The sequence below is a fragment of the Hylobates moloch genome, unplaced genomic scaffold (assembly GCF_009828535.3).
Source record: "Hylobates moloch isolate HMO894 unplaced genomic scaffold, HMol_V3 SCAFFOLD_15, whole genome shotgun sequence".
NCBI classification, from domain to species: domain Eukaryota; kingdom Metazoa; phylum Chordata; class Mammalia; order Primates; family Hylobatidae; genus Hylobates; species Hylobates moloch.
The window spans coordinates 91,511,635-91,650,670 of record NW_026652290.1 but is presented as its reverse complement, the minus strand read 5'-3'; the positions used below and the strand labels follow the sequence as shown (position 1 = coordinate 91,650,670).

Sequence of the window (139,036 nt, the reverse complement as noted above, 5' to 3'; positions counted from 1 at the left end):
CGCGCAGCGGGCGCTTGCGGAGCGGCAGCGCGGCTCCCGGGAGTCCGGCGGCCTTGGGCCGGGTGCGCAGGTCCACGGGCCCCTCGTCCATGGCCCCCGCGGGGCATCGGGGCATGGGGCCGCCGGGGACGGCGGCCGGAGCGCGGCTGGGCTCGGCTGCACGGGAGGGTGGTTTCGCCGGGCGCCGGGACTTCCCCTGCAGCCGGCTGAACTGAAGGGACTTTTGTCGGCCGGGGCGGTGCCGGCCGCCCGCCTCCCCGCCCCCGGCCCCCCCGGGGCCACCCGTACGCCCCAGGGGTTTCCTGGACCCGCCGCTGCTCCCGCCGCTCGGCGGTGCAGCCTGCCCTGCGCCCCGCCCTCGCCGCGCCCCGCTTGCCCCCTCCCGGCCCGCGGCGCCCGGGGCAGCCAGGCTTCGGCGGGGGAGGGAGAGGAAAGGAGGGGTGGGGGGAGAGGAGGCGGGGTTGGGGGGTGGGGGGAGTGTCCCCACCCCTGCTGCCAAGGGCCGCTCTCAGTCTCTCTGCCTCTGTTTTTGTCTTTCTGGCCCTATCTCTCAACATCTCTATCTCTGAGTCTGTAACTGTCTCTCTGGTGCTCCTGTCTGAGTAGGTGTTTCTCTCCGTACCCCCGCGTTTGTCTCTGTGTGCTCTGTTCCGTCTCTGTCTCTCTCTTTTGTCTCTTTGTGTCTGTCACCATCTCTCTGTCTCTCAGTTGCTGTCTGCTTCTCTGCCTCTCAGGAGGCCTTGGCATCTCTGGGACGGGGGTTGGAATCTCGGTTCCCACTTATTCGCTGGGTGACCTTGGCCAAACACTTCCCCTCTCTGAGCCGTTTCCTCCTTAGTGGGAGTGAAGAGACGCACCCGGGGCAGGGACTGGCACTCGGCAGGCGGCCGGGAACGATTCCTCTCCCCCCACCTTCCATCTCTGCCACTCCACATGCCTCATCAGCTGTGGGTCTAAAGGGGCTGAGGGTGTTGTGAGGGTGGGGAGCGTTCCACTGATAGTGTCTCTGCAGGCGTTGGGGGCCCTGCACGCAGCCGGGGCCCGTGGGGCACCGGGGTGGGTGCTAGGAAAATCCTAGGTGCACAGAGAGAGAGAGACATGGAGACAGGAGCAGAGACCTTGAGAGAAAGGGAGATAGCAAGAGACACAGACACCAGGCCAGAGTCAGCGCGACCGAGGACGGTGCTGCAGGAGCGGGGAGCAGTTTGGCTTCCCCCAGACTTCCCCTCCCACCTCGAGGAGGGGTTGATGGGTGGGGAACAGGCCAGGCGGGTTGGGGTCATGACTCAGGCTGGAGATGGGAGGGAGGGAGGGGGGAGGCGGGACTCTTCCCGGTCTCCTCCCCTCCTCTCCCTCTCCCCGCCCCGGGGTGGGGCCCCGAAGGTCCGGGGCTTTCCCGGATTTCCCTGGGGGCGGGGCAGCCGCTGGGGTTGAGTCCGGGTCACTGAGTCACAGGAGGCGGAGAGGGAAGCTTTGGGGACACAGAGGGCGGCGCACGGGGGCTGCACCCCGGACTTGCCCAGGGGGCACGCGGCATCTCTCTGGTTCTCTCCCCCGGTCTCCTTCTGTCTTCGCAACTTGCCTGACCTCCCTCTGGTTGTCTCCCGCCCCCCCCGTCTCTGTCTCCCCATTTCTGTTGCTGTCTCTGTGTCCCCTTGGGACCTTGAAAGTGGGTGTTGGGGCCCCGGGAAGGGACTTTGGCCGTACTAGGGCCCCACCCGAGTGGATCGTTAACCCAGGATGTGAGAAATGGCTGTGGGGAGAGGCCTCACCCCTTCCCTCCCTGATCGTTTCTGCCTCTCTCTGGATCTCCCTTATCCCCCTTCATGGTGAAACATCCCGAGCACGGACCTGTGTTAATTCCACCTCCACCCCTTGCTCCCGGTGGGACCTCAGACAAGCCATTCCCTGTCTTGAGACTCAGTTTGTTCTTCTGGAAAATGGGACCAATGGCAACCCCTGCCTGCTGGTGGTGTGGGGGCCACAGCAAGGGAAAATAGGGGAGGAACTGGGTTGGACAGGCTGCGGGCTGTGTTCCCTGCCCACCCAACCTCACCCCTGGGGACCCTCAGACACAGGAGAGGGGTGTGGAGCACTACCCCATTGCACAGAAAGGAAAGCTGAGGTTTGGAGGGGTGAGGCTTAGGGTGGGAACCCTCAGAGGTAGGGTTGGAAGGACACTCAAGCGTGTCCCACTCCTGGCATCCCAGGGCAGCTGGTGCAGTGGTTTCAACCTAGCAGGACTGTAGAGGGGAGAAGATGTGATGGGGCCGGTGGGGGCTTCGAAGGGCTGGGAGAGAGGGTGCTGCTGGCAGAGAGGGTGCTGCTGGGAGAGAGGGTGCTGAGGGTTTTCTGAGGTTGGATGAAGGATAAAAGGGTCTGAAGGAGGAGGATCTGAAGAAGGAAGATAGGTCTGAGAGAGAAGTAGATGGTTTAGTGGGAGGAGGGGGAGAGGATCTGAAGGAGGAGGACAGGTTCTGTTGGAGGAGGTGAGGGTCTGATGGAGGAAGGAAGGGTCTGAGGGTGGAGGCGAGGTTTGGAGGGAGGAGGTGAGGGTCTGAGGGAGCAGACAAGCGTCTGAAGGAGGAGATAATAGTCTGAGGAAGGAAGCGAGGGTTTGAGAGAGGAGGTGAGGGTCTGAAGGAGGAGGTAAGGGTCTGAAGGTGGAGGTGAGGTTCGGGGGGGAGGAGATGAGGGGCTAAGGGAGGAGGTGAGGGTCTGAGAGAGGAGGTGAGGGTCTGAGGGAGGAGGTGGGGGTCTGAGGGAGGAGATAAGCGTGTGAGGAAGGAGGTGAGCGTTTGAGAGAGGAGGTGAGGGTCTAAAGGAGGAGGTAAGGGTCTGAAGGTGGAGGTGAGATTTGGAGGGAAGGGGTGAGGGTCTGAGAGGAGGTGAGGCTCTGAAGGAGGAAGTGGGCATCTGAGGGAGGAGGTGAGGGTCTGAAGGAGGAGATAAGCATCTGAGGAAGGAGGTGAGGGTTTGAGAGAAGAGGTGAGGTTCTGAAAGAGGAGGTAAGGGTCTGAGGGAGGAGGTGAGGGTCTGAAGGTGGAAGTGAGGGTCTGAGTGAGGAGGGGAGGCGAGAGTATCTGAGGGAGAGGGCACAGTCTGAGGAAGTCTGCGAAGCATTAAGTGAGGAGATGCAGCTCTGAGGGAGGAGGAGAGAGTTGGAGGGGAAAGAAGGGTCTGAGGGAAGAAGATTTGGAGAGAGTTTGAGGGTAAAGGCCAGATCTGAGGGAGAAGAAAGAGGTTCAGGGGAAAAGATCTGAGGGTCCGAGGGTGGAAGGCATGGACTAGGGGAGGAGGAGCTGGTGGGGTGGAGGGGTAGAGAGGCGTGCCTCCGGAGCCAGCAGGGACCAAGGGGAGGGAAGGGAAGGGAGGCTGGGAGGCAGCCCCGCCCTGCAGCTGTCTCTAATTTCCCAGAATCTTCTGCTCTCAGGAAAGTCCCAGCTCCCACAGCAGCCTCCCTCCAATGTCGGGAACGGAGGATGCGGAACCAGGATGGCCACCCCCACCCTCCCCCCGCTCCTTGCACCCCAGGCGGAAAGGACTAGGGTCTCCTTTCTCTGGGGCTTGGCCTCTGGAGGGCCCCCACCCGCAGGGGCAGCCCCTGGATGAGTCTCAGAAACTTCCCAGAGGAGGCCCGGAAGTTCTGCTCGGTGTCTCACCACTTTCCCTTCATGCAGGCCGCCCTTCGTACCTGTTCCGATCTCCTCCCCAGCTGCTGCTTCTTTTCCCCCAACCCATCCTGGGGGAGGAAAGGCCAGGAATTTACCTGCTCAAAGTCCTGAGAGGGAAATGAAATTCCATCTGGAAGTCTGTAGGCTTGAGGCAGCTTTCTTGCTCTCAGGGGCCTCAATTTCTCTTTCTAAGAGGAGAGAGTAGGGCTGGTCAGGACCTAAGTTCCCATCTGGCTCAATTACTGGGTCTTGTCCTGCTTTTTTTTTGAGACAAGATCTGGCTCTGTCTCCCAGGCTGAAGTGCAGTGGTGAGATCATAGCTCACTGTAGCCTTGAACTCCTGGACTCAAGTGATCCTCCTGCCTCAACCTCCCAAGTAGCTGGGACTACAGGCATGTGCCGCAATGACCGGCTAATAAAAAAAATGTGTAGAGTCAGGGGGTCTCACTCTGTTGCCCAGGCTGGTCTCGAACTCCTGGGCTCAAGCGATCCTCCCACCTCGGTCTCCCAAAGTGTTAGGATTATAGGCGTGAGCCACCACATCTGGCCTCCTCGTCCTACTTTGTTTTGAATTGAGGCCTGGGTCCAAGTCCTGTGTCCTGATGGTTATAGCTTCGTGACTTCCGGGCAGTTACTTAACCTCCTGGAGCCTCAGCTTCCGCATCTGTAGAGTGGATCACATCAAGAAAATACGACTCTGAGGCCAGGCGCGGTGGCTCATGCCTGTAATCCCAGCACTTTGGGAGGCCGAGGCGGGCGGATCACGAGGTCAGGAGATCGAGACCATCCTGGCTAACATGGTGAAACCCCACCTCTACTAAAAATACAAAAAATTAGCCGGGCGAGGTGGCGGGCGCCTGTAGTCCCAGTTACTCGGGAGGCTGAGGCAGGAGAATGGCGTGAACCCAGGGGGCGGAGCCTGCAGTGAGCCGAGATCGCGCCACTGCACTCCAGCCTGGGCAACAGCGAGACTCCGTCTCAAAAAAAAAAAAAAAAAAAAAAAAAGAAAATACGACTCTGTCCCATGGGGCCTGATGTATAGAAAGCTCTCAACGCAGTATAGCTGCTATTAGTTTTATAATAATAGTAATAATATAACATGATATATTATTATTGTCCTCATCAAATTATCCTGTGTTTTCAACAGCAGGACCTGCTTCATTGGGGAAAATAGAATTCAACGTGCTGGCCTTAGAGACATAGTTTTGAGCCCTGGCTCTTCCATGTGCTAGTTATGTGACCTTAGGCAGGTGGCTTTCCCTCTGTGTGCCTTCCTTGTGACTTTATCATGTTTTAATTTTTATTTTTTGAGATAGAGTCTCATGCTGTCGCCCAGGCTGGAGTGCAGTGGCATGATCTCGGCTCACTGCAATCTCCGCCCGCCTGGTTCAAGCAATTCTCCTGCCTCAGCTTCCCGAGTAGCTGGGACTACAGGTGCCTGCCACCACGCCTGGCTAATTTTTTTTTTTTTTTGAGACGGAGTCTCGCTCTGTCGCCCAGGCTGGAGTGCAGTGGCGCAATCTTGGCTCACTGCAAGCTCCGCCTCCCGGGTTCACGCCATTCTCTTGCCTCAGCCTCTCCGAGTAGCTGGGACTACAGGCGCCCACCACCACGCCCGGCTAATTTTTTTTGTATTTTTAGTAGAGACGGGGTTTCACCGTGGTCTCGATCTCCTGACGTGATCCGCCCGCCTCGGCCTCCCAAAGTGCTGGGATTACAAGCGTGAGCCACCGTGCCTGGCCTTGCCCTGCTAATTTTTGTATGTTTAGTGGAGACTGGGTTTCACCATGTTGGCCAAGCTGGTCTTGACCTCCTGACCTCAAGTGATCCACCTGCCTTGGCCTCCCAAAGTGCTGAGATTACAAGCGTGAGCCACCGTGCCCAGCCCCTTGTGACTTTAATAATGGGGAAGGGAGCATGGGGTGTGCTCCTGTAGTCCCAGCACTTTGGGAGGCCAAGGTAGAAGAAAGAATCCCTTGAAACCAGGAGTTCAAGACCAGTCTGGGCAACAAGGTGACACCCTGTCTCTACAATTTTTTTTTTGTTTGTTTGAGACAGAGTTTTGCTCTTGTTGACCTGGCTGGAGTGCAATGGTGCAATCTCGGCTCACTGCAACCTCTGCCTCCTGGGTTCAAGCGATTCTTCTGCCTTAGCCTCCTGAGTAGCTGGGACTACAGGCTCGTGCCACCATGCCCAGCTAATTTTTGTATTTTTAGTAGAGACGAGGTTTCACCATATTGGCTGGGCTGGTCTCGAACTCCTTGCTTTGTGATCCACCTGCCTCGGCTTCCCAAAGTGCTGGGATTACAGGCGTGAGCCACCAAGCCAGGCTTACACAAAATTTTTAAAAATTAGCTGGGCTCAGGGGAGCACCTATAGTCCTAGCTACTTGGGAGGGTGAGGTGGGAGGATTGCTTGAGGTGTAAGGCTGCAGTGAGCTATGATCATGCCACTGAACTCCAGCCTGGGTGACAGAGCGAGACTCTGTCTCAAAATAATGGTAATAATAGTAATAACAGGATGATAACAGATCCTGTTTCACAGGCTTACTGAACAGATTAAATACGAAAAGTGTGTGGAATAAATGAATGAATAATGTTCATTTCTGTCTCCACACTGCTGGCCTTAACCCTTGCCTTATCCAGCAGACCAGGGCCTCCTTCTCATCCTTTTCTACTCACAGAGGAGACAAGACAGAGACATTCACTCCGGGCTGAGTTGCAACTAAGAATTGCCCCACTTAATCCACTCAACTTCTTGTAAGGAAAATTCGGCTAAAAACACAATTTTATAGAGGAGGAAACAGGCACAGAGGAGTGAACTCACTGCCCGGGTCACACGGTGAGGAACTGGGGAGAGCTGAGATTTCAAGCCAGGTCCCTGTGACCCCAGCACACTTGGTCACAGGGGAAGTGGCCATGAGTCTCGGAGACTGCAGGTGTGCCCTTCCAGCTTGATTCTAGACTCCTTCTTCCTGGGAAGAAATGGTTTAGATGGGGAAACTGAGGCATGGAGAGGGAAAGTCATGTGCCCGAGGACACCCATGGAGATTCACACCCTGGAGCTCTTCTCTGCTGCCTCCTGGTATGGGGAGGGTCCGTGGGTGGAGAGAGGATGGCATTGCAGCAGGAGGGAATAGAGTTAGACTTAAGGGGCCGGGCAAGGTGACCCATGCCTGTAATCCCAGCACTTTGAGAGGCTGAGACCGGAGTATCATCTGAGGTCAGGAGTTCAAGACCAGCCTTGCCAACAAGGCGAAACCCCGTCTCTACTAAAAATACAAAACTTAGCCAGGCGTGGTAGCGGGCGCCTGTAATCCCAGCTACACGGGAGGCTGAGGCAGGAGAATCGCTTGAACCTGGGAGGCGGAGGTTGCAGTGAGCTGAGATCGTGCCACTGTGCTCCAGTCTGGGCAACAGAGCAAGACTCTGTCTCAAACAAAAAAGAAAAAAAAATAGAGTTAGACTTAAGAGTCCCTTGAGGAGGAACAACCACTAGAGCCTCCAGGGAAGCTCAGGGAGAGCAAGTGAATTCCGCAGACAGAGGGATACAGAGACTCTGGACCCGGATGGGGAGGGACATGCCCAGGGTCAGGCTGCCTCCAGTCTGGGCCCTGGGCTGGAGTCCACAGGGCTCCGCTCCCTGAGGCTGCCCTGCCCCACCCCCACGGGTGAATGCGGGCCCGCTTCCTGGAGCATGGCCTGCACCTCCTGGTTCCTCCCCACCCTGGAGCCTTGGCAGCTGTGGGAGCTCCTGGCATTGAGCAGAATCAGCCCATCTGGGGCCCAAGCCAATACTTAATCTTCCCCTTTCTGCCTCTTGCTGGGTCTGCACGCACGACGCTGAGTCAGAGGATTGCGACATCCTCTCTTGGCAGGCCAGGGAGACTGGACGCCCTTGTCCCCGGACCCCCTCCACCGCCCCTGCCAGCCGCCTTGATCAGAGAGGGGTGAATCGGTGGGGGGAGTGTGGAGATCAGCACCTGCCCTGGGTGGGTGGATGGGGGTCTGGGAAGGTGGGGCGTAGGAAGGAAGGTCACAGTGGTCTCAGCGAGGTGACAGTAGACAGTCAGGTACTAGTGGGCTAGTGTCCTCTTCTGTGAATGGGGCCCTGTCTAATTGTTTGTGTTCAAATCCCAGTTCTGTCACTTACCAGCTGTGTGACGCTGGGCAAGTGATTTATTTACCCTCTCTGAGCCCCAGTTTCCTCATCTATAAAATGAGGGTAAAAACAGTGCATGCCTTCCGGCGGTATTGTGAGAGTCAAATTAATTCACACACGTCAGCAGAGGCCTGGCACAGAGGAAAGTCTCGGTAAACGGAAGATATTATTTTAAAATGATTGTTATTATTCATATAGGTATGGGAGTGGCAGCCACAGAGACAGGCAGCTCACATCCCCCTTCAAGAAAAAACCTGTTGGCTGGGTGTGGCAGCACATCCCTCTAATCCCAGTGCTTTGGGAGGCCAGGATGGGAGAATCACCTGGGCCCAGGAGTTCGAGACCAGCCTGGGCAACAGAGCAAGACCCCATCTCTACAAAAAAATACAGGCTGGAGTGCAATAGTGCGATCTCGGCTGACTGCAACCTCCGCCTCCCAGGCTCAAGAGATTCTCCTGGCTCAGCCTCCCAAGTAGCTGGGACTACAGGCACATACTACCATGCCCAGCAATTTTTTTAAATTTTGAGACAAAGTTTCACTTTGTCACCCAGGCTGGAGTGCAGTGGCGCAGCAACCTCTGCCTCCTGGGTTCAAGTGGTTCTCCTGCCTCAGCCTCCCAAGTAGCTGGGACTACAGGCATGTGCCACTGATCCTGGATAATGTTTGTATTTTTAGTAGAGATGGGGTTTCGCCATGCTGGCCAGGCTGGTCTCAAACTCCTGACCTTAGGTGATCCTCCTGCCTTGGCCCCCCAATCTCATGCTGGGATTACAGGCATGAGCCACCATGCCTGGCCTCTACAAAAAAATACAAAAATTAACCCAGCATGGTGGTGGTGTGCCTGTGGTTCCAGCTACTTGGGAGGCTGAGGCGGGAGGATCGCCTGAGCCTGGGGGGCTGAGGCTGCAGTGAGCTATGATCATGCCATTGCACTCCACCCTGGGTAAGAGTGAGACCCTGTCTCAGAAATTTAAAAAAACAAAACCGACTTTTGATCTTGCTGCCAGGCATGCAGAGAGAGCAGACAGCCTCTGACGTTGGCAGTTGGCTCCTTTGAGGTCTGCTTCAGCTTACCGGCCGGGGCATGGTCTCCTGGGCAGTCTCCAGCCAATGACAGGTGGGGTTCTGAGGTGCTAGCCACTTCTGACCAGTGTGGGACTTCTCTAATGCAAGAGCCTTCCTGTGGGGGGCCATTACAACTTGATGGTCTCCCTTGCTCACTCCTCTTGCTTCCCCCTTTCCTTTCTGAGGTGCCGTGCCCTGCAAATATATATATATCACACACACACACATATATACACACATATATATTTAAGATATATATATGTGTGTGTATATATGTATTTAAGAGATATATATGTATGTAAGAGACAGGGTCTCACTCTGTTGCCAAGGCTGAGGCTGAGGTGCAGTGGTGCAGTCACAGCTCATTGCAGCCTTAGCCTCCTGGGCTCAAGTGATCCTCCCACCTCAGTCTGCCGAGTAGCTAGGACCACAGGTGTGATCCTCCCACCTCAGCCTCCTGAGTAGCTGGGACTACAAGTGTGTGTCATCATGCCTGGCTAATTTCTTCTTCTTTTTGTTTTTTGAGACGGAGTTTCGCTCTTGTTGCCCAGGCTGGAGTGCAATGGCGGGATCTCAGCTCACCGCAACCTCTGCCTCCTGGGTTCAAGCGATTCTCCTGCCTCAGCCTCCAGAGTAGCTGGGATTACAGGCATGTGCCACCATGCCTGGCTAATTTTGTATTTTTAGTAGAGACGGGGTTTCTCCATGTTGGTCAGGCTGGTCTTGAACTTCTGACCTCAGGTGATCTGCCAGCCTCAGCCTCCCAAAGTGCTGGGATTACAGGCGTGAGCCACCGCACCCAGCCATGCCTGGCTAATTCCTAAAATTTCTGCAGAAATGGGATCTTGCTACGTTTCCCAGGCTGGTCCATAAATCTTTTGCATGCCCAATTCTGTATAAACATCTGTCTTCTGGGGGAGCTGAGCTGTGACAATGGCACTGGAGTCAGACAACCTGACTGTGAGTATTGGCTCTGCTACATACTCATCTAATCTCTTTGGGCCTCAGTTTCCCTGTCTGAGTCACAGAATAATGACAATGAGAATAATAACACCATGGCTGAGAATATCTAGTGAGTCAGCAATGCAGCCCTTGGCAGGATTGCCTGGCAGAAAATGAGGACTGCATACGTACATCATCCTCATCCTCGTTCCTAAGGAGCTGGGGCTCTGGAGTCAGACCCACTTGGGTCTGTTCCCCCTCTGTCAGTTTCTGGCTGTGTGGCCTCTGGCAAGAGTGCCACGCCCTCTACGCTTTGTTTGCAAAGTGGGGACAGACTCTTCCTTCTCAGGGTAGGGCACTGGCAGGTCAAGAGTGGAAAGTCCCTGTGGAGCCTGGGATGCTGTGGACATGCAATAACCAGGTGGTGTCACGGGGGCTGGGGTGATAGGTGAGCCATGATCTGCAGGGCAGGCATGTCTGGCCCCCCAGTGAGGCCCTGGGCTTGCGCTGACGGAGAAAGGGAAGTCCCAGGGCTGGGGAACCATGGTGTCCTCCTGCAGAAGTTCCCTGATTCTAGGATTCACCAGGGAGATGGGGAGGGGAAGCCCCCTGCCCTGCTCATTCAGGCAGCCAGAGGGCAGGGAGAAGGTACGGGAAGGAAGGCGCTGACATGGTGGGGGAGTGCCTCCCCCACTGGACTAGAGCTTCCCAAGGATGGGAGGAAGACCTCTGCCATCAGACTTGGAGGCCCCCAAGGTGGGGACATGTTTCCCGTCAGTGTAAGAGTTCCTTGAGGTTTGAATTGCATTCTTCCTCCTCCATCAGATCAGAATCTCCCCGAGAATGAAAGTGTGACTTCTTCTAAAAGTGGATTTTGCCTCTTCCATCAGTTCCTTGAAGATACAGGGGGCATCTGGGTTCAGGACTAGATCTAAAAGGAAAAAAAAAAAAAAAAGGGTGTGGCAGCATGCCTCCCTCCTCTGTCTAGATTCTCAATTGAGGGGAGCAATTTTGCCCCTCCTCCCCAGAGGACATTTGGATGAATGCCAGACTAGACTAGAGCTTCCCGAAGATAACGGGCATTCCTCCACCCTCATAGGAAACCTCCCTGAGGGTGGGTTTGGGTCCTGCCTCCTCCATCAGACTAGAGCTCCCTACGTTGTAAAGCTTGAATCCTTCCTGGGACTAGGAGTGCTGTCCGAGTAAAATTAAGTTTTGTCCCTCAAATTAGACTAGGAAATATAAATTTCCCCAGGAGGGAGCTGGTACGTGCCTCCTCCATCAGATTAGTGGTTCCTTCTTGACTTGAGTTGGGGGAAATCATGCCTCCCCCATCAGCCTAGCCACTCCCTGAGTATGAGTAGGGGCAAGCCCTCCCGTTGAATTAGAAGCCCCTCTTCTCAAGCCCACCCCGGCAGGGTGGAGCATGGTGCCTATCCAGGAGGGACAGTCCCTTTCCTGAAACTCCAGCCTTTTCCCTGGAAGACGGTGCCTCCCCTACTCAAGGCCACAACCTGCCCTGTGGCCACCAGCTTTTAAAAATACAGATGCAAAAGTCCCTCAGGCTCCTGGGAAAGCTGAGGTCACACTGGGCCCTTCCTCATTTGAGCCGGGACATGGCACACTCACCTCCCTTGTTTCCAACGGTCATCCCAGTGTCCCAGTCGGGGCCACCCCTACCCTCCAAGACATTCCCAGGATACTGAGGATGGGGCGGGGCTGTCTCTACTGCCTCATCCCTGTGGAGTCAGGTGGTTGCGAGTCAGGAGCAAATCCCAACACGGCAGCCTCTCAGCCAAGCAATCCTGGGCAGGCTCAATTTCCACATCCAAAAAGAATGGGACTGGCCCAGGGTTGTTGAGGTTGCACCTCCTCCCAGGGAGAACCAGGCTCTGGGGTGGCTGGTGGGAAGAGAAATAGATGACCACTCTTACTGGCGTCACGCTCTGCAGGAGGTGGGGTGGGGGCGGGGAGGCGCTGGCTTGTGGCCTCTACTTTGAACATCACCTACCCCTGAACTTGCCACTGCAGCCCACTGTGGTCACACAGAGTCACAGCACATTTGCTCACTTCTGGGAAAATCAAATTGTATTTGCTGTTTCAGATCCCAAATTCTCCTGTGGGTTCCCGGCGCACCGTGCACCAGGTCTCCGTGCCAAGGCTCAGAACTTTTGCCCACCATCCCCTGGAGAGCCACGTCATTTGAGGAACAGAGATTTGGAATCATGGGATTAAAAAAATCCCTGAAAATTATGAAATATAACATGGGGAGAATTGCATACAATTAAAATATATTGTTCTGTTTCAGAGACTTTTGTAAAGGAAACAGTTAGGTTAAGAAAGTTGCTGGGCCAGGCGCGGTGGCTCATGCCTGTACTCCTAGCACTGGGAGGCCGAGGGCGGCAGATCACCTGAGGTTAGGAGTTTGAGAGCAGCCTGGGCAACATGGCAAAACCCCATCTCTATTAAAAACACAAAAATTAGTGGGGCGTGGTGGTGCACGCCTTGTGGTCCCAGGCACTCTGGAGGCTAAGGTGGGAGAATAGCTTGAACCCAGGAGGTGGAGGTTGCAGTGAGCCAATATTGCTACTGTGCCAATGCACTTGAGCCTGGGTGACAGAGTAAGACTCTGTCTCAAAAAAAAAAAGAAAAAAAGAGAAACAGTGTTGCTAGTTCCTCAGAAGCTCCTTCATGCCTCTTCATGCCTCACAGCTCCCTCCCTCCTGGAAAGGTAACCTGTATTTTGACTTTTATGGTATAATTTTCTTGCTTTTCTTTATATTTTTGCTACCTACAACCACTACGGTTTTGAATTTTTAATAAAGGAAATCTTTTTTTTTTTTAAATGGGGGTCTCGCTTTGTCGTCCAGGCTAGGGTACAGTGGGTGTGATCTTAGCTCACTGGAGCCTTGAACTCCTGGCCTCAGCCAATCTTCTGGCCTCAGCCTCCCGAGTAGCTGGGACCCCAGGTGCATGCTACCATGCTTGGCTAATTTTTTTTTTTTTTTTGAGACAGTTTTCCTATTGTCGCCCAGGCTGGAGTGCAATGGCGCGATCTTGGCTCACTGCAACCTCCGCCTCCTGGGTTCAAGCGATTTTCCTGCCTCAGCCTCCTGAAGTAGCTGGGATTACAGGTGCCCGCCATCATGCCCATCTAATTTTTTTTTTTTTTTTTGTATTTTTAGTTGAGACAAGGTTTCACCATGTTGGCCAGGCTGGTCTTGAACTCCCGACTTCAGGTGATCCCCCTGCCTCTGCCTCCCAAAGGGCTAGGATTACAGGCATGAGCCAACACACCTGGCCGCTTGGCTAATTTTTAATGAAACTTTTTTTTTTTTTTTGAGACGGAGTCTCGTTCTGTCGCCCAGGCTGGAGTGCAGTGGCGCAATCTCGGCTCACTGCAAGCTCTGCCTCCCGGGTTCACGCCATTCTCCTGCCTCAGCCTCTCCAAGTAGCTGGGACTACAGGCGCCCGCCACCACGCCCGGCTAATTTTTTTTGTATTTTTAGTAGAGACGGGGTTTCACCGTGGTCTCGATCTCCTGACCTCGTGATCCACCCTCCTCGGCCTCCCAAAGTGCTGGGATTACAAGCGTGAGCCACCGCGCCTGGCCTTAATGAAACTTTTTATAGAGGTGGATCCTCACTAGTTGCCCAGTCTGGTCTCTAATTCCTGGACTCAAGCGATCCTCCTGCCTTGGCTTCCCAAAGTGCTGGGATTACAGGTGTGAGCCACCATGTCAGGCCAATAAAGGGAATTTTTTTTTTTTTTTTTTGAGACAGAGTTTTACTCTTGTTGCCCACGCTGGAGTGCAATAGCACAATCTCAGCTCACCGCAACCTCTGCCTCCTGGGTTCAAGCAATTCTCCTGCCTCAGCCTCCTGAGTAGCTGGGACTACAGGCATGCGCCACCACGCCCAGCTAATTTTGTATTTTAAGTAGAGACCAGGGTTTCTCCATGTTGGTCAGGCTGGTCTCGAACTCCCGACCTCAGGTGATCCGCCTGGCTCAGCCTCTCAAAGTGCTGGGATTACAGGCGTGAGCCACTGCACCTGGCCTAAAGGGAATCTTATTGTACAACCTCTTGGATCTGGCTTCTTTGACTCAATTTTATGTCTGTGAATTTCATTCATATTCTTTTTTTTTTTGAGATAAAGTTTCGATCTTTTTGCCCAGGCTGGAATGCAATGGTGCAATCTTGGCTCACTGCAACCTCTGCCTCCTGAGTTCAAGTGATTTTCCTGCCTCAGCCTCCCGAGTACAGTTACAAGCATGCACCACCACGCCTAGCTAATTTTGTATTGTTAGTAGAGATGGGGTTTCACCATGTTGGCCAGGCTGGTCTCGAACTCCTGTCTTCAGGTGATCCATACCCCTTAGCCTCCCAGAGTGCTGGGATTACAAGTGTGAGCCACCTTGCCCGGCTTTTCATTCATATCCTTGCATCTATTGGAGTGTGTTTATTTTTTCATTGCTGTATACTATTCTCTTGTATGGATATAGCACAATTTATTTTATTTTATTTTTTTGAGGCCGAGTTTTGCTCTGTCACCTAGGCTGGAGCGCAGTGGCATGATCTTGGCTCACTGCAATCTCTGCCTCCCGGGTTCAAGCGATTCTCCTGCCTCAGCCTCCAGAGTAGCTGGGATTACAGGCATGTGCCACCACGCCCAGCTAATTTTTGTATTTTTAGTAGAGACGGGGTTTTACCATGTTGGCCAGGCTCATCCTGAACTCCTGACCTCAAGTGATCCACCTGCCTCAGCCTCCCAAAGTTTTAGGATTACAGGCTTGAGTCACTGTGCCCAGCTGTATAGCACAATTTATGAATCTATTATTTGTTGATGGGCAGAAGGTTGGTTTCCACTTTCTGACTGTTTTGGCCAATGCTGCTCATGCTCCTGAGCGTGCATTTTTCTGCATTCTCCAGGACTAGAACTGTTAGGCTGCAGGGTGTCCCCTGTAGAAGACATGGCCAGACACTTTTCCCACGTGGGGAATTATGCCAATTCTCACTCCCATCTCCAATGTCTGCTGTGAGTTCTCCTTGCCCCACATGTTTGTCAGTACTAGATCTACCAGATTTAAAAATATGAGTCATCCTGCTGTGTGTATGTGTGAATCGGAATCTCAGGGTGGTTCTAATTTGCATTTCCTGGATCAATAATGAGATTCAGCACCTTTTCCTATATTCATTGTTCACTTGAATCCATGCATAAGAGAATCTTAAGGACAAAGAATTCTAGACCCTTACAATCTTAGGTGCAAAGAATTCTAGGCTGGGCACAGTGGCTCATGCCTGTAATCCCAGCACTTTGGGAGGCTAAACAGGAAGATCACTTGAGCCCAGGAATTTGGGACCACCCTGAGCAACAAGGTGAGACCCTGCCTGTGGTCCCAGCTACTTAGGAGACTTAGGTGGGAGAATCTCTTGAGCTTGGGAGATTGAGGCTGTAGTGAGCTATGATCATGCCACTGCACTCCAGCCTGGGCAACACAGTGAGACCCTGTCTCAAGAAGAAGAAGAGGAAGAGGAAGAGGAAGAAGAAGAAGAAGAAGAAGAAGAAGAAGAAGAGAAGAAGGGAAGGAAAGAAGGAAGGAAGAAGAAGGAAGAAGGAAGAAGGGGAAGGGGAGGAATTATAGAATCCTAGACTTTTAGGAACAAGATTCCAGAACCCTATGCCTCAGTTTCCCCATTTGGATAATGGGGATAATAGAAGTCTCTAACTCATCATGTAGGTAATGTTATATGTGTACACTTGGCATGAAACTTGGCACATAGTGAGTGCTCAGTAAATGTGATTTCTCTCATGGCAAGAATTTTATACATTTTGTTCTCCCTTGTATCCTTGGGACCTAGGGCAGAATAGAGGCCCAGTAAGTATTTACTGAATGAATGAATCTTAGTATCAAAGGATCAAATAAACCTACAATTACAGAACTTTAGGAACAAAAATGGGTAAAATTTAAGACATTAGGCCAGGCATGGTGGCTCACACCTATAATCCCAGCACTTTGGGAGGCCAAGGTGGGTGGATCACCCGAGGTCAGGAGTTCGAGACCAGCCTGACCAACATGGAGAAACTCCGTGTCTACTAAAAATACAAAATTAGCCGGGCAAGGTGGTGCATGCCTGTAATCCCAGCTACTCGGGATGCTGAGGCAGGAGAATCACTTGAACCCAGGAGGAGGAAGTTGCAGTGGGCTGAGATTGTACCACTGCACTCCAGCCTGGGCAACAAGAGTGAAACTCTGTCTCAAAAAATAAATAAATAAATAAAATAAAAATAAAAATTAAGAATGATCGAAGTCTTGGATAAAGAAAAATGTGGTACGTATACACCATGGAATACTATGCACCCATAAAAAGGAATGAGATCATGTGCTTTGTAGGCACACAGATAGAGCTGGAAGCCATTTATCCTCAGCAAACTAATGCAAGAACAGAAAACCAAACACCACATGCTCTCACTTATAAGTGGGAGCTGAATGATGAGAACACATGGATACAGGAAGGGGAACAGCACACACTGAGGCCTGTTGGGACGGGGAGGGGTGCAGAGGGAGGGAGAGCATTAGGAAGAATAGCTAATGCATGGTGGGCTTCATACCTAAGTGATGGGTTGATAGGTGCAGCAAACCACCGTGGCACATCTTTACTATGTAACAAACTGCACATCCTGCACGTATACCCTGGAACTTGAAAAAAAAAAAAAAAAAGAATGATCAGAGTCTTAAGAACTAAAGAAAGATAAAAATGCATCCTTGGCAAACTTAAGATTCACTATTCATTTATTTATTTTTATTGAGATGGAGTCTCACTCTGTCACCCAGGCTGGAGTGCAGTGGTGCTGTATTGGCTCATGCCAACCTCTGCCCCCCAGGTTCAAGCGATTCTCATGTCTCAGCCTCCCGAGTAGCTGGGACTACAGGTGCACACTAGCTAATTTTTTTGTGTTTTTTACTAGAGACAGGGTTTCGCCCTGTTGGCCAGGCTGTTCTTGAACTCCTGACCTCAGGAGATCCGCCCACCTTAGCCTCCCAAAGTGCTGGGATTACAGGCATGAGTCACCACGCACGGCCAGATTCACTATCTTAAATTTATATTTATTATTAATTATTATTATTATTTTTAGATATGGGGTCTTGCTCTGTCACCCAGGCTGGAGTGCAGTGATGTGATCATAGCTCACTATAGCTCCAAACAGGAGGCTCAAGTGATCCACCTGCCTGGGCCTCCCAAAGCACTGGGACTACAGGCATGCACCGCCTCGCCTGCCCTTTATCTTAAACTTTTAGAAACAAGGAAGCTGTCCGGCCAATGCCGTCTAGCTCAGAGTGAGAACAGAGAAGAGAAAGGAGCGGGGGCCCAGGTCTTCTCACCCTCCCTGTGTCCCCTCCCCTGGGTGGCTCTTATAGCCACTTCTCATTTCCATGGCCTTTCCTCGGCCTCCCCACCTCCTCCTGCCTGCTCCTCCCTTTGCACAGGATGGAACCTGAGGAAGCTACTCCTTCCCGAGCTCCATCATCGGGAGAAAGTCCAAGATCCTGCCGCAGAGGACCCACACCAGGTACCGCCTCCCTTCAGCCTTATTCCCTGGCTCTGTCCCACCCACACCCCTTTCTGCCTGTTAGCCAAGGCTTCTCTCCCACCATCCTCCTTCCATACACACCCCTTTCACTTCAACCTCAAAACTATGCCTCTTTCTTGGAGATCCAAACCAGGTCACACAGTAAGTGCTCAATAAACACATCAGGCCACAGCTCTGACAGCCTTTCCTCCAGGAAGCCCTCCCTAATTTCTCTTTCCAGTGTGAGTCAGGAGCCCCCTCTGGGCCCCCTGACCCTGCCAACCCCAACATTCTGGGATGCGACTGTCTGGGGACAGGCCAGTCTTGTCCATGTGTGAGCCTGTGAGGGCAGGCCTAGGGTTGTCACGGCTGTAATGTATCCAGCACTGCCCCAAACAGCAGAGACCTCTGGGCATGGGGCTGTCAAGCCCATCTGACTGTTCACAAGGCTTGCTTACAATGCTCTTAATTGTGTGCCCTCGATGCCATTCCTCTGGGATCCCAGGGATGGCTCCACTCACTTTTCCAGGTCAGCAAAGGAGTGCCCGATGGTTCAAAGGGATGCAGGTGAGGCCCTGACAGTGCTCAGCCCACCACCTGCCCTCCTGAGACACAGGAGCCATTGTCAGCTGCTCAGGTCCCTGTCTCCAGTTCCACTCTAAAAGCTCATAAAGCCCCTCTGTTTCATTTGTAAACGTTTCTTGCATGAATCCACAGTGAGACCCGAAACCTCGGCACCTGCGCTCAGTGATCATTCCCTCCTCCCCAACTCCCTCATCCTTTACCCAGGCACAGAGAAGTTAGGAGCTTTGTCTAAGGTCACACAGCCAATAAGGGGGAAGAGGAGCTAAGTATGTGTGTGTGTGTGTGTTTTTTTTGAGACAGGGTCTCACTCTGTCACCCAGGCTGGAGTGCAGTGGTGCAATCACGACTCACTGCAGCCTCCACCTCCCGGGGCTCAGGTGATCCCCCTCAGCCTCCTGAGTAGCTGGGACTACAGGCATGTGCCACCATGCCCTGCTAGTTTTTGTGTTTTTTTTTTTTGTAGAGACAGGGTCTTGCCAGGCAGCCCAGACTGGTCTTTAACTCCTGGGCTCCAGTGATCCTCCTGCCTCAGCCTCCCAAAGTGCTGGGATTACAGTCCTGAACCACCGCACCTGGTCAGGAGTTTAGATTTTAAAAATCAACTGTACTGAGGTATAATTTACATGCAATAAATACACCTGTTTCAAATGTGTGTGTTTGGCCGGGCATGGTGGCTCATGCCTGTAATCCCAGCACTTTGGAGGCCAAGGCAGGCAGATCACTTGAGCCCAGGAGTTTGAGACCAGCCTGGGCAACATGGCGAGACCCCATCTCTACAAAAAATAAAAAAATTAGCTGGGCATGGTGGCGCATGCTTATAATCCCAGCTACTTGGGAGGCTGAGGCACAAGAATCTCTTGAACCCAGGAGGTGGAGATTGCAGTGAGCTGTGATCTTGCCACTGAACTCCTGCCTGGGTGACAGAGCGAGACTCTCTCAAAAATAAGTCAATTAAATTAATTAAAATTAAATTAAAGAAGGAGTATGTTAGATAAGTTCTGATAAACATGTACAATCATTTAATCATATCCTGATCAAGATATAGAACATTTCTAGTGCCCGGAAAAGGTCCCCTGTGCCCTCCTTGCAGTCATCTTCTCCCCTTGTCCCCAGACCCTGGCAGCCACTAATCTGCTTTTTCTTTTCTTTTGAGATGGATTCTCGCTCTATTGCCAGGCTGGAGTGCCGTGGCGTGGTCGCGGCTCACTGCAACCTCTGCCTCCTGGATTCAAGTGATTCTCCTGCCTCAGCCTCCCTAGTAGCTGGGACTACAGGCGCCCGCCACCATGCCTGGCTAATTTTTGAATTTTTAGTGGAGATGGGGTTTCACCATGTTGGCCAGGATGGTCTCGATCTCTTGACCTCGTGATCTGCCCGCCTCGGCCTCCCAAAGTGCTGGGATTACAGGTGTGAGCCACCGTGCCTGGCCTCTTTTCTTTTCTTTTCTTTTTTTTTTTGAGACATTTTGCTCTGTCACCCAGGCTGGAGTGCAGGGGCGCGATCTCGGCTTGCTGTAGCCTCTGCCTCCCGGGTTCAAGTGATTCTTCTGCGTCAGCCTCCCCAGTAGCTGGGATTACAGGCAGGCACCACTATGTCTGGCTAATTTTTGTGTTTTTAGTAGAGACGAGGTTTCACCATGTTGGCCAGGCTGGTCTCGAGTTCCTGACCTCAAGTGATCCACCCGCCTCAGCCTCCCAAAGTTCTGGGATTACAGGCCTGAGCCAGCGACCCAGCTATATCTGCTTTTTTTTTTTTTGAGATGGGTTCTTGCTCTGTCACCCAGGGTGGAGTGCAGTGGCACAATCTCAGTTTACTGCAACCTCCACCTCCCGGGTTCCACCGATTCTCCTGCCTCGGCCTCCTGAGTAGCTGGTATTACAGGTGACTGCCACCACGCCCGGCTAATTTTTGTATTTTTAGTAGAGGCGGGGTTTCACCATGTTGCCCAGGCTGGTCTCAAACTCCTGACCTCAAGTGATCCACCTGCCTCAGCCTCCCAAAGTACTGGGATTACAGGTGTGAGCCGCCACACCCGGCTGCTTTTTATCCCTATAAGTTTGCTTTTCCAGGATGACATGTAAATGGGATTACAGAGTATGTAGTCCTTAAAAAAAAAAAAACATTGACAAATTTACCTATGGTAAAATTCACTCTTTTCATCATGCATTTCTTTTCTTTCTTTTTTTTTTTTTGAGGAAGGGTCTCACTCTGTCACCCAGGCTGGAGTGTAGTGGTGCGATCACCACTCACTGCAGCCTCGACCTTTCAGGCTCTAGGGATCCTCCCGTCTCAGCTTCCTCATTAGCTGGAACTACAAGTGCATGCCAACACGCCCAGCTAATTTTTGTATTTTTGGTAGAGATGGGGTCTCACTATGTTGCCCAGGCTGGTCTTCAACTCCTGGCCTCTTGCTTTGTCCTCTCAAAATGCCTGTGGGGCGTGCAGTTCTTTAAGCTTTGACAGGCTCATGTGGCTATGTAGTCACCACCAGAATCAAAATATGGATATGTCCCACCACCCCTAAAACCCTTCATCTGCCCTTTTGGGGTCAAGCCCATCCCCCACCCCACCCCGGCAACCACAGTTGTTTTCTGTCCCTCTAGTTTTGCCTTTTCCAGAATGTCTTGTAAATGGAGTAACGTAGTTATCACCATCATCATCATCATTTTTATAGAGATGGAGTCTCACCATGTTGCCCAGGCTGATCTCAAACTCCTGGGCTCAAGCAATTCTCCCATCTCGGCCTCCCAAAGTGCTAGGATTACAGGCGTGAGCCAGTGCACCCAGCTGAATACTGTAATTTTTGAGCCTAGCTTCTTTCACTCAGCGTAATGCAGTTGAGGTCCATCCATGTTGTGTGTACCAATAGCAGTTCCTCTTCATTGCCGAGTGATATTCCATCGTGTGGATGGACCACAGCTCGCTTAACCACGTACAGGCTGAAGGACATTTGGGTTGTTTACAGCTGTTGGCAATTACGAACAGAGCTGCTGTGAGTGTGTGTGCATACGGTTTTTTTTGTGTGAAAATAGGTTTTCATTTCTCTTGAGTCAATACCTTGGAATAAAATTGTTGGATCCCATGGGAAGTGTATATTTAACCTTGCGGGAAGTTGGCAAACCATTCTCCAAAGTGGCTGCTCGGGGCTTGCATGCCCACCAGCAGCCTGTGGGAGTTCTGGCTGTAGAGCTACGAGGTGAATCCGGGTCTGAGAGATGACACAGCTCTTAGGCACCAAGCCACACCACTCCTGAAACATAATAATAATTGCGGCAAGAGCTCTCTTCTACCCACAAGTCGACACTGTGCATGCAACTATTTAAAAAAAAAAAAAAAGAAGGAGCTGATGCGGTGTGATTTTCCAGATGTATTGCTGTATTGCTAGGGGAAAACGCAGGCCACAGCAAGACCATGCACCATTTGCATAAAGAGGGGAGGACACATGGATTACAGGCCAAATGGCTCCTGCCTGTAATCCCAGCACTTTGCAAGGGCAAGGCGGATGGATCCCTTGAGCCCAGGAGTTCGAGATCAGCCTGGGCAACATGGTGAAACCTCGTCTCTACCAAAAATACAAAAATCAGCTGGGCGTGGTGGTGCGTGCTTGTGGTCCCAGCTACTAGGGCGGCTGAGGTGGGAGGATCATTTGAGTCCGGGAGGTTGAGGCAGCAGTGAGCTATGCTGGCGCCACTGGACTCCAGCCTGGGTGACAGAGTGAGACCCTGTCTCAGAAAGAAAAAAAAAAAAGAATGGAAACTGGGAGATGAGAACAGGACTGGAGAGGGGAGGGGCAGAGTGGTGATGGGGAAATGGCTGCTCACTGCCATTTGGTCCTTTTTGAATTTTGGAACTTGTGAATGCCTTACCTTTTCAAAACAAACACACAATTCATTCACTCTGCTAACAGGTTTTTCAGGCCCTGCCCCGGTGTTGAACAAATAAGATTCCTGCCCTTGGGGAGCCACAGACTCATCCATCCATCCAGGAGACAGTCAACGAGGCAAGGAAAGTACAGCCAATGGCATGTATTTGCTGTGGAGAAAAATAAAGCTGGTGAGGGAATGAGGGAGATGGAGGGTAGGAAGCTGTTGTTTAAATCCAGTGGCCAAGGGAGGCCCTCCAAGGAATGATGTTTGGGGCTAAGACTTGAGGGAGGGGAGGGAATGAACCATGCGGACATCTGGGGGAACAGTGTTCTAGGCAGAGGGAACAGCAAGTGCCAAGGCCCAGAGGTGGGTCAGAACAGCTGTTGGAGGCCAGTGTAGCTGGAGCAGAATGAGCTGGGGGAGAGTGGAAGGGAGGATGGGGAGAGGGGAAGGGAGGATGGGGAGAGGGGAAGGGAGGATGGGGAGAGGGGAAGGGAGGATGGGGAGAGGGGAAGGGAGGATGGGGAGAGGGGAAGGGAGGATGGGGAGAGGAGAAGGGTGGCAAGGAGAGGGCTCAGGATCTTCTGAGCCACTGTAGGGATGTAGGCTTTTACTCAGAGGGAGATGGCAGCCATGGAGGGATCTGGGCAGGAGAGGGATAATCTGAATTGGTTTTTTTTTTTTTTTTTTTTTTTTTTTGAGATGGAGTCTCACTCTGTTGCCCAGGCTGGAGTGTAGTGACGCCACCTGGGCTCACTGCAACCTCTGCCTCCCAGGTTCAGGCGATTCTTCTGCCTCAGCCTCCTGAGTAGGTGGAATTACAGGCACCTGCCACCACGCCCAGCTAATTTTTATATTTTTAAAATAGAGACAGGGTTTCACCACGTTGGTCAGGTACCATGTTGGCCAACTCCTGACCTCAGGTGATCTATCTGCCTTGGCCTCCCAAAGTGCTGGAATTACAGGCATGAGCCACCATGCCCAGGCCAGGTTTTAATTTAATTTAATTTGTTGTTATTATTACTGTTTAGAGACAGGGTCTCACTCTGTTGCCCAGGCTGGAGTACAGTGGTGCCATCTTGGCTTACTACAGCCTCGACCTCCTGGGCTCAAGCGATCCTCCCGCCTCAGCCTTCTGATGACTTAGGTGTTAACAGGGTCCCTGTGGCTGCATGTGGGGGAAAGACAGGTCCTTGCGGGGGCGCAGCAAGGACCCAGGCAGGGAGTCCCATGAGGAGGTGACTGCATGGTCCGGGCCTTCAGTGATGGTGGCTGGACCAGAGTGGGGACTTTGTTTTTTTTTTTTTTTTTCTGAGACAGAGTCTTGCACTGTCACCCAGGCTGGAGTGCAGTCGCATGATCTTGGCTCACTGCAGCCTCCACCTCCCGGATTCAAGAGATTCTCATGCCTCAGCCTCCTGAGTAGCTGGGATTACAGGTGCATGCCACCACACCCAGCTAATTTTTGTATTCTTTAGTAGAGATGCCACCACGCCCAGCTAATTGTTGTATTTTTTGTAGAGACGGGTTTTCACCATGTTGCCCAGGCTTGGCTCGAACTCCTGGGCTCAAGTGATCAGCCCGCCTTGGCCTCCCAGAGTGCTGGGATTACAGGCATAAGCCACCTTGCCCAGCCTCCTTTTTTTTTTTTTTTTTTAAATTTTTTGAGGTTGAGTCTCTCTCTGTCGCCCAGGCTGGAGTACAGTGGCGCAATCTCGGCTCACTGCAACCTCTGCCTCTGGGGTTCAATCAATTCTCGTGACCTCAGGTGATCCACTTACCTCAGCCTCCTAGAGTGCTGGGAATTACAGGTGTAGGCCACCACGCCTGGCCCCACATCTTTACTTCTTTTGGTGGTGGGGGCTTTTGGAGAGGTACAGGGAACCAGGAGAGGGAGGACAAAGAGGACCCAGCGGACCGGGCCTGGGCTATTTGAGCTGAGACCTGAAGAGCATGGGGAAGTGTTTGAAGGAGGTGAACAAAAGGCTTTATTAGAAAACCAGAAAGGAGGCTGGGCGCGGCAGTGCATACCTGTAGTCCCAGCATTTTGGGAGGCTGAGGCGGGAGGATCACTTGAGCCCAGGAGTTTAAGACCAGCCTGGGCAATGAGTGAGACTCTATCTCTAAAAAAAAAAAATTTAAAAATTTACCCAGGTGTGGTGGCATGTGCCTGTAGTCTCAGCTACTCAGGGGACTGAGGTGGGAGTATGGCTTGAGCCCAGGAGGTTGAGGCTGCAGTGAGCTATGATGGCACCACTGCATTCCAGCCTGAGGCCAGAGCAAGACCCTGTCTTAAAAAAAAAAAAAAAAAAAAAGAGAGAGAGAAAGAAAGACAAAGAAAAAAAAATATAAGAGGTGAGTGGTCAGGCTGTGGCTGTGGCACAGCACTTGGCTTTCTCCTGGGGGCACTGAGGAGCCATGGCAGATTCTGAGCAGGGGTCAGGGTTGGGTTTCCAAAGACGCTTCTGGCTGTGGCGCGGGCAGGGAGACCAGCTGTGCAGCAAGACACCAGGTGGCCTGGGTTAGGAGGTGGGTCAAAGAGGGAGGGGTGAGGGTTACCAATCATAGATTCAGGAGGCAATTTTCTTGGAAGGAAAGGGTAGGGTGCCTGCTGGCTTGCTGGCGCCACTATCAGCCACTGTCCCAAGGTTTTCTTGTGCGTGAACTCATGGAGCCTTCACCACCACCCAGTAGGTATCCTCATTGCGCAGCTGGGGAAACTGAGGCTGAGAGAGACACACTTGCTGGCCCGGGATCTCACACAGCAGGTTACGGGAGCCAGCGTTCAAACTCCTGGAGTCTGACTCCAGACCGTGGACATTTTCACGCCCCTGACTCATTAAAGCTGGAGAAGCTGAGGCTCCCAGTTGGAGTGAAGTTCCAGGTTCAAGACCACACAGCTGGGAACTAGAAAAGAAGGATTGAACCCACACCTTACCATGGGACACGGCCCTGCCCATCCCCTCTCCTCCCAGCAGCGTGAGGGCTCGACCTCCGGGGAGTCCCCCTTCTGGGTTGGGCGCCACTCCTCCCTCCCTATCCGCTTTGAGCCCTGAGCTCTCTCCGGACTTTAACCCTGGGCCACCACTGGTGGCGACGCTGCCGATAAGGGGAGGTGGTTGGTGCAGAGGCCAGCAGGGCAAAATTCCCCTACTCCCGGTGCCAGGGGAGTTACCCAGGGCAGGGGTGGGGGCGGGGGAGGGCAGGGGCAGAGGAGCGGGCGGAGGGGGAGGTGGAGGCATCTGCAGCTGGACAGAGAAGTGGTACTTTGTTTCTCTGTGCCTCAGTTTCCCTCTTGGTAAAATAGGCATGGTTCCTCCTATGGATGTAAGAAGGACCCAGGAACCTTTGCAAGAGTGGAGGAATCTGCCCCTCTGGTCTGACCGAGAGACAATGTGTTCGCCCAATCTGATGGTGGGGACAAGGTGGCCCAACACAGTGGGAAAAATAAGGAAACTAAGGCGCTCTCACCAAATCCCATGAGGGAGACAGGATTGTCCAAATCCAATGAATTAGATAAGAAGCTCCAGCCCTGTGCAGCACGAACGAGTGTCCAGTCTGTATTTCCAGTCTGTCAGGGGAGGTAAGGAGCAACATTCTGATGACAATGTATTTATTTTTGTGAGTCAGAGTCTTGCTGTCGCCCAGGCTAGAGTGCAGTGGCGCCATCTCAGCTCACTGCAAACTGCGCCTCCTGGGTTCAAGCGATTCTCCTGCCTCAGCCTCCTGAGTAGCTGGGATTACAGGCGCCTGCCACCAGGCTTGGCTAATTTTTGTATTTTTAGTAGAGACCGGGTTTCACCATGCTGGCCAGGTTGGTCTTGAATTTCTGACCTCCCAAAGGGCTTGGATAACAGGCGGGAGCCACGGCACCTGGCCAGGAGTGATACTTTGATGTGTGAGACAATGCATTTCTAATCTGATGGGGGAGACGGGTAGTCCTAGTCTGATGGGGGTGTTGAAGGGCTCCTATGCCTTCTGGGAGAGCTGATGAGCTTCCAAATGAATGATAGAAATGGGGAGCCCCTCAAACTGGTGGGGAGACAAACAGCCTGCTAGTCTGATGAGGGAGGTAAGACTCCTCCCGTCTGAAGTGGGAGCCAGGGTGCTCCGGTCTGATTCCAAGGTGAGGAAAGAGACACAAAACATACTTGCTGCAGCTCAGCCAGCTCCTTCCTGAGCCTGGGAGTCAAATGGCCCCAGGATGCCTGGCCAGGGAGCCAGGACCGAAAGACAGAGAGGATTTGCTCTCCTGACCCAGGGGCAGTTCTGCCCAGCTCTGGGCCTGATCTACTTTTGGCCAAAAAAGACCTGGCTGGCGGTGTACGGGCACCACCTAGCGGTTGCCACGGGCACGCCTTCCATCCGGAGCTTGGGGAGAGCGGCGCCTTGGAAGACCAGAGAAGGGCTCCTTGGACTGTCTCCCTGGGACCTGGGTCCAAGTCCCAAACTACCCTTGAAACTGGATTCTGTGCGTCACTCCATTCACCCTGCATGTGGCAGCTGGGGGAGTCTCTTGGAAGTACAAACCTACCCCGTCTGTCCCTTGCTCACAACCCTACAGTGGCTCCCTGGTGCCCTGGGAGGAAGTCCACACCCGGCCACAAGGCTGGCTTCTTCTGAACAACCCTATGCTTCAGTTGAACAATAAGTAGTTTCTCAAAGGTGTCATATGCAAAACTTACCTTCAGGCCTTCGCACAGGCTGTTCCCTCTGCCAGAAACACCCTTCCCTGCCTCTTCCCCGGCATCTCTCCTACTCCTCCTTCAGGTCTTGGAGTAGCTGTCTCCGCCCTCGTGAGCCCCGTGGTCAGGGTCATGGTCTGGTGGGGCTGTCGTGGTCACTGCTGTGTTCCGCTGGGGCCTGACACTAACAGTGCACCCAGGGAATGTTTATGGAATTTTATGGAATGAATGAGTGAATGAATGAATGAATGAATGAATGCCAAGCTAAAGAGTTTGCCAGGGCAGCCGTAGGAGAGTTTAATCAGGGCCAGGACACGGTCGGATTTAGAAGTCCCTAGGTTCCCCCCTGGTTTTTTTTTTTTTTCTGAGAGAGAGAGATGGAATCTCACTTCGTTGCCAGTGCAGTGGTGTGATCTTGGCTCACTGCAACCTCCACCTCCCAAGTTCAGGCAATTCTCATGCCTCAGCCTCCCAGGTAGCTGGGATTATGGGTGCATGCTACCACGCCTGGCTAATTTTTGTATTTTAGTAGAGACAGGTTTTCACCATGTTGGCCAGGCTGGTCTTGAACTCCTGACCTCAGATGATCCGCCTGCCTCGGCCTCCCAGAGTGCTGGGATTACAGGCATGAGCCGCTGCGCCTTGCTGGAAGCCACTAGGTTCCCTCTCAACCCTAGGCTTTTGCACATACTCTTCCCTCTCCCTGCACTATTTACACCTAGTAACCCCCACTCATCCTCTAGGTATCAGATGAGCTGTCCCTTCCTCCAGGAAGCCCTCCTTGACCCCAGGCTGGGTCAGGCATGCGCTCTGAGCTCCTGCAGCCTCCTGGGCTCCTCCATCCCAGGCTGTGAACACTGCTGGGCCATTATTACCTGGGGACAAGTCTGCCTTCCCACTGGATCTGGGAGGGCAGGGCTGGGTTCTGTTCACCCTCTCTGCCTTCTCCTCTGAGCTAACAACATCTGCTAGGACCTGGGTTCAAATCCAGACGCCCCTATCTTTGGAGTTCCTTAGGTGAGTGTGGGCCTGTCTTGGAGCCCCTGTTTTCTTGTGTGAAATGTGGGGAGAATGAGAAGCGTGCATGGAAAGCCTCCCAGGGCTGTGGTGGGGCAGTGAAGAGACGAGATCCTGAAGTCCCGAGCTGACCATGAGCCGGGTGACTACGGGTGACCCACTTCCCCTTTTGGGGTTCATCTGGCTGGATGAACGGTAGCAGCAGTCCCATCCTGCCGGGACATTCTGGGAGGCCCACTCGGGGCTTCCCGAGGTGGGAGGGTCAGGGACAGGCTGAGGGAAGAGGTGTCTGCTGGGTTAGGGGAAAACCAGTCTTCCCCATCATGAAACGGATGATGGGAGGGAAACAAACAAAGCTGGCTCCACCAGGGTGTGAGGGGAAGTTGGGGGAGAGGATGAGGGGGCCCCATGAGGTGGGTGAAAACCACAGTCCACAACTTGTCGCCAACTTCCCGCCTGGAGCCTGTGTGCCTCGGGTGAGGCGCCCTGCTCATCGGCCTCAAACAAGACATATCTTCATTCCAACCTCCAACCCAGCCCTGCCTGCAGTCTTCTGGCCTCAGAAATGGCAACTTCATCCTTGCAGTGGCTCAGGCTCAAAGCCTGGAGACCCCTGACTCTTCTTGTCCTTCGCAGCACGATTCTGCCCCCACCCGGTGGCCAGAGGGATCCTGTTAGAACCTGAATCAGGGCCAGGCATGATGGCTCACACCTGCAATCCTAGCACTTTGGGAGGCCGAGGCAGGTGGATCACCTGAGGTCAGGAGTTTGAGACCAGCCTGGCCAACATGGCAAAACCCCATCTCTACTAAAAATACAAAAATTAGCTTTTGTGGTAGTGCGTGCCTGTAATACCAGCTGCTCAGGAGCCTGAGGTAGGAGTATCACTTGAACCCGGGAGGCAGAGGTTGCAGTGAGCTGAGATGGCACCATTGCACTTCAGCCTGGGAGACAAGAGCGAAACTCCGTCTCAAAAAACAAAACAAAACAAAACAACAACAAAATTAGCTGAGTGTGTTGGCACATGCGTATAATCCCAGCTACTGGGGAGGCTGAGGTAGGAGAATCACTTGAACCTAGGAGGTGGGGGTTGTAGTGAGCCGAGATCGCGCCACTGCACTGCAGCCTGGGCGACAGAGCAAGGCTCCATCTAAAAAGAAAAAAGAACCTGAATCAGAACCCATCCAGCCTCTGTGGCTCCAACTTCACTCGGGGTGATGGCCAAAAAAATCCTCACCATGGCCCTCAAAGCTGCTGCTGAATCCCTGTTCCTTTTTTTTTTTTTTTTGAGAGGGAACCTCTCTCTGTCGCCCAGGCTGGAGTGCAATGGCGCCATCTCAGCTTACTGCAACCTCTGCCTCCTCGGTTCAAGTGATTCTCCTGCCTCAGGCTCCCGAGTAGCTGGGATTACAGGCTTGAACTACAACGCCTGGCTAATTTTTGTATTTCTACAAAAATAGAGTCGAGGTTTCACCATGTTGGCCAGGCTGGTTTCAAATTCCTAACCTCAAGTGATCCACCCACATTGGCCTCCCAAAGTGCTGAGATTACAGGCATGAGCCATCACAACTGGCCATTTTTTGTCCTTTTGATGACAGCCATCCTAACTCAGGTGAAATAATACCTCATTGTGGTTTTGATTTGCATTTCCCGGATGAGTATGATGTTGAGTATTTTTTCATATATCTGTTGGCCATTGTATGTCTTCTTTTGAGAAATGTCTGTTAAGATAATTTGCCCGTTTAAAAAATTATAGTGTTGGCCAGCCATGTTGGCTTACACCTATAATCCTAGCACTTTAGGAGGCAGAGGTAGGAGGGTTGCTTGAAGCCAGGAGTTTGAGACCAGCCTGAGCAACACAGCGAGACCCTGTCTGCACAAAAAGTTAAAAATAGCCAGGTGTGGTGGTGCACAGTGGTGGTCCCAGCTACTCACTTGGGAGGCTGATGTGGGAGGATTGCTTGAACCCAGGAATTGGAGGCTGCAATGAGCTATAGTTGTGCCACTGCACTCCAGCCTGGATGACAGAGCAAGATGCTGTCATCAAAAAGACAAAAAAGTGGCCAGTCGTGATGGCTCACACCTATAATCCCAGCACTTCGGGAGGCCGATGCAGGCCGATCACTTGAGGTCAGGAATTCGAAACCAGCCTGGCCAACACGGTGAAACCCCGACTCTACTAAAAATACAAAATTTAGCTGGGCGTGGTGGTGCAAGCCTGTAGTTCCAACTACTCAGGAGGCTGAGGCAGGAGAATCACTTGAACCTGGGAGGCAGAGGTTGGAGTGAGCTGAGATCATGCCACTGCACTCTAGCCTGGGTGACAGATTGAGATTCCGTATCCAAAAAAAAAAAAAAAAAAAAAGTCAGATTTTTTTTTTCTGCTGAAATGTTTGATATATTGTATATTCTAGACAGAGTTCAAGATCAGTCTGGCCAACATGGTGAAACCCCGTCTCTACACAAATACAAACATTAGTTGGGCCTGGTGGTGGGCGCCTGTAATCCCAGCTACTCGGGAGGCTGAGGCTGGAGAATCGCTTGTACCTGGGAGGTGGAGTTTGCAGTGAGCCAAGATTGCACCACTGCACTCTAGTAGCCTGGACGAGAGGGCGAGACTCCATCTCAGGAAAAAACAAATATATATATATATATATATAAAATTAGCAGGTCATGGTGGTGAGCACTTGTAGTCCCAGCTACTTAGGAGACTGAGGCAGGAGGATTGCTTGACCCCAGGAGTTCGAGGATGCAGTGAGCTGTGGTTGTGCTGTTGCACTCCAGCCTGGGCAACAGAGCAAGACTCTGTCTCAAAAAAGAAAAAAAAAAGAAATATAAAATGTAAAGTTGAGTTAGTTTTGTAAGCGATAAATGCTGTGAAGAATAAAGCCAGACAACTTTGGGTGTACAGGAGATCCCTCTGAGGAGTTGACATTTGAACAGAGACCTGACTGGAGTGATGCAGGTGTCTGAGGGAAGGACATTCCTGGCAGCGGGAACAGCCAGTGCAAAGGCCCCGAGGAAGGAGTTGTTTGATTTGTTCAAACAATAGCCAGGAGGTCAGGGTGGCTGCAGTGAGTGAAGGAGAGGAGATGATGAAGGGAATGAGGGGCAGACAGGCCTACGGACCATTGTAAGGACCCTGGAGTCCGATCCAAAGGGGAGATGCTCCAGGAAATGTGGCTTTACCTCTGGGTGCCTCAGTCTCCTCTTCTGAGAAACGTGCAACATGACACCCGCGTCTGAAGGTCGCTGTGAGGACTCAGGGAGCTCCTGCGTCCACAGGCAGGAGGCAGCCACACAGGTGAGGCCCTTTGGCTGCACTGGTCCTGTGCAACCTTGCAGATTTGGGGTGCCCTCTCTGAACTCCGCATTCTCCACACTGTGTGTCAGGATGGGCTGAAGCTGATGGGACTCACTCCTTGGTTCCCAAAGTCTGGCCTTGGCACCCCCTCCTCCATCCTCCTCTTCCGTCTCCTTTCTCTTTCTTCTCCTCTTCCTCCCCATCCCTCCTCCTCCTCCACCTCCTCCACCTCCTTCTTCTCCCTTTTTTTCTGTTCCCCTTTTCTCCCTCCTCCACCCTCCTCCTACTCCCTTCTCTTTCCTCCTTTTTTTCTCTCTCTCCCTCCTCCCCCTTCCCTCCTCCCTGCTCTCCATCCTGAATCAACATTCCAGCCCATGGAAAAAAACAGGGCAGGCTTCCTTCCTCTCCCTGGCAGGGCTCCAGAGAGGGACTGGGCCATTGTGTATTCTGGCCTCAAGGTCACCCCGACTCCCTGCCCTCCCCGGTGTGGTTATTTGAGAAAAGGCAGCTTGGGTAAGGGGGAAGGGATTGGGGCTGAGAGGGGTGTGGTCTGCCTCCCCACCCATGGCTGGCGGAATCTGAGGGCCCCGGCGCCACCAGAGCTTCGTGGCTTTATGGGGGAGGCGAGGAGCCACTGTGGACCTGCTTGGGACAGTGAAGGGCGCCAGTCTCAGCCCTCATCTGAAACCTGCTCTGTGACCCTGGACTAGTTCCTGCCCCTCTCTGGGCCAAATCCTGGCCCTGCTCCTTTCTGGCTGAGTAACTTTGGGCAAGTCACCTCCTCTTCTTTGTGGTGTCTTACTTTCCTTTTTTTTTTTGGTCAAACAGTCTCTGCATCTGAGTCCCCCAACTTCCCAGCTGACAAAAATTCCCTAGACCCTTTGTTAAAAATTCTGCTTTCTGGGCGTGGTGGCAGGTGCCTGTAATCTCAGCTACTCGGGAGGCTGAGGCATGAGAATAGCTTGAACCTGGGAGGCAGAAGTTGAAGTGAGCTGAGATCATGCCACTGCACTCTAGCCTGGACGACAGAGCAAGACTCCATCTCAAAAAAAAAAAAAAAAGAATTCCGCTTTCAAGTCCCCGCCCTGGAGAGACAGGTTTTCTGGGCCCAGGCAGGGGCCTGGAATGTATAACTTATTTTATTTTATTTTTTGAGATAGGGTCTTGTTCTGTCTCAGGCTGGAGTGCAATGGCACCATCACAGCTCACTACAGCCTCAAAATCCTAGGCACAAGCAATGCTCCCATCTCAGCCTCCCAGGTAGCTGGGATGACAGACAAGCGCTGCCATGCCCGGCTAATTCTGGTTTGTTTGTTTGTTTGTTTGTTTGTTTTTTGTAGAGATAGGGTCTTGCAATGTTGCCCAGGCTGTTCTTGAACTCCTGGCCTCAAGTGATCCTCCTGCCTCAGCTTCCCAAAGTGCTGGGATAACAGGCGTTAGCCAGTGCTCCTCGCAGGGATGTTTACGTTAATAAACACCTAGGAGATTTGGGAAATGTATTAATAGTTCCATTTCAAAGGGAAGCTTTGAGGAGCAAGTCAGAGAACCTGTGCTGAGAGCACCTAACCCTGGAACCTGCGATGATGAACATCGTGCTTCTAAAAGCTCATACACATTTATTATTATTGCTTTTATTACTGTTTTTTTTTTTTTTTTTTTTTTTGAGACAGAGTGCAGTGGCATGATATCGGCTTACTGCAACCTCTGCCTCCTGGATTCGAGTGAATTCTCCTGCCTCAGCCTCCAGAGTAGCTGGGACTACAGGTATGTGCCACCACGGCCAACTAATTTTTATATTTTTTAGTAGAGGCGGGGTTTCACCATGTTGGCCAGGATTGTCTCAATCTCTTGACCTTGTGATCTGCCTATTCCTTTTTTTTAATGAGATGGAGTCTCACTTTGTGGCCCAGGCTGGAGTGCAGTGGTACGATCTCCGCTCACAGCAACCTCTGCCTCCTGGGTTCAAGTGATTCTCATGCCTCAGCCTCCCAAGTAGCTGGGATTACAGGTGCGCACCATGACACCTGGCAATTGTTTGTATTTTTAGCAGAGACGGGGTTTCACCATGTTGGCTAGGCTGGTCTCGAACTCCTGACCTTAGGTGATCTGCCTGCCTCAGCCTCCCAAAGTGCTGGGATTACAGGCATGAGGCACCGCGCCTGGCCTATTATTACTTTTTGTAAGCAAATCTCAGTGATTACAATGTAAAGAACATCATATATTACATAAATTGAGGCAAACCTGCTTAGTAGGATTAAGTTCGCCAGGACAAATGTTATCTTTGAGGTGGGGTGTGGCGGGGTGTGGTGGCTCACACCTGTAATCCCAGCACTTTAGGAGGCTGAGGTGAAAGGATTGCTTGAGCCCAGGAATTTGAGACCAGCCTGGACAACAGAGCAAGACCCTGACTCCACAAAAAATACAAAAATTGCCCGGCGTGGTGGCTCATGCCTGTAGTCCCAGCTGCTTGGGAGGCTGCAGTGAGCAATGATCACATCACTGTACTCCAGTCTGGATAATACTGAGACCCTGTTGTCTGAAAAAAAAAAAAAAAAAAAAAAAAAAAAAAAAAAAAAAAAAAAAAAAGGCTGGGTGCGGTGGCTCATGCCTGTAATCCCAGCACTTTGGGAGGCCGAGGTGGGTCACCTGAGACCACCTGACCAAAAGGAGAAACCTGTCTCTACAAACAAAAAAAAATTTAACTGGGCATGGTGGCGCATATCTGTAGTCCCAGCTACTGGGGAGGCTGAGGCAGGAGAATTGCTTGAACCCAGGAGGCAGAGGTTGTGGTGAGCTGAGATCGTGCATTGCACTCCACTCTGGGCAACAGGAGCGAAACTCCGTCTCAAAACAAAAACAAAAACAAAAAAAGAAAACAGAAAAAGAAAAATGTTTTCTTTGCTTTTTCCATCTGCCTGTTGTTAAAATCTAACACCTTAGTCTGGGTCATAGGCATTTATTGAGCATCCATGTTTTAGGCCCTTTACTTGTATTGAGTAATGTGATCTTTTCAACAATCCTAGGAGGCAGGGGTAGTATTATCATCTCCATTTTACAAGGAGGAAAAGCAAGCAACGTACCCAAGTTCCCACAGCTAAAACGAGTTCTGTCTGAGCTCAGAGCTGTGCCCTGAAATCCCCTGCCCTGCTGAAGAATGGAGAGGACTCCCCCAGCAGCACCTCCACCTACGACCCATGGGAACTGTGGGACTTGGAGCAAAGTTTTCAAGTCTCTGTGCCTTAGTTTCCTCACCCGTAAGTTGGGGGAATGATAGTAACTTCTCTTAAGAGCTGCTGTAGGATTCGAGATCTTGCATGAAAAAGGATAAAACCAATTGATATGGTTTAGCTCTTCGTCCCCACCCAAATCTCATGTCCAGTTATGATCCTCAGTGTAGGAGGAGGGACCTCCTGGGAGGTGATTGGATCATGGGGGCAGTTTCTAATGTTTTAGCACCATCCCCCTAGTGCTGCTTGTTTAAAAGTGTGTAGCACCCCACCTTCCTCTCCTGCTGGCCACGTGAAGACGTGCTTGCTTCCCTTTCACCTTCTGCCATGATTGTAAGTTTCCTAAGTTCTCCCCAGAAGCAGAAGCCAGTATAGCCCACAGAATCATGAGCTGATTAAACCTCTCTTCTTTATAAATTACCCAGTCTCAGGTATGTCTTTATAGCAATGTGAGAATGGACTAATACACTGATGCTGGAGATATAGGAGTGATTATTATTTTGTGGTTATTGTTATTATTCTTTCCTAGACTCTTAATGAAGGGGATTGTACTACTTGGGATAATTCAGTAAAACAGAACAGAGATGCCCAGAGGGACGGAGGACTTGGTCTTGGGGACATTTGAGCCTCCACCACACCCTGAGGCTATGGGATCTGGCTTGACCTAGAAACCTGAGCTGCTTCTCCTTCCCTCCCTCTGCCCCTCCTGCTGGCCTCATTCTGCATCAACTGCACACAATCGCAGCTCAGAGCAGCTTGCTCCCATCTCTCCCAAACCCCTGCTACGGGGGCTGTGACTCTCACTCCTTGGGCTCAGGTGAGGAAGGCCATTTTGTCTAGCTGAGGAGGTAGAAGTTCCAAGGCTTGGAGTGGCCAAGCCTGCCAGCTGCCCACCCGGGACCCATTCTCTCTGCCTTTCTTAATACAAGCACCTTGATGTTAATTGGGGCAGCAACATACCCAAGGCAATGACTGCAATTCCCTGCCTCCCTTGCAGCTAGGGTGGCCATGGTACTACGAGCTGGCTAATCAGATCTAAGCAGGGGTTGTTGGATGGGCCTTAGGTAAAGTTCCCTTAAAAGGGGAACAGTCCATAAACTGGCTAGGGGGAACTTTTTGTTTGTTTGTTTCCCTTTGTCCCCTTCTTTCTGCTTCTTGCCTGGAACATGGATGAGGCAGCTGTGACTCCAGCAGCCATCCTGGGCCATGAGGTAATGGAGAGGATGGAAGCCCCAAGGTAAGGATAATGGAGCAGAAAAATAGAAGGAGCTGTGTCCCTGATGACACTACAGGGCCTCCATTCCAGCTGTGAACAATCTGCTTCTGGAGATTTTTTACATGTGAGAAAAATAATCTTCTAGCCATATACGCTACTCCCTGTATCTATTCTGTCTAATTGTTTATGTTACTTCCAATATTTCTTACTAGCCACTGAAGATAATTTCTTTTCTTTTCTTTTTTTTGAGACGGAGTTTCACTCTTGTTACCCAGGCTGGAGTGCAATGGTATGATCTCGGCTCACTGCAACCTTTGCCCCATGGGTTCAAGCAATTCTCCTGCCTCAGCCTCCCAAGTAGCTGGGATTACAGGTGCCCTTTTATCTTATATGTTAATCTCCTTGGCTCTTTATTATTTGTGTTCCTTATTTATACTTCTGTTTTTTTTTTCTTGACCACACCACGCCTGGCTAATTTTTGTGTATTTTTAGTAGAGATGGGGCTTCACCATATTGGCCAGGCTGGTCTCGAGCTCCTGACCTCAGATGATCAGCCCACCTCGGCCTCCCAAAGTGCTGGGATTACAGGCGTGAGCCACAGTGCCCAGCGTAGCCACTGAAAAGAATTTCTCTCTCTCTTTTTTTTTTGGGGGACCGACTCTCGCTGTGTCACCCAGGCTGGAGTGCAGTGGCGCAATCTCGGCTCACTGCAAGCTCTGCCTCCAGGTTCACGCCATTCTCCTGCCTCAGCCTCCCGAGTAGCTGGGACTACAGGCACCCGCCACCATGCCCAGCTAATTTTTTGTACTTTAAGTAGAGACCGGGTTTCACTGTGTTAGCCAGGATGGTCTCGATCTCCTGACCTCATGATCTGCCCGCCTCGGCCTCCCAAAGTGCTGGGATTACAGGCGTGAGCCACCTCGCCAGGCCAAGAATTTCTAACTGTTATATCTAGACTCTGGCCCCATCTATGTCAAGTTTTTATGTGAACCTGGGTGGATGGGGGTTGGGTGAAGGTGGGAATATGGACACTATTTCTTCTTTCTGGGCCGGATAGTGTTGGGGTTAGCAGTATGGGCTCAAGTCCATCCTCACGTCCCAGCTAGAAGCCCCACAATGGAGATCACTAATTTAGATAATAGCTTTCAAACTCCATAGAGCTCCCTCAGGGTCCCCTCAGGTGAGGTGGAGTCAGTGGGCGGAACTTTAGGCTCTCTCCTTCCTCATGGGCTTGAATTGGTCACATGGCTGCTTGTAGCTGCAAGGCAGTTTGGGAAAGTGAGTACCTGACATTTTCAGCTTCCAGAGAGGGAGGCAGTGCGTGTGTCATGGAAGCAGGGAGGGCAGTGGGCTGGGGAGCAACCAACGGATCCCTCTTCAGTCAGTGTATATTTATTGAGCAACATGTGCTTCAACCAGACCAGTTTCTCTTTTCTCTCTCTCTCTTTTTAGAGACAAGGTCTTGCTCTGTTGCCCAGGATAGAGTGCGGTAGGGTGATTATAGCTCACTGCAACCTTGGTCTCCTGGGCTCAAGCAATCTTCCTGCCTTAGCCTCCCATGTAGCTGGGACTACAGGCATGCACCACTCTTCCTGGATAATTTTTGAAAAATTTTTGTAGAGATGAGGTCTTGCTGCATTGCTCAGGCTGGTCTGGAACTCCTGGGCTCAAGTGATCTTCCTGGCTCAGCCTCCCAGAGTGTTGGGATTACAGATGTGAGCACAGCACCCACCCCAGGGCCTCTTATTTTATATATTAATCTCCTTGGCTCTTTATTATTTGTGTTTCTTATTTATACTTCTCTGTTTTTTTTTTTCTCTTGATCACACCTGCAAAAAGTCTGTCTATTTCATTGACATTTTCAAAGAATCAGCTTTAGGTTTTATTGGCCATGTTTTGTTTTATATTTCATCTATTTCTGCTTTTACCTTTCTTCATTCCTTAGCTTTTTTCTTTGGTTCATTTTGTGGACTTTTTTTAGTTTCTTGAGTAAAAGCTTGTTTTATTCATTTTCAAGTCTTTTTCCTTTAGTACTCTCAATGCTTATAAGCTATCATTTTTCTCTTCAAGGATGGCTGTGGCCATATCCCGCAGGTTTGATGTATATGATGCTTTCACTGTCCTTTGATTCTGGTTGATATCTTGTATTTTAGTTGCTTCTGTAGACCAAGTGTTACTTTTTTTTTTGATGGAGTCTCACTGTGTTGCCCAGGCTGGAGTGCAGTGGCACGATCTTGGCTCACTACAACCTCCGCCTCCCAGATTCAAGCAATTCTCCTGCCTCAGCCTCTTGAGTAGCTGGGATTAGAGGCGCACGCCACCACGGCTGGATAATTTTTGTATTTTTAGTAGAGACGGGGTTTCACCATGTTGGTCAGGCTGGTGTTGTACTCCTGACCTCGTGATCTACCCGCCTCGGCCTCCCAAAGTGCTGGGATTACAGGGGTGAGCCACTGCGCCCGGCCCCAAATGTTACCTTTTATTTGTAAAATTTAACATTTTTTATGAGATGTAGTCTCACTCTGTTGCTCAGGCTGGAGTGCAGTGGTGCGATCATGGCTCACTGCAGCCTCAAATTCCTGGGCTCAAGTGATCTATAGGCACGCGCCACCATGTCTGGCTAATCCCAGTGTTATTTAAATTTAAGGATTTTGTTTTTCCAACTCTGTAGAAATCTTGGGGGAGACGAGTATAGCTATTGAATTGGTATCTATAGTTGGTTTTATTTATTTATTTTTAAAAATAGAGATGGGATTTTGCCATGTTGCCCAGGCTGGTCTCAAATTTCTGGGCTCAGGCGTTTCTCTCACCTTAGCCTCCTAAAGTGTTAGGATTACAGGCATGAGCCACTGTGCTGGGGCTATATTTGTTGCATTGCTATTTTAAATATTAATAATAAATTGACCTGCCATGAAAAATTTGCATTTGAAGAAAGGGCTCTGAGGCTTTTAAAAATGGTTTGGAAAAGTCTGGTCTACCTCAAGTCCACATCTTTTTACTGATGGGCAAACTGAGGCTCTAGTGAATCCGTGGCAAATGCAGGATTATGATCCAGATTTTATAACCCTCATTCTGGAGGTCTTTCACCACCCATCACCCCAACTCAACACAATCATCCCCAAAAGGGCCTTTCTTGTCCCTGCCCAAACCTGTCTTTCTATTCTAAGCCTGGACTCGGCCATCACCACTCCTGACCAAGCCAAGAGCCTCTTTCCAGTGGGGCATTGCGGCTGGGTGGGGCCTGTGGCTCCCACTAATGAGAAGAGTTAGAAAACACACTCATTCTGGCCCTCACTTCCCAGCTCTCCACTCCTGGCCTCTACCTCTGCCCCGCTCGCATTCATCCATCCACAGGGCCTTTCCTGTGGCTACAGAAGGATGGAGATATTGTGAGGGTTGGGCAGGTGATTGAGAGACATGTGGGGAATCCCAGGACAAAGCTGTGTCTTTGATTAAATGGGTGAGGACTACCAGAAGGTGATGGAAGACTTCTTGCGAAATATGGTCATTTCCTGAGCACAAGCAGTCCTGTTTCAGGCCCCAGGTGACAAAATGAGGTGCAATGTAGGGGAGAGCCATGTCCCACAGAATGCTGGTGCTCCAAGAGGGGCAGTCCTTGGCCAGCTGGGGAGCGGGACTCTCACATATAACCTGGAGCACTGCGGGAGGAGCACAAGGCCCTGGCATCCAGCAGTGGGGTGTGGAGCACGGTGATCTGGGCCCATCCTCCTGCACGTGCACACCCAGACTGAGAAAAGTCTTGCGCGGGAAAGGAAATGAGTGTGGCCACCAGGAAACGGCAGGGCTAGCGGTGGTGGAAGGAGAGGCTGACACACGTGTGCATTAACCAGGACGTTTATGGCGTCGGTGGCTCCCCAACAGCTCAGCGAGGGAGTGGGGCCCTGTGGCTCTAGCTCTAGGGTGGAGGCAGGAGAACAGCAGGACCACAGCCTGGCATCCTCGCTGGGGGGGAGCGGTTCCCACTCAGAGGGCGAGGACCGGAGGATGGTGCGAAGAGCTCTTCTCTGTGGGCGTCTCCAGGGTCACGCTGTTACCCCAGGGCTGTGGGGGGCATATGGGGCGAGGGGGCGAAGGAGGCTGTCAGAGAGATGGAGGACCAGGTCCCCAGTGCCCCCACCCCTTCTGCTTCCCTGCCCGCCCCGGGCCACCCAGTGGCCCAATCCACCCCACGCTCATCCTGTGCCAGGTTCAGGTTCAGGAAGGTAGCGCTGGTCCTTGTGCGAGGGAGGGAGGTTGACTGTGAGAAGAGAGAATGGGTGAAAAGGAATCCCAAGGCTTTGTCGGGGTGGCCTGCTGCCACTGAACAGCATTCTCCCCTAACACTGACCCAGAAAACCAGGGTTTGATCAGTGAATGGATGAAAGTGGGTGACTGGCAGTGGTTGAGTCCTTGATCCTGGAAATTTCCAGTGATAGGGGAGGCACCATCCCAGACTCAAGGACATGGCTTCTGAGAGTGCCCTGTCTGCTGGGGGAGGCAAGATTCCAGACTTGGCGAATGATCTCATCCCCAGTGTCTGAGAGCTAATGGGGAAAACCTGGCCCTGCTCTAGGGACATGGACTCATAGACCTCTGGGGATGCTCAGTCAGATGGAGGAGACATGGACCCTGACTCTGGGAGCTCCCAGTCTGATGGAGGAGACATAGTCCCTGACTCTGGGAGCTCCCAGTCTGATGGAGGAGACATGGTCCCTGCCTCTGGGAGCTCCCAGTCTGATGGAGGAGACACAGTCCCTGCTTCTGGGAGCTCCCAGTCTGATGGGGGAGACATGGTCCCTGACTCTGGGAGCTCCCAGTCTGATGGAGGAGACATGGTCCCTGACTCTGGGAGCTCCCAGTCTGATGGGAGAGACACGGTCCCTGACTCTGGGAGCTCCCAGTCTGATGGAGGAGACATGGACCCTGCCTCTGGGAGCTCCCAGTCTGATGGAGAAGACATGGTCCCTGCCTCTGGGAGCTCTCAATCTGATGGAGGAGACATGGACCCTCACTCCTGGAGTTCCCAGTCTGATGAGGGAGACATAGTCCCTGACTCCGGGAGCTCCCAGTCTGATGGAGGAAACATGGTCTGTAACTCTGGGAGCTCCCAGTCTGATGGAGAAGACATGGATCCTGACTCTGGAAGCTCCTAGTCTGATGGAGGAGACATGGATCTTGACTCTGGGAGCTCCTAGTCTGATGGAGGAGACATAGTTTCTGACTCTAGAAGCTCCCAGTTGATGGGGAGACATGGTTCCCAACATCTGAGAGCTCCCAGTCTGAGGGAGGTGACATGGTCTTCAACACTTGGGAATACCCAATCCAATGGGGAAGACATTGTTCCTGACTTCTAAGGGCTTCCAGTCTGATGGGGAGACATGGTCCCCAACATCTGGGAACTTCCATTCTGTGAGGAGACACAACTTCCACACCTAGAGGCCTCCATCCTAATGGAGCAATCATCCTTATTTCAGTTTGAGAGAGAAACGCCACCATCTGATGATAGAAACTTTGCCTTCACAATACTAGAAAGGAGGAGACATGATCCCCATTGCATAGGATCTCCCAGTCTGAATAGGGAGGCCTGATTCATCCTTACTCTATGCCTGCAGTCTGATAGGAGAGGTAAACTCCCATCATTAACCCATTACCCCAATATGGACCCTAGGTTTTAGGGTCCACCTGTCTGCAGGAAAAAGGATGCTCTACCATCAGACTATGCCTTTTCTTTTAAAACCTTCAGTCTGCTGTACCTCTTATTTGAGAGAGAAGGCATGGGGGTCCCCTGTAGCAACCCTCAGTCTGATGGAGGAGGCCTGTCTACCCACAGTGTAGGTCATTAGTTTGATAGAAGAGGCAGAACCCTATTTGGGGACCCCCAAGTTAGACGGAGGAGACAAGGCTGCTTCCTTCACCCTGATGGGGGAGGGGTATCCATCTTTGGTCTATGTCCCCCAGCCTGATGGAGGAAGCAAAGGCTCCTTTTGGGAGCCCTTGTCTAAAAAGGGGCACGCCTTGCCCCTTCCCACACACTCACGGGCCACCTGCAGCTCCACTTCCAGTGTCTCAGTCTTGCCCTGCAGTGTGACGGTCTTGAGTGTGTAGCGGCCGGTGTCTGTGAGGTTCAGCTTCTGCACCAACAGCGAGCAGTTGGGGAAGCCCACCTCCCGGCCTGTGTGCGCAGGGCCTGCAATCCAGGTTCCTGACGGCAGCTGGCTGAGCAGCCGGTTGGGCTCGGAGGCAGGCCCGCGGTACCAGGCGTAGACCAGCAGGTCCTTGGGGTAGCCCTGCACAGTCAGCGTCACGTCCTGGCCCTCCATTGGCTTGGTGGGCATGGGCACAATCATCATGGCAACTGCTGCAGCTGGGGAGAGAGCCAGGGGGCTGGGTCAGCTTGGTCTGCATCTGGCATGGTGTCCCCCTCCCATCCCTTGCTGGCCTCCCCCCAGCTGGCTGGCACTCCCCATGTAGGGTGCTGGGAAGGAGACTGAGGATGGAGGTGACTTGTGTGGTGGTGGAGGTGGATTCTGGGTCCGAATAGTGTCTGCTGGGGTCTGTGTCTCCCCTATCAGACTACAAATTCCCAGCCATTGAGAGGCGTCTCTCCCACCAAACTGGAAGACCCTGGAGGGCTGGGTCATGTCTCCTCCATCAGATTGGAAATTCCCAAAATATAGGGGCCATGTCTCCCCTATCAGAGTGGAAATCCCAGAAAATGGGGACCGTGTCTTCCCCATGAGATGGTTGGGACTTGTGTCTGTCAGACCGAGAGACCCCAGAATGTGTAAACCATAGCTCCTCCATCAGATTGAAAGATTCTTGAGGGTGAGAGCATGTCTCCTCCATCAGATTGAAAATTCCTGCAAGGTGGCCGCCCTATTTCCTCCATCAGATTGAAAAATTCTAAATTGTTGCTGAGTTTTTCCAATCAAGCTGGGGACCCTAGAAGTTAGAGGGAAATGTCTATTCCATCAGACTGGAAATTCCTAGAAAGTGGGGACCTGTACTCCTCCATCAGATTAGGAGTACCCCAAAGGTGGATACCCCATCAGACTAGGAATGCTCAAAAAACAGGGCCATGTCTCCTGGAGACCAAGTCTCCCCATCAGAAGGAAAATTCTCCCCAAGTGCAGACTGTGTCTCCTCCATCTGACTAGGAGCTCACTGAGGGTGGGTTGTCACATCTCCCTCATTACTGATTGGAAGCTCAAGGAGGATGAGGCCTTTCTCGTCTCTTTGAGCAGCAATTCCTTGAATAAGGGAGCCATGTTTCCCTGTCCCAGGACCATCTCTCCAAGGACAGAGGCCGTGTCTCCTCCATCAGATTAGTCTCCCAAGGTGGAGGGAGGATGGCGTCTCCGTTTCTTCTGTCTCTCTCCCAGCACCTGCCACAGAGTTGCTGACAGTACTAGAAGCCCTTGGGGGCACTGTATCCACTCCCTGCACATACCTGCATACCTTGGACACCCCCCTTCTTGGCCTGCACATGCAGGGCTTGGGGTAGCGCCTGAGGTCATCTGGTCCATCCCCCTGTCTCCTGGCAAGACCAGCTGCCAAAGCCCCAGGTGAGTGGAGCAGGAGGCACACTTACCTCTGGGGATGCCATTTCTGCTTTGGGTGAAAATCCACCCCTTGGATGTGACCCAGCCTGTTAGTGGGAGGGAGGGAACGACCATTCCCCACTGTTCCCCAGGGATGATGGACACTTGGGAAAGAACCGAGGTGGAATTAATGAAGCCTTAATGTTCAAAGCCACCATCCCTGGAAGATGAGAAAATGTCGCCCGAGGATCCCAATGGCTCTGAAATGCCAGCTGCCTGCACTGCCCCAGCCCTCAGGTCATTTTAGGACAGAAACAAGATGACGATGCCTCCCCAGCTGTTTCTCCATTTGCCAGCAATTGGCTGTGATTCTCCAATTTTGTGTGTGTGTGTGTGTGTGTGCGTATGCCTGTCATCTGGGTCAGATAACTGGGTAGTCTAGTTGGCTACACAGAATTTCAGCTGTCTGTGTGGCGGGGTGTGGGGTGGGGGGCGGTGGGTCAAGTCCCTAAGCAGCTGGTGACTGAATTTAGAACAGTGGCACCCACCTGAAGTGACATCTGAGTGATTTTCCACTCTGTCAACCCACAATGGTTTGACATTTGTTCTCTAGGTGAACAGGACATGGGCTGTCTCTCTTTAGACCCAGATACAAAGGTATCCACTTGATATGCCACTTTGTCACAGCTCATGAATGAACTGTGAATCTACCATGTTCCAATTCTCTGTTGGGCAAATGGTGGCTTAACCTTCACAGCCTGATGAGGCCTCCATGGGGATTGGGGGGTGGTCAGGGTGGGGGTGACTCACCAGAGAGCTTGACCACGACGGAGGCAGATCCAGATAGCAGGGTCTTGGTGTTCTTCGCAATACATGTGTACGTCCCCTCCTGGGTGGCTGTCATGCTGCTGATGTTGAGGTGGTCTTGGCCGTTCTTTAGGGCCTGCCCGTTGAAGGTCCACACATACTCGGGCTCTGGGCAGGACCTGGACACGCACCACAGGGTGAGGGACGTGTTGAAGTCAACTTTGATGGTGCAGCCTGTGCGGGTGGTGGAATCCTGGAGGATGGCCACACGTTCTGGGCCAACTGTGGGGGCAGGAGGGAGATAGATGGGGCAGTAGAGGGAAGGAAGAGTGGAGGTTGGTACCCCTGGTTTTCTCTCCACCAGGCTAGGTCCCTGGGAATATCTTGGCCTAGTGGAGGGGAAAAAAAGCTCTGGCCTTAACTCTAACTTGTTCTAGGATCTTGAGAATCACTCCCTCTCAGAGGATCTTAGCTTTCTCTTCTGTAAAAAGAATGTGTTGGGCCAGGTAACATTTCAAGGTATTTTTGAAATCTATGGCTCCATTAACAAATAAAAAAAGCCCAAATGATTTTTTTTTGACAAAGCCATTCTAAGAGTGTAGAATTCTAGGGCTTCAAGAATTGGTGCTTCTAGGTTCTAAGGTTCTAAGCTTCTAGAAATCTATGTTTCTAAGATTCTAGGCTCTAAGATTTCAGTATTAGATTCTAAGATTCTAAGAATCTCTGCATCTAGAGGTTCTAAGATTCTCAGAGTCTGGAAATCAGTGCTTCTGAAGTCTAGAATTCTCTAGTTGTAGGATTCTAGGATTCTAGGCACTAAGTTTTTCTACATCATGGGTCCTCATGTACCTCGGTGATTTATTTTCCCAGGATTCCACACTGCACATCTGCTGCTCCTGGGAATGACTGCGTGCTTTGGTTATGTTGTTAAATTTTGTGTCCCCTCCCATTACACTATTCCCTCCCCTGCTCCCTTTTCAAACCAATTGGCCCTGTTTCCTTTCTCTGTAGATATTGCTCCTAACTGAAGGATTATTTAATAGCAAAGGTGGTCTGTAGAAGTCCTTTAGGATATGGGGCAAGCGTATTTTTTTTTTGTTTTTTGTTTTTGAGACAGCATCTTGCTCTGTCGCCCAGGGTGGAGTGCAGTGGTGCAATCATATCTCACTGCACCTGCAACCTCGGCCTCCAGGGCTCAAGGAATCTTCCCATCTCAGCCTCCTGAGTGGCTGGGACTACAGGCATGTGCCACCATGCCTGGCTAATTTTTATGTTTTTGGTAGAGACAGGGTCTTGCTATGTTGCCCAGGCTGGTCTCAAACTTCTGGGTTCAGGTGATCCTCCCGTCTAGGCCTCCCAGAGTGCTGGGATTACAGGCGTGAGCCACTGCACCTGGCCAGGGCAAGTGCACTTTAAGAGGGGCCCCTGGTCCCCAACCCCAGCTTGCCAGCTGACTCGCTGTGTGCCCTTGGGTCCCCTCTCCTGGCCTCAGTTTCCCCATCCATGAGGTTTGGACACTGGGTATCTCTGGTGGGGCCAGGAGGACTCACAGTACACCGTTAGGTTGATGGGCTCGCTGCGGCTGACACTGACCGGGTTCCACACCTCACACTGATAAGCGCCGGCCTCCTCCCGGCGAATGCCATGCCTGGCCAGCACCCGGCCATCAGGGGACAGGCCCAGGCGGAGAGCGACGGGCAGGGCCCCACCATTGAAGAACCAGCGGACCTCGGCCGTGGGGCTGGGGCTGCTGCACATAAGGCGCAGGGTGTCTCGACGCTCCACCAGCGCTGTGCTGTTGGCCAAGACTGTGGGCTGGGCCAGGATCTCTGTGGGGGTGAGAGACAGAGGGGGAGGGGGCCGGGCACCGCCTGCTCCGAGGGCCTTCCCTTCCTCCGACAAGGAGCATGGCCGGATTGTGGCTGTGCCCCTACACCGTCAGCCGGAGGGACAAAGAATGGGTTTAGGAGGCAGGTCTAATCCTGGAGGCCATCCTGAAGGAGGTGAGCATTTTGAGGTTATTTTAGAAACTTTTTCCCTGACAGTTTCCCTGATGATTTGTTGGATTTTTTTTTTTTTCTTTTCTTTTTTTTTTTTTTTTAAATAAGGATTGAGAAGGAGATGGGAAGGCCCAGCTGGGGCAGAGGCAGGTGCTGGGGGGTGTCTCACCATGGACCTGCACGTGTCCGTAGCCCACCTCGGTCTGCAACTGCCTGTTGAAGGTCTGCAGGATGTAGGTGCCTGAGTGCCGGGGCAGGATGCCCTGGATGTCCAGGCTGCCATCGGGGCGCACAGCCTCCCGCCCCGTGTGGGCCGGGCCAGGAGTCTCATCGCCTGTGCTCACGATGTAGCTGGCCACCAGGTACGACACGCTGAGTGTGGGCCCCGCATACCAGTTGTAGGCGAGCAGTTCCCCCGAAAGCCCGTGGACCACCAACGTGACGTTGTCCCCTTGGCTCGGCTGGGCAGGCTCCAGGGTGATAGAGATCTCGGCCCCCACATTCAGGAATGTGGCTGAGGAAGAGGAGTCAGTGGGGTTGGATGAGGCAGGTTTGATCAATCGCTCCATTTGACAGAAGAAGAGACTCAGGCTCGGGGCACGTCCTGAGCCCAATGTCCTCTGTGTAAATGAGGACAGGCAAAAGCAGGATTTGAACCTGCAACTCTCTGACTCTCAACATCTTAGCCACCTAATCTTTCTGGGAGTTTATCTGCATGGCTTTGAGTACACTGTCTTTCTCTGTGTTTCTGTTCATCCAACTCTCACATGGGGATGACAGGTCTACCTGCCTCGTAAGGCTGTAAGGATTCTGTACACATAACACGCTTAGAATGCCTGGTATACAGTAAGTGCCCAATACATGTTAGTCAGATGCAGGAGCTCAGTCCCAGGGAGGGACTCAGTCCGAGGGAGGGAGGCATGTGTTGTGAGGATTGGGTTGGATGGACCGTGCCAAGGATCTAGCATCACATCTTGCATACAGCAAGTGCAAAGCAAGTGCTCAGCCCACAGGACCTGCGGCTTTAAGCCGGACCCAAAGGGTTTTCCCATTGTGACAGTCACCAAACTAAGTCTCATGAGATCCGGCTGCATATCCAGCCCAGCTAATTTTATGGCACCACGTAGGACGTCAGGGCCTGCCCCTGGGTCCTGACTCCCAGTCTGGGGCTCTGCCTCTGCCTCTCCAAGCTCGCCTACAGCGGAAAGTAGGGGTAAGATGAACACATTCCACCCCTTTCCTTCTCAACCAAGCACATCAGCCCCAAGCCCGATGATCTGGTTGGGGCTGCTGGAGTTTGAATGACATGTGGTTTGAATGCCTGGAACGGGCGGCTGTGACAGTGCTCACATAAAAAGGACTTACATGCCTGACCAGCTTTCTGGTACTTTCCAGGCTGTTAGAGTGTGGCTAAGAGTGAGGGGCTCTGGGTCTAGCCCTCAGTCCTGCCACTTTCTGGCTGTGTGACAGCGGCCAGTGATTTCACCTTTCTGAGCCTCGTTTTCTCCCTATGAAGTGGGGTTTCATGTGTGGGCCTCCCTCATAGGTGGTTTGGGTTTTGTTTTGTTTTTGAGATGGAGTCTTGCTTTGTTGCCCAGGCTGGAGTGCAGTGGTGCAATCTTGGCACACTGTGACCTCCACCTCGTGGGTTCAAGTGATTCTCCTGCCTCAGCCTCCCGAGCAGCTGGGACTACAGGCATGTGCCACCACACCTGGCTAATTTTTTGTATTTTAGTAGAGATGGGGTTTTACTATGTTAACCAGGCTGGTCTTGAACTCCTGACCTCAGGTGATCTGCCCGCCTTGGCCTCCCGAAGTGCTGGCATTACTGGTGTGAGCCACCTTGCCTGGCTCCTCATAGGTGGTTTTAAACACATGAGAAGCTCTCAGAACAGCTCCGGGCACACAGCATATATGGTGCTGCTTATAATGACCTTTACATGACCCTGTCAGTGAGGCCCAATTCATAGGTAGGTACACAAAGGCTGAGAAGGGAAAAGCAACTGCCCCAAGCCACATCTTCCGGGAGAAACAGCTGCTGGGAAGAGTTTAGCCTCGTCAAGACTTCCATAGCTGATAAAACAGAAACCCGCAGGAATGAAGGAGCAACAGCGGCTCGTGCCCTGGGCTTAGAAATCTCCAAAGCCCACCCTGAAAACCTCTCTGGGTGGCTGTCCCCAGCCTGCCCAATGCAGATGCCTCTTGGAGGGGTAAACTGTGCCGGTGTGAAGCAGGGCTGCCCTCCCTCCCTAGCATGCTGGACTTCTGCTCATACCTTCCCTCTCTCAGACTGGGGGTCCCCTCCCCTCCCTGGGGTCCTCGGGGGGCTGAGGTGCTGGGGGGTGCCATTCTCGCTCACCACTGAGGAGCAGCCAGCTGTACCCAGTCAGCGCCATCTTTCACCCCAAACCGAGTCTTGGAGATGGTGGCGTTGAAGTCCCAGCGCTCGGACTCCCTTCCTGGTTGGGGCTCGGCTCCGTCTGCCGCAGGACCTGGGAGGGTTTGGTGATTTGGAGCCAGGGGAGATCACCTGAATTTGGAGGGATCGAGTCACCAAGGATCTGGGGCCCGGTTTGGGTACCAGGGTGGGTGTGGCGGGCACCGGCCAGAGGCCGTGACCTGGGCAGGCCTCCTGGGGCAGCCGCCTAACCCTCTTTGTGCTGAGGGCCCGGATTTGGTACCGGGAGAGGAACCAGGTCGCCGAGGAGAAGAGAGGAAAGGTAGGGGAAGATTTTTGGGTAGTTCTTACCAACCACCCAGGCCCATGGCCTCCTCAGAGAGCTTGGGAGTCACCAAGGAATAAAATTAGTGAAAGGTGACTGCACCTTTCCCAGCCCCGCCCAGTGCAGGGGACCTACAGGTGTTGTCTCAGTGGATGGCAAAACAACCCTGTAAAATGGGCACCTTTAGGACCCCCCTTTGCAGCTGGAGATGCGCCAGGTGGGAACTCCCACTTGTCTAGGTTCCTGCAGGGAGAGGGGATTTGAGCCCTGCTCTGTGTGCAAACCCAGACAGAAGGGCAGGAAGCTGTATGGCCACATGCTTTCTTTGGGGCTCTCCTTGTTGGCTTCTTGCAAAGTGCTCAGAAATTCACATTCTCTTTCTCCCACTTAGGAGGCCTTGTTTTCCCCTCTCTGTCAAATGGGCGTATTCGGAGGCTTTGGGGCCAAGGAGAGCTGAGTTTTGACACCAGCTCTGCACTTACCCAAAGTGGGGCTGGGGACAGTCCCTTATTGAGTCTCCATTTATTATTCTGAAAAATAGAGACGATGGCTGGGTGCGGTAGCTCATGCCTGTCATCCCAGCACTTCGGGAGGCCAAGGCAGGTGGATCATTTGAGGTCAGGAGTTCGAGATCAGCCTGGCCAACATGGTGAAACCCCATCTCTACTAAAAATAATAATAATAAAAATAGCCAGGCATGGTGGCAGGTGCCTGTAGTCCCAGCACTTTGGGAGGCTGAGACGGGCAGATCACCTGAGGTGAGGAGTTCGCAACCAGCCTGACCAACATGGAGAAACCCCATCTCTATTAAAAATATAAAAGTTAGCTGGGTGTGGTGGCTCACGCCTGTAATCCCAGCACTTTGGGAGGCCGAGGCAGGCGGATCACGAGGTCAGGAGTTCGAGACCAGCCTGGCCAATATGGTGAAACCTCGTATGTACTAAAAATATAAAAAATTAGCTGGGTGTGGTGGTGTGCACCTGTAGTCCCAGCTACTCGAGAGGCTGAGGCAGGAGAATCTCTTGAACCTGGGAGGCAGAGGTTGCAGCGAGCCGAGATCACACCACTGCACTCCAGCCTGGGTGACAGAGTGAGACTGCATCTCAAAAAACAAAAGCAAAAACAAAAAATAAAAGTTAGCCAGTCATGGTGGCACATGCCTGTAATCCCAGCTACTAGGGAGGCTGAGGTAGGAGAATCGCTTGAATCCAGGAGGTGGAGGTTGCAGTGAGCCGAGATCCTGCCACTGCACTCCAGCCCGGGTGACAGAGCAAGACTCCATTTCAAAAACAAACAAAAAAATTGAGATGATATGGACCCTACTTCAGGGTTGTTGACATCAGTTGGTGAGATGCTACAAGTCAGGGATTTAAGCCAGGGCCTGGTGGACGTGGTTCTGATTGGTATGACTGTTATTAAAAGTATAGACTCTGGCCGGGGGTGGTGGCTCATGGCCGGACATAGTGGCTCATGCCTGTAATCCCAGCACTTTGGGAGGCCGAGGTGGGTGGATCACCTGAGGTCAGGAGTTCAAGACCAGCCTGGCCAACATGGTGAAACCCTGTCTCTACTAAAAATACTAAAATTAGCTGGGTGTGGTCACAGGTGCGTGTAATCCCAGCTACTTGGGAGGCTGAAGCAGGAGAATTGCTTGAACCCTGGGCAAAAGAGTGAAACTCCATCTCAAAAAAAAAACAAGTATAGGCTCTGGACATAGTTCCACTGTTTCCTACGTCCAGGACCCTGGGCAATTGATGGAATCTGCCAAGCCTCAGTTTCCTTATTTGTAAAATAGGGAAAACAATAGTACTCACATCACAGGGCTGTTGAAAGGATGAAGTAGATACACGTGTGAAGTACAGTACTTACCACGACTGGCACAGAGTAAATGCTCAGTAAATCACTCATTCATTTATTGGAGAAATATTGAATGAGCACCTACTGTTTGCCAGGTGCTGTTCTAGGCGCTGAGGATGCAGCTGTGCACAAGACAGATGAAATCCCTGCCCTCGGGGGGCCGACATTTGCGGAGTAAATAAAGGAAAGGTAAATATCTTCCACGTCAGATTGAAAAATAAAGTCAGAAAGGGGATTTACCTTTTTTTTTTTTTTTTTTTTTTGAGATGGAGTCTCGCTCTGTCGCCCAGGCTGGAGTGCAGTGGCGCAATCTCGTCTCACTGCAAGCTCTGCCTCCTGGGTTCACGCCATTCTCCTGCCTCAGCCTCTCCGAGTAGCTGGGACTACAGGTGCCCGCCACCACGCCCGGCTAATTTTTTGTATTTTTTAGTAGAGACGGGGTTTCACCGTGGTCTTGATCTCCTGACCTCGTGATCCGCCCCCCTCGGCCTCCCAAAGTGCTGGGATTACAAGCGTGAGCCACTGCGCCCGGCCGGGATTTGCCACTCTATTTTTTGTAGAGATGGGATCTCGCTATGTTGCTCTGGCTGGTATCAAACTCTTGGCCTCAAGTGATCTTCCCACCTTGGCCTCCCAAAGTGTTGGGATTATAGGCGTGAGCCACTGCCCCTGGCCTGGTTTGCTACTTTAAATTGGGGTGGAGGGAGGGTACCAGGGAAGGTGTCTCTGAGATGATGCTGGGCGGGAGCCAAGGGGGTCGTGGTGCCAGAGCTGCTGATAGCTGTGTTCTTATCACCCACATCATGATGGCTTCTGAGTCCTGGTTCCTCTGAGGCCTCTGCAGCCTGCTTCCGGGCAGGGGGCCACACCTGTGCTCACCTGTCCTGGTTTGCCTCCAGCACTGTGTCCTGGACTGCCCTCGTGGGGCAGGGCTCTGACAAGGGGGAGGAGGCCCTGAGGAGGTGCAGGTGAGGCCAGGTGAGAGGCACAGAGGATGTCCTGACGCCTCCTGCTCCCCGCTCCCCACCTGTGACCTCACCTCACTCTTCTCCATCCTGGGCCAGAACACTGGGACCTCATCCCAGTATCAATCAGGATGCCTCCCCGAAGTCCCTGGGCACCTCTCACTCGCCTTGTCCCAAACTGACCTTGGCATCTTCCCCCAGAAGTGTTTCTTCCCCTGGTGCCCTTATCAGGGAAGGCTCCACTACCCACCTCATCACTGGGAAAAGAGACCTGGGGCCTCATCCCTGATGCCTCCCCCTACTCCCTGAACACGCCACCCCTTCTGGCAGCTGACTCTACGTATATCTTCTCTCCCTCCCTGAAGCCCCTGCCCTGGTCTAGGTGACCACCCCACCACTCCACCTTGCCTGGGTCCCCCTTTCTCCTCACCAGCCTCCTCCCTAGTCTCTGGCCCTGGTCTCCCCCACTTCCATTGCCCCTCCACATGGCAGACAGAGGCTCTTTCTAAAACAAACACCTGCCTCTGCCCCTCCCTGCTCAGAACCTGCTGTGGCTCCCCAATGCCCTTGGGAGGAAGCCCAGGTTCCTCACCGTAGCCCAGGAGGCCCTGCCCGGCCTGACTCCTGCCCACCTGACCAGCTACATAGAACACCACTTGCTTCTGGGAACCCTCTGCTTCAGTTCTTCTGTCTCACTTGCACTCTACCCAGAATATCCCTGCTTCCCTCTGCTCTATTCCACTGCCTTCCCCAAACCCCTCCTGCAGGAAGCCCTCCTGGACTCCAAGGCCTGGAATTCCCTGTTCCAGCCCTGACTGCTTTGGGTTCTCGCTGTCTGAAGCTGAGTCTTTTTCCCCCACTGGCCTGGGAGCCTCAGCTGGGCAGGGCTGGGCTGTCACCACTGTGTCCCCAGCACTGCCCAGCAAATCGCCTGGCACAGAGCAGGGGCTCAGAGCATGTTTGTGGAACTGGACACCAGGTGTGGATGACACAGAGAGAGGAGTCTTCAGAGAGGCTCAGGTTCCTGGTGATCCGCTGTCTGCCTGCGGAGTGTGACCAGGCCGGGCTCTAGAGGCCCTGCAGCGTCACACCCACCCTTCCCAGTCTGCCCCCATCCTCCACCTCCCTGGCCCCTCCTCTGGTGTTCCCGGCTGTGAGCCCAGATCCTTGGTTCAATCAAGAGCTGCAGGCTCTTTAGCACCTGCTGTGCGCCGCCTGGCTGGGCAGAAAGCAGACGGGGTCCTCATGGGCAGGGGCTTTTGCCTGTTTGTGCAGTGGGTGGGGAGCGGTCATGACACTGACTTCCCTGGGACTCTTCTGAGGATCAAAATAGGCACATGGAGCATTCAGTGCTGGGCCTGCCTCAGAGCACGTACTGGGGGCACAGCGGTCATTGTTCCTCTACCATTTGACAAACGTTTATGGAGCACCTACTATGTGCCGGGCACTGCGCTGGGCGCTGTGGGGCTACAGCCATGAATAAGATAGACATAGAGCTGACCTATTGATTGGGGAGACAGTTAATAGACAAATACAAACATGAGCAGGATTAGAACAGGTGGGGACAATGCTATGGAGAAAAATAAAGCAGGGGAAGGGATGGAGGTGGTCGGGGCACTGGTTTACGCAGGGCAGCAAGGCAACATTGTCAGAGCGACATTGGAGTAGAGGTTCAGTAAGGGGGGCTGGGTGCAGTGGCTCACACCTGTAATCCCAGCACATTGGGAGGCTGAGACGGGAGGATGGCTTGAGCCCAGGAGTTGGAGACCAGCCTAGGCAACGTAGCAATACGTCTCTACAAAAAATTTAAAAATTAGCCAGGAGTGGTGTTGCACGCCTGTAGTCCCAGCTATTTGGCAGACCGAGGTAGGAGGATCGCTTGAGCCCAGGAGGTTGAGTCTGCAGTGAGCTGTGATCTCACCACTGCCCTCCAGCCTGGGAGACAGAGCAAGACCTTTTCTCATTAAGAAAAAAAGAAAAAAAGCGCACACACACACACAATAATGTAAAACGGATAATCAGTTTTTTATACTGATTCTGTGCTGAAATGACATTTTGCATATGTTGTGTTAAATACATTCATTTCGCTTTTCTTCATGAGACGAGGCTGGGAAAGGTTGAATTGTGTTTGTGGCTCCACTCTTGCTCCTGTTGGGTAGTGCTGGACCAGGCAGGAGGTAGTGGTGGCTGAACCAGGGATGGGAGAAGTGGTCAGCTTGTAGATGTATTCTGCTGATATCATTCTTCTTCTTCTTCTGTTTGAAATGGACTCTTGATCTGTCACCCAGGCTGGAGTGCAGTGGTGCGATCTTGGCTCACTGCAACCTCCACCTCCCGTGTTCAGGCGATTCTCTCACCTCAGCCTCCCGAGTAGCTGGGATTACAAGCACGCGCCACCATGCCTGGCTAATTTTAATGTTTTTAGTAGAGACGGGGTTTTGACATGTTGGCCAGGCTGGTCTCAAACTCCTGACCTCAAGTGATCCACCTGCCTTGGCCTCTCAAAGTGCTGGGATTACAGGTGTGAGCCACCGTGCCTGGCCCATTAATCTTTTTGACAGCTTCAGCTTTTCCTGTTATCTCATCCAGCTCCCCGCTACCCATCCCCAAGAAAACCCATTTTGCAGACAAGTAAACTGAGACCCCGGGCTATTGCCTCATAAGGTTGGAGCAGATGAGTCTTATCTTCTCTGCACAGCCATCTAGGGACACGGGTCTATGACTTTGTTTGGTCAGGGTCACCCCTTGCCCGCCCAGCCCTCTTGTCTCACCAGTCACTTAGTTCCCTCGGGAGCCGGAAGGAGGCTGGGAACTCCTTTACCTCCTCTTCAAGACCCTGCCCACCACTGACATCATCAATATATATTAGATGAAAACGTCGGACTTGGGCCTCCGTGGCAGAATCCTTGTCCCGTCCTCCCTGGGCAGGGATGGGGAGGCCTCGAGACTGAGGGTTTGGCCGGAGCTAATCTCTTAGGCTGAAGCAGGTTTCCGAACCCCTTTCAGCCTCCCCTTATCTTGGGCGAGGCAGAGGGGCCGTCATATTTGCTCAGGGTGTGGCTTCCTGTGCCGGCCTGGCAAGGCCTGAAGTTGGTTCTGGCTGGGCCTGGAGAGGTTGTTCTTGGGGAGAAAGGACCAAATGTCCCCTTAATTCCTGACCCTAGAAAGAACACCCAGGCGGCCAGGCGCGGTGGCTCACGCCTGTAAATCCCAGCACTTTGGGAGGCAGAGGCGGGTGGATCGCCTGAGGTCGGGAGTTCGAGACCAGCCTGACTGACATGGAGAAACCCCGTCTCTACTAAAAAAATACAAAATTAACCAGGTGTGGTGGCTGGCATCTGTAATCCCAGACACTCAGGAGGCTGAGGCAGGAGAATCACTTAAGCCCGGGAGTCCGAGGTTGCTGTGAGCCGAGATCGCACCACTGCACTCCAGCCTGGGTGACAGAGTGAGACTCTGTCTCAAAAAAAAAAAAAAAAAGCACCTAGGCTTCCATGCAGGAGAGGAGGCAGGTGGATCAGAGAAACTCCAGACCTTTCCATAGGCTGTTCCCTGTGCCTGGATACCCGTCCCTACCCTCCTCACCTCATTCATCTGGGTTTTTCCAAGCCATTCAATCATTTAACAAATATTTGTCAAGCATGGACTATGTACCAGGCTGTTTGCACAGACACATCCTTTCCTTTGTTGGGCTAAATCCTATTGGAGGGAGATGGGCAATAATAATTAAAAAAAACAACAACCTGATATGGCATTTAATGTCAGGCAGAGATAAAAGCTATAAAAAGTAAAATAGGTCAGGTGCAGTGGCTCACGCCTGTAATCCTAGCACTTTGGGAGGCCAAGGAGGGCGGATCGCTTGAGGCCAGGAGTTTGAGACCAGCCTGGGCACCATAGTGAGGTCCTATCTCTACAAAAAAATACAATAATTAGCCAGGCGTGGTGGTGGTGTGCACTAGTAATTCCAGCTACTTGGGAGGCTGAGGTGGGAGAATTGCTTGAGCCTAAGAGGTGGAGATTGCGGTGAACTGAGATTGCACCACTGCACTCCAGCCTGGGCAACAGAGCGAGATCGTGTCTCAAAATAAATAAAAATTAAATAAAACAGGGCAAGTGGATAGAGAGGAGCAGGGGTTGCTGTTTTAGTTTGGGAGGTGGTGGTGGTGGTGTTTTTCTGGCCTGAAGGAGGCCACAGAGGAGGGAGCCTGTGGGTGTGTGGGAGGAGAGTGTTTTTGGTAGAAGGTACAACAAGTGAATTCAAGGCCCTGGGGCAGGAGGGGTTTTGATGAGCATAAGGACAGTAGGGAGCCTGGTGTGGCTGGAGCTGAGTGAGGGGCAGGGGAAAGTGGGAGAAGGTGGTCAGAGGGGGACCAGCCACCTAGAGCTTTTCTGGAAGGTGGTGGAGGGGAGGAAGTGAAGGGCAGAGTTAGGGGGATGGAGGACAGCAGAGAGTGCCAGGGTTCTCTGGGGACCCTAAAGGGACCTGGTTAAGGGTTCCTTCCTCTCTCCGCACCTCATTTTTCCCTTCAGGAAAGTGGGAAGGGGTTGGACTTGGATTTAGAATTATGGTCAGGCCTGGGTTGGGCATGGTGCCTCACTCTTGTAACCCCAGCATTTTGGGAGGCTGAGGTGTGAGGATTGCTGGAGCTCAGGAGTTTCAGACCAGCCGGGGCAACAGAGTGAGTCCCATCTCTACTAAAAATAAAAGAAAAAGAAAGGCCGGGCACAGTGGCTCACACCTATAATCCCAGCACTTTGGGAGGCCGAGGCGGGCAGATCATTTGAGGTCAGGAGTTCGAGACCAGCCTGCCCAACATGGAGAAACCCCGTCTCTACTAAAAATACAAAATTAGCTGGGCGTGGTGGCGCATGCCTATAATCCCAGCGACTGGGGAGGCTGAGGCAGGAGAATCGCTTGAATCCAGGAGGTGGAGGTTACAGTGAGCCGAGATCGCATCACTGCACTCCAGCCTGGGCAACAAGAGTGAAACTCCATCTCAAAAAAAAAAAAAAAAAAACTAGCCAGGTATGGTGGCACATGCCTGTAATTCCAGCTACTCTGGAGGCTGAGGCAGGAGGATCACTTTAGCCCAGGAGACGGAAGCTGCAGTAAGTTGTGATCACGCTACTGCACTCCAGCCTGGGAGACAGAGTGAGACTCTGTCTCCAAAAAAAAAAAAAATGTTGTAGAATTCTTTTCTCATTTCTTTAGAATGGTTAAAACAATTTTTTTTTTTTTTTTGAGATGGAGTTTCACTCTGTCCCCCAGTCTGGAGTGCAGTGGCACGACCTCAGCTCACTGCAACCTCTGCCTCCCGGGTTCAAGCGATTCTCCTGCCTCAGCTTCTTGAGTAGCTGGGATTACAGGCGCATGCCACTATACTCGGGTAATTTTTATATTTTTTCAATAGAGATGGGGTTTCACCAGGTTGCCCAGGCTGGTCTTGAACTCCTGACCTCAAGTGATCTGCCTGCCTCTGCCTCCCAAAGTGCTGGGATTATAGGCGTGAGCCACCGCGCCAGGCCAATGGTTAAAACAATTTAAAAACCACTTTTTATTATGGGAAATTCTACACACCCATCGAAAGCAGAGAGAAGAATGGTGTCTCCCCTCGCAGCCACATACCCATCACTCAACTCATGGGCAATCTGGTTCCCTCTCCTCACCCACGGCCCTCTCCTGTATTATTTGAAAGCAAATCCCAGCCATCAGATCATTTTATAGCTATTTCCGCCTGTATCTTTAAAAGATAGGGACTCATTTAAAAATAACACACTCACAATGCCATCATTTCACCTAAACAGTGAACATAAAAATCAACAATTCCTTAGTATCTTCAAATGCTCAGTGTTCGAGTTTTCAGTTGTTCGGCAAAGCCATGATTTCTTTAATAATATCATAATTCCTTTTGGGCAGCCATCACTCAAATCTAATTTTAGAACAGTTTTATCACCCTGGGAAAATTCCCTTCTGCCAGGATCGAAAAGTGGTTCAATATTTTGAAATTTCTGCCTCAGCAGTGAAGTGCTTTCTTCGACGGAAACTTACCTGGAACCCCAGTGTGTTCAACATATAAACAACACCTCAACCCACACCTGTCCACACCCTCCCCTGCCCTCCCCACCGCCCCCCGTACAGGATCCCCATCCAGGGCTATAGGCAGACCCGGGAGGTGGGGGAGTTGGTGGACAGTGGTGAGGGGGCTGTGTATACCTCTAGTGGTCTATCTATATCCATTGACCCTGCGACCCTAGGACCCCGCACAAAGCCTTTGTACACACACAGTTGAATCGGGAGGGCAGGGTTTTCCCCGTGAATCATAATGACTCTTGGTCACGGCCCAGCCCACTTCCTTCCCTGCCACCAACTTACTCATTTGTAAAGCAAGGAGCCACAGCCCTGAGAATCTAGGGTGTACCAGGGCTCGTGGGAAGAGGAGGTGGCAGAGGGAAGCAGTGTCCCCTGGTGGGCAGAACTTGGGTGGAGAGAGCCTCGGAGCCGGAGATGGGCGTGGGGAGGCGTCTCAGTTCCAGTCAAAGACACTGGTCTCAAGCTAATTAGGCCAAACATAAACATGGTGCCTGAAATTCCACCATCAGCGAGACCTCCTTTGGGTTAAGCCTCACTCTCTCCTCTGTGTCCTTTGTAGAGGGCAGACACCTCTGCTTGGACACACAGACCCCACTTGAATGGGCACGGGTTGCATCTCAGTTCACCTTGCTTTCAGGCTGGGATGAGCAGAAGACAAATTTTCGGCGTTAGAAAGACTTCGGTTTTGTTCTCAGCTTGTCCACTGATACCCTGTGTGACCTCACCGTTTGTTTTTTTTTTTTTGAGACAGAGTCTTGCTCTGTCGCCCAGGCTGGAGTGTGGTGGCACAATCACGCTCACCGTAGCCTTGACCTCTTGGGGTTAAGCAGTCCTTCCACCCCAGTCTCCCAAGTAGCTGGGACCACAGGCACGCACCACCACGCCTGGCTAATTTTTAAATTTTTTTGGCCCAGTGCGGTGATTCACGCCTGTAATCCCAGCACTTTGAGAGGCCAAGGTGGGTGGGTCACTTGAGGTCAGGAGTTCGAGACCAGCCTGGCCAACATAGTAAAACCCTCATCTCTATTAAAAATACAAAAATAAGCCAGAAATTGCTTGAACCCAGGAGGCAGAGGTTGCAGTGAGCCGAGATCGTGCCACTGCACTCCAGCCTGGGTGACAGGGAGAGGCTCCATCTCAAAATAAATAAATAAATGTAAATAAATAAATTCTTTTGTGTGTGCAGACTGGGTCTCGCTATGTTACCCAGGCTCATCTTGGACTTCTGAGCTCAAGCGGTCCTTCTGCCTTTGCCTCCTAAAGTCCTGGGATTAAAGGCATAAGCCGCTTTGCCTGGCCAGCTTCACTTACTTAACCTCAGTTTCCTCATCTGTAAAATGGGGATAATCACAGTACTAGGTTGGTGCAAAAGTAATTGTGGCTTTTGCCATTCTTTTTTTTTTTTGAGACGGAGTCTTGCTCTGTCTCCTAGGCTGGAGTGCAGTGGCACGATCTCAGCTCACTGCAACCTCTGCCTCCCTGGTTCAAGCGATTCTTCTGCCTCAGCCTCCCGAGTAGCTGGGATTACAGGCGCCTGCCACCACGCCCAGCTAATTTTTTGTATTTTTAGTAGAGATGGGTTTCACCATGTTGGCCAGGCTGGTCTCGAACTCCTGACCTTGTGATTCGCCCGCCAAGCCTCCCAAAGTGCTGAGATTACAGATGTGAGCCACTGAGCCCGGCCAATTTGCCATTACTTTTTTTTTTTTTTTTTTAGGCAGAGTTTCACTCTTGTTGCCCAGGCCAGAGCGCAATGGTGCGATCTTGGCTCACTGTAACCACTACCTCCTGGGTTCAAGCGATTTTCTTGCATTAGCCTCCCCAGTAGTTGGGATTACAGGCATGCACCACCATGCCCAGCTAATTTTTAGTAGAGACAGGGTTTCTCCATCTTGTTCAGGCTGGTCTCGAACTCGTGACCTCAGGTGATCTGCCCGCCTCAGCCTCCCAAAGTGTTGGGATTACAGGCGTGAGCCACTGCGCCTGGCTTGCCATTACTTTCTTTCTTTTCTTTTTTTTTTTTTTTTGAGACGGAGTCTTGCTCTGTCGCCCGGGCTGGAGTGCAGTGGCGAAATCTCGGCTCACTGCAAGCTCCGCCTCCCGGGTTCACGCCATTCTCCTGCCTCAGCCTCTCCGAGTAGCTGGGACTACAGGCGCCTGCCACCACGCCTGGCTAATTTTTTGTATTTTTAGTAGAGATGGGGTTTCACCGTGGTCTCGATCTTCTGAACTCGTGATCCGCCCGCCTCGGCCTCCCAAAGTGCTGGGATTACAAGCCTGAGCCACCGCACCTTGCCACCATTACTTTCAATGGCAAAACTTCCCTCACAGAACCGTTGTGAAGATATCAGTGAATAAATGTAAAGCCCTTAGCACAGTGCATGGCGTATAATAAGTGCTCAATAATGTTTATTATTAATTATTATTATTACTTTGAGTTCCAGGTCATCTCCCCTACTAGACCTCAAGCTCCCTGAGAGTAGGAGCTGGGCTGGTTTATCTTCACCTCTCTCATGCCAGTCAAGTTCATGTAACAGAGTTTGGTGATAGTAGTTGCTCAATAAACGTCTGTCAATGAGTGAATGGGGACTGCTAGGTTGGGAAAGGGAAGGATGTGTATAATGAGCGTCCACACTCTTTGGGCCTCTGCCTTGTGCTGGTCAGTGCTAGAGCTCCTCAGTGATGGAGATAGCACTTGTGCTTATAGGGCTCCTAGTTCAGCGGGACAGACCCATCCCTAGGCAGTGATGGCGCAGAGTGGGCGGGACGGGGGTGGATGAGCTCACAGGAGGGATCTGACCCAGCTTGGAGGTCAAGGAGGGCTTCCTGGAGGAGGAGGTGTGTGAGTTGAGACTTGGAGGGTGAATGGGGTGGGCAGGAAGAGTGGAGCTGTGTGCCTGGGGGTGTGCAAGGGCCTGGAAGTGAGATGGAACACAGTGTGTGGGGAAACAGAAAGAAGTTAAATCTGGTGGGCTGTAGACCAGGGGCGAGGGTGAGAGGGCAGTGGGTGCTGAGAGGTGAGACGGAGTGTCCCCTGGACTTTGCAGGTGTTGGAGGCTCTGGTGAGGAGCTTGGACTCCAAGGCACTGGGGAGCCATGGATGGTTTTGAGCAGGAAGGGGCTAGGTTGAGTTTGGGCTTTAGAAAGATACCTTGGGCTGCTCTGTGGTAGGAGAATGGGAGTGGGGAAGAGTCCAGGCGGGAGGCTGGGCAGGGACGGGAGAGAAGCTGCCTGGCCCAGGGCTGGGCTGCAGGGACAGGCGAAGTCCAAGTTCAAGAGGCCTGGAGGGCACGGCCTGGTGCCTGCAGTGAGAGTGGGGAGGGAGGTGTCCAGGTTTGGGGTTGGACAGCTGGATAGACTCTCTGGGTTCCCAGAGGGGTAAAGAAAGCGGCACAGATGGGGTGGGCGCATGGGGGGCTCCAGGTAGCTGCTACGCTTGTGCATGAGCCTGTGTGGTGCTCTGCTGCCCCCTGCTGGCTCAGGGCTGACCCTGTCTTGCAGCAAGTCTGGCAATAGTGACGACCCAATAAGCACAAACCCCAAACAGTGAAAGAAGGTGACATTTCTGGAGTGATAGTGAGTCAGGTGCTACAAGGAGCACTTATGTTCGCTGTCCCCGCTCCCACACCCCACCCGGTCTCCAGCTGCCCCGTCCTGCCGACTCAGGACTGACCTCTCAAACCCGCCTGCTTTCTCTCCCCACTCCCTCTCTCCTTCTTTCCCTCCCCGATTTCTCTCTCTGTTTCTTTTTTTTTCTCCTCTTTTTTTTCTTTCTCCACCTTTTCCCCACCACACTCCTCCTCCCTCCCCCAACCCATTTCTCTCTTTCTTTTAAAAAATATTTTGCGAATCTGGCAGCCCCTGAACCAGAATAGGTTCAGAAAGGCTCCCCCTTTCTTCTTTTTTAAACAGTTTTGAGGTGTAATTCACATACTACACAATTCATCCACGTAAAGCATACAATGTGGGCTGAGTGTCATAGCTCACACCTGTAATCCCAGCACTTTGGGAGGCCAAGGCAGGCAGATCACTTGAGGTCAGGAGTTCGAGACCAGCCTGGGCAATATGGCGAAACCCCGTCTCTACTAAAAATACAAAAATTAGCCGGGCGTGGTGGTGCATGCCTGTAATCCTAGCTACTCAGGAGGCTGAGGAAGGAGGATTGCTTGAGCCCAGGAGGTTGAGGCTGCAATGAGCCCAGATCGTAACCACTGCACTCCAGCCTGGGCGAGAGAGCAAGACCCTGTCTCTTAAAATGAAAACAAAACCAAAATAAAGTGTACAATTCAGTAGCTTTTAGTATATTCACAGAGTTGTGCAGCCATCATTACAATCAATTTGAGAACGTGGCTGGATGCAGTGGCTCATGCCTGTAATCCCAGCATTTTGGGAGGCTGAGGCGGGTGGATTGCCTGAGCTCAGGAGTTCGAGACCAGCCTGGCCAAGATGGCGAAACCGTCTCTACTAAAAACACAAAAATTAGCCAGGTGTGGTGGCATGCACCTGTAATCCTAGCTACTAGGGAGGCTGAGGCAGGAGAATCACTTGAACCCGGGAGGCAGAGGTTGCAGTGAGCAGAGATCATGCCAGCCTGGGCGAAAGAGCAAGACTCCATCTCAAAAGACAAAACAAAACAAAAGAAAACAAACAAACAAAAATTGAGAACATCCTATCACCCCTAAGAGAAAGCTTGTATCCATGAGCAGTCACTTCTCCATTCTGCCCTCCCTCCCAACCCAACAACTACTACATCCACTTTCTGTCTTGATGAATTGCCTGGGCATTGCATAGCAATGGGATCCTACCATATGCAGTCCTTTGCGTCTGGCTTCTTTCACTTAGCACAGCGTTTTCAGGATCACCCTTGCTGCAGTATGTGTCAGGGCTTCATTTCTTTTCATGGCTGAATAATGTTCCACTGGATAATATAGCCATGCGTCACTTCATGATGAGGACATGTCCTGAGAAATGAGTCCTTAGGTGATTTCATTGTTGTGTGAACATTATAGAATGTGTTTACACAAACCCAGATGGTAGAACCCGCTACACGCCTAGGGTATAGGTACAGGCTATTGCTCCTAAGTGACAAACTTGCATAGCCTGTAGCTGCACTGAAAACCGTGGGCAATTGTAGCACAATGATAAATATTCGTGTATCTAAACATAGAAAAGATACAGTAAAAATACCATGCCGGGCGCGGTGGCTCACGCTTGTAATCCCAGCCCTTTGGGAGGCCGAGTTGGGCGGATCACGAGGTCAGGCGATCGAGACCACCCTGGCTAATACAGTGAAACCCCGTCTCTACTAAAAATACAAAAAATTAGCTGGGCGTGGTGGCGGGCGCCTGTAATCCCAGCTACTCGGGAGGCTGAGGCAGGAGAATGGGGCAAATCCAGGAGGCGGAGCTTGCAGTGAGCCGAGATTGCGCCACTGCACTCCGGCCTGGGACAGAGCCAGACACTGTCTCAAAAAAAAAAAAAAAAATACTGTGTACAGCCAGGTGCCATGGCTCCCACCTGTAATCCCAGCACTTTGGGAGGCCGAGGAGGGTGGATCACTTGAGGTCAGGAGTTCGAGACCAGCCTGACCAACATGGTGAATCCTGACTTTACTAAAAATATGAAAATTAGCTGGACATGTTGGCGCATACCTGTAATCCCAGCTATTCAGGAAGTTGAGGCAGGAGAATCACTTGAACCCAGGAGGTGGAGGGTGCAGTGAGCTGAGATTGTGCCATTGCACTCCAGTTTGGGCAGCAGAGCAAGACTCTGTCTCAAAAACAAAAACAAAACAAAATAAAAACAAAACAAACAAAAAAACCCATTCATCTGCTCATGGACATTTGGGTTATTTCTACTTTTTGGCTATTGTGAATAATGCTGCTGTGAACATTCACACAGAAGTGTTTGTGTGGCCGTGTCTTGATTTCTTTTGCAAACCTGGCCCTGTCGCAGTGTACACAACACCCCTGCTCCCCACCCTCCCACTGCTCGAAGCAGTCACCCAAGAGTTGACCCTCTCCAGCACCTCTTCAGCATGCCAGTTCCAGTAGGTTCTTAGCACCTGCTCCATTCCTTCACAGCATCATCATCCCTGACATTTTGTTCCATGTGCTTTGTTTGTCTGTGGCCTGTCTCCCACTAGAAGGTCAGCTCTCCAAAAGCAGGCATCACTGTCTCATTCATGGCTGTCTCCCCAGAACCTAGAATAGGGCTGTCCACAACAGATGCTCAATAAATGTTCATTGAATTGATGAACAAACCAATTATTGGCACACTCTTCTCTCCAATCCCCAAAATCCAAGCCAGAACCAAATTCTGTCAATGTTTTGTTCTAGAGTGTTGCTCTGTTGCCCAGGCTGGAGTGCCGTGGCATGACCTCTGCTCAATGCAACCTCTGCCTCCCGGATTCAAGCGATTCTCCTGTCCCAACCTACCACCAGGCCCGGCTAATTTTTGTATTTTTAGTAGAGACAATGTTTCAGCATGTTGGCCAGGCTGGCCTTGAACTCCCGACCTCAAGTAATTCGCCTGCCTTGTTCTCCCAAAGTTCTGGGATTACAGGTGTCTGCCACCATGGATTTCAGTCCTCCTGTCTGCAGAGCCAGGAGTTTGAGACCATCCTGGCCAGCATGGTGAAACTCATCTCTAGTGAAAAAAAAAAAAAAAAAAAAAAATTAGCTGAGTGAGGTGGTGCGCACCTGTAGTTCAGCTACTTGGTAGGCTGAGGCAGGAGAATTGCTTGAGCCTGGGAGGCGTAGGTTGCAGTGAGCTGAGATTGTGCCACTGCACTCCAGCCTCGGTGACAGAGCAAGACTCCGTCTCAAAAAAGAAAAAAAAAAGAGAGAGAAAGGATGGAATCCCCTCACACTCCTCGCCCTGAACCCTGGCTACCTGGCTGACCTGGTTGACCCTCTTAGCAAGGCGGTCACAGGCCCAGGCATTCGGTGTCTGGAGCGGTCTGAGGATGGAGAAGTCTCCCAGGGAGTATTTGCACACTGAGTCAGCATGAGACGCAACTTCTCCTTCTGTGATTTCTTCCTCATCCTCTAGATTAGCTTCCCATTTCCTGTAAAAAATTGCCACAAATTTAGTGGCTTAAAACAACACAAGTTTGTTATCTTAAAGTTCTGGAGGTCAAGAATCCAAAATGGGTCTCACTGCACTAAAGCCAAGGTTTCAGCGGGACTGTGTTGCTTTCTGGAGGTTCTAGGAAGAGAATCCATTTTCTTGCCTTTCCTCGATTCTGATTTTTTTTTTTTTTTTTAGACAGAGTCTCACTCTGTCACCCAGGCTGGAGTGCAGTGGTGCAACCTTGGCTCACTGCAACCTCCACGTCCTGGGTTCAAGCGATTCTCATGCCTCAGCCTCCCCAGTAGCTGGGATTACAGGCACCTGCTACCACGCCTTGCTAATTTTTCTATGTTTAGTAGAGACGGGGTTTCCCCATCTTGGCCAGGCTATTCTTGAACTCCTGACCTCAGGTGATCCCCCAGTCTCGGCCTCCTAAAGTGCTGGGATTCCAGGTGTGAGCCGCCACCCTCGGCTCTAATTTTTTTTTTTTTAAGAGACGGGGTCTTGCTATGTTGCCCAGGCTGGTATCCAACTCCTGGCCTCAAGTGATCCTCCCACCTTGGCCTCCCAAAGTGCTGGGACTGCAGGCATGAGCCACTGACCTTGGCCCTCTTCCAGCTTCTAGAAGTTTCTTGCATTCCTTACCTCATGCCCCCTTCCGTCTTCAACACTCACAATGGCCCACGGAATCTTTCTCACACTGAATCATTCTGACTCTGAAGTACTGCCTTGACTTTCAGCTCCTTCTCCCTTCTTCAAACGGCTTTGCTTCCTTTGTTGTCACAGCCCCTCTGACTCAACGCTTCCTGTGTCCTTCTTGATTATAAGGACCTGTGTGATTACATGAAAAGCCTGCCAGGGCAATCCAGGATAATCTCCCCAAAGCAGGATCCTGAACTTAATCACAGCTGCATTCTTTTGTCATATAACGCAACATTCACAGGGGATCAAGATGTAGACGTCACTGGGGGGCCGTTATTCAGCCTTTCACAGCACCCTGCCCCTCAAAGCCACAGTCTCGGCAGTGCCTTACCTGGCCCTGTGCCATGTGCCCCTCCGTCCATCTCCTGACGTCAACTTCTACCCACCCTTTCCTCCTTCCCCACCCTCTCCACCACACTGGCCTCCTTGCTGCTCCTTTTTTTTTTTGAGGTGGAGTCTTGCTCTGTCACCCAGGCTGGAGTGCAGGGGCGCGATCTTGGCCCACTGCAAACTCCGCCTCCCGGGTTCAAGTGATTTTCCTGCCTCAGCCTCCCCAGTTGCTGGGATTACAGGCGCCCGCCACCATGCCTGGCTAATTTTTGTATTTTTAATAGAGAAGGGGTTCCACCATGTTGGTCAGGCTGGTCTTGAACCCCTGACCTCAAGTGATCTGCTTGCCTTGGCTTCCCAAAGTGCTGGGATTACAGGCGTGAGCCACCATGCCCAGCCCCCTTGCTGCTCCTTGAATGTGCCAGGCATGCTTCTGCCCCAGGGCCTTTGCACTGGCTATTCCCTCTGTCTGGAATGCTCTTCCTCCAGAGCCCCAGATGGCTCCCTTCTTCCCCTCCTTCAAGTCTTTGCTCATTTGTCACCTTCTCATCGAGGACCTCTGTGCCCTAATTAAAAATCTCAGTCCCCCAATACTCTCGACCCCCCTCCATTTCCCCAATACACTTATCCCCATCTGACAGACAACGCATGTTCATTATTTATTTTATTTCCTGATTCTCTCCCCTGCCAAGTGACCCTCTGGAAAGCAGGAGTGTTTGTTTTGCTTTCTACCAAGGCTGCAAGAGTCTAGAACTGGGTCTGGCATACAGCAGAGGCTCATTTATTGCTGAATGAATGCATAGTTTGGGGGAGGGGAGGACAAGCTGAGGCCACATTTGGGACGGGGGCTGGAGTGGGGTGGAGAAGGGAGCTGCTGCCCAGAGGGACTCCGTGAGATTCAGGGTGGGGGCCAAGACCAGCAGCTGGCAGCGGGTTCTGAGAGGGGCTGGGCCTGCCTGAACAAGGAAGGGGTCCGGCGGCCGTGGTCACCTTGCTGGGACGGGTGTGTGGGGCCACAGGCCTGTGAGGCTGGGCCTCTCTGCCACCTGAGGCCCGCATGGTGGGGTGTCTGCCTTGTCCTCAGGGGAAAAGACTTTGAGGGTCACTAGTGGAGTCGGGGTAGGGCATTGAGGACAGATAGTTGGGAGCCCAGCCAACTGCCTGGGAGGCAGGCCTGAGGCCACCCCCTTGTCCCAGATATCCAGATCTTGGGGGACTTTGGCATGGAAAGGGGCCAGAGCCTGCCTTTCACAGGCACATGGACCAGGCCAGCTTGCTTGAAGGAACAGACCGAAGGTGGGTGTGCATTCAGGGGCTGCACAGGGACCTGGGCCTGTTACAGTCTCCTGTCCCCCTGCCAGGACACCTGCCCCATGTGCTGCTGAGTCTTTGGCCGAGTCCACCTCATCGGCCCCACAGCCCCCGACGGCCTTGTCCTGCTGGTCTCAGGTGTGAGGCACCCAGAGGAGGGCTGGGGCCTTGTCTTCTCCCCGGCTGGCTTGGCCCAGGACCCATCAGGAGGTCGGCACCAGCTGGCAGTAGGGGGCAGGGTCGGGGTTTAGCAGGTCCTGCTTGGGGGGAAGAGAGAACAGAATTATGACTGGGTGGAGGGGGAGAGGCTTGGGGAGACAGAGAGGGACAGAGGATGAGAGACAGAGTGAGATGGAGAGAAACCCACAGAGAGAATGGAAGAGCAAGGTGGAAAGAGAGTGAGACACAGAGACAAGAAGTCCTGGAAGAGCCAGGAAATGAGGTGGACACAGTGACAGAGACAAAGAGGCAGGAGAGACAGAGAATGGAGAGAGAGAGAGAGACATGCAGAGAAACAAAGGCGTGTAAAGAAATGCATCTTAGACAAGGCAGCATGAACAAACTGGAAACAGACAGACAGAGAGATTAAAAAGGACACAGCCAGAGAAATTGAGAGAGAGAGAGAGAGAGTCAGAGAAAGGGGAAGACAGACACACAGACATACGTAGGCCACTGACAGAGAGACAGAGCTACAGGATCAGAGAGCTGACAGGAGGGGATGGAGAGGGACTGAGCCCTGCAGTGGGGTTTCACTGGGGACCTGACTGGCTGTGTGGCCCCAGGCAATCCCCTGTCCCTCTCTGGGCCTTGTTCCTCCTGTGCAAATTCAAGGTTTTGGATACCTTTTGCAAAGAAGGAAATTGCAGCCTTGGGAGGAAAAGGGACTTGCCAGCGTCTCTCAGGGAGGTGGTTTGGGCTTCTCCGAGAACTAAGACCGTGAGTCTTGGGGGGACGAGGGGAGGAAAGCCCCCAGTTTCAGTTGTCTTGACCCCTCCCCACCCCGGCTTTGGGGCTCCTGGATCCGTGAGATCCCCACCACCCCTCCCAGCTCCCAGCTCCACACCTGGTACTGGTGGTTCTCTGGCCCCGCCTGCAGGGGTGGGGGTGTGGGCAGGGGCTGCAAGGGAAGGACACAGGTGAGTGGGCGCTTGGCACCCCCCACCCTCTAACCTTTGACCTTTGGTGCTAGGACAGTCCCAGATTCCAAGTCCCCATCACCCCTCCCAGACTGCGAGGCCCCTGGGCAGAGGGGATTAGCTTCCTTACACCTCAGTGTTCTCCTCTGACAAATGGGCACTGGGCCCCAGCTTCGTGTGGTATCCAAGTGGCCCGCCAGCCACTCCATTAACTCTCAGTCTACCCCTGTCAACACCTCTGGTTCTAAGCTCTTAGCCTTAGGGTTTTATGTTTCTCTTATTTTTCACTTTTTTAGAAAAAGACAGGATCTTGCTCTATCACCCAGGCCAGAGTGCAGTGGTGCAATCCCGGCTCACTGCAGCCTCAAACTCCTGGGCTCAATCGATCCTCCCTCCTCAGCCTCCCTGGTAGCTGAGACTATAGGTGCACACCACCACGCCTAGCTAAATTTTTGTAGATATGGGGTCTCGCTCTGTTCCCCAGGCTGGTCTCAAACTCCCGGCCTCAAGCAATCCTCCCACCTTGGCCTCCCAAAGTGTTGGGATTTACAGGTGTGAGCCATCATGCTCAGCTAAGTTTCTCCTTTTATTTAATCTAAATAACTTTTTTTTTGGGAGGGGGATGAAGTCTCGCTCCTGTCGTGCAGGCTGGAGTGCAGTGGCACGACATCGGCTCACTGCAACCTCCACCTCCTGGGTTCAAGCGATTCTCCTTCCTCAGCCCCCTGAGTAGCTGGGATTACAGGCATGTGCCATCACACCTGGCTAATTTTTGTATTTTTAGTAGAGACGGGGTTTCACCATGTTGGCCAGGCTGGTCTCAAACTCCTGACCTCAGGTGATCCACCCACCTCAGCCTCCCAAAGTGCCAGAATTATAGGCGTGAGCCACCGTGCCCAGCCTAAATGACTCATTTTTATAAACTTTTCATTATATATACATAAAACCTCCCCATTATAAAGGGAGTAGCTGCTCAGTGCACAGCAAAACACAGACAAGTATAAAAGAAAAGAAGATAAAACCCACCCACCAGCCTCCACACCCCAGAGACAAATGCTGCTTCTGTTGTGCTGTTTCCTTCCAGTCTCTTTTCCTTAGGATTTTTAAAAACAGGGAACAATATATAGAGAGTTGAGATTCCCAAACCTGGTGTCAAGATGGCCCAGAGGACCACAGCCAGCTCAGAGGGGAGGCTCCTGTTAGCATTGGTTTCAGGCGAGAGGCTGGGGATGGGACTCACCAGGGCTGGGTTTATGGACCTCGTGTCACTGATGGGGGACACCAGGAGGACTGGAGAGGGCATCACTTCATAGATGTTGTTGTCACCTGAAACGGGACAGGGGAGGTACCAGCTGACAGATGGGCCCCACAGGCCACTCTGGCTGCCTGTTCACATTTATTTATTTATTTATTCAATTAACATTTGTGCAAACGCTTCTTCTAGCCAAACCCAGTGCTGGGGACACAGTGGTGACCACGACAGTCCCGGGCCTGCCCTTCCAGGACTCACAGTCCAGTGGGGGATGCAGACCAGTCTCCAGAGTGACAACCTGGAGTGTTTAGGGCTGGAGTGGAGGGACTGGGGGTGGGTGGGAGCCCAAGAGGGGGTGCCTAAGCAGCCTAGGACTCAGTGAGGGCTTCCTGGAGGAGGGGACATCTGAAATAGTAGAGAGAAGTAAGAGTGAAGCTAAGGCAGGAGAGGATGAGTGCAGAGGTCTGGTGAGAGAGCCAGCTGTGTTTCAGAAACTACGTTTGATCTGTCTTGTGAAGGGCCTTGAGAACCATGCTAAGGAGACTAAACTTTGTCCCAAGGGCACAGGGGAGCCATGGAGGGCCTTTGAGCAGAGGAGTAACAGGATCAGAGTTTTAGAAAGACCTTATCCCGGGATGGGTTGGAGGGGTCTGGAGGCTGGGAGACCAGTGAGGAGCTGGGTGTGGGGGGTCTAGGAGGCTGGTAGTGGCCTGTGGGGGTGGATGGGATCCACTTGCATGATGGGATGGGGGTGCCAGCCACTGAGAAGAAGAGAAAAAGCAGGTTTGGGGTGGGTGCCAATGTGCTCAGATTATGTGGGTGGAGTTCAGCGAGCCCCAGAGAGGTCTTGGGGCAGGTGCATTGGGAAGCCTCTGAGTGAGGGAGAATAAGGGGGCTTGTGGCTATGGGGCAGAAGGGAGGAACTGAGAGGAGGGCTAGGTAGTGAGATCTGGGGCTCCCGCCTTACCAGCATCATGAGCAGGGCCCAATTCTGGCTTCTCTGTGGTCGCCATCCTGGGGACACGTGGAGAGAATTGATATTAGGATAGAGAGATACTCAGGCGGGTGGAGAGAGACTTAGAGAAGCTGGAAATCCCACGAGGTCCCTGAAAGCCACATGGTCTCTCCTTCAGAGTGAGCTAGGACGAGGCCTGAACTATCCCAGACTCTTCTTCCATAATCCCCACCCGCAGTCCCTCAGTTTCCCTAGCCACCACCTTATGCCAGTGAGTAGTGTTCCCCAGACATCACCATTTACAGAGATCACCTAAATGATCCTGCTCCATCCACCTGTCTTATGATTTCCTTAATATTTCTCTTTACATTGATTCATTTGAATACTCTTATTTATTTTTTATTTTTTATTTTTTTGAGAAAGAGTCTCACTCTGTCGCCCAGGCTGGAGTGCAATGGTGTGATCTCAGCTCACTGCAACCTCCGCCTCCTGGGTTCAAGTGATTCTCCTGCCTCAGCCTCCCAAGTAGCTGGGATTACAGGTGTGTGCCACCACGCTCGGCTTATTTTATTTTATTTTATTTTTTTGAGACAGAGTCTGGCTCTGTCGCCCAGGCTGGAATGCAGTGGTGCAATCTCGGCTCACTAAAACCTCCGTCTCCCGGGTTCACGCCATTCTCCTGCCTCAGCCTCCCGAGTAGCTGGGACTACAGGCACCTGCCACCACGCCCGGCTAATTTTTTGTATTTTTAGTAGAGACGGGGTTTCACCGAGTTAGCCAGGATGGTCTCGATCTCCTGACCTCGTGATCCGCCAGCCTCGGCTTCCCAAAGTGCTGGGATTACAGGCATGAGGCACCGCGCCTGGCCCACGCTCAGCTAATTTTGCATTATTAGTAGATACAGGGTTTCACCATGTTCGTCAGTTTGGTCTCGAACTCCTGACCTCAAATGATCCACCTGCCTTGGCCTCCCAAAGTGCTGAGATTACAGGCGTGAGCCACTGCACCTGTTCTGAATACCCTTAATTTTAAAAGTACACTGGAACCAAGTGAAATGGCTCATGACTATACCCCCAGCACATTGGGAGACCATGGCAGGAGACTTTTTTGAGACCAGGAGTTTGAGACCTGCCTGACCCACAAAGTGAGATCCCGTCTCCACAAAAATTACAACAATTAGCCAGGTGTGGTGGTGCGCACCTGGGGTCCCAGCTGCTTGGGATCCTCGGGTGGGAGGATAGTTTGAACCAGGGAGGTTGAGGCTACAGTGAGCTACGATCGCACCACTGCACCCCAGCCTCGGCATCAGAGTGAGACTTTGACTCTGAAAACAAAAGTACTCTTGACACCACTATAGCAAGTTTGTTAATTCACCAAATAAGTATTTACAAGCACCAACCATGTGCTGGGTGTCACTGAAGGCACTGGGGACACAGCTGAGCACAAGATGGACAGAGATCCCTGGCCCCCCGGAGCAGGCAGTCTACGGGGGAAAGAGAGGAGAAGAAAATTGGAATAAAGCATTGACAGTAGAATATCAGACAGCAACATTCCTTCCCTATGAAGGAAAATGGAGAGACGGGGAGGGGGTGGAAGGTGCGTGTGCGGTTTTGAGTACAAAAAATAGTAATCGACCGGGCTCAGTGGATCACGCCTGTAATCCCAGCACTTTGGGAGGCCAAGGCGGGCAGATCACCTGAGGTCAGGAGTCTGAGACCATCCTGGCCAACATGGTGAAACCCCATCTCCACTAAAAATACACAAATTAGCCAGGCGAGGTGGTGGGTGCCTGTAATTCCAGCTACTCAGGAAGCTGAGGCAGGAAAATCGCTTGAACCCGTGAGGCGGAGGTTGCAGCGAGCCGAGATCTCGCCACTGGATTCCAGCCTGGGCGACAAGAGCAAAACAAGAAGAAGAAGAAGAAAAAGCTTGGAAATGGTGCACTCCTGTAGTCCCAGCTACTTGGGGGGCTGAGATGGCAAGATGGTTTGAGCCCAGCAATTCAAGACCAGCCAGGGCAACGCAGGGAGATCTTATTTTTACAAAAAGTAAAAAATAAGCTAGGCATGGTGGTGCATGCCTGTAATTCGAGCACTTTGGGAGGCTGAGGCGGAAGGATCGCTTAAGGCCAGGAGTTTGAGGTCAGCTTGGGCAAAGTAGCAAGACCCCATCTCTACAAAAAATAATAATACAGATAATTAGCCAGTTGTGGTAGCACAGGCCTGTGGTCCCAGTTACCGAGGAGGCTGAGGTGGGAGGATCGCTTGAGCCCAGGAGTCTGAGGCTGCAGTAAACTATGATCACGCCACTGCACTCCAGCCTGGGTGATAGAGCAAGACCCTGTCTCTTTAAAAAAGAAAAAAGAAATAGGCCAGGCGCAGTGGCTCACGCCTGTAATTCCAGAACTTTGGGAGGCCGAGGCCGGCGGATTGCCTGAGATCAGGAGTTTGAGACCACTCAGGGCAACATGGTGAAACCCCATCTCTACTAAAATACAAAAAATTAGCCAGGCGTTGTGGTGCACGCCTGTAGTCCCAGCTACTTGGGAGGCTGAGGCACGAGAATTGCTTGAGTCCCACAGGTGGAGGTTGCAGCGAGCCGAGATTGCTCCACTGCACTGCAGCAAGACTCTGTTTCGAAAAAAAAAAAAGAAAGAAAGAAAGAAAAGAAGAAGAAGAAAAGAGAATCCACGGCACATACGGAAGAGTTGAGAAAGGAGACAAAATTGCTGCTTTCATATTCTGGGAACTGGAGAGTGATTCTACAATCAGTTCAGAATCAATTTCAAGAGACAAAGTTCTGAAAACGCTGAAGTCATAAGAAAGGAATTTTTCACGAATAGACTCTCCCTGGGGGAAACAGGACCCCATCTCTCTCTCTCTCCCCACACAGAGGTAGGTAGCATCTGATAGCTGTGCCTGCCGCTGTCCACTCCCCTTCTTTGACAATAGCAACCAGTTTTCCTTTGGAGAGCCTGTCTACACTCTCAATCCACTTGATTAAACGGAGTTGGATCTAACCCAGGCTCTAGGGCTGCACAAATAGCCCAAGTTTGGCCAATCAGAGCTTTCCCTGGCCACCAACCCCTGGCCACAGTGATTGGGTCATAAAAAGTCATGTGATCTGAGTCAAGCGAGTGAGAGGTAGACTTGGGGCTTTTGCTGGAACTACCAGGAACAAGGTGGTCTCCTTGCTAGGAATGGCTAAACCAGTGGAGTATGAGCTCAGGCCCCCTGGGAGTGATCTTGTCGCAACAGGGGAGAGCCTGCCTGAGAATGCCACCGAAGAAAAAGACAGAGTTGAGGAGTATATAAAGGAGTCACTTGAGAACACTGAGCCCCTGGATGCAGCCCTACCTGAAGTTAATAAGTTATGTAGTATTAAACAATTCCTTGCTTTTGGGCAGGGAACAGTGGCTTATGCCTGTATTCTCAGCACTTTGGGAGGCCAAGACTGGAGGATCACTTGAGCTTAGGAGTTCGAGACCAGCCTGGGCAAAACCCCATCTCTACAAAAATAAAAAAAATTACAGGCCTGGTGGTGCACACCTGTAGTCTCAGCTACCTGGAAGGCTGAGGTGAAAGAATCACCTGAGCCCGGGGAGGTTGAGGCTGCAGGGAGTCGTGATTGCGCCACTGCACTCCAGCCTGGGTGACAGAGCGAGACCCTGTCTAAAATTCCTTGTTTTTGGTAAGTCAGTTTAAGAATAGGTTTCCTGTCCCTTGCAATGCAGAATTCTGTTTAATACAGGATAGAAAGATCCTTTTCACCCCAGGAGCTCCGAGATTTGATGAGATTGTGTATGAGCCGGATGATGTGACTTGTGGAAGAATCCATGGGGCTTGAGAAGACAGTGGGAGGAGACAGGAGAGGGACGCCTGGGGGCCCTGTACCTGTGGCTCTGGCCCCTCCAGTTCCTTGTCACCAAGAGATAGGCAACGCAGCTGATGAGAAGGGCCCCGGCAGCAAGAGATCCAATGATGGTGGCTGCCAGGATCCCGGCGTTGGTGGGCAGGTATGTACTGGGCAGCTCCTTATTCTTTTCTGAGGGATGACAGAAAGAAAGAGAGAGGGGGGACTGTGTGATGTCTCCTGAGGGCTCCCCCAGTCCCCCACCGACTGTATCAGTGACTGCATGGAGAACTGAGGTGCAGTTTCCTATTTCCAGCCCAGAGCTTTCTCCTGCTTTTCAGATCTGAGTATCCAACCATCTGGGTGGCACATAAAATCCAACATGTCCCGGCGGCCGGGCACAGTGCTCACACCTGTAATCCCAGCAATTAGGGATGCAGAGGCGGGAGGATCACTTAAGCCCAGGAGTTCGAGACCAGCCTGGGCAACATAGTGAGACCCTATCTCTATTAAAAAAAAATTTCAACATGTCCCAGATGGAACTCCTTAGTTGTCCCCTATCTCTATGTCGCCACTTCCCTAGGATTTCATATGATCCTCAGCACATCCAAAATCTGCTTGCTGACATGCTCCCCAACCCTACCCCATCAAACTGATTTTTTTTCTTTTTTGAAATGGCGTCTCACTCTGTTGCCCAGGCTGGAGTGCAGTGGCATGATCACGGTTCACTGCAGCCTCAAACTCCTGGGCTTAAGCCATCCTCCCACTTCAGTCCCCCAAGTAGCTGGGACTACAGGCACACACCACCACTCCTGGCTAATTTTCAAATTTTTTGTAAGGAAGGGGTGTCACTAAATTACTCAGGCTGGTCTCAAATTCCTGGACTCAAGCAGTTCTCCTGCCTTGGCCTCCCAAAGTGTTGGGATTACAGACGTGAGCCACCAAGCCATGACCCAATCTCCTTTGCTTTTTCTCACCTCAGTTGATGATACCTGAATCCTTTCAGCAGAAGGATGAGGTTCTGGGCTGTGTTTTGCAGGAGATGTAGGGGACTGGGAGGACTCTTAAACTGGACTTGCCAAAATTAAGACCACACCTACCTGGCTCTTACCCTCTGACCTCCCAGCTTTACTCTCAAGCTGGACATCTGTTCTGTCCCAACCCTTCTTGGCAGCTAAGCTCATAGACTATGAGATCCTAATGCTGCCTACTAGCTGTGTGGCCTTGGGCAAATTACTCAATCTCTCTGTGACTTGGTTCGTCTGTGAAATGAGGATAATACGAATACCTAGTTCTTAGGGTTGTTATGAAGTTTGAAATACACACACACACGCACATGCTGTTCTCTCAATGATCCAACAAAGAAGTAAGCTCTGTGCCATTTTACAGATAAGGAAACTGAGGCACGGAACAGTAAATTGACTTGCTTGATGGCTCACAATAAGTGCAGTGCTGGGATCATACCCAGGCCACCTGAACTCCTTAATGACCATGCTGTGCAGCTTCCAAAAGGGGCACCTGTGACCTGGGAGCCCCAGAAATGTGGGGAGAAGCCACTTCAGGCTCCATGAGTGAAGTAAGGACTGTTATCTCCAACCGGACTAGAGTGTCATTTTATGCAGATTTGTGTAATCAAATTAATGCATATGTTGAGTCGACTTTTGCCTATTTCATCCATTTCTCTAAAATTTTTTCTATTCAGTGTCCAAAACCCATTTTAAAATTTAACTTGGAGCCAGGAGTGGTGGCTCACGCCTGTAATCCCAGCACTTTGGGAGGCCGAGGTGGGTGGATTGCCTGAGCTCGGGAGTTGGAGACCAGCCTGGGCAACATGGCAAAACCCAGTCTCTACCAATAATTAAAAAAAATTAGCTGGGTGTGATGGCACGCGCCTACAGTCCCAGCTACACGGGAAGCTGAGGTGGGAGGATCGCTTGAGCCCAGGAGGTGGAGGTTACAGTGAGCTGAGACTGGGCATGGTGGCTTATTCTTGTAATCCCAGCACTGGGAGGCCAAGGTGGAAGGATTGCTTGAGGCTGGGAGTTTGAGACCAGCCTGAGCAATACCAGTAAGACCCTGTCTCCACAATCTTATTTTTATTTTTTATTTTATTTATTTATTTATTATTATTATTATTTTTTGAGATGGAGTCTCGCTCTGTAGCCCAGGCTGGAATGCAGTGGCGCGATCTCGGCTCACTGCAAGCTCCGCCTCCCAGGTTCACGCCATTCTGCTGCCTCAGCCTCCCAAGTAGCTGGGACTACAGGTGCCCACCACCACGCCTGGCTAATTTTTGTATTTTTAGTAGAGACGGGGTTTCACCATGTTAGCCAGGATGGTCTCGATCTCCTGACCTTGTGATCCACCCGCCTTGGCCTCCCAAAGTGCTGGGATTACAGATGTGAGCCACCGTGCCCGGCACACAATCTTATTTTTAAATTGAAAAAAAAAAAAAATAAAGGCATACAATCTATTTACAAGTGCTCTACCCTCATGATCTAATCACCTCCCAAAAGCCTCACTTTTTTTTTTTTTTTTTTTTTTTTTTTTTTTTTTTTGACGGGGTTTTTTTCTTTTGCCCAGGCTGGAGTGCAGTGGCGCAATCTCATTTCACCACAACCTCCACCTCCCAGGTTCAAGTGATTCTCCTGCCTCAGCCTCCCAAGTGGCTGGCATTACAGGCACCTGCCACTATGCCCAGCTAATTTTTGTATTTTTAGTGGAGACAGGGCTTCACCATGTTGGCCAGGCTGATCTCGAACTCCTGACCTCAGGTGATCGACCCGCCTCAGCCTCCCAAAGTGCTGGGATTACAGGTGTGAGCCACCGTGCCGAGCCCAAGCCCACCTTTTAATACCATCATCTTGGAGGTTAGGATTTCAACATATAAATTCTGAGGGGATCTGTGTCCTGTGGAAATGCCAAGGGGCCACAGCACCTCCCTCCCTGAATCACCTTCTTCTGGTCTCTCCTCTAAGGTCACTTCTTGAGTGAGGTCTCCCTGATGACCTCCTTTCCCATGTCACATCATTCTGGTTCGTATTCTTTACTCAGCAAGTCATAACCACTGCATGCCTCCATTTTTCAATCTGTAAAATGGAGACAATAATGGCACCCGCCTCATGGAGTTGTTTTAAGGTAAAAATGAGTAAATATAGAGTAGTGGTTCTCAACCAGGGGTGATTCTTATCCCAGGGTGGAGACATTTGGTAATATCTGAAGACATTTTTGGTTGGCATGACTAGGAAGCTGCTACTGGTACCTAGTGAGTAGAGGCCAGGGGTGCTGCTGAAATCTCTGCAATGCACAAACCCTCTACTAGGAAGAACTGGCCAATACAAAACATCAGTAGTGCTGAAGCTGAGAAACTATGCTTTAGGGAAAATGTTTAAGATGGTGCCTGGCTCTTAATGATCACCCAAGAAATGCCAGCTGTCATTATTGCCCACTGCCCTTTCCCTCACACTTTGCCCCGAGTGGATTCATCAGTAAATACTCGTTTTATGAACATAAAGATTGAGGGATGCATTCCTCACAACCAGGCATACAATAAGTGCCCGATAAAAATTTGGTTAATGTTAGTGCATGTGAAAGGTAAATGAGATGGTGCATTCTGCAGTGTCAGGCACAAGGCAGGCATTTCTTAGATATTTTATTAGTTAATGCATGTGAGGATTAAAGACTATCTCTGGGGATTGGTACACAGTAGATGCTCAATATGTGTCGAGTGAATGAATGAGAGGACCAAATGAAATGGTGTTTGCACAGCACCTGGTGCATGGTAGCTGCTCAGGGCTCATTAGCTTCCTCACCTCATCCCCAGACCCTAACACTTACCAGCTACCTGGACCTCAGTCTTGGCCTTCATAGTCCATTCAGAGTTGATGGTAACAGCTACTTGGTAGGTGCCACTGTCTGTAGGCTGGGCGCGGCGCAGCAGCATGGAACCATTGGGGAAGCCCACGATGTCTCGCTGTCCCATGGCACTGCCATCCCTCTGAGGCCGTTGTATCCCAGGGATGTAGGTAAATAGCCTCGTGCCTCCATACGTCTCCTCCCCCAGGTACCAGTTGAAGTCCTGGAAGGTGTCTGGGACACCCTGGACCAACAGGAGAAGGTCCTGGTTCTTTTGAGGCTGCTCTGGAATCTTTTGGATGTGGAGAGCTGCCTGGGAGCCTTGGAGCATCCAGAGGACCAGGATTGAGGCTGTGGGAAGTTATAGGGAAGGGCTGAGATCAGGGCTGTTGCCAGGGACCATGGCATGCTCCTCTCTAGATAGAGATCTTCAGCAGGGAGCAAGGACTCTGAGTGCTGCTCATTGGAAACAATGCTGGGATTGATTAGTGATGTCTGCCCTGGGTGCAGGAGTGGGAACACAGGCATGGATACCACAGATTTGCCATCCTATTGATCCAGAGGTTTTTCTACCTTGAGATGCTGTGTGGCCTGCTTCTAAACACATGGACTCTCTGAATTCATTCATTCATTTATTCAACCAATACTTAGAGGCATATGTAATATATAAGCTATAATACCAACTATATATAATACATCTAAACTTCCTTCAATTTCTAGACACTGGAAATATAGCAGGGAAACAAACATACGTAAATTCCTGCCTCCATGGTCCTAACATTATAGAAAATTCTATAGATAAAATGGCAGTGAGGCTGTGATTCTGTTGCCCCTCCCCCATCTTACTCTAATTTCATCCTCTCAGGTAATCTTTCCCTACTTCTAAGAGGAAACTTCAATCTCTGGGCTGAGTCTCCATTTCTCCCCTTGGCCTTTAGGGTCTATTTCCTCCTTACCTGAGAGCAGGAGGCTCTTTGAGAAGCAGCCCTGGGTCCCCATGGGAATCTCCATCTTGGCGTCGTGTGGAAATGCCAAGGGGCCACCAACTGGACACTAAGGGGGCCAGAGGGGTGGGCCCTGGCTGTCTGAAGTAGGCCAGCTCAGTGGGGATCCCAGGGGTGCCTTAGAGACACCGCTGGGGCTGGCCCAGCCCCAGCATGCCCTGTCCGAGGGCTCTGGAGGCTCCACCTACACTCCCTGGGATGGGAGCACAGAGGTTGAACCAGTTTTTCAGGGTGACTGGGGAACTTCCCAGGACTCCTCCCCTGACCCTCTTCAACCTTTTTTTCTCACTCAGTGTGACTACAACAGCAGTCACTATAGCAATAGTCATAACAGCCTCTGTTTGAACAATTCCCCTGGGTTTGCTCAAACACACACTGCCTCATTCAGCAGCCACCATAAATAACTGTTCCCATTGCACAGATGTGGAAATAGAGGCTCAGCAAAAGAGGCAAGTCTGCCAATAGACAGAGGTGGGATTTCACCTGTGGCTGACTCACTTGAAGGCTCTGAGACAGGCTGGGTGCGGTGGCTCACGCCTGTAATCCCAGCAGTTTGGGAGGCCAAGGTGGGTAGATCACGAGGTGAGGAATTTGAGACCAGCCTGGCCAACATGGTGAAACCCTGTCTCTACTAAAAATACAAAAATTAGTCGGGCGTAGTGGTGGGCACCTGTAATCCCAGCAACTGGGGAGGCTGAGGCAGGAGAATCACTTGAACTTGGGAGGCAGGGATTGCAGGGAGCCAAGATCGCACCACTGCACTCCAGCCTGGGTGACATAGTGAGACTTCGTCTCAAAAAAAAAAAAAAAACTCTTAGCCTCGTGGTTTTTTTTTTTTCTTTTGAGATGGAGTTTTGCTCTTGTTGCCCAGGCTGGGGTGCAATGGCGCAATCTCAGTTCACCGCAACCTCTGCCACCGGGGTTCAAGCAATCCTCCCACCTCAGCCTCCCGAGTAGCTGGGATTACAGGCATGCACCACCGTGCCCGGCGAATTTTGTAGTTTTAGTAGAGATGGGGTTTCTCCATGTTGGTCAGGCTGGTCTTGAACTCCTGACCTCAGGTGATCTGCCCACCTTGGCTTCCCAAAGGGCTGGGATTACAGGTGTGAGCCACCACGCTCGGCCTGTTTTTTTTGTTTTTGTTTTTGTTTTTCTTGAGACAGGGTCCTGCTCTGTCTTTCCACTCATGAACATTGGTTGTCTTACCATTTAAATATGTCACCTATAATTGCAAGAATATTTTGTAGTTTTGGGAGTGGTTTTTTTTTTTAGGCGCTCTGTCACCCAGGCTGGAGTAAAGTGGAACAATCTCAGTTTACTGCAACCTCCGCCTCCCAGGTTCAAGTGATTCTTCTGCCTCAGCCTTCTGAGTAGCTGGGATTACAGGCATGCGTCACCATGCCTGGCTAATTTTGTATTTTTAGTAGAGGTGGAGTTTCGCCATGTTGGCCAGGCTGGTCTCAAACTCCTGACCTCAGATGATCCTCCTGCCTCGGCCTCCCAAAGTACTAGGAGTATAGGCATGAGCCACTGCATCCAGCCCCAGAGTGTATGTTTTGTACTTTTTTGGATCATGTTTATTCCAAGTGTGTTACTCTTTTTTTTTTTTTTTTAAGACAGGGTCTCACTCTGTTGCCCAGGCTGGAGTATAGTGGCATGATCATTGCTCACTGCAGCCTCCAACTCCTGAGTAGCTGGGACCACAGTTGTGCGCTACCATCCCTGGCCAATTTTTTTATGTTTTGTAGAGATGGGATCTCACTATGTTGCCCCAGGCTGGTGTTGAACTCCTGGGCTCAAGTGATCCTCCCACCTTGGCCTCCTGAAGTACTGGGATTACAGATGTGACCCACCACACCTGGCCTAGCCTAGTTTTTGAAAAGCATCCTCCATTCATTCCAGCACACATTCCTAGTGCCCAGTTGTGGGTGCTGTGTGATGTTGGTGACACAGTGATGATTGAGACCACCTCTGCTCTGCCCTCTGTCCACAGTAGGGCACACAGTCCTGTAGGGTATGGGGGGCAGACCCCTCTCACACAATTATGATCCAGAGTGATCAGGGCTGGGATGGAGGAGCCCGGGAGTCTGGGAGAGCCCAAGGAGACACACCTCATTCAACCTGACGGCTAGGGAGGGCTTCCTGGGGGAGGGGGCATCTGAGCTGAGACCTGGAGTAAGAGTAGAAATGAGGCAGATGATGGGGTGAGGCAGCGTGAGGTGCATCAGGCAGCATAAACAGCAATACAAGGATGTGGAGGCTGAGATAGTCATCAAGGTGTATTGAGGAGGTTGCAATATCTTGGGTGAGTGGAGCCAGGAAGGAGGGTGTGGGGCATGTGTGTGTGAGGCTGGGAGGTGGGAGAGATCAGGTGTGCTCTGTTGGCTGGATCAACAGAGCTTGGGTGATAGAGGGTCTAGAGTTATGCTGTTTAATATCATAGCTATTAGTCATATGTGGCTATTTAAATATAAATTTAGGCCAGGCACAGGTGACTCACACTTGTAATCCTACCCCTCTGAGAGGCTGAGGTGGGACGATTGCTTGAGCCCAGGAATTTGAGACCAGGCTGGGCAACATAGTAGGACCCCATCTTTACACAAAAAAAATTTAAAAAATTAGGTCGGCTTGGTGCCTTTCGACTGCAGTTCCAGTTACTCAGAAGGCTGAGGCAGGAGGATTGCTGAGCCTCGGAGGTCGAGGCTGCTGTGAACTTTGATCATGACACTGTACTCCAGCCTGGATGACAGAGTGAGACCCTGTCTCAAAAAAATATATTGAATAGGCCAGGTGTGGTGGCTCATGCCTGTAGTCCTAGCACTTTGGGAGGCAGAGGCAGGCAGATCACTTGAGGTCAGGAGTTCAAGACCAGCCTGGGCAGCATGATGAAACCCTGTCTCTACTAAAAATGCAAACATTAGCTGGCCGTGGTGGTACACGTCTGTAATCCCAGCTACTCGGGAGGCTGAGGCAGGAGAATCGCTTGAACCCGGGAGGTGGAGGTTATAGTGAGCCGAGATTGTGCCACTGCACTCCAGCCTGGGCAACAGAGCAAGACTCCATCTCCAAAAAAAAATTGAATATATATATTATATATATAATATATGTGTATGAATATGTATATATAAATGTATATATGTGTGTATATATATTCAAAGTAATTAAAATTAAATGCATTAAAAATGCAGTTCCTCAAACTGGCCACTTTCAAGTGCTCACTAGCCTCATGTGATCGGTGGCTACTCCATTGGACAGCACAGATAGAGAACGTTTTCATCATCATCTCAGAAACTTCTATTCGGGAGTGAGAGCTGACCTAGGGATCTGAGGCAGGCGGTGCCAGGCATTTCTACCCGGTGAGGTCCATCAGGAAGAGACAGCTAGGTCTGGGTGTGGCGTATCCATAGCACTTTGTGTGTGTCTGAGTGTTCCGGACACACGTCTTCAGCTTGTCGGGGGTGATGGTATCTTCTAGAGGGCCCAGGTTGAGGAAAATCAGGAATCTTGACGTTGAACTGCCTTGAAGGATGGAGTGGCCCGGCTATAGACTGAATGGTTGTAGACTCCAGGCAGCTCTGCCGTGAGCTGCTGAGTCTGGCTGAAAACTTGGTTCTACCACCATTTGGCTGGGGTATTTTGTGGCGCATGACTTCACCTCTCTGGGCCTCAGCCTCCTCCCCTGGAGAATGGGGAAAAGCATCACCACCTCACAGGGATGTTGGGAGAACTGTACGCCAGAGGTCCGGCAAACAAGCAACAAATGCCTGTCATTGTTATTATTGTTATTGCTGTTGACCTTGTCTTTGGACTTGCCCCACCTCCCACATTGCCCCCACCCCTTGTGACCCTGCTCTAGAGAAGTCTATTTTCTCTGGAGGGATATCCAATCCTCCACATCCTCAGTGTTCCTTAATGCCTGGAAGATTTCATGCTGGGTTCCTAGGGTCAGAGTACCCTCAGAATCCACCTGACAGAGTCTTGCTCTGTCGCCAGGCTGGTGTGCAGTGGCACGAACTCAGCTCACTGCAACCTCCGCCTCCCGGGTTCAAGCGATTCTCCTGCCTCAGCCTCCCAAGTAGCCGGGACTATAGGCGCGTGCCACCACGCCCGGCTTATTTTTGTATTTCTAGTAGAGACGAGGTTTCACCATGTTGGCCAGGCTGGTCGCGAACTCCTGACCTCAGGTGATCCAACCCACCTCGGCCTCCCAAAGTGTTGGGATTACAGGCGTGAGCCACCGTGCCCGGCCCTTCAATCCTTCCTGCAGTTTTGTAGTTTCCTTGGTCTGTCTCCGGGAGAGAGGTTGTTGCAAACCCAGCAGTTATTTCCGGGCATGGATTAAGCAAAGCCAGCTATTCTGGATTTTCCGGTGGCTGGATTCTACTCTCTCTCCTGTCTCCTTCCCTGCCTCCCTCCCTTCTTCCCTCCCTCCCTCTCTCTTTCTTCTTCTCCCTTTCAGACAAACACTTCGATTCCTTTTGCATTATTAAAAGAAGAGTCAAGGTTTATTGCAGAACTTTTAGACAGTACTTAAAAGAGAATAAAATTCAAACATGTTTCAACCACCCAGACAGAGGTAGTCACTGCTGGTAACAGAAGTCTAGGATTCCATCCTGTCCTGCAGCCTTCATCCGGGCCTCTCCCCAGCCCCAGAGGGCAGGTCTTGATTGGTCCAGCCTTCCAGGCGGTCCCATTCTTTTGGCCAGGGATTGGTTGGGCGGCGCTGGTGAATGAGACCGGAAAAGACGCTGCCGGGTGAGGTTTCTGCTGCTGGGTGCGGTTTTTCGTTCCTACAAAGCTCACCCAGGTAGGGATGGGCAGCTTCTCTGGGTCTGATTCTGGATGTGATGCCCGGAATGCAGCAGCCATCTTGGCACCAGAGGGTGATGCCAATACGTGGAGGAAAGCAGAACAAACAGCAGAGCAGCAGAACTGGGCCCTGCACACCGTGCCCGGAGTAGAGCCAGACAATCCAGTTCTTTTTTTTTTTTTTTTTGGAGACAGAGTCTCGCTCTTGTCACCCAGGCTGGAGTGCAGTGACTCGATCATGGCTTACTGCAGCCTACACCTCCGGGTTGAAGGGATTCTCCCACCTCAGCCTTCTGAGTAGCTGGGATTACAAGCATGCACCACCATGCCCGGCTAATTTTTTTTTGTAGAGACACGGTTTCACTATGAGCTGGTCTTGAATGCCTTACCTCAAGTGATCCACCCGCTGCAGCCTCCCAAAGTGCTGGGATTACAGGCGTGAGCCACTGCGCCCAGCTCATAATTTTTTTTAAAAAGTTAGATTTCAGTAGCACAGGCATTTTCACCCCAAGGAATCTGCAACCCAGAGGCTTCTGGGACCTCACAGCTCCTCAAGGTGAGATCATATCAACCTGAAAAGATTCCTGACTCCCATGCAGGAGCAATGCAGAGGGAGGGTGTGGAGTGTTTTAGCCTCTTTATGATCTCCATCATACCCTGCCCCCCGCCAAGTCTCTGATATGGATAGTTGCGGTTTTCTTAACCTTACTATAAGTTTATACAACACCTATACCAAAATTCTGGGCCCACTCTCCATTCCTGGCTCTGTGGACTCCAAGGATGCCCCCTCCCTCCAGAAAAAGGTCATCACCTACGTCGCTGGTGGGAACAGAACTCAGCACAACTTCTGTGAGGGTTCATTTGTCAATATCTATCACAATGACAAGAAATATACTCTTTGGCCCAGCAATTCCACCTCCAGGAGTGTGTCCTACACTCAGGTGTCAACATGAGCTAAATGACAGTGTGCATTGGCCAGGCACGGTGGCTTTTGCCTATAAATCCCAGTACTTTAGGAGGCCGAGGCAGGAGGATTGTTTGAGCCCAGGAGTTTGAGACCAGCCTGGGCAAGATGGCAAGATTTCTGTCTCTAAAATTAAAAAAAAATAAGTAAAATAAATGACAGTGTGTAAAGTTATTCACTACAACATTGTAATAGTAAAAGGCTGGAAATGATACAAATGCCTGTCCTTAGGGGCCTCGTTATAAAAGCCCTGTGCATCTCTCCCGTAGAATATGAGGTGGGTGTAGAACAACTAAGGAGGCACTCTCTGAATTACCAGAAACTGAGCAACAAAAGTAAGGTCCAGGGTGGGCGCGGTGGCTCACATCTGTAATCCCAGCACTTTAGGAGGCCGAGGCAGGAGGAGCACTTGAGTCCAGGAGTTCCAGGCCAGCCTAGGCAACATAGCAAGATGCCCATCTCTACAAAAGTTAAAAAGAAATTTAGCCAGGTGGGGTGACGCCCACCTATAGTCCCAGCTACTCGGGAGGCTGACATGGAAGGATCGCCTGAGCCCAGCAGGTCGAGGCTGCAATGAGCCATGATCACGCCACTGCACTCCAGCCTGGGCAACAAAGTGAGACTCTGTTTCTAAAATAAATAAATAAATAAACAAATAATAAATAAATAAATAAAGTGCACTATTCAATGGCTTTTTGGTATAATTAATTTTCAAAAATGGTGGTTAAAAAGAGATAACAGAAAATTTGCCATTTTATCTATTTTTGAGTGTATGATTCAGTGGCATTCATTACATTCACAGTGTTGTGTAAAACTGGATATCCACGTGCAAAAGAATGGAGCTGGACCATTATACTCCAAACACAAATTAGAATGGATCCCTCATGTCTTTTTATAACTTCTAATTTTGGGAAGTTTATGTACTATCTAATTAGAAAAATTAGCTTGGCATGGTGAGGGGCACCTGTGGTCACAGCTACTTGGGAGGCTGAGGTGGGAGGATTGCCTGAGCCCCGGAGTTAGAGGCTGCAATGAGCTATGATTGTGCCACTGCACTCCAGCCTGGGTGACAGTAGACACCGTCTCTTAAACATTTTTTTTGGAGAGGAAAAAAAAAAGACAAGCTGTTCCTAAGGTGCCTGGGAATCCCAGCCCTTATGGCCCTCTTCATTTAGCGTCTTGCTTCCATGCCTCTGGTTCCATCCCATGTGGTGACAGTACACATGAAACCTGTCTGCTCCTTGATTTCCACAAGAGATCCCATTGCACACAGCCACTGGAGGTACAATAAATAAACTTTAATGAGATTCTGGGCGCAGGAGACAGACAAGGAGCTTATGTGCCACCAAAGCAACCAATGTTTCTTTGTCTCCCCAACTCTGTGGGGTCCCACTGGCCTCCTCACCCTTGAGCCCTTTGCCCCTGCCATCCTGCTGGTTCCTATCTCTTCCCCACACTTCTCTGTTCCCCGCTCTTCCATCTCTGTCCAGAGCAAATCCTCCGTCCTGCTTATTTTCTCTTGCAGAGCGGCTCAAACATTGCATTCCCATTTAGCATCTTGGCCCAAAGTCTTCTCTCCCTCAAGGTATCTTCCCAAACGCTTTTCTTTATAAGAGGAATTCTGGTGTCTGCCCCCAAGATCATAGACCTTTTTAACTTGTCAGTTGCACCGAGCAGCTGGGCCTCCTGGGTCTTGGGTCGCATCCATCTTGGTCCTATAGGAGCGTGTCCTGAGCAACTGCAGCGCTGCCTCCCACTGCATCCCTTCCCCCTTGTGTTGGAAAAAGCATTTGCTTCTTTTGTGGGTTATTTCCTGCCAGTCCCAGCTTGCTGGCTGCAGATGCTGGCAGAAAGTGGCTGCAGCTGACAACCTTCTTCAAGTTCACATCTAGTAGTTTTCTCGGCTCCTTGGACACCCCCAGGCAGCTGCTTGTGGCCTGAATTGCAGCCTCTGGTGACCAGGGTCAGTGGCTGTTTCTTGTAACCACAGAGATCTGACAGATACAGAGATTTAGAAGCTCAAGGCCAGAGGCCAAATTTTTACCGAAATTCTCTGGTGATCCACACCCTTCTGTGTGGTCTGCTATGCAGTAAAGGCTTAACCTTGCCCAAAGAAAGATCGGGCCCTTTATCCTCAGCTCCTGGGCATTCATCTCTAAGCCCTTGGAATATCCTGCCTGGTAGCTGATCTGAGAGTCTTGGGCCACTCTGGGTGGTTCATGCTAGTGATGTGATTTATGGTGGGGGTCTTGGGCCACACGGTATTGGCTTGATGTATGAGGTCAGCCGTGTGGATGGTGAGCTGCTTAATTCAGCACTTCGGGAGGCCAAGGCAGAAGTATCACTTGAAGCCAAGAGTTCAAGACCAGCCTGGGCAACACAGGGAGACCTCGACTCTACAAATAATAAAAAGATTAGCCAGACGTGGTGGCACATACCTGTAGTCGTAGCTACTCAGGAGGCTGAGGTGGGAGGATGACTTGGAGTTGAGAAGTCAAGGCTGCAATGAACTGTGATCCCACCACCGTACTCCAGTCTGCCAACAGAGCCAGACCCTGTCTCAAGACAAACAAAAAACTCTGGACACGAAGATCTCGCGTGAGCTGCTCTCTTTGGCAGTACTTCTTGCATGTTGTCACATGTTGCTGTGAGAATCAGGTGCTGCCTATACGGCTCCACTGGGAGAGGGCAGCTGGAAGCTGGCGCCTCATCTGTCCTGGAACGTGTGCTGTGCACCTCCTCTCTTTGCTGATCTTAATCTTTGTCCTTTTACTGTAATAAACTGTAACTGTGAGCCTAACAGCTTTCCTGAGTCTAGTGAGTCCTTCTAGCAAATGAACGGAGGGTGGTCTTGGAGACCTCTGAACTTGCACCTGCCCCCCTTGTTTTGAGGTCTGGCACAGGGAGGGAGGGTGCTCTCTTTGGAGGTGGTCTTCATCCATTGGGGTGGGGTCCAACTCTGGAGGCCCAGGTCCGTGCCAGCTCCAGTCTCTCTCCCCTCTCAGTCCTGATGCTGTCACCTTGTGCCCTCTGTCTGGGGATCCTGCGAACAGCTGTCCTCTCTGCTCACAGCTGAATAGGAGACATGCTAGAAGACGGTTTTCAAACTTTAGCCTTGGGGCTCTTTTGAACAAAATCAAACATCTTCCCACTGAAGCCCAATGTGCAAAGAACTGCAGGCCCATCCCCTCCTCTCTCCCTGGAAGCCAGGGCAGTGCTTCTCAAGGTGTGTGGCCATGGGTAGAATTGAGGGGGCGGGGGCGGATATTAAAATGCAGATTCCCTGGCCCCATCACAGACCAGACTGTCTGGGGCTGCGTCTTAGCAAACTCTACAGGGGATTCCGCCCAGCAGGAAGGGTTGGGAAATGCTGCTCGAGGCACCAGGAGAAAAGACCCAGGCTCCTGAGGCCAGGCCGTGGGCATCTGAAGACGTCTGGTCTGTAGTTCGTGCAGACCCCACACCCTTCTTAGCTCCAACATGGCACTTACCCCATTAGCCGAGGCGCCGGCATGCTCATTACCTGGGGAAATAGGAGGGGAAGTCGTCAGGAAGGAATAACGCTGGGAAGCATGGGAAGAAGACATGCCTGGGTGTCAGGGCCCTGAAAATGTCAAGTTCTGCCTCTGCTATTACATGGGGGTGCCATTTCCCTTAATGGTATACACATGTGTCAGACAGGGATGGCGGTGTGCTCTTTAAGGATCTGATCATCCAGTTATTCACCTGGTTATTAAATATCCATAAATATCGAGCCTGGGCTCTAGAACCAGATGGATGGGTTCAAATTCCATCTCTGTTCTTTAGGAGCTGTGTGAACTTGGACAAGTGACTTAACCTCTCTGTGTTTCAGTTCCTAGACTATTCAACAGGGGTTTATTTAGCAAATAGTAGTAGTATTCAGCAAATGGTAAATGTCTACTTTGTGCCAGGTACGTTTTAGGTGCTGGGGACACAGCTGTGAACAAAACAGATAAAAATGCCTGCTCTTGGCCAGGCATGGTGGCTCACACCTATAATTCCAGCACTCTGGGAGGCTGAGGTGGGCGCACTGCTGGAGTCTAGGAGTTTGAGACTAGCTTGGGCAACACAGCGAAACTCCATCTCTACTAAAAATATAAAAAATTAGCCAGGCATGGGAGTGCATGCCTATAATCCCAGCTACTCGAGAGGCTGAGGTGGGAGAATCACCTGAGCCTGGGAGGTTGAGGCTGCAGTAAGCCAAGATCACACTGCACTACTCCAGTCCGGGCAACAGAGTGAGATCTTGTCTCAAAAAAAAAAAAAAAAAAAAAATGCCTGCTGTTGTGCAGTTTATGTTAATAATAACAATAATAGTAATAATAGCAGTAACAATCACAGCTAATATATAACCAGTATGTGGCTTACAATGTGCCACCTGCTGTGTTAAGTGCTTTACAGTATTATTAGGTACCGTCACCCCATTTTACAGATGAGGAAACTGAGTCATACAGATTAAGCTATTTGCCTATGGTGACATCACTAATCAAGCAGTAGCTTTAGGGCCCAGATACAGGCAGTTTGGCTCTGGAGATGACACATTGAATCACTCAGCAAACACTTCCTCGAGTGCCTCTTTTATGCCCGGCCCAGTGGTAGGTGGTCCTGGGGACATAGTCACGACAGTGACAGCCTCAGGTCTGCTCTCTAGGGGCTCACAGTCCACTGGGGGAGACAAACAAGTCCCCCACAGTGATGACCCAGAATGGGCAAGGCTGGAGTGGGAGAGCCTAGTGGATGCTTGGCCCATGCTTGGGGGTCAGGGAGGGCTTCCCGGACGAGGCAGCATCCGCCCAGGATGTAAGGGAGCAGATTTGTTTAGTGGTTGAGGGAAAAGCTTGGTAGTCAAAGATCTGGCTTTTTCTCCCCATCGACCACTTTCCAGCTGTTTGACCATTGGCAGGTAACTTCATCTCTCAAAGCAAATACTTCCTCCTCTGTAACATGGGGCTCACGGGAGAAGCACTTTGCTGGGTGGTTGTGAGCATTCAAGGAGATTGTACAGGCCGGGTGTGGTGGCTCACACCTGTAATCCCAGCACTTTGGGAGGCTGAGGCGGGTGGATCACAGGAGGCCAGGAGTTTGAGACCAGCCTGGCCAACATGGCAAAACCCTGTCTCTCCTAAAAATACAAAAATTAGCTGGGCATGGTGGTGCATGCCTGTAATCCCAGCTACTCAGGAGGCTGAGGCATGAGAATTGCTTGAACCCGGGAAGTGGAGGCTACAGTGAGCCGAGATCGCGCCACTGCACTCCAGCCTGGGCGACAGAGTGACAGCCTGTCTCAAAAATAAATAAGTAAATAATACAAAAATAAAAAATTAAAATCGAGGGGGTTATACATACAAAGTGGCACATAGACAGTGCTCAGCAAAATATCGTTCCTCTGATTACAGAATTAGCTGGCGCACTTCTCCAGAAGGAGCCATGGGAGGGTGCTCCAGGCAGGGGAACGGCCTGTGCAAATCTCTTGAGGTGTGACAGCATCAGACCCTCTTAGAGCTAAGCCAGTTCCTGCCATCTCCTCCTAGGAGTCACTCCTGAACAAGGCAGATGGAGTAAGGCTGAGGGGTTAAGCATTATTTCACCCTCCATCCATCTGGCGGGGACTCCCACATCACCTGAATTAAATTCCAAAGTCCCTACCACCGCCTTAAGGCTCTATACGCTCTTCTCCCACTCTGTAAATAATATTTGTAAATGTAATCAATGAACCAGTGAATGAGACTCCCTGGCTCTGCACACTCATCGGTCAAATGGGGGAAACCTCATGGCAGTGGGGTGAGGATTCAGTGAGAGGCACACGGGAAGGACTCAGCACAGAGCCCAGCACATAGTAGGTGCTCAATTACGGCAAATCTGGTGATGCTCACTCGAGGGAGACAGATGACGGTGCCAAAGGAATTCATGGGAACGTCTGGACCAATAGCAATAAAACCCGATCCCCAGCAGCAGGATCAGAGTAATCGCGATTCCCAGAATCAGGAAGGTGATGTCCTTCCTGGACATGCCTGAGTGCTCACTGGGAGGTCTCTCTGAAAGAGAAGGAAACAGATACTTAGGTAAGGAAGCTCTTGGGGTTTATCCCTCATTCTTGAAATGGCATCTCGAATTTCTTTAGGGAGCCACCACTCCACTTGCCTCAGTCTATTTAATTCAGGTGGACTGGATCCCACCCTCTGGTTCCTAGAATGGGACTTTGACACAGGCCTGGCCAATCAGAACATTCCATTCTCCCTGGCTGCTATGATTGGTTCATAGCTGGGCTGTGGCCCAAGCTGGGCCAATGAGAGCCAGCCCTGGGACTTTGGCTACAGTTATTGAAAGCGGTGTGTTTTTTCTCCTGCTGTTGCTATTCTGGTAGGATGTGAGCCTGTTGCTGCTGAGGGCCATCTTGCTTCAGAGCTTGCCTGAGAATAAAGCCAGTATAACGAAAAGCAGAGACAAGAGATGTATAAAATAAAAGTTCCTGGGTTACATGGTTGGAGCCCCTGGATCTAACAATACCTGAAGGTGAATTTTCCATAAAGTCCTGTTTCATTTGTTTGTTTGTTTGCTTAGACTACTTTGAGTTGTGTTTCTGTCAATTGCAATTGATAGAGGTCTGCCTAATACATTTGGAAAGGCCTGAGTCCCTGAGAGAGAGGGATTCCACATCTATCCCAACCTGTGTGTGTGGAGGGAGTGTATCCAGGCAGCTGAACAACGGTACCAGTGGTATAGGTATGGAGTTAACAGGGGAGTAAAGCTGGCCCCACTGGTCCTTTTGTGAGAAGGCTTAGGAGAAGGATGGGAGCCAGAGAGCATTAGAGAGGGAAACCTGCCTCGACCTCTTCCTTTGGTCCCTGTTCTCCCCACCCAGGGAGTTCCTCACCTTTGACCTGGACGGTCAGTTCTGCCTGGCGAGCTCCTAGGGCATTGGTGACGTTGCAGATTAAGGTTGTGTTGATTGGTTTGTCCACAGGACGGATCAGCAGCTGGGCGCCCTGGGCCACAGCAAAGGGTGGCAGGGGACCCATGGTCCTGGGAGAGACAGAAAGGTGAGGAGGTGGCTTCTGCTGCAGGTCCGGAGGGACAGTGATTGAGCACTCACTATGTGCCCAGAAACCCTCACGCCCTCTACAGCATAAGCGGAGAGCAACTCTGGAGGCCCCCCGACTCTTCCCTTTCTCTCATGCCCACACCCAACCCATTAGCCAATCATGTCGGCCCCGCCTTAAGATCTGTCCAGATTCCCACCGCTCCTCAGGGCTTCCACGGCTACCTCCCTGCTCTGGCGCTGTGCATCCCGGCCCCCAGCAGCCGCCTCCACGCTGGGCTCCGTTTCTGCCCTCGCCTCCTCGTCTGTTCCCCACATGGCCACCAGAGGTCGCCTGTGAACCCTAAGTCAGTTCCCATCCCTCGGCTCAGTACCCTCTGGTGGCTCAGCCTGGCTCAGAGTTAAACCGAAGTCTTCTCGTGTCACAGGCCCCACGTGATCTGGCCCCTGCTACCTCTGCCCACGTTTTCCATTACTCTCCCCTTTGCTCCCGCCTCTGCATCCACCGTGGCCTCCTTGTTGGTCCTCAAACTCTCCAGTTAGGTGTCCAGGGTTTGCTTATGCAGGGACCGATGGATAGAAATGGGTTTGCCCATGCTGTTCCCTCTGCCGGAATGCTTTCCCCCCTAGGTACCCGCAGAGCTCACCCTCATCTCCTTCAGGCCTCTGCTGGGATGTCACCTTAGTAACACCTCAATTGGCCACCCTGTTTCAACTGTGATGATCACCCTTCCCATCCCCTTCTCTTTTTATTTATTATTTTTTTGAGACAGCGTCTCACTCTGTCACCCAGGCTGGAGTGCAGTGGCACCATCTTGACTCACTGCAACCTCCACCTCCTGGGTGCATGGAATCTTCCCACCTCAGCCTCCTCAGTAGCTGGGACTAAAGGTGCATGCCACCACACCCGGCCAATTTTTGTATCTTTTTTGGTAGAGATGGGGTTTCGCCATGTTGGCCAGGCTGGTCTCGAACTCCTAGCCTCAAGTGATCCTCCCATCTCTGCCTCCCAAAGTGCTGAGATTACAGGTATGAGCCACGGTGCCCAGTCCCATTCTCTTCTCTGCTTTATCTTCTCTATGGTATTTATCACCATTGCACACACACTACACACTTTGTGACTTTATCTTGCTTCTTGTTTCTTTCACCACTAGAATGGAAGCTCTATATGGGGAGGAAATTTGGTCTGTTTTATCGACCAATGTATGTTGGTTAATTGCACCCGGCACACAGTAAGTAGTCAAGGAACACTGGTTTAATGAACAGAGGTGGAGGAGATGGAAGCATCAGGCTTTGGGCGCTCTGCAGAGCTGGGATGCAAACGCAGCTCTCTGGCTCAAGAGCTTGAATTGTGGTGCTTTGAGGCAGGACAGTAAAGGCACCATCACACCAGTTGAAAACCTTTGACCGGCCATTCCTTCCACGGACAACTGCTAACAAATGGCCAGTGGGGATGGTCACCACCATGGCATTTGCAGAGTTGAAAATGGAAAATGACATCTGTGTCCTCTACTAGGGACTGGTTAAATAACTGATGACATCCACATATGTTGGAATCCCTTCCCTGCCCTTTGGGAGGCCCAGGTGAGAGGACTGCTTGAGTACAGGAGTTCAAGACCAGCCTGGGCAACATAGTGAGATCCTGTCTCTATTCTTTAAATTTTTTTTTTTCAAAGTGGTGGAATTCCAGCAACATTAAAAAAGGGGCCAGGTTAGCCAGGCGTGGTGGTGTGTGCCTGTGGTCCCAGCTATCTGGGAGGCTGAAGCTGGAGGATCGCTTGAGCCCAGGAATTCAAGGCTGCAGTGAGCTGTGATTGAGCCACTGCACTACAGCCTGAGCAACAGAGTGAGGCCCTGTCTCAAAAAAAAAAAAAAAAAAAAAAAGCAGGGGAGCTGGGGGTGCTCTGAAATGCATAATATGATTGATGGATGAATAGAGGGACTGAAGGAATCACAGAAATGTGATAAAGCAAGCACAGTAAAATGTTAGTGGGGGAATCCACATGGTGGAATCTTAAGTGTTGACTGGAAAATTCCTAAGATTTTTCTGTATGTTTGACAGTCTTCCTAATACAACGTGGGGGAAAATGGAGTTGTGGATCTAGGTGCTTTGACATGGAAAGGTATTCACAAGATAGATGAAAAGTTTCAAAATTATATGTACAGCATAATTCCAGTCTTTGTTTAGAAACAGAGAGAAAAAAGACAGAAGGATGTATAATAAGGGGTCACTGGGTATTTCTGGAGGTGGCTGGGTACACTTGACTATAGGCACTACTTTCTTCTTTTTGCTCATAACTAAATTGTTTGATATTTCTACAGTGGACACAAGTTATTTTTGTAATAAGGAAAAAGACCTAAGGCTGGGCAAGGTGGCTCACGCCTGTAATCCCAGCACTTTAGGAGGCCGAGGTGGGTTGATTGCTTGAGCCCAGGAGTTGGAGACCAGCCTGGGCAATGTGGCGAAACCCTGTCTCTGCAAAAAAAACACAACAAAATTAGCTGAGTGTGGTGGCGTGTGCCTGTAGTCCCAGCTACTCAGGAGGCTGAGGTGGGAGGATCACCTGAGCCCAGGGAGGTCCAGGCTGCAGTGAGCTATGATCATGCCACTGCACTCCAGCCTCGGCGAGAGATCCTTCTTAAAAAAAAAAAAAAAAAAGGCGGTTCAGTAAAATTATGTAATTTATGTAAAATTATATATTATAAAATGATGTATTATCTCTTTGCCTTTTTCTTACCTTGCTCTTGCCCTCAGCCTCAGTATGAATCTGGGGAAATCTGTGAGCCTTAACTTTCTCATCTAGAAAATGGGGATAGTACTTGCTCCGTCCAGAGGTAACCAAGTAGGTTACACAAGGAGACGGTGAGGGTGAGGTGGTTACAGTCTAGAGTGGGGGTGTCCAATCTTTTGGCTTCCCCAGGCCACACTGGAAGAACTGTCTTGGGTCATACATAAAATACACTAACACTAACGATAGCTAATGAGCTAAAAAAATTCGCAAAAAAAAAAAAGTCTCATGTTTTAAGAAAGTTTACAAATTATGCGGCCTGCAGGTTAGACAAGCTTGGCTAAGAGGCGGAGGACCAGCTTTGGAGCCAGGTGCTGATTCAAGGGCCGCTTCTGCCCTCTTGTGGCTGGTCTTTAACCTGGGCAGGGCAACAGCTACTGACTGCGCACAGCATGGGGTCACGTGGGATTCGGGGGAAGTATGGGGCACAGAGCAGGCACACCCCAAAAAGCAGGTGCATCCACTGGCCAGGATTCAACCACCTGCTAAACGCCTCAACTGCAAAACAGAGATGTCAAAACAGAGACGCCCCCCACTGGGGGGCCCGAAGTCAACCTCCTTCTCTTTTTTTCTTCTCTGAATCCCCCTCCTCTCTTAGACCAGGAGTCCAGGCCCCAGTCCGTCCTGCCTCAGACCCAGGGGTCCAGGCTCCCAGCCTCTTCTCCCTCAGACCCAGGGGTCCAGACCCCCATCCCCTCTTCCCTCAGACCCAGGGGTCCAGGCCCAGCCCCTCCTTCTTCAGTCCCAGGGGTCCAGACCCCCAGCCCCTCTTCCCTCAGACCCAGCAGTCCAGGCTCCCAGCCTCTCCTCCCTCAGACCCAGGGTTCTCAACCCCATTCAGGCCCAGCCTCCTCCTCAGACCAGGGGTCCAGGCCTCCCCTCAGTCCCAGGGTCCAGACCCCAGCCCTTCCCTCGGCCCAGGATCCAGCCCCACCCTCCTCCTCATCCCAGGTCCCAGCCCCAGCCCTCCTCCTCAGTCCAGGTCCAGACCCCAGCCCTCCTCCTCAGTCCAGGGTCCAGACCCCTCCCCCCCCCCCCTCCTTCAGTCCAGGATCCAGGCCCCAGCCCTTCCTCACACCCGGGTCCAGGCCCCCCCCCTCCTCCTCAGACTGGGTCCAGACCCAGCCCTTTCCTCAGACCGTCCAAAGACCCAGGACTCACGTGCTCCAGTTATAGCCTGTGGGCTCTGGGTTGCTGTGAGCGTCGCAGGTCAGGGTGGCCTCATTCTGGCCGAGGTACCAGTTGTTATCATAGCCAGAGATGGATACCTCTGGGGGGTCTGCAGGAAATGGACACAGAGGTTCAGAGACTGGGAGCCTTTGGGGGGCCTGGGGCTATGTGGGATTCACGACACTGCAGGAAAAGGCCTGGGGATACTTGGAAAACAGCGGGAGCTGGAGAGGCCTAGGAGGAGTCTAGGTAGATGGGGTGCCGCAGAGAGCAGAAGCCTGGGAGTCCTTGGTCATTGGGGACATGGAGAAGGCTTCTGAGGGCCTGCTTTTCTCCACTAGCTTTCCTGGGTAGCCTGGACCAGGCATGTCTTGGGTGTCCTGCAGGAAAAGGCCTCCTCCTTTTCTCACTCATAGGCAATGACCACTCATAACACACAGCAGTGTATTCAAGGCTCTGACAAGTCCTGCGGGAAAGAGTCCTGGATAACCCTGCTCTAGGCTGCTGCTCAGCCATCCCAGACGTGATTGACAGTGAAGACCTTTCAGTGTCCTCGGGGGGCAGGCCAATGGGACAGGGTTTTTTTCAGGAGCGAGGGGTAGGAGTCAGTATAGATCTCCCCCTCACTCAGACCCAGTGACAGTGTTGAGGGACTCCAGTATAGACAGTACCTGAGGGAATCTGTGTACCAATTGCCTGGCGGGGAGTAAGCAGTATAGACAATGGTGGGAGGAACAGTATGAATGATGCCTAGAAGAGTTTGTGTGGATATTACTGATGGGCTCAGTGTAGACAGGGTGTTGGAATATTACAGCAGATGCTATATTGTCGGGCCAGTGTTGAAAATGTTGTGGTCGGGGTGAGATCACCCCCACATATAGAGTGTATCCGCGGGAGCTGACAAAATTAAGACAGGCTCTGTGTGTGTGTGTCTAGACAGTATTTGAATGAGCCAGTGTAGATGATGTGGGAGCTTAGTCTAGATCTGTGCTGTCCAATATGGCACCTCCTGGCCACATGTGACTAGCACGCACTCGAAATACAGCCAGGCCGAAACACACACCAGATTTCAAAGGCTTTACTAGGACAAAATAAATGGGAAAGATCTCAAGAATAATTAAAAAAAAAAACAATTACAAGTTGAAATAATATTTTGGGTATATTGGGGTAAGTAAAGGCAATTATTAAAATTAATTTTGGCCAGGCACAGTGGCTCATGCCTGTAATCCCAGTACCTTGGGAGGTTGGGGCAGGAGGATCACTTGAGCCCAGAAGTTCAAGACCAGCCTGGGCAACATAGGGAGATCCTGTCTCCAGAAAAAATAAAAATAGGCCGGGTGCAGTGGCTCACGTCTGTAATCCCAGCACTTTGGGAGGCCAAGGTGGGTGGATCATGAGGTCAGGAGTTTGAGACCAGCCTGGCCAACATGGTGAAACGCCATCTCTACCACAAATACAAAAATTAGCTGGGCACTGTGGCCAGGGCTTGTAATCCCAGCTACTTGGGAGGCTGAGGCAGGAGAATCACTTGAACCCGAGAGGCGGAGGCTGCAGTGAGTCGAGATCGCGCCACTGCACTCTAGCCTGGGTGACAGAGCAAGACTTCATCACAAAACAAAAAAACACAAACAAAAACAAAAATTGGCTGGTCATGGTGTCACAAGCCTGTAGTCCCAGCTACTCAGGAGTCCCAGCTACTCAGGAGACTGAGGCTGAGGTGGGAGGATCACTTAAGCCCAGGAGGTTGAGGCTGCAGTGAGCTGTGCCACTGCACTCCAGTCTGGGTGACACAGTAAGACCCCGTCTCAAATAAATAAATAGATAAATAAATAAACAAATAAATTTCTCCTCTTTCTTTTCTTGTTTTTTTCTTTTTTTGTTTTTGAGACGGAGTCTTGCTCTGTTGCCCAGGCTGGAGTGCAATGGCGCGATCTCACTCACTGCAATCTCTGCCTCCCAGGTTCAAGTGATTCTCCTGCCTCAGCCTCCCGAGTAGCTGGGATTACAGGCACCCACCACCATGCCTGGCTAATTTTTGTATTTTTTAGTAAAGATGGAGTTTCACCATATTGATCAGGCTGGTCTTGAATGCCTGACCTCAGGTGATCCACCTGCCTCGGCCTCCCAAAGTGCTGGGATTACAGGCGTAAGCCGCCGTGCCTGGACTCTTTCTTTTAAATTTTTAATGGGGTGGCTGCTGGAGAATTTAAAATCCTATATGCAGCTTGCATGCTATTTCTGTTAGACAGCAGTGGTTAGAGAGTCCTGGGGCCGTCAGTGGAGATAAACGTGTGGGTGTCAATGTCAATGATGCCATGAGGGAGCTGGTGGAGGTAACGCTGTGCAGGAGAACCAGGACAGATGCTGTCAGGGGGCTGTGCAGACAGAGCACAAGAAGGCCAGTGAGGCGATGTGGGGTGAGACTGGATAGCCTGTAGATGAGCCAGTGTAGACAATATTGGGCAGAGGAGCATGGAGACTACACTGGGGGACTCTGCAGACACTGCTTAGGGGAGCAAGCACAAACAATGTGGGAAGATCAATGCAACTAGCACCCGGCGGAGACAGTCGATCGTGGCTCAGGGGAACTGGTTGATACAATGTGGGAGGTGAATGCAGACAGTTCTCCAGGGAGTCAGTGTAGACAGTGTCGGGGGGCACTTTAGAGAGTGCCTAGGAGAACCAGTGTAGAAAAAGTGGGGTGTTTATGTAGACAGTGGTCATAGGAGCCAGTGTAGACACCATGGGAGACAGTGAAAACACCCCACAGCTGACGGCCGAAATAGGTCGTGTAGACAATGGGGTTAGTGCTGTCTGTGGCCCAGGAGAGCCAGGGTAGACAATGGTAAGGCAGTGCAGAAAATGGACAAGGGGCCAGGTGCAGTGGCTCACGCCTGTAATCTCAGCACTTCGGGAGACTGAGGCGGGATGATCACTTGAGCCTAGGAGTTTGACACCAGCCTGGGCAACATAGCAAAACTCTCTCTAGAAAAAAATTGTAAAATTAGCTGGGCATGGTGGCTGCACCTGTAGTCCCAGTTACTTGGGAGGCTTAGGGAGAAGGATTGCTTGAGCCTGGAAGGTTGAGGCTGTAGGAGCCATGATCATGCCCCTACACTCCAGCCTGGGTGACAGAGCGAGACCCTGTCCAAAGGAAAAAAAAAAAAAAAAAAAAAAAGCCGGGCACAGTGGCTCATGCCTGTAATTCCAGCACACTTTGGGAGGCCGAGGCAGGCAGATCACCTGAGGTCAGGAGTTCGAGACCAGCCTGGCCAACGTGGTGAAACCCTGTCTCTACTAAAAATACAAAAATTAGCCAGGTGTGGTGGTGTGCACCTTTAATCCCAGCTATTTGGGAGGCTGAGATAGGAGAACCACCTGAACTTGGGAGGCAGAGGTTACAGTGAGCCGAGACCGTGCCACTGTACTACAGCCTGGGTGACAGAGTGAGACTCTATTTAAAAAAAAAGAAAAGAAAGAAAGAAAGAAAAGGACAAGGGAGTGGGTGTAGACAATAAGGGAGGCAGTGTTGATCGTGGCCAGGAGAACCAGTGCAGCAATGTGGGGAGGGTCATTGTGGATACTTGCCTGGGGGAGTGAGTGTAGGCAGTTTAGGGGCAGTGTAGACTGTACTCAAGGGAGTCAACAGAGTGTCAGGTATCCGTGCAGACAGCAGCTAGAGGAGCCAGGGCAGACAATCTGGGTACCAGCATTGACTATGGCCCAAGTAAACTGGTGTAGACAATAGGGACAGTGTTGTTTATGGCCCAGGGGAGCTGGTGCAGACAATGGGGGTGGGTCGTGTAGATAGGAGTCAGGGGAGCCGGTGCAGATGATGGAAGCAACGCCTACAGTGCCTTGGGGAGTCAGTGTAGACAGTGGTGGGGGCAGCCTGGCAGGGGTTCTTGCCATCGCTGACTTGGGCACACTCACAGTACACGGTGAGGTTCACAGTCAGCAGCTGAGGCTTCTCAAAGCTCTCGTGCTCCACCTTGCAGGTCACACTCTTGCCGTCCACCTGGCTTGAGGGCACCAAAATCCAGAGGCTGGTGACAGTGACTGTGCCAGACAGGAACCCTGGCACCTGGCTTGTATTGGGCATCCCGCCCAGGTCTGAGCGCCAGGTGATTTGGGCCGGCGGGCGACCCCCTGTGGAGACACAGCGGGCCACGGGCACCGGCTCTCCGGTGAGCTGCACCTTCTGAACCTCAGCTGTGTTCTGGGGCTTGGCTGGAAAGAGGAACAAAAGCAATAGGTCATTCAATGAACACCTCCGTGGTAGAAGGGGGCATTCATTAAGGGTACAGGATGGCATGGTTGCTGGGTGGGGTGGCTCACGCCTATAATCCCAGAACTTTGGGGGCCTGAGGTGGGTGGATCACTTGAGGTCAGGAGTTCGAGACCAGCCTGGCCAACATGGGGAAACTGTCTCTACTAAAAATTAGCCAGGGTATGGTGGCACACACCAGTAATCCCAGTTACTTGGGAGGCTGAGGCCAGAGAATTGCTTGAACTCGGGAGGCGGAGGTTGCAGTGAGCTGAGATTGTGCCACTGCTCTCCAGCCTGGGTGACAGAGCGAGATTCTGTCTCAAACAAACAAACAAACAAACAAACAAAAAAAGGATACAGGATGGCATGGTTTAAACCCCAGCTGTGTCTCTGAGCAGCTGGGTGGTCTTGGGCAAGTCTGTGCCTCAGTTTCCTTTTCTGTCGACAGGGGATAATGATGGTATCACAGGCAATGAGAATATGCAGGTAAAGCTCTTAGAATGGCACATAATAAGTGCTCAGTAAATATTGTTTGGTGGAAAGTGCTGGAGCCCAGCAGTGACCAAAATAGCCCTGGTTCTGCCCTCATGGGTACACAGTCCAAGGGGGCAGACAGACTCTTTCCTAGGCAGTGATGACTTGGAGAGGGCAGGGCTGGGAAGGGGAAACCCAAAGGGGGTTATCCTAGTCTGGGGCTCAGTGGAGGAGAGGAAGCCTGAGCCCTGAAGTTGAGAAGGGAAGTGACTTGCCCACAGTCACACAGCTGTAAGCAGCAGAGCTGGGCTTTCACATAAAGTCTGTCTGACTCCAAAACCACCTTGACCATCTCTTAATCATCATCCTGGTGATTCCCAAACCTGGAACTTCCTTCCCCATCATTACCTGTATTATTTACTGAAGATTTCTCCTTAACTTGACTCACTTTCTGTTTTACCCTCATCCTAAACCATGATACCTGGAATCCCAGGCTTGCTGGAGTGACAAGAGCTGCCTTTGGTTGGGTATTGTGTGCTAGGCACAGTTCCAAGCTCTTGACATTTCATGAGTTTCTCATGCACAGGCCTAGAATAGTTCTCGGCATATAAGCTTAAAAAAACACAGAACAAAACAGAAAACAAGTTGGGCGTGGTGGCACATTCCTGTAATTCTAGCTACAGGGAGGGTGGGAACATCCCTTGAGCCCAGGAGTTCCTGGCTGCAGTGAGGACCTACTATGATCACACCACTGCACTCCAGCCTGGGCGACAGAGCTAAACTGTCTCAAAAAAAAAAAAAAAGAGTCAGTTTTTTTGAATCCTCATGGTGATCCCTATCCCACAGATGAGGAAACTGAGGCACAGAGACTTCTTGCTCAAGTTCCAAGAGGAGGGCTTCATGGAGCTCATGAAAATGAAAGCATGATCCCGTCCTCTTTTGGGTATCAGGATCCTTGCTTTCCTGTCTGTCTGTTTCAACTTTCTCCTTCTTTACCAAATAAAGTAACAGTAACCGACAGCTCTAAGGGGCTCACATGTGCCAGCGGTGAAGCGCCACTGCCCTAAGGCTGCACCTTTGGTCTTGGGCAAGTCTGTGCCTCAGTTTCCTTGTCTGTCGACAGGGGATAATGATGGTATCATAGGCAATGAGAATATGCAGGTAAAGCTCTTAGAATGGCACATAATAAGTGCTCAATAAATATTGTTTGGTGGAAAGTGCTGGGGCCCAGCAGTGACTAAAATAGCCCTGGTTCTGCCCTCATGGGTACACAGTCCAAGGGGGCAGACAGACTCTTTCCTAGGCAGTGATGACTCTCAGGACAGCTTTCCAAGGGTGATACTATTGTCACCAACTCTTTTACAGATGAGGAAAGGAGGGACCCAGAAGAGGCCACCCAGGCCTCCTCCCTTCCTTCCCAGTCCCCTCCCAGCTCCCTTTCCAAGATACCCCTCCCCCTCCCTCAGGGTGTTCTGATCCCAGGCTTGGTCCTTACTCCCTGAGATCTCTGCTCTCTTCCTGCCCTGCAGCCCCTCCCGCCACTCACCTCCCCCCACCCCACTCCCCATCTTTGCGCTGCCTCCTCCTTTTGTCCCCAGGGAATCTGCTGTGGAGGGAATCTCCCTCCGTCCCAGGCCTCCCCGCTCTTTGCCACCTTCCCTGATCCTCCCAAGTCTCCGCCTTTCATTCAGCCTCCCCAAAATCCCCTGCTCACCAAGCACTCGGAGCCAGATATCCACGCTCCTGCTGCCCTGCGGGAACGTGACGAACAGGCAGGTGTAGTTGCCTTCATCCTCGACGCGCAACCCGAACATCCTCAGCGAGGCATCCCGCAGCTCTGCGCCCAGTCTGGCGGCCACGAATTCCAGCCGTTTGGACTCCAAATAGCTGGGGCCTTGCGTTTGGTGGAAGACGGCCGTGCTGCCAGATTCACCATGCCGCGCCCAAGTCAGCTGTGACACGTGCGTCACCTCCATTCTGGGCACCTGTAGGTAGCAGGGCAGCGTCACGGAGTCGCCCAAGAAGCCGGGCACCTGGGTGGGCGCCTGCACGACGACGTCCCCTGCGGAGAACCGAAGAGAAGGTGTCAGACCCCAGGCGATCTTGGGCTAGACAGGGAGGGGCTCCAGGAGCCCGGGCACTTGGGTGTGCACTTGCACGCTGGGGCCCTGGAGCCCTGGTGGACGGTGGGGTGTGGGGGGAGGGGGGACTGGGGCACTAGTTGGGGTCATGGCAGGCGAGGAGGGTAAGGGCGTCTGGGATGGTCTGCAACTTGGTCGTGCTCCTTCACTTTGGCTATTTATTACCATATTTCTTCTATTATTACCGTATTTCCCTCAATCTCAACATCGATTTAAAAAATTGTGGTAAATATTGTGGCTAAAAAACTAAATTTACCATTGAAGCCATTTAAAGCATACAGTTCAGTGGCACTATGTACATTTCACGATATTGTGCAACCGTTACCACTATATAGCTCCAGAACTTTTTCTTTTCTTCTCTTTTTTTTTTGAGACGGAGTCTCGCTCTGTCACCCAGGTGGAGTGCAGTGGCGCAATCTCTGCTCACTGCAAGCTCTGCCTCCGGGGTTCAAGCGGTTCTCCTGCCTCAGCTTTCCGCGTAGCTGGGATGACAGGCTCCCACCACCACACCCGGTAATTTTTTGTATTTTTTTTTTTTTTTTTTAGCAGAGATGGGGTTTCACCATATTGGCCAGGCTGGTCTTGAACTCCTGACCTCAAGTGATCCTCCCACTTCAGCCTCCCAAAGTGCTGGGATTACAGGTATGAGCCACCACACCTGGCCCAGAACTTTTTCATCACACCAGTGTGGTAGGTTTCACATACCATGACTGTTGTCATTTACAGCACAACTTGCCATTAGGGGTTAGAATATCCCCAATGTAGAAAACTGGGAGAAATTCTGGGTCTTCAAATCCATGACACGCTGCATTATTACTCTGGGTGGGTCCTGGTCGGAAGAATGTGGGGGATCAAGGCAGCATGACACGCTGCATTATTACTCTGGGTGGGTCCTGGTCGGAAGAATGTTGGGGATCGAGGCACGAGAGGAAGGCAATGATAGCCCAGGAGTTTTGGGTCCCTTCAGTTTTCTGCTGTGAAGCTTCAGGCCGGCTACTTAACCTCTCTGATTCTTTTTCCTAGTTTGTAAAATGAGACTTAGAACAGTGGACACTCACAGGGTGCTGACACAGATCAGGGGCTATTCTGGGTGCTTCCCATATATCTTGGCATTTAATCCTCAAATAGCCCCCCTGAGGCAAGCACTACTGTTAACATCATTTTACAGACAGGGAAACTGACACAGAGTATAGTGTCCTCCAAGTCATACAGAGGTTTAGTGGCAGAGGTGGGATTTGAACTTGGGTGGTCAGAGACTGACCTCTAATCCCCCAGGTCCTATATAAAAATCTTTCTACTAAGGGCCCTAGCACATAGTAGGTCCTCAACATGTGACAGCGCTTATTGATGCTAATAAACATGGTCCTATGCATTCTTTTTTATTTTTAAATTTTTATTTAATTATTTTTGTAGAGATAGGGTCTTGCCATATTGCCCAGGCTGGTTTTGAATTCCTAAGCTCAAGTGATCCTCCCACCACAGCCTCCCAAAGTGTTGGGATTACAGGCATGAGCCACTGTGCGTGGCTGCAATCAGCCTCGGCAGCATAGCGAAACCCTATCTCTACCAAAAATACAAAAAAATTAGCCAGGTGTGGTGGTGAGCACCTATAATCCCAGCTACTCCAGAAGCCACAGTGAGAGGATCGCTTGAGCCTGGGAAGTCAAGTTTGCAATGAGCTGGGATTGTACCACTGCACTCCAGCCTGGGCAACAAAGCAAGACCCTGTCTCTCTCTCTCATACACACACACACATACACGCACACACACACTATAGATATATACAAAATATATAAATAAATAACAAAATATTTATTTACTCTTTAAATGTATAATAAAATATATATTTAATATATACTTATTAAGAAATATATTATTATATAATATATTATCAATTATATAATAATACATAATATTATATATTATGTATCATTATATAATATATAATATATAATAATAATAATACATAATATATATATTTATCAGGAGTTCGAGACCAGCCTGGCCAACATGGTGAAATCCTGTCTCTACTAAAAATACAAAAATATTAGCCAGGCATAGTGGCACATGTCTGTAATCCGAGCTACTCGGGAGGCTGAAGCAGTGGAATCGCTTGAACTCGGGAGGAGGAGGCTGCAGTGAGCCAAGGGCAGGACACTGCACTCCAGCCTGGGTGATGGAGTGAGACTGTTTCAAAAAAAAAAAAAAAAGGAATGAAAGAATGAATGAATGGCCAGGCCCTTGGAATCAGACATTGGGGGTCAGAGGGGTAATGAATGGTGTCAAGTGTCACCTACTGTCCTCCTCCCCAACATCAACCATCCTCTCCGTCCACACCCAGCCTGCCAGCAGGCTGCTGGGTTATGGCCTGGGTAGGCTGAGCAGGAACCTCGGTAAGGTAATCCGGCATGAGTCACCATCTGCTGCTTTTCCGAGATTCACTTGCCTTTTTGGGATATTTCCGCACCCAACTCCATCCCCTTTCCGAGGGGCCCAGGGGAGGGTCTTGTGCCCACCCCGTGTTGCTGCCAATTTCGAGGAATTTCTGTACCTAACTCCGACCGCTACCCGGGTGGCTAAGAGGAGGGTCCTGCCCTCGCTCCGTTTTCCTGCCAATTTCAAGGAAGTTCTAAACCCAACTCCGACCGCTCTCCGGGTGGCCAAGAGGCGGGTCCTGCCCTCGCACCGTGTTCCTTCCAACCCCGGGGCAGAGATGGGGGGTGGGTGGCGCCGGGCGGCGCCGTCATCTTCGGGAACCCAGGGGGCCGAGTACCCGGCCTGGATGCGCAGCTGGGAGCCAGACAGGGGCCACCGGACTGCGCGGGGGTCACTCACCGGTTCCTGGGGATGGCCAGGACAGCACCAGTAGCGCCACCAGCAGCAGCAGCCACGCGGCGGCCATGGCTTGGGCCATGCCAGTTGCTCTGGGCAGCTGGGCCTCCGGCGGGCGTCTCCTTCTCGCTTCCCGGCGCCCGCTCGCTCTGCCGTGGCCGCTGCGAGTCCAGCTCCCGGAACTCAGGTCCTGGAATCCCCAGGGGGCCGCTCCGCCAGTGCCTGGGGTGGGAAGGGGAATACCCACTTCTTCAAGCTCCAGACCAGTGACTGGAGCGGAGGGGAGTTGGCGGCCAGTCCCACCCAGGCTGGCCCTCCCCGCGCGCCTGCGCCTGCGCAGGTCTCTCCCGGCGCTCAGTCCCGCTGCAAACTCGCGCTCGCTCTCTCTGTGCGCACTCGAAGAGGCGGCTTCCTATGTGAGGTCGCACACATTCCAGGCGAGGAAACGGGGGCACGCGGAGAGATTCAGCAACTTACTAACGGCTCGCGGTTGCCGAGTAGCAGAGCTGAGGTTCCAACTCGTGATGGGACAGATCCTGAGCCCACCAGGCTGTCCTTCCACGCAGCCTAAACTTCCCATGGGCTTTGGGGTCAGACAAGACCTGGGCTCATGTTGGGCAATGGTTTCTCCTCGAGGGCCCTCAGATTCCTTCTGAAAAATGGGCATAGTAGGGCGTGGTGGCTCAGGCCTGAATTCCAGCACTTTGGGAGGCTGAGGCAGGGGGACTGTGTGAGCCCAGGAGTTAGAGGCTGCAGTGAGCCACCATCGCACCACCGCACTACAGCTTGGGTGACAGAGCCAGAACTGTCTCAAAAAAAAAAAAAAAAAAAAGTTGGGGGCTGGGGGAGCAGGCGCAGTGGCTGACGCCTGTAATCCCAGAACTTTGGGAGGCCGAGGCAGGAGGATCACCTGAGGTCAGGAGTTCAAGACCAGCCTGGCCAACATGGCAAAAACCCATCTTTACTAAAAATACAAAAATTAGCCATCATGGTGGCACATGCCTGTAATCCCAGCTACTAGGAAGGCTGAGACAGGAAAATCACTTGAACCTGGGAGGTGGAGGTTGCAGTGACCCAAGATCGGGCCTCTGCACTCCAGCCTAGGCGACAGAGCAAGACTGCGTCTCAAAAAAAAGAAAAAAGGGCATACTAACAGTACTTACCTCACAGCGTGGTCTGTAAAACTTAAACAAGAAACTGCTTAGCTCAATTTCGGGGATATAGTTTGTACTAAATAAAAAGCAGATATACCAACAATAGCAGCAGTGGCAATGACAATTATTATTATTATTGTTGCTTTACAGTTGCCATCAAATAATAATGTTGATGAGAATGGTCATTCATTCATTCTTCACTCAGTGTGTATTTATTGAGCCAGCCAGTATCCCAGGCACTGGGTATACAGCAGAAAATAAGACAGACAAAAATCTCTGCCTTTAATGAAGACTGTGTTCTAGTGGAGGGAAACCGACCATAAACAGATTAATACCAGAACTCCATCAGGTCTGGGGAAGATAAGGGTTATAGTCCAACCTGCAGTAGGGAGAGGGGAGGAGGGAGGGAGGGAGGGAGAGAGAAAGAGAGAGAGAGAGAAATGAGAGAGAAACAGAGAGACACACTCAGAGATAAGGGCTGGGAGACAGAGACAGAGGGAGATTGAAAGAGATAGAGACACAGCATAGACAGAGCGAGATGAGAGAGAAATGAGAGATGACAGAGAGACTCAGAGAGCCAAACCCTCAGAGATAGAACCTGGGAGACTTCCTGGTCCCCAGAGGTGTCTGTCCTGGCCAGGGTCTCCATGAGGCCAACTAACAGCTCTGGTCCCTGTTCTCTGACATGTTTATATCCTTTTTATTTTTATTATTTTTTTTTAGACAGGGTCTCACTATTTCACTGAGGCTGGAGTGCAGTGGCGCCATCATTGCTCATTGCAGCCTCCACCTCCTGTGCTCAACTCCTGCCTCAGCCTCCTGGGTAGTTGGGACCACAGGCATATGCGATCACGCCCAGCTAGTTTTTAAATTTGTTGTAGAGATAGGGTCTCGCTATGTTGCTCAGGCTGGTCTTGAATTCCTGGCCACAAGCGATCCTCCCACCTTGGCCTCCCAAAGTGCTAGGATTACAGGCATAAGCCACTGTGCCTGGCCCCACATTCCTGTATCTTTCTGTAAAATCCTTCCTTTGGCTTTTGGCTGGCTTGGAGGTTTCTGTCCCCGGGTGCCCTCTGTAACTTGGATCTGATGCTTGTGTATGACACATCTGATGCTTGGGGTCTCTCACCCTGGATGTATGTAGGTGAATTTCTAAATGGAAATATGGAGGCTAGTCTCTTGGAAATATCTGAATTTTCTGTCACTGTTGTTTTGCTGAGTTATTTCCAAATTGGGAATCTGTGGCCATCATTATGTTCCTCCTCTTGACGATGCTGTCACCATCTGGGGTTCCCCCACCTCTCTGGGCTCCCAAGCTCCTGTGGCTCCAGGGACTCCTCTCAGGGCCCTGGAGGGTCAGAGGCTGCTCCGAAGAAACAGGCTTAGAAGAAAAAGCAGGTTTGGTTCGGGGCATATCTGCTTGCTTCTGTGTGTTTCTCTGTCAAAAGTCTAAATTCCTTGAGTGTTTGGACCAGTCGTAGACATTTTCTTCACTCAAGTGCTGAAATATCCTCTGATAAAATAGTGAATGGAGATCTCCAATGGGCATCTTAATTTTTTGTGTGTTTGTTTGTTTGTTTTGAGACGGAGTCTTGCTCTGTCTCCTAGGCTGGAGTGCAATGGCATGATCTCGGCTCACGGCAGCCTCTGCCTCCCAGGCTTACGTGATTCTTGCGCCTCAGCCTCCCAAATAGCTGGAATTACAGGCCTGCACCACCATACCCAGCTAATTTTTTTGTGTTTTTAGTAGAGATGGGGTTTCACCATGTTGGCCAGGCTGGTCTCGAACTCCTGAACTTAGGCAATCCACCCTCCTCAGCCTCCCAAAGTGCTGGGATTACAGGCGTGAGCCACCAGGCCCAATGGGCATCCTCTTGATGCTGTGGTTTTCAAACTTCTGGATCCAAAAGGATCATCAAGAAGCTTGTGTAATTAAGCACATATGAATCCATTTCCTTATTCCTCCCTCTCCCATTAAAAAATAAAATGGTAGCATTATTCTGTCTCTTTCTGTTTTTCACTTAGCAACATATCTTGGTGATTCTCCCATAGGCAGATATATTGAGCTACCTCATTCATTCATTCACAAATGTGTACTATTCCATCGCATGAATGCCCCATCATTTTTGAAACTGTCTTCAGGGGATGGGCTTTTTGGGTGTTTCCAGCCCTTTCGTACTTGCAAACTGTGCTTCCCTGGGTCATCATGTCCATGGCATTTCCCATGTATGTGACAGTATCTGTCATATTTATTCCCAGAAGCCGATTTGCTGGGCCAAAGGCTATGCACATTTGTGGTCTAGAGGTTGTTGCCAAATTCTGTCCAGCATCCATGCCAGCAAAGTAAGGGCGTGGAGTGGCTTCTACCCAGAAATGCTCACGGCAGTCAGGGAAGGTTTAAAAATTTCAGATATGCCCCCATCCCCCGTATCTCTACAAAAAATTAAAAAATTAGCCAGGTGTGGCGGCACATGCCCATAGTCCCAGCTGCTTGGGAGGCCGAGGCTGGAGGAGCCCTCAAGCCCAGGAGTTTGAGGCTGCAGTGAGCCATGATTGCGCCACGGCACTCCAGCCTGGGTGACAGAGTGAGACTCTGTCCACCCTAAAAAAGAAAATGTCAGGTGCGAAGCTTTGTCCAGAAGGGTGTGATGTAGGAGGCCTGGGAGCAGGAGGAGAAAGAGAGAAAGACATGGAGAGGAAGAAGAGGAGATTGGGAACGAGGGCTCCAGAGACTCCCTTGGTTCAAATTCTGCTTCCACTAATTCGTAGCTGGGAATCCTAAGCAACTGGTATCGCTTGTCTTGCCTCTTTTTTCTCATCCATAAAATAGGGGGTCATAAAAACATGCGGTGTTAGTTAAATAAGTTATTTAGAAATAAGTTATATGTGGCTGGGCATGGTGGCTCATGCCTGTAATCCCAGCACTTTGGGAGGCTGAGGTGGGTTGATCATTTTGAAGGGGGCCTGCCCCTCCACACCTCTGAGTATTTCTCACAAGGTGGAGATGAGAGACTGAGAAAAGAAATAAGACACAGAGACAAAGTATAGAGGAAGAAAAGTGGGCCCAGGGGATTGGCGCTCAGCAAATGAGGACCTGCACCGGCACTGGTCTCTGAGTTCCCTCAGTATTTATTGATCACTATCCCTACTATCTCGGTGAGGGGAATGTGGCAGGACTATAGAGTAATGGTGGGGAGGGGGTCAGCAGGAAAACATGTGAGCAAAGGACTCTGTGTCATAGATAAATTTAAAGAAAGGTGCTGTGCCTGGATGTGCACGTAGGCCAGATTTATGTGTGACTTTACACAAACATCTCAGTGCAGTAAAGAGCAGTATTGCTGCCAGCATGTCTCACCTCCAGCCATAAAGCAGTTTTCTCCTATCTCAGTAAATAGAATGTACGATTGGGTTTTACACCGAGATATTCCATTCCCAGGGACGAGCAAGAGACAGATGCCCTCCTCTTATCTCAATTGCAAAGAGGCCTTCCTCTTTCACTACTTCTCCTCAGCACAGACCCTTTACAGGTGTCAGGCTGGAGGATGGTCAGGTCTTTCCCTTCCCACGAGGCCATCTCTCAGGCTGTCTCAGTGGGGGAAACCTTGGACAATGCCCAGGCTTTCTTGGGCAGAGGTCCCTGCGGCCTTCCACAGTGCATTGTGTCCCTGGTTACTCGAGACTGGAGAGTGGCAATGACTTTTATCAAGCATACTGCCTGCAAACACATTTTTCCCAAAGCACATCCTGCCCAGCCCTAAATCCATTAAACCTTGAGTCAATACAGCACACGCTTCTGCGAGCCCAGGGTTGGGGCTAGGGTTACAGATTAACAGCATCTCAAGGCAGAAGAATTTTTCTTAGTACAGATCAAAATGGAGTTTCTCATGTCTTCCTTTTTCTACATAGACACAGTAGCAGTCTGATCTCTCTTTCCCCCACACTTTTGAGGTCAGGAGTTCAAGACCAGCCTGGCCAACATGGTGAAACCCCATCTGTACTAAAAACACAAAAATTAGCTGGGTGGTAGTGGTGTACACCTGTAATCCCAGCTACTTGGGAGGCTGAATCACTTGAGGTGGAGGTTGCGGTGAGCCAAGGTCGTGCTACTGCACTCCAGTCTGGGCAACAGAGTGAGACCCTGTCTCAAAAAAAAAAAAAAAAAAAGAAAGAAATTATATGGTTTAAAAAGTTATTTATTTAGCTGCTCAACAAATGGCAGCAATTATTATTGATGTCTCCTGGGGCTTATGATTCTTCATCTGAAAAACGGGCATAGCATGGCACAGTGGCTCAAACCTGAAATCTCAGCACTTTGGCAGGCTGAGGTGGGAGGACTGTTTGAGAATAACGCATTAAAGCTCTTTGGTGCAATGCCTGACAATTATCACTATGGAGACCTGGCTGCTCTTTAAACAATTTTTAAATTTTTTTTATTTTTGGCAGAGTCTTGCTCTGTTGCCCAGGCTGAAGTGCAGTGGCACAATCTTGGTTCACTGCAACCTCTGCTTCCTGGGTTCAAGTGATTCTCATGCTTCAGCCTCCCAAGTAGCTGGGATTACAGGCACGCACCACCACGCCTGGCTAATTTTTTTTTGCATTTTTAGCAGACAAGTTTTCGCCATGTTGGCCAGGCTGGTCTTGAACTCCTGAGCTCAGTCAATCCACCTGCCTTGGCAAGGTGCGAGGATTACAGCTGTGAGCCACTGCGCCTGGCCAAAAAAATTTTAATTTTTAAATTTTATTTTTCCTAAACACCAACTCCAATCAGAAGACCTGGCTGCTCTTTTTTTTTTTTTTTTGAGACGAAGTCTCACTCTGTCGCCCAGGCTGCAGTGCAGTGGTACGATCTTGACTCACTGCAAGCTCCACCTCCCGGGTTCATGCCATTCTCCTGACTCAGCCTCCCGAGTAGCTGGGACTACAGGCACCTGCCACCATGCCAGCTAATTTTTTGTATTTTTAGTAGAGACAGGGTTTCGCTGTGTTAGCCAGGATGGTCTCGATCTCCTGACCTCATGATCTGCCTGCCTCACCTCCCAAAGTGCTGGGATCATAGGCGTGAGCCACCATGCCCGGCCGTCTGGTTGCTCTTGTTATTAATGATCTTAATGTGTTCTCTAGTACAGCTGACCCCTCCCTCACTAGGAAGCCCTCCTGGATCCTCCAGTCTCCATTAAAACTCCCCCCTGGCCTCCCAGAGGGGAGTGATGACTCTGGGTCATCACTGGGAACAGGTCTGTCTCCCTCACTGTACTATAAGCCCTAGGAGGGCAGGCCCAGGGCTGCTGTGGTCACCTCTTGAGGCAGGAGAATAGGGAATTAGGGTAACCAAGGGTAAAGCCATAAGCAAAAGAACGCAGGTACACCTAGTTCTAGGCAAGATTAGGCAGCACAGAAGCCACATCCCCATTCCTGTGATAACAAGGGACAAGGTTTCACCATCTTGCCATGCTGGTCTTGAATTCCTGACCTCAGGTGATCTGCCTGCCTTGGCCTCCCAAAATGCTGGGATTACAGGCGTGAATCACCGTGCCCGGCTAACATCTCTTACTTATTTTATTTTATTTTTGAGATAGTGTCACTCCCTCACCCAGGCTGGAGTGCAGTGGCCATGATCTCGGCTCACTGAAACCTCTGCCTCCTGGGTTCAAGTGATTCTCCTGCCTGAGCCTCCCGGGTAGCTGGGATTATAGGCACCTGCCCCCATGTCCGGCCAATTTTTGTATTTTTAGTAGAGACGGGGTTTCATTATGTTGGCCAGGCTGGTCTTGAACTCCTGACCTCAGGTGAGCCACCCGCCTCGGCCTCCCAAAGTGGTGGGCTTACAGGTGTGAGCCACTGCGCCTGGCCTGCTATGACACGTTAATCATGTAAGGTAAATAGTCAGTGGCTGGCACATGGAGAGCCCTCAACAGACAGGACTCGGACTCAGTTCCGCTACTATTATTGCTAAGCAGAATGGCATGTTAGGTGGTTCTGTGTTGGTCACAGAAGCACCGAATGTTCCTCAAATGTGAGATCTATCCCCCAGAGGAGTTTCAGCCATACTTGTGTGCCCTGTGCCTGCCATCTGTCAGGATCCTCCTATGGAGAGGTATTAAACTTGAACAGCACAAAGCTCTTATTTGCAAACATGCCTCTCCCACTCTCAGGAAGAGAGGCTTCATGAGAAACCACTCAGAAGTGGTGGTGTTTTTATTTATCTTTTGGTTCTTTTTGACAAAGAAAAAAAAAAAGCAGCATGTGTAGAAGACACATTTTGGAGTCTGGCCAATTTCCAAGGTAAAACCTCCCACCTGTTTTCTGAGCCCTCAGCTCCCACAGACAGGGATGAGCCTCTGATGCTTTGCTTGCACAACGTGTCACAGCAATGGGACCAAGGATGGCACCGAGTCAACCCATCAGATGTTTTCTTCAGGTGTTTCAGAAACAGGGCAAAGGGAGTCTGGTTACGTTGCGTTGTTCCCTTGAACAGAGATGTTGCAGACTTGGAAGCTATGGGATGGGGTCTTTTCCCACGTGGATAGAGACGTACAAAGTGCCCATCTGCAGAGAGAGACAGAGAACTGTGAATTTCATGTGCAGGAGGAAAGGAATTGTAAGGGCTTGGGGTAGGGCTGAAGTGTGTGGGTGGGGGAGGCTGGCAGAGAGAGCTGTGTGTACTTCCACATTTCTTCGTAGATTGTGAAAATGGCCACAGATTTTTCCCTTCCTAGCAAGAGGTGGAGTCAACTTCCCCATTCCCTGAATTTGGCGTCACGTAACTTTGGCCAATGAAGTCCTTTCTGTGGCAGAAGTGATGGCATGTCCATTTTGAGCTTGAGACTTAAGGGGCCTTGCAGTTTCTGCTGTTACTCTTGGAATCCTGCCTCTGCCATGTGAACAAGCTTGGGTCACCCTGCTAGAGGATGAGAGACAACATGAAGGAGAGGCCAGTTGTCCCAGCTATGAGGCTATCCTAGTCCAGACAGCCCCTGGGCAATCTGCCAACTGACCCCAGATGCAGGAGCGAGCCTGGCAGAGACCAGAAGAACTACCCAGCTGAGCCCAGCCCAAATGGATGACCCATGAAATTGCAAGCTAAATAAATGGCTGTTATTTCAAGCCAGTGAATTTTGGGGAGGTAGTTTGTTACAAAGCAAATGCTGACTGTCACACCTATGGATTGCTGAAAAATTTCATAGGTCCTTATATTAAACTGTTCATTTTATTTTTTCCTGAGCTACTTCAGTGCGTTTCTTTTGCATGGAGCCCAAGAGGTTTATGAAATATAGACTGCTTGTTTAGGCGGCTTCCAGGAATTTGATGAGCTGGGCAGATGGGGTGCTGGCAGTTGGCAAAAGGAGAAAAAAGCAGCTCCTGGAGCTCTCCACAGGAGGGGAACATCTCACAGACAAATGACCAGGGAACCAGGAGGGAGGAAATCACATATGGAGTCTTTGCCCAGGAACTTCATTCTGTTCCAAAACCTAGGATTTCCTTCACACCCTTCCCGGTATTACCTCTTCAGCTGACAGGAGAGTTGCCCACATTTCAGCTGCATATTCCTATTCTCTGCCTGTCAGTCCTGCAGTGGAGAGAGAGAGAGACAAAGAGAGGGAAAGAGAGAGAGAGAGAATAAGAATCGACTGAATTATTATCCGCTCCCCACATTAATACCTAGTCCTAACCCTCCAATGTGACTATATTTGGAGATAGATTCTTCAGACACAATAAGGTTAAATGAGATCATAAGAGTGGGGTCCTGATCCAATAAGACTGGTATCCTTACAAGAAGAGGAAGAGACACCAGGGATGAGCATAGAGAAAAGGTCATGTGAGGACACAGCAAGAAAGTGGCCTTCTGCAAGCCACGGAGAGGGGCGCTATGGGACATCAAACTGGCTGCCACCATGATCTTGGACTTCCAGCCTCCAGAACTGTGAGAAAATAAATTTTTGTTGTTTAAGCCCCCGTCTGTAGCATTTTGTCACAGCAGCTGGAACAAACTAATACAATCATCATCTTCACATGGCTGAGGTTTATTGAAGGCTCATGACATTCCAGGCACTGTTCACAGCTCATGACTCCCATCATTTTACTTAATCCTCACTCCTGTCTTTGGAGGAAAGTATAATCACATCCCTGGGTTTTTTTTTTTCTTTTTTCTTTTTTCTGGAGACAGTCTGACTCTGTTGCCCCCAGGCTGGAGTGCAGTGGCGCTATTTCGGCTCACTGCAACCTCCACCTCCCAGGTTCAAGAGATTCTGTTGGGAACATGCCCCCCAAAATCTGGCCATAAACTGGCCCCAAAACTGGCCATAAACAGTGGCCTAACCCTCCAGATCTTTCTTTTCCGGAGGACACTGGGCGAAAAGTAGTTGCCTCAGTGACTGTTTGAGCAGCACCTCGAGCGACCGCTGTCAGTTCTATTCAGGCAGGAATCCAGCAAGCTAGAAGAGAAGGTGATTTAGAGGCTTGGCAGTTCCCTGTTAGAATACACCCCCCAGATCAACAGGGAAATATTATAGCTACATTTGAGCCTTCTCCTTGTAAATTACTCAAAGAATTTAAACAAGCTATTCATACTAAAAAAGAATGTAGAAATAATCAGCAAGTCAGGCTGCCAGATAGGGGAAAAAAGAAAATGGCTGAGTCTGAAATATTCCAAAATGTAAAAAAGAAAACCATTGGGCTAATCAGTGTCACTCTAAGTTTGATAAAGAAGGGAACCCGATTTCGGGAAATGCTATGAGGGGCCCGTCCCGGGCCCTGTTCCAAACTGGGGCATTTCCAGCTCAGGCCATTCCCTCACCCCTGTACAATGTCTGTCCCCCGCCGCAGCTGGTAGTGCCGCAGTAGATTTATGCTGCACAAAAGCTCTGAGCCTTCTGCCTGGGGAACCCCCGCAAAAGGTCCCAACAGGAGTCTGTGGACCCTTGCTAGCAGGGACAATAGGATTACTTTTAGGAAGGTCTAGTTTAAATTTAAAAGGGGTACAAATACATACAGAAGTCATTGATTCAGATTACAATGGGGAAATTCAAATTGTTGTATCTCCTTCTGCTCCCTGGAAAGCAGAGCCAGGAGAGCGCATAGCACAGCTCCTGATTGTGCTGTATGTGGGAATGGGAAAAAGTGAAATTAAATGAACAGGAGGATTTGGAAGCACAAATAAACAAGGCAAAGCAGCTTACTGGGTAAATCAAATTACTGATAAACATCCTACCTGTGAAATAACTATTCAGGGAAAGAAATTTAAAGGTTTGGCAGATACAGGAGCGGACATTTCAATCATTTCTCTACAGCACTGGCCGTCCGCGTGGCCAATTTAACCTGCTCAATTTAACACAGTTGGAGTTGGTAAAGCCCCTGAAGTATATCAAAGTAGCTATATTTTGCATTTTGAAGGGCCCGATGGACAGCTTGGGACTATTCAACCAATTATAACTTCTGTACCTATACATCTATGGGGGAAAGATTTATTACAACAATGGGGAGCACAAGTTCTAATTCCAGAACAATTACATATCCCTCAAAATCAACATATGATGCATGAAATGGGGCATGTCCCTAGCATGGGACTAGAAAAAAATTTGCAAGTTTTGAAAGAACCGCTTCAAGCAGAAAGACAAAGTTCCAGCCAAAGCTTAGAATATCATTTTTGATGGCAGCCATTGTTAAGCTTCCAGAACCGATACCTTTAAAATGGTTAACAGATAAGCCAATTTGGATAGAACAATGGCCACTAAGTAAAGAAAAACTGGAGGCTTTAGAGGACTTAAAACTGGCCTTTAATAGTCACAGATTTAAAAGACTGTTTCTGTACTATCCCTTTAGCTGAGCAAGACTGTGAATGGTTTGCATTTACAACCTGTAGCCTGCTAAGCGTTTTCATTGTTTTACAGATGGGTCTAATAATGGTAAAGCTTCTTATTCTGGCTTGAAAAGTAAAGTTTTCCAGACACCCTATACTTCAGCTCAGAAAGTGGAGCTTGTAGGTGTAATTGAGGTATTGAGTGCTTTTGATATGCCTATTAATGTGATTTCTGATTCTTCATACGTGGTTCATTCCACACAGTTAATTGAAAATGCTCAGTTATGATTTCATACAGATGAACAACTGATGATAAAAACAAAACAGGGGGAGAAACAGGGATTATGGGACAGCCCATACACAATTGAATCTAGCATTATTAACTTTAAATTTTTTGAGCCTGCCCAAAAGCCAGATGTTATCAGCAGCTGAACAGCATCTACAGAAACCAGCTGCAAAGACAGAAGCAGAACAATTGGTTTGGTGGAGAGATCCGATAACAAAAAGTTGGGAAATAGGTAAAATAATAACTTGGGGTAGAGGTTATGCTTGTGTTTCTCCAGGCCAAAATGAACAGCTGATTTGGATACCATCAAGACACTTGAAAACTTATCATGAGCCAGATGCCGAGGAAAGAGACTCCGGGAGGATCCTGGCGACCCCCTGGTTGCAGCCATGTCGAGGCTGATGCTGAGGAGGACCCCAACTGTCATGAGCAACACCCGTTGAACACAGCCACCCACCTGGGGACAGATCAAGAAGCTGTCACAGCTGGCAGAAGAAAACCTGAGGAAAGTGGCACAACCAGTCACAATAAGTAATGGTAGCTATGATAGCGGTGATCACAATTGCCGTGAGTATTACTTAAAGAAGGGCTGACACAGAGAACAATGATACTTATAAGGCATATTTATCAATCTTGGCTGGCAATAATGCCTGGATGTAATCACTCTATGACACAGTTACACGTGCTTTCTGATCTCAGTATTTACCATAATAAATCTGCTCCTATAATTGAGGCATACCGCCCTCAAAAACCTATTTGTAAACAAAATTGAACCTGGCCAGAAAAAATGAACATACTTGTTTAGGAAGATTGCACTGCAGAACAGGCAGAGGTGCTGCACAATGATTCTTATGGAATCATTATTAATTGGTCTCCTAAAGGGATGTTTAGCTTAAATTGCACCTCGCAGTCTGCGTGCCACAGCCACACTATGTTCAGCTGGTCTGAACAAAATGGTCAGATGGTAAAAACGGCAAGAAGTACGGCAAGAATTCCTATTATCTGAAACCATGGCGGTATAGTGGCACCTCAACCTCAAATGATATGGCCCACTGTAGGAGCTTAACATAAGGATTTGTGGAAACTATTAATAGCTCTTAATAAGATCAAAATTTGGGAAAGAATAAAAAAGCATCTAGAAGGACACTCTACAAACTTGTCTTTGGATATTGCAAAATTAAAAGAACAAATATTTAAAGCATCCCAGGCACACCTGACCTTACTGCCAGGAACTGGCGTGCTTGAAGGAGCTGCAGACAGATTAGCAGATAGTAACGGATTAAAATGGATAAAAACACTTGGAAGTTCTGTGATTTCAATGATGATTATGCCTTTAATCTGTGTTGTTTGTCTTTGTACAGTCTGCAGATGCAGATCCTGACTCCTGCGAGAAGTAGCTCACCGTGACAAAACTGCCTTTGCTTTTATTGCTTTGCAAATCAAAGAAGGGGGACATGTTAGGAACAGGCCACCCCCAAAACCTGGCCATAAACTGGCCCCAAAACTGGCCATAAACAGTATCTCTGCAGCACTGTGACATGTTCATGATGGCCATGATGCCCACGCTGGAAGCTTGTGGGTTTACCGGAATGAGGGCAAGGAACACCTGGCCCACCCAGGGCGGAAAACCACTTAAAAACGTTCTTAAACCACTAACAACAGTATGAGCGAACTGCAGTATAAGCAGGACATGCTCCTGCTGCAGATAAATAGCCACACCCATGCCTTTATTTTGGCCCATTCCTTTGTTTCCGATAAGGGATACTTTTAGTTAATCTAAAATCTATAGAAACAATGCTAATGACTGGCTTGCTGTTAATAAATACGTGGGTAAGTCTCTCTTTGAGGCTCTCAGCTCTGAAGGCTGTGAGACCCCTGATTTCCCACTTCACACCTCTATATTTCTGTGTCTTTAATTCCTCTAGCGCCACTGGGTTAGAGTTTCCCAGCTCCGTAACTTACTAGCAGTGAGGCTGTAGGCAAGCCACTCCCCTTCTCTGTGCCTCAGTTTGCCTATCTGCAAAATGCAGATGATAATAATAGCATCTGACTCTCTGGGTTGTTGTGAGTGAATTTTTCTTTTGCTAGTGCCCTCTTCTATCTCTTTGTTGCTGTGATCCCATTTTGGAAACCAATGAGTCAGATGGGCTCCTCAGGAGTCCCTATCACGCTCCTTGATGGAGGTGTTGGTTTCATCTCTGTTTCCTTGTTGAGCCAGCTCTGTGCTCCATGGGGGCTGAGTGGATGTTGCCCAGTGGACGGAGGTGAGGGATGGAGGTACCTTAGGCTCCGGATGATGGTGAAACACATGCCTCCAATCAGTGTCCTGGCTCCCAGGATCCCAGCTGCAAGGAGCCCGATGGCAGAGCCTCCTGACAGGGACAGAGTGGGGTCCGGCTCCATGGGCTCTGCTTCTGTGGGCTGCACGATGGGTTCTGGGGACCAAGGAGGGGTGAGATTGGAGGAGCCGTCTGCCCGCCCTCCCTGTGCACCCCTCCCTCCTGCCATTCCCCCTCCCAAGTGTCTTTTCAATCCAACCGTCTCTTCCATCCTCCAGGTCTCCGGCCCCCTCTCCTCTCTGCTCTCCTGCCCTAGTCCAGTGCCCATCCACCTTCCTACCACATGGAAGCCAGAAGGATCTTTCTAAAGCTCACACCTGACCCTGTTCCTCCCCTGCTCAGAACCCTGCTGTGGCTCCCCAACACCCTGGGGCAGAAGTCAGTTTCTCACCTTAGCCTTTGAGGCCCTGCCACCTGGCCAGCCTCATCCCTCTCACTGCCCTGCCTTTATAGCCATGCAACCCTGCACTCCACTCAATTTTCCAAGCTCATCCCTTTCTTTCTCTCTTGCCTCCAGGCCTGTCTATGCTGCACTCTCTCTCTGGAATGCCATCTCTCTCTCGGCTTGCATAATTCCCCCCCACTTTTTTTTTTTAGACAGAGTCTCCCTCTGTCACCAGGCTGGAGTGCAGTGGCACAATCTTAGCTCACTATCTCCACCTCCTGGGTTCCAGTAATTCTTGTGTCTCAGCCCCCCTGGTAGCTGGGATTACAGGTACGTGCCACCATTCCCAGCTAATTTTTGTATTTTTAGTAGAGACGGGGTTTCACCATGTTGGCCAGCCTGGTCTCAAACTCCTAGCCTCAAGTGATCCACCCACCTCAACCTCCCAAAGTGCTGAGACTACAGGAATGAGCCACTGTACCTGGCCAGCTTGCATAATTCTTATGTATTGTAGTACCACCTCAGGTGTCCCTTCTTCCAGGGAGCCCTCCTTAACTCCTAGGCTGAGTCCCATAGCTCTCTGGGCTCCCCCATCCCAGCCCTGCCCACTCTGATGATCACCATCTGTGGACACTGGACTGTGAGTCTTGTGAAGGGAGGGCTGCAGCTGTCTTGGTCGCCAGGGTGTTCCCAGCTATATGGGCTGGCCACACAGCAAGTGCTCATAAACATTTCCTGGGCAGTTGATGAATGAGCAAAGGGGGTCTTGGAAGTATTGTCCTTCTCAATAAATATCAGGGTCAGTAGGTGCTATAAAATTTACATTTTTTACCCCAGTGCATCAGCCCTGAAACTCCCACTGGACCCTGGCCAGGGAGGTGAGGTGGTTCTCTGGGACCCAGCCAAGCTGAGATTCCCATCACCCATTCCATTCCACGTCCCAGCTCTGAACCTTGACTCATGCATTCTTTGCTACCCCAAATACCCTCCCCCTCTTCTATCCTGGCCAGTTCCTCTGCATACCTCTAGTTCACTCCAAGCCATGGTAGTCCATTTGCATACTGCTATGAAGAAATACCCGAGACTGGGTACTTTATTTAAAAAAAGGAGGTTTAATGGACTCCCAGTTCCACGTGGCTGGGGAGGCCTCACAATCATGGCAGAAGGTGAAGGAGGAGCAAAGGCATGTCTTGCATGGCGGCAGGCAAGAGAATGTGTGCAGGGGAACCGCCTTTTGTAAAACCATCAGAACTTGTGAGACTTATTGACTATCATGAGAACAGCATGGGAAAAACTTGACCCCATGATTCAGTTACCTCATACCGGGTCCCTCTCATGACACATGGGGATTATGACAGCTACAATTCAGGATGAGATTTGGGTGGGGACACAGCCAAACCATATCACCATGTGTCCCCCCATGAATAACACACTAAAAATAATATTCACCATAACAGCTGCTATTCAAGGCACCTGCTGCCTGACAGTTGTTCTGCCAAACTCAGTCACCCCTTGTTTTCATTCCTTATAACAACCCTGTAGAGGTATATAGGATTACCCCCATTATACACATGAGGAAACTGGGGCTTAGAGAGGGGAAGTCACTTGCATTAAGTTACCGAGCCAGGAAGGCACAGGAACAGGGACTGAACTGAGTTTTGACCAGGTCCCAAACCACTTCTCTGATCTCAACAACTTGCTGTCATTTTGATTGCCACCTAGGGCTCCATATACCGACTGTATATGGTAATAGCTACAATTAATAATGACAATGCTAATTGCAACAGTGATATTGGCTCATGGTTATTGAGCACTCATTAGTGTTCGATAGTGCTAGACATTATTGTTTTAAGCTATTCACCTGCTTATCTCATTGAATGCTCACAACTACACACTGGGGTAGGCACTATTATCTTCCCAGTGTTATAAATGAGGAAACTGAGGCACAGAGAAGTCAAGGCACCGGCTCAGAGTCACACAACCAGGGATTCAAATTCCAAAGCCATTGCTTTGAACCACTCCTTAGATGATGACAATGGTGATTTTTTTTTTTTTTGAGACAGTTATCCTCTGTCACTCAGGCTGGTGTGCAGTGGTGCGATTACAGCTCACTGCAGCCTTAAACTCCTGGGCTCAAGTGACCACCATGCCTGATTAACTTTTTTAACTTTTTTTTTTTTTTTGGTAGAGACAGGGTCTCACTATGTTGTCCAGGTTGGTCTCTAACTCCTGGGCTCAAGTGATCCTCCTGCCTCAGCCTCCCAAAGTGCTGGGGTTACGGGTGTGAGCCACTGCACCTGGCCCACTCCTTAGATTTTGATCTGTATATTTTGCAGGTATGTGCTGAGACTTAGAGAGGCAAAGAGGCTTCCCATGTTCATGTAGCCAGCAAATGGTTGGAGCCAAGGACCCAGGTAGCCTGGTCCAGATCCTAAGTTGGGCTTTCATCATAGTTAACCTCTTTGAGCCTCAGCCTGTCATCTGAAAATGGCCTAATTGGCTGGGCAAGGTGGCTCATGTCTGTAATCGCAGCAGTTTGGGAGGCCAAGGTGGGTGGATCACTCGAGCCCAGGAGTTTGAGATCAGCCTGGACAACACAGAGAAACCCCGTCTCTCCTAAAAATACAAAAATAGGCTAGATGTGGTGGTGCATGCCTGTAATCCCAGCTACTCAGGAGGCTGAGGCATGAGAATCACTTGAACCTGGGAGGCAGAGGTTGCAGTGAGTTGAGATCACACCACTGTACTCCAGCCTGGGTGACCGAGCAAGACTCTGTCAAAAAAAAAAAAAAAGAAGAAGAAGAAGGAGAAGAAGAAGAAAAAGAAGAAGAAGAAGGAGGAGGAGGAGGAGGAGGATGAAAGAAGAAGCAAGAAAGAAGAAGGAAGAAGAAGGAGGAAGAAGGAGGAGGAGGAAAAGAAGGAGAAGAAAGAAGAAAGAAAAAGAAGAAGAAAGAAGAAAAAGAAGAGGAAAGAAGAAAGAAGAAGAAAGTGGCCTAATAATCCATAGTCTGCCAGGTGGATGGAACATTGGAATGACATTTTGCCTATAAAGGGTCTCGAAGGGGACTGCTCATAGTAGGTGCCTCAGGGGAATCAGAGAGGCTGCCTTTCCAGAGGCTGGAGAGGGTGCAGGGCTCTTGGGTGGGGTGGGGTGGGATGGGGGACTTACTTGGCAGTGAGATGGTCACAGTCTCGGAGACCAGCTGTTTCTTGCTGTTCGTGGCTATGCACATGTAGGTGCCCAGCTGCTCCCAGGACAACCGTCGGATGAACAGCTTCTCTCCCATCCCACAGGGCACCCCATTGAAGGTCCAGCTCAGCACGGGCTCAGGGTCCATTGTCACTACCCACTGCAGGGTCACAGAATAGTTGAGCTCACTCTGGATGACTTCCCGGATAGCAGCTGGGAATGTCTTCAGTGGCATTAGTTGGAGGCTGTCTGTGCAAACAGAGAACAAGGCCACAAGAGTGGAGATCACTCAGAAAAGCTGGGCATTTCTTCTGCCCACCCTAGAGACGTCCATTCTTTCATGTGTTCATTCATTCATTAATTCACCCATGAATGTGTTTGAAGAGCCTGGTCTGTGCCCAGTGCCCCCAGTCCAACCCCTTGCCCTTCCCACTTCCAACGGCCAGCACCTGCATCCCGTTGCCTAAGGACTTTCACTGGTGGCCAAAGCCTACTCTGCCCATGGAGGAAGCAGGCTGGAAGTGCTGGGGAATAAGCACATCAGGGAGCAGCCCTCCACAATGCCAGGACAGGTTGGTGTATAAATTCCCCAGCTCCCTCGCTGCTATGTGGGATAACTCTGCAGCGTCGTTCCACACCAGGGCCTGAGTTCCCCAGTGGGACTGTGCTGCAGTGGCCCCTAGTAACCAGCTTGGGAACACAGCGTTTATTATTTCCTGCCTTCTCTGCCTAACTTCCCCACTCTCCAGTTCCTTGCACCTCCCAAACAGACTATCTGTCCTTGAATCCTCGCCTCTGGATCTGGGTGAACCAAATCTAGGACTCTAAGGCTCTAGGACTCGGGGGCTCAGCAGTGATTAAACAGACGCAGTCGCTGCCCTCATTAAACTTACAATTGAGTGAGGAGAGGGTCAACAAACTGATAAATATATATAGTGGTGGTAAGTGCTGTGAGGAAAACTGCACAGGGCTGTGGGGTTGGACTGGGGGTAGGGTAAGCCCGTTTCAGGTAAGGTGGGTCAAGGAGGACTTCTTTGAGGAGGTTATGTTTGAGCAGAGTCCTGAAGAAGCAAAGGAAGAAGCCATGTGGATTCCTAAGAAAAAGAATGTTCCAGGCAGAGGGAACAGCAAGCAAAAGGCCCTAAGGTGGGTGTGAGCCAAGGTGGGCATAGAGAGGAGGGAAAGGGAGAGAGGGCTGGGAGAAGAAGTCAGAGAGATAATGGGAGCAGATCATGCTGGGGTTTCCTGGGCCAGGGTGAGGACTCTGATTTTGACTCTGAGTGCAGTAGGACCCACGGGAGGACTGCCCGGAAGAGGGACGTGAGCTGGCTTAGGTTTGAACAGGCTCACTCTGGCTATCATGTGAGAACTTGACTTTAAGTTTGCAGGAGTGGAAACAGCCCAGTGAGGAGGTGACCCAAGAGGTCCCCACTTCTTGTCTGCATTTTTCAGGTGAAAGGCCCTGAGGTTTGGGGCTCATTAGGGCCAGGCTTCGTGGTCAAGTAGGGACACATCTGGGATTTGAACTCCCAGACTGTGCTGGGAACTTCCAGTTAGAGCTGATTTCTGATTTCAATGCAATGTTATAAGTGAAAAGAACTTTAGCACAACCAGAGAGCTCATGGAAGGCTTCCTGGAGGAGGTGTCTGAGTTAAGCCTTGAAGGAGGAGAAAGAGCCCACTAGGTGTACAAACAAGAGGCAATATAACAGCCACCTGGATTGGGCTCTTTTTTTTTTTTTCCCTTGAAACGGAGTTTTGCTTTTTCATCCAGGCTGGAGCTTGGCTCACTGCAACCTCTACCCCCCGGGTTCAAGCAATTCTCCTGCCTCTGCCTCTCTGTAGCTGGATTATAGGCACCCACCACCACATCTGGCTAATTTTAGTATTTTTAGTGGAGATGGGGTTTCACCATGTTGGCCAGGCTGGTCTCGAACTCCTGACCTCAGGTGATCCACCCGCCTTGGCCTCCCAAAGTGCTGGGATGACAGGCATGGGCCACCATACCCGGCCATGGATTGGGCTCTTACTATGAGCCAAGCACACGTGTTAATCCGTGGCTTGTTATACTGCATGCGAGACCCATGCCCAGGTGTCTAAATCATTTAGTAGACTGTGATCAACATTTAAAACATGAAAAGAAATATTATAGAAAACATCAGAGAGCATTACTCATAGTAATAACTGTTATTACACTTGCCTTTTGGTTAGTTGTGGGATATACCGGGCATGATGTGAAAAGCATTTCTTATGAAAGCCACTGGATTTATTCATTTAATCCTCACAACAATCCTAGGAAGTAATTATTATTATTCCTTTTTTTTTTTTGAGACAGGGTCTTGTTCTGTCACTCAGGCTGGAGTGCAGTGGTGCAATCATAGCTTACTGCAACCTCCACCTCCCGGGCTCAAAGGCTCCTCCAGAATAGTTGGGATTACAGGCGTGTGCCACTACATCCAGCTATTTTTTGTAGAGATGGGGACTCACCATGTTGCCCAGGCTGGTCTTGAACTCCTGGGCTCAAGCGATCCACCCACGTTGTCCTCCCAAAGTGCTGGGGTTAAAGGTGTAAGCCACTGTGCCTGCCCTTATTCCCATTTTGATGAGAAAAGGAAGGCTCAAAGAAGTCAAGTCCTTTGAAACAAACAGGACTATTTTTTTTTTTTGAGACAGGGTCTTGCTGTGTCTCCCAGGCTGGAGTGCAGTGGCAAAGTTACAGCTCACTGCAGCCTCAGCCTCCCGGGCTCAAGGGATCCTTCCATCTCAGCCTCCTGAATGGCTGGGACTATGGGTGCACATCACCAGGCTTGGCTAATTTTTAAATTCTTTGTTGAGATGGGGTCTCATCATGTTGCCCAGGCTGGTCTCGAACTTCTGAGCTCGAGCAATCCTCTCACCTCGGCCTCCCAAACTGCTGGGATTACAGGTGTGAGCCATAGCACCTGGCCAGGGCTAACATTTACTTGCTGTTTGTCAGGCATTGTTGTAGGCATTTAGCACAGATTAACTCACTTATGCCTCACAGTCACCCTATGAGGTAGGTTCTGCTATGACCTCATTGCACAGATGGGGAAACTGAAGTGCAAAACAGAAAGTTACTTTTTTGCAGGGACTCAGGGGCATAACAGATGGCGGAGGGATTTGATCCAGGGAGTTCTCGCCGCAGAGCCTGCACCACCGAGCGTGAGTTCCTGCAGCCTCTCTCTTTAGAAAGGGCCCTTCGGACCGAGAATGGCATAGGCAAAGGTGTGGAGCCAGGCCTTTAGAAGAATTAGCCTTCAGGCCGGGCACGGTGGCTCACGCCTGTAATCCCAGCACTTTGGGAGGCCAAGGCAGGTTGATCACCTGAGGTCAACAATTCGAGACCAGCCTGGCCAACATGGTGAAACCTTGTCTCTGCTAAAAATACAAAAATTATCCGGGCGTGGTGGCGGGCGCCTGTGATCCCAGCTACTCAGGAGGCTGAGGCAGGAGACTCGCGTGAACTCCTGTGGTGGAGGTTGTAGTGAGCCGAGATCACACCACTTCACTCCAGCCTGGGTGACAGAGTGAGGCTCCATCTCACAAAAAAAAAAAAAAAAAAAAAAAAAAATTAGTCATCAAATCACAGAAATACAGATGGATGAACCTCAGTGGTCCATAAATTCTCTGGGAGGGTAGTAAAAACCCGTCTGTACAGAAGCGGGGTTCTAATCGCAATCCCCACCTTTGCATTGTACCATGGAGACGTTGCTGGGCTGGAGAGGCCGCACAGAAGGAGAGAGGCTCCAGGATCAATGAGTCATCATATGACCTTTGCTCAGCTCTTTGCTTGTCACATGACCACAGGCCATTGATGTCACATCTCTGAGCCTCAGTTTCCCCACCTGTGCAATGGGTTGCTGCTCAGAGCTGCTGCTTCTTGGGCTGCTGGGAAATCATTCAGTGTCTGGCATGTCAAGAATGCTCAGTGAACTGGCTCCCTTCACCATTTTTTTTTCTTTGAGTTGGAGTCTCACTCTGTTGCCCAGGCTGGAATGCAGTGCCGCAATCTCGGCTCACTGCAACCTCTGCCTCCTGGGTCCAAGCAATTCTCCTGCCTCGGCCTCTCGAGTAGCTGGAAATACAGGTGTGTGCCACCATGCCTGGCTTAATTTTTTGTGTTTTTATCAGAGATGGGTTTCACCACGTTGGCCAGGCTGGTCTCAAAGTCCTGACGTCAAGTGATCCGCCTGCCTCAGCCTCCCAAAGTGCTGGGATTACATGCGTGAGCCACTGCACCCAGCCTCCCTTCAGGCTTGCTTCCCCGTGTTTACTCTGGCTGGCCTCTCTGCAGGAACACTTTTCCCTACTTTTCACTGGGCAAATTCCTGCCCATCGTACAGGTCCCAGCTCAGGCTTCAGGAAGCTCTACTGGCCCTCCAGGGCTGTCAGACACCTTCTTTGGTTCCCACATCTCCCTGGCTGCAATCTCAGCATCAACCAGTACAGAGAAGTCACGAAAGAGGTATTTGATGCGCACGTAAAAAGTCAGCTCTGGGAAAGTCCTGTTGCATAGAAATCTGAAGGTCACTCCTAAAGCCTATTGTCAGCCCTCTTCACCCAAAACTCCACCTGCCTCCCTCTGTGACACTGAAATGCCAGTGGCCTCATCTGTCCCATGGCCTGTACATGCTCTACTCTCATTGTGTCAAACTCATCAGCATCTCTCTTACCCTTCCAGTGCTTGTCCACGTTGTTTCTGCTGCCTGGAACAACCTTCCATATATTTATCGGCTAAATTCTATTTTGCTTCAGATATAATTTTAAATGCTACTCCTGCAGATAAACTTTCTGACCCTACACTTGGAATTGTTCATTTAGTGTCTGTCTCCCGTGATAGATTGAGAATTCCATGGTGGGAGAGATCAACTCTGTATTGTTCACTGCTGAATTCCCCCTCCTCCAGGAAGTCCTCCCAGACTCCTCAAAGGGGCCAGGTGCTCTCTGGGCTCCCACAGTCCTGTGGGTTCCACCCAGCCCAGCCCTGCCAACTCTGGGTCATCATTATCTGGGGATGGGTCTGTCTCCCTCCCTGGACTGTGAGTGCAAGGATGGGAGGAAGAGGCCAGGGCTGTCTCAGTCCCTGTTGTGTCTCCAGCATTGCCCAGTACAGGGTAGGTCCTGATGGCTTGTTGAATAAATGGATAGCAAAATGTTCCCACTCCCCAAAGCCTTCCCCCAAAGCCCCAGCCCTCCTAGCCCATATCACTGTTCCTAGGGAATGAACCCCTTTTCTACACACCCATTCGTGTGCCTACTGTAGAGCTGGGAGCCCACATGGAGTGGGCTGACTAGCACTTTGGGAGGCCGAGGTGGGTGGATCACGAGGTCAGGAGCTAGAGACCAGCCTGACCAATGTGGTGAAACCCCGTATTTATTAAAAATACAAAAATTAGATCATCCCTGGATGATCTAGAGGCCAAATACATTGGGTTGGAAGGAATACTTGGCTAAACCCTTTGGGATTCTGAGGGATGGGGGTAGGGGTGAGCCCCAAAGGCATTCTCCACTAGCAACCTGTGGCAGAAAGTGCTGGATGTCTGCCAACATCTCTTTTCTCCTTTGTTTAGTCACAAAACCCCACATTTTAGCTAGGCAGATGGCTGCCTGGAATAAGGGCTACATTTTTAGCTCCCGTTGCAACTAAGGATGACCAAGTGACTAGATTCCAGCCAACGGGGTGTGAGCAGCCACCATGCCGGGCCTTAAAAGGAAGGCATTTTCACCTCCTTTCCCCCCTCTCTGGTATGTTGGCTGGAATGCAGACGTTACGGGAGTCACCTTGGATCCCATGGATGGGACAACACCCTGTCAATAACGGAAAACTCGAAGGACCCTACATCTTGGCACCATGGAGCCACTGTATCATCCTTAAACTGCTTATGCCAGACTGTTATGGGAAAGAGAAATAAACTCCCATCTTGCTTCAGACACTGGAATTTTTTTTTTGAGACAGAGTCTCACTCTGTGGCCCAATTTGGAGTGCAGTGGCATGGTCTTGGCTCACTGCAACCTCCGACTCCCAGGTTCAAGCGATTCTACTTCCTCAGTCTCCTGAGTAGTTAGGATTACAGGCGCCTGCCACTATGCCCAGCTAATTTTTGTATTTTTAATAAATACGGGGTTTCACCATGTTGGTCAGGCTGGTCTCGAACTCCTGACCTCGTGATCCACCCGCCTTGGCCTCCCAAAGTGCTGGGATTACAGGCATGAGCCACCGTGCCTGGCCAACCCTGGAACTTTTTGAGTCTTTGTTAGAGCATCAGAATCTGAACCCTAACTAAGTTGATCTGTGTTATGAACTGAATTGAGTCCCCCACCAAACATATATGTTGAAACCCTAACCCCCAGTACCTCAGAATGTGACTGTATTTGGAGATAAGGTCTTTAATGAGGTGATTAAGTTAAAATGAAGTTGTTAGGGTGGGTCCTAATCCAACCTGACTGGTGCCCTTATAAGAAGAGGAAGTTTGGACACACAGAGAGACACCAGGGATGTGCACACACAGAAGAAAGACCACACAAGGACAGAATGAGAAGGCACCCTTGTGCAAGTCAAAAAAGAGAGGCCTCAGGAGATGAAACCAGTCAGCAGCTTCATCTTGCAATCCATCCTTCAGAACTGTGAGGGAATAAGTTTCTGTTGATTAAGCCTAGAGTATTTTGCTCGAGCTGACTAAGCCAGTCTCTGGACTATCTTCTAAAAGGAGGATGGGTCTGGTTACCCTCAGGGCTTTGTTTTCCTAATTCAGATATGAAAGTTTGAGTCCAGGTCATAAAAATATAGATGAGGTTGAAGGCTGCTACCAGAGACCTTCTCTACCTTTCCCAAGTGATGATGAATGCAGATCTCATGCATGTCTGTTGCAAGTCTTGGCTGTTATAATTTGGGTATTTATCCCTGCCAAAATCTCATGTTGAAATGCGATCCCCAGTGTTGGTGGTGGGGCCTGGGTAAAGGTGTTTGGGCCATAGGGGCGGATCCCTCACGGCTTGGTGCTGTCCTCATGGTAGTGAGTTCTCATGAGATCTGATTGTTGTAAAATGTGGCACTTCCTCTCTGACTCTCTCTTTCTCTTGCTCCTGTTCTCATGGGAGACACCTGCTCCTCCTTTGCCTTCGCTATGATTAAAAGCTTCCTGAGGGCTCCCTAGAAGCTGAGCAGATGCTGGCACCACGCTTCCGCCTGTGGAACCATGAGCCAATCAAACGTCTTCTTCTTCTTTTTTTTTTAAAATAAATAACCCAGTCCCAGGTATGTCTTTACAGCAATGCAATAACAATCTAACATAATGACAAAAAATAGCCACAACACATTGCAACTCCTCTCCTTAAGAGGTGGGGCCTATTTCCCGCCTGTTGAAGCTGGGCTGGCCATGTGACTTGCTTTGACCAATAGGAGGTGGTGGAAGTGATGGTGGTCAGTTTTGGGCCTGGGCCTGAAGGAGTTTTGCAGCTTTACCTCTTGTTCCTCTTCCATTGCTGAGTGAACAAGCCCAGGATAGCCTGCTGGAGGTTGGGAGGCTATGTGGCCCACTCACCCCCATCACTCCAGCCACCAGCTGGTCCATGGCCAGGCACATGAAGGAGGTCATTTTGGACCAGCCAACACCGAGACACCCCAACAGCTGACCACAAGAACTGTCCAGCTAGATAAGTGATTGATGTTTTAAGTTTTGGGGTGGTTTATTGGGGAGCAATGGATAACCAGCACAGAAAGTGTCCTGGTGGGCTCTTCTGGGGTCCAGTGGGTCTGCTTTCTGAGAAGTCAGCCCCTTCCACTGTGGGGCCCCACTCACTGTTGACATGGATCTGCTCCGTCACACTCCTGCGTCCCCTGCTGGTTTCCAGCACGACGGTATAGCTGCCCGAGTCCTGAGCCGTCACGTTTCTAATGACCAGGCTGCCTTGGGTTCCCAGCATCTCTCAGCCAGTGTGAGCAGGTCCTGGGAGGCCCTCCGGGGAGAATATCATGGCTGCTGGTGAAGGGCGACAGGCTAGTCAGAGACGACACCGGTGGCAGCCAAGAGATCTTTACTGGAGAGGTAGAGGTCAGGTCGCGCGGGGGAGGGAGAGAGAGAAGAGAAGAGAAGAGAGAGAGCTGCTGGTGTGCTGGGTTTTATAGCCCTTGGGCCTACGTGGGGCGGGCCCAAGGGAAGGCGGGAGGTGCTTCTTTCTGATTGGCCCTCGTTTGGCGGGTTCAGACAGTGCCCGGTCAAGGAGGGGAGAAGAACTCGGAACCGGCGCCATTAAGGTATCCCTGTTACCTAACAGCTGGCTGGGCGTCATACCCTCGGAACCAAGACGTGGTGAGAATGCCTTCAAGGCTTCCGGGAACAGGAAGGTGGACACTGGCTCCTTCGGTCAAGGTGTTCAGCTGTGCCGAGAAGGGCAGCTCCGAGAAGGCAGAGCAGATGCAGGATGTGAGCAGGGTGACTTGGAGGAGCAGGGAAGGAGGAGGAGACAAGGGGAGCAAGTGAGACCAAAGGCGAAATGCTGTCGCTGCAAGTGATTGTTCCCAAGCCACTGAGAGTTAGTGTGGAGCATCAAGAGTTGATGATGACAGTGGCAGTAATGATAAAAGTAGAGTAAAATAACAGAGAACATTCACTAGCACCCACCACAAGCCTGACTATTCTAAGTGCTGAATGTGTATCAAATCATTGATTCCTCTCCTTGAACCCATGAAGCACACACTTATATTATACTGGATGTTGTAAAAATTGGTTTTCTACCCTTCTCTGCTCCACTCTGCTGCCTGAAAGGCTGACTTCTCTGAGCTGTGTTGTTGGGGTCCCCTTACCTTTTGCTGCTGGTTGGTTTCTGTCAGTGGGCATGCTGGCGGAAGAGGAGAGGGCAGCAGGGGAGTAAGCTTGAAGGGATTAGTCCTACAGTTGGCTGGGTCCTTCTGTTCCAGCCTACAGCTCCTGCGGAGTGTCCCTCTCCATAGACTACTAATGTCTTCTGGTTCTGGGATCCGCTTTGCTTCATTTACTCCTACCCAACCCCTCACCCAACATTTTCTCACCACCTTATTTTGAAATAATAATGGGTTATAAATCAATGTGAATGGTACATTTTTAAAGGGTGACATAATGTTTGTTCTGGACACTAAGTTATAATCTTACGTCTATTTTTTCTTTTTAAAATTAACAAATACAAATTGTATATATTTATGGTGTACAATGTGATGTTTTAAAATACATATACATTAGGCCGGGCGCGGTGGCTCACGCTTGTAATCCCAGCACTTTGGGAGGCCGAGGCGGGCGGATCACGAGGTCAGGAGATCGAGACCACGGTGAAACCCCGTCTCTACTAAAAATACAAAAAAATTAGCCGGGCGTGGTGGCGGGCGCCTATAGTCCCAGCTACTCGGAGAGGCTGAGGCAGGAGAATGGCGTGAACCCGGGAGGCGGAACTTGCAGTGAGCCGAGATTGCGCCACTGCACTCCAGCCTGGGCCACAGAGCGAGACTCCGTCTCAAAAAATAAAAAATAAAAAAAATAAAATAAAATATATATACATTGTAGAATGGCTAAATTGAGTAATTAACATATGCATTACCTCATGTACTTATTTTTTTGTGGCGAGAACACATAAAATCTACTTTCTTAGCCAATAATTTACTCATTTAAAGTGTACCATTTAAGAGCTTTTAGTATACTCACAGAATTGTGCAACCATCACCACAAACAATTTTAGAACATTTTCATCACCCCAAAAAGACACCTTGCATCTTTTGGGCATCACACCCTAATCCTTTCACTCCAGATAGGATTTTTTTTTTTTTAAACGTAAGAGTAGGCCGGTGTGTTGGCTCCCACCTGTAATCCTGCACCTTGTTGCGGTGGAGGGGGGCGGGGCAAGGCTGGAGGATTACTTGAGTCAGAAGTTCAAGACTAGCCTGGGCAACAACAGAGTGAGGCCCTGTCTCTACAAAAATAAAGAATTCGCTGGGCACGGTGGCATGCGCCTGTAGTCCCAGCTACTTAGGAGGCTGAGGTGGGAAGTCCCTCAAGTCCAGGAGTTTGAGGTTTCGGTGAGCTATGATCCTGCCACTGCACTGCAGCCTGGGTGACAGAACAAGACCTTTCTCCCTCTCTGTCTCTTTTTTTCTCTCTCCCTCTCTCTCTCTACATATATGGTATTACTCATATATACTCATATATATATATATATATCCATTTTTATGGCATAAAACTTAGACACCTAGAAATAAACACTATGTTTTGGAAACTTTTACTATTTTTTTCAAGTTATTCTTTTTTTTTTTTTTTTTTTTTTTTTTTTTTGAAGGATCTTTCTGTCACCAGGCTCGGCTCACTGCAAGCTCCACCTCCCGGGTTCAAGTGATTCCCCTGCCTCAGCCTCCAGAGTAGCAGGGACTACAGGCACGCGCCACCACGCCCGGCTAATTTTTTTTGTATTTTAGTAGAGACAGGGTTTCACCATGTCAGCCAGGATGGTCTCAATCTCCTGACCTCCTGATCCGCCTGCCTGGGCCTCCCAAAGTGCTGGGATTACAGGCGTGAGCCACTGCGCCTGGCTGTTTCTATTTCTTTTAAACAGAAAGTAGAATTATGTTCAGCAATTCTTACAAGGCATCACAAAAAACAACCTCTGCTCCTCATTATAGAATAATTTGGAAAGTAAAGTAAAAAGCAGTAAAACAAATCCTTAAGCCTAATACTCAGATAACCACTTTGGGGAGTATATTTTCTTTGAAGGTTTTTCATAATTTTTAAAATTAATTTTTAATTACTCAGGAGCTTCTCCTCAGGAAAAAAAAAATAGAGCCATATAAAGCCAAATATCCCTTTGACCTCCACCCCATGCTTGTCCTGGTCACACTCTCCAGGTACCTGCTGTTATCAAGAGAACATTTTGCATTTACGGAGTTGAAGTTTGCTGCACCGTGGCTTTGTTTTCCTTTGGACAATGTTTTGTAAGCTGCCCTGCCTCGCTTTGCAAACATGTTGTAAACCACTTTCTAAAAACTGGTTGCTATTTTATCCAGTGGCACAGCCAATTCCCAAAGTACCCCACCCTCCCCGCCCCCAGGAAGATCCAGCAACACACAGCATGCCTTGTTTCCGTCATAAAACTGCAGCAGCCTAGAAGAAACTTTCCAACCTCCTTTTCCTTCTTTCCTCCCCTCTGCCCTCCGCCCTGAGAGGGGCCTCAGAGAACAGCTCTGACGAAATAGGGAAGAGGCCCACCCCGTCCCTTTCCTCTTTCCAGTGTGACACCTGCCTGAGCTGGGGACAGAGCAAAGCTTTGAACTAGGTGGACTTTGGGGTTTTAAAATTACACGGAACTGAACTTTTTTTTTTTTTTTTAAGATGGAGTTTCGCTCTTGTTGCCCAGGCTGGAGTGCAGTGGCGCCATCTCGGCTCACCGCAACCTCCGCCTCCCGGGTTTAAGCAATTCTCCTGCCTCAGCCTCCCAAGTAGCTGGGATTACAGGCATGCGCCACCACCCTAGCTAATTTTGTGTTTTTAGTAGAGATGGGGTTTCTCCATGTTGGTCAGGCTGGTCTTGAATTCCTGACCTCAGATGATCCGCCCGCCTTGGCCTCCCAAAGTGCTGGGATTACAGGCGTGAGCCACTGCACCCGGCTCAGAACTGAAATTTTTTTTTTTTTTTTTGAGACGGAGTGTTGCTCTGTCGCCCAGGCTGGAGTGCAGTGGCACGATCTTGGCTCACTGCAAGCTCCGCCTCCCGGGTTCACGCCATGCTCCTGCCTCAGCCTCCCGAGTAGCTGGGACTACAGGCGCCCGCCACCACGCCCGGCTAATTTTTTTGTATTTTTAGTAGAGACGGGGTTTCACCGTGTTAGCCAGGATGGTCGTGATCTCCTGACCTCATGATCTGCCCGCCTTGGCCTCCCAAAGTGCTGGGATTACAGGTGTGAGTCACCGCGCCTGGCTCAGAACTGAACTTTTAAGACCTGGATAAGGAAGCAATTCATTCACTATCTGAGAGGCAGATGTGTGTGGTCTCTGGAAAGTGTGGTCTGGGAAGCCAGCCCATCTGGCTTCAAATCTTCAGTCTGCCACTTCCAAGTGTGCGACCTGGAGAGGGCACATGATCTCTCTTAACCTCAGTTTCCCCTTCTGTGAAATAGGGATTGCACAGCTTTGATCTCAAAGAGTTGTGTTAAGAGGTAAGTGTTACTACAGGAAAGCACTTAGAATGGGCTGACAGGCTGGGTGCAGTGGCTCATGCCTGTAATCCCAGCACTTGGGGAGACCGACGCAGGAGGATCGCTTGAGCCCAGGAGTTCGAGACTATTCTGGGCAACATAGTAAGACCTCCTCTCTACTAACTATAAAAAATTAGCTGGGTTTGGTGGCGCAAACCTGTGGTCCCAGCTACACAGAACGCTGAAGCAGGAGAACGGCTTCAGCCCAGCAGGTTGAAGCTGCGATGAGTCATTGTTGGGCCACTGCACTCTAGCCTGGACAACAGCAAGACCTTGTCTCAAAACGAAACCAAACAAAAAAACAAAAACCCCAAACAGGCTGGTATATAGATCTATTCAGTTACAGTGACCTTCTATTACGGCTGTTATTATTTTATGATTGTTATTATTTATATTTATTATTACTAGATTGCGGATTGCTGGGGCATTCTGGTGGAAGGGGACTGGGCTGGGGTCCCAAATTCTGATCCTGCCCCTTGCCAGCCCTGTGATCTTGGGTAGGTGACCTGGTCCCCTCTTTGTGCCTCACTTCCCTTCTTCCTAAAAGAAGCCAATAGGGTCATCTCTTGTGGTGGAGTGGCCTTCAAGAGTTCTCATGAGTTGGGTGCCTGAGCTGCACGGGCCTCAAACTGACAGGGTCGAAGCTCTGAGTGGGGGCGACTCGGACTTGTAAGGAGACTCTCTCTTCCTTGTCCCTGGCCCCTGGTGAAGCCGCTGTCTCCAACGCACCTGTTAAAAGCAGCTTCCTCCAGGCAGGGGTGTGGCCGGAGCTGACGTCCAGAGGACTCCTCATCTCGTATTCTGTCCAGGGCCTGTGCAGAGAAGGTCTCCTCATCACACATGGGGTCTTTATAGACCTCTATAGTCGTGTCTGCAGCCCCGGTCCCGCCCTGCAGGACCCCGCTCACGATGACCATGCCCTACCCTGGCCACTTCCCCACATGACTTACACCAAGTTGGCTGGGAAGTCACCTCTAGCCGCATCCTTCTCTAGCGTCGGGTCAGTGGTGGTGGTGGGTGGGGACCAGGCTGGGACAGGGTTCCTGGGAAGGGGGCTCTGAGGTTTTGCTCTCATTCTGTCACCCTACAATCCCCACCGGGAGATGGAGGGAGAAGCAGAATCGCCCGCTCCTATTACTCACGTCGAAGGCAAGGAATGGCCAAAGGTCAACCTGGTAGGAGGTGACGGTGCTTTCTGTTGGCCTCCTGGCTTCTCTCCTGGACTCTGAACCACAGCTTTTCTCCTCTGTAAAATGGAGGCGTTAATAATAGTGCCTGCCCCAGAGTCAGACGGGGCCGTGGACACAAGGTGCTTGGAGTAGTGCCTGGTCACATAGTAGGCGCTCAACGAATGGCAGTCACTGTGAAGTCAATGCTAATTATAATTTGGTGTCCAGGATGTCCTGGAGGCATGTTTAGAATCCCGTTATCAGGAGCTTCCTCAGACTATATCCTGAATTTTAGATTCTAGAAGGATAAGCTACACTAGCTCCTTTTTCCTCACCCTTCTCACTCCCCAGGTCCATTCTTTCCTCCTCAAATTAATAATTATATTGCTCAAACTAATAGCTGGTGTTTATTGAACACCTACTATATGCCAGACACAGCATTAACCTTGTAACAGAGTTGCCTAATTGAATCCTCATACCAACCTCGAAGGGTAGATATGAGCATCCCCATTTTCCCGTGGTGCACAGGGGCTGAGTAACTCACCTACTATCACACAGCCGTTCACAGGGGCTTTCTGCCAGTTTTTGGAGGCACCAGCTCAGGGGCTTTGCATGAGCCGTTCCCTCTCCTTAGAACCTTACTCATGTAATCTCAAAGTTGACTGTATCTTATTATTTTGGCTTAATTCACACACTTCACCACATCAAAAAGGCCTTCCTTTTTTTTTTTTTTGAGACGGAGTCTCGCTCTGTCGCCCAGGCTGGAGTGCAGTGGCGCAATCTCGGCTCACTGCAAGCTCCGCCTCCCGGGTTCACGCCATTCTCCTGCCTCAGCCTCTCCGAGTAGCTGGGACTACAGGCGCCCGCCACCACGCCCGGCTAATTTTTTTGTATTTTTAGTAGAGACGGGGTTTCACCGTGGTCTCGATCGCCTGATCTCGTGATCTGCCCACCTCGGCCTCCCAAAGTGCTGGGATTACAAGCGTGAGCCACCGCACCCGGCCCAAAAAGGCCTTTCTTAATGCCTGCTGCAACTCAGTTCCCCACCTCTTTGCTAGCAAGCCACACTGTTTTGTTTTCTTTACATCATTTACCGCTATTTTAGATGATTTATTTATTTGTCGGCTTGTGTTATCTGTCTCTCTCTCCTTAGTTCCACCTCTCCAACTTGAATGTCAGATCCAGGAGGGCAGGGATGTTGTCTGGTTTGTGGCTATGTCCCTAGTGACAACAACAGTGCCTTGCACGTAACAGGTGCTCAATACATGTTTTTGTTTTTGGGACGGGGTCCCACTCTGTCAGCCAGGCTGGAGTGCAGTGGCACGGTCATAGCTCACTGCAGCTTCAACCTTCTGGATTCAAGCAATAATCCTGCCTCAGTCTCCTGAGTAGCTGGGACTACAGTCTCACACTACCATTCCCAGCTAATTAAAAATTTTTTTTTGTAGAAGTAGAGTTTGACTATATTACCCAGGCTGGTCTCAAACTTCTGGGCTCAAGTGATCCTCCTGCCTCAGCCTCCCAGAGTGCTGGGATTACAGGCATGAACCACCTAGCCAGCCTACATGTTTTCTTTTTAGTGAATAAATGAATGAAGAGCAAGTGAGTGAAATGAGAGTGTTCAGACTTGAACTCAGATCTTTCTGACTTAGAAGTTCATGCTTTTCCCTCCCAGAGAGGTTCAGGTTCCACCCAGGGGCTAAGGTTCACCCATGAGTCTCTAATAATAGTCGTTATCAGGTGACACAGTTATTTCTTTATTAGCATTTGCTAAAGTGCCTCTTTTATGGTTGGTCTGAAGGCCTCTGCTGGAGTGATTAGCTAGGTCAGGAGACCACTGCAGGCAAAAAGTAAATATTTGCAATGCAATTAATAACCATTATGTTGTAAGGATTCCGGGGTTTCTACCCAGCCGGCACTCTCTTTTATCTAGGTAACAGCACCTGGAGTTCTCTTTTGGAAACCAACCTCCTCATGGCCCCAGGGAGGTGGAGGGGCCCAGGACTGGTCAATCAGAGCACTTCATCCCCTGACAACAGTAATTTCTGGATACCTGGGCGTGGCACCCAGAACAGGCCAAGGAGAAGCAATCTCTTAGGGATTTTATTGGAACACTGGGGAATAAAGCAATTTTTCTTTTTTCTGTTTTTAAAATTTTATTTATTTATTTAGAGACAGAGTCTTGCTCTGTTGCCCAAGGTGGAGTGCAGTGCCGTGATCTCTGCTCACTGCAACCTCCACCTCTCGGGTTTAAGAGATTCTCATGCTTCAGCCTCTGGATTACAGGCATGTGCCACCATGCCCAGCTAATTTTTTCATATTTTTAGTAGAGACAGTCTTTCACTATGTTGCCCAGGCTGGTCTTGAACTCCTGGCCTCCAGTGACCCACCGGCCTCGGCCTCCCAAAGTGGTGGGATTATAGGCGTGAGACACGGCACCCAGCTTAAAAGCATTTTTTCTTGCTTCTGGGTTTGCTGAGATGAAGAGATCTCAGTGTGCAGCTGCCGGGGGCAATCTCTCTATCATGAATAGAGGGGTTGCCTAAAAACCAGGCCAGCACATATGAAAGCATAGTCAGTGCACAGAAAAGAGATTTCTAACGGCATCATTTAAACACCTAAATTCAGCTGTGCCTTCTGCTGATCCTTCACGTCCATATTGATCCTTCAGCTTGTGTGCTATGCTGGTCTGTGTATTCTCATTGTTTCCCCTGAAGTCAGTTTGTTTTGGGATTCAGTTACTTTAAATCCCAAAAGAACTTTGATTGAGGTCGGGCACGGTGGCTCATACCTGTAATCCCAGCACTTTGGGAGGCCGAGGCCACGGATCACTTGAGGTCAGGAGTTCTGGACCAGACTGACCAACATGGAGAAACCCTGTCTCTACTAAAAATACAAAATTAGCTGGGCGTGGTGGTGCATGCCAGCTACTCGGGAGGGTGAGGCAGGAGAACCACTTGAACCCGGGAGGCGGAGGTTGTGGTGAGCTGAGATCACGCCATTATACTCCAGCCTGGGCAACAGGAGTGAAACTCGGTCTCAAGAAAAAAAGAAAAAGAAAAAAAGAAAAAAAAGAACTTTGATGGAAAGGAAAGATGAAAAACAGAGCTTTATTTTTTTTTTTGAGACGGAGTCTTGCTCTGTCACCCAGGCTGGAGTGCAGTGGCGCAGTCTTGGTTCACTGCAAGCTCCGCCTCCCAGGTTCACGCCA

At 50.7% G+C, this 139,036-nt stretch overlaps 5 protein-coding genes and 1 long non-coding RNA gene across 11 annotated transcripts in view; all 6 read right to left on the bottom strand.

The window, feature by feature from the left end:
• The window catches only part of BCL3 (BCL3 transcription coactivator), a 10,886-nt gene extending 10,688 nt beyond the window's left edge, over positions 1-198 (bottom strand). The window contains exon 1 of one of the 2 annotated variants that reach the window (XR_009210074.1): positions 1-181. This exon is cut by the window's left edge and continues 141 nt beyond it. Coding sequence is in view for 1 of the 2 variants with exons in the window: in XM_032176433.2 (XP_032032324.1) it covers positions 1-115 (115 nt within the window). In the remaining variant the exon portion in view is untranslated. The other variant, XM_032176433.2, reaches the window with a different exon arrangement.
• Positions 199-39,153: 38,955 nt separating this feature from the next.
• Positions 39,154-50,364, bottom strand: CEACAM16 (CEA cell adhesion molecule 16, tectorial membrane component). Its single transcript, XM_032176430.1, has 7 exons — positions 50,255-50,364; positions 48,022-48,154; positions 45,832-46,176; positions 45,213-45,491; positions 43,666-43,944; positions 41,352-41,678; positions 39,154-39,376 (listed from the first exon to the last, which is right to left on the bottom strand). Exons 2-7 carry the CDS (start codon positions 48,056-48,058, stop codon positions 39,366-39,368), a joined length of 1,278 nt encoding a protein of 425 aa, XP_032032321.1. The 5' UTR covers positions 48,059-48,154; positions 50,255-50,364; the 3' UTR covers positions 39,154-39,365.
• Positions 50,365-62,079: 11,715 nt separating this feature from the next.
• Positions 62,080-65,730, bottom strand: LOC116482921 (uncharacterized). Of its 2 annotated transcripts, none has more exons than XR_004252127.2 (4): positions 64,975-65,730; positions 64,193-64,367; positions 63,327-63,512; positions 62,080-62,259 (listed from the first exon to the last, which is right to left on the bottom strand). It is a non-coding gene; the product is annotated as an uncharacterized LOC116482921 (long non-coding RNA). The 2 variants fall into 2 exon arrangements; XR_004252128.2 differs by having other exon boundaries at positions 64,202-64,367.
• Positions 65,731-65,732: 2 nt separating this feature from the next.
• CEACAM19 (CEA cell adhesion molecule 19) lies at positions 65,733-87,105 on the bottom strand. Of its 3 annotated transcripts, XM_032176434.2 has the most exons (9): positions 82,086-82,448; positions 78,722-78,962; positions 77,748-78,116; positions 73,952-74,102; positions 71,458-71,541; positions 70,071-70,117; positions 69,092-69,177; positions 67,779-67,832; positions 65,733-66,972 (listed from the first exon to the last, which is right to left on the bottom strand). In XM_032176434.2, the coding sequence occupies exons 2-9, from the start codon at positions 78,774-78,776 to the stop codon at positions 66,919-66,921; spliced, it is 900 nt and encodes a 299-aa protein (XP_032032325.1). In that variant the 5' UTR covers positions 78,777-78,962; positions 82,086-82,448; the 3' UTR covers positions 65,733-66,918. The 3 variants fall into 3 exon arrangements, with proteins under 3 accessions (XP_032032325.1, XP_058284660.1, XP_058284661.1); XM_058428677.1 differs by lacking the exons at positions 78,722-78,962; positions 82,086-82,448 and adding an exon at positions 86,981-87,105; XM_058428678.1 differs by lacking the exons at positions 71,458-71,541; positions 82,086-82,448 and having other exon boundaries at positions 78,722-78,776.
• Positions 83,246-112,864, bottom strand: PVR (PVR cell adhesion molecule). Of its 2 annotated transcripts, XM_058428676.1 has the most exons (9): positions 112,729-112,864; positions 105,282-105,500; positions 102,020-102,367; positions 99,495-99,791; positions 95,553-95,670; positions 91,438-91,586; positions 90,437-90,598; positions 88,034-88,065; positions 87,494-87,630 (listed from the first exon to the last, which is right to left on the bottom strand). In XM_058428676.1, the coding sequence occupies exons 2-9, from the start codon at positions 105,358-105,360 to the stop codon at positions 87,559-87,561; spliced, it is 1,257 nt and encodes a 418-aa protein (XP_058284659.1). In that variant the 5' UTR covers positions 105,361-105,500; positions 112,729-112,864; the 3' UTR covers positions 87,494-87,558. The 2 variants fall into 2 exon arrangements, with proteins under 2 accessions (XP_032032320.1, XP_058284659.1); XM_032176429.2 differs by lacking the exon at positions 112,729-112,864 and having other exon boundaries at positions 83,246-87,630; positions 105,282-105,552.
• Positions 112,845-130,459, bottom strand: IGSF23 (immunoglobulin superfamily member 23). Its single transcript, XM_058428679.1, has 5 exons — positions 130,248-130,459; positions 122,408-122,677; positions 118,796-118,949; positions 113,935-113,999; positions 112,845-112,978 (listed from the first exon to the last, which is right to left on the bottom strand). The coding sequence occupies exons 1-4, from the start codon at positions 130,369-130,371 to the stop codon at positions 113,966-113,968; spliced, it is 582 nt and encodes a 193-aa protein (XP_058284662.1). The 5' UTR covers positions 130,372-130,459; the 3' UTR covers positions 112,845-112,978; positions 113,935-113,965.
• Positions 130,460-139,036: the final 8,577 nt, after the last annotated feature.

What these genes read in the sequence shown, in the direction of transcription:
- PVR (XM_058428676.1), bottom strand. Translation starts at nt 105,360, where the DNA reads ATGGCCCAAGCCATGGCCGCCGCGTGGCTGCTGCTGCTGGTGGCGCTA. An exon ending in TATCTGGCTCCGAGTGCTTG is followed by an intron (nt 99,792 to 102,019) that starts GTGAGCAGGGGA and finishes TCCTCTTTCCAG; the next exon opens with CCAAGCCCCAGAACACAGCT. An exon ending in TGTGAACCTCACCGTGTACT is followed by an intron (nt 95,671 to 99,494) that starts GTGAGTGTGCCC and finishes CATTTCCTGCAG; the next exon opens with ACCCCCCAGAGGTATCCATC.
- CEACAM16 (XM_032176430.1), bottom strand. Translation starts at nt 48,058, where the DNA reads ATGGCGCTGACTGGGTACAGCTGGCTGCTCCTCAGTG. An exon ending in CAGCTGGCTGCTCCTCAGTG is followed by an intron (nt 46,177 to 48,021) that starts GTGAGCGAGAAT and finishes CCTCTTCCTCAG; the next exon opens with CCACATTCCTGAATGTGGGG. An exon ending in CGTCGTGGTCAAGCTCTCTG is followed by an intron (nt 41,679 to 43,665) that starts GTGAGTCACCCC and finishes CTCTCTCCCCAG; the next exon opens with CTGCAGCAGTTGCCATGATG.
- CEACAM19 (XM_032176434.2), bottom strand. Translation starts at nt 78,776, where the DNA reads ATGGAGATTCCCATGGGGACCCAGGGCTGCTTCTCAAAGAGCCTCCTG. An exon ending in TCAGTGACACCCAGCACATG is followed by an intron (nt 70,118 to 71,457) that starts GTTGGTGCTTGT and finishes ACGTGTCCCCAG; the next exon opens with GATGGCGACCACAGAGAAGC. An exon ending in CAGAGAACCACCAGTACCAG is followed by an intron (nt 66,973 to 67,778) that starts GTGTGGAGCTGG and finishes CCCCCCAAGCAG; the next exon opens with GACCTGCTAAACCCCGACCC.
- IGSF23 (XM_058428679.1), bottom strand. Translation starts at nt 130,371, where the DNA reads ATGCTGGGAACCCAAGGCAGCCTGGTCATTAGAAACGTGACGGCTCAG. An exon ending in TGTGACCATCTCACTGCCAA is followed by an intron (nt 118,950 to 122,407) that starts GTAAGTCCCCCA and finishes CTTGGTCCCCAG; the next exon opens with AACCCATCGTGCAGCCCACA. An exon ending in ACCATCATCCGGAGCCTAAG is followed by an intron (nt 114,000 to 118,795) that starts GTACCTCCATCC and finishes TCTCCACTGCAG; the next exon opens with GACTGACAGGCAGAGAATAG.